Source organism: Cygnus olor, chromosome 2 (genome assembly GCF_009769625.2).
Source record: "Cygnus olor isolate bCygOlo1 chromosome 2, bCygOlo1.pri.v2, whole genome shotgun sequence".
NCBI classification, from domain to species: domain Eukaryota; kingdom Metazoa; phylum Chordata; class Aves; order Anseriformes; family Anatidae; genus Cygnus; species Cygnus olor.
The window spans coordinates 52850912-52995090 of NC_049170.1; the positions used below are offsets into that span (position 1 = coordinate 52850912).

At 42.1% G+C, this 144179-nt stretch overlaps 2 protein-coding genes and 1 long non-coding RNA gene across 6 annotated transcripts; 1 reads left to right on the forward strand and 2 right to left on the reverse strand.

Annotated features, from left to right (window-relative positions):
- Window positions 1-2154: 2154 nt before the first annotated feature.
- RNF182 (ring finger protein 182) lies at window positions 2155-80818 on the reverse strand. 4 transcript variants are annotated; one of them, XM_040546389.1, is made up of 3 exons: window positions 80444-80818; window positions 29556-29684; window positions 2155-9060 (listed from the first exon to the last, which is right to left on the reverse strand). In XM_040546389.1, exon 3 carries the CDS (start codon window positions 8822-8824, stop codon window positions 8087-8089), a length of 738 nt encoding a protein of 245 aa, XP_040402323.1. In that variant the 5' UTR covers window positions 8825-9060; window positions 29556-29684; window positions 80444-80818; the 3' UTR covers window positions 2155-8086. The 4 variants fall into 4 exon arrangements, 3 of the variants coding, with proteins under 3 accessions (XP_040402323.1, XP_040402322.1, XP_040402324.1); XM_040546388.1 differs by lacking the exon at window positions 80444-80818 and adding an exon at window positions 36461-36658; XM_040546390.1 differs by lacking the exons at window positions 29556-29684; window positions 80444-80818 and adding exons at window positions 20466-20650; window positions 21254-21680.
- On the forward strand, window positions 59833-74395 carry CD83 (CD83 molecule). Its single transcript, XM_040546391.1, has 5 exons — window positions 59833-60109; window positions 60250-60380; window positions 68577-68790; window positions 68904-69007; window positions 71049-74395. Exons 1-5 carry the CDS (start codon window positions 60067-60069, stop codon window positions 71202-71204), a joined length of 648 nt encoding a protein of 215 aa, XP_040402325.1. The 5' UTR covers window positions 59833-60066; the 3' UTR covers window positions 71205-74395.
- Window positions 80819-81963: 1145 nt separating the features above from the next.
- LOC121064619 lies at window positions 81964-82509 on the reverse strand. Its single transcript, XR_005816583.1, has 2 exons — window positions 82322-82509; window positions 81964-82173 (listed from the first exon to the last, which is right to left on the reverse strand). It is a non-coding gene; the product is annotated as an uncharacterized LOC121064619 (long non-coding RNA).
- Between the last annotated feature and the right edge of the window lie 61670 nt (window positions 82510-144179).

The following is a 144179-nucleotide window of genomic DNA, read 5'->3' on the forward strand; positions in this document are numbered from 1 at the left end:
GCCTGTCATTGCACTTGATGCTTGCAGTCTCCTGTCAAGGTATATTCAGCTGTTTGCCCTCTCCATCAATTTTCCTCCCTCACTTTCAGGACCTACTTGCAAAGCTTTCTTGACTGCCTGCATGATTTTTACAGCTTCGCTGGCCTGGTTTTATTTAGCTATTGGTGCTTCATTACCAGAAAAAACAAACAAACAAACAAACAAACGAACAGAGATTTGCAGCTGACCCTGGAAGCTCATGAAGTTCCTGAGTTTTCTGCTCAGAATTTTATTCTTTGCTCAGAGAAAATGAGCCCTGTCTAGTTTTCATGGAATATTTATTTATTTATTTATTTTTAAAACTGTCACTCAGTTTTTCTAAGTAAAAGCAGGAATAAGGATGACACATCAATGCAAAGAGCATCACGGTAAGGAAGTTCTCTGGAGGTTGCCAGGATGACTAGACCTTCCCTAGGGCCTGGGACACCAAGATGCTCAGCCCCTAACATCCCTGGGAGCCGAAGGCATGGATCCCAAACTTTTGCCCTAACCGGCAATACGAAGGACCAAATATAATGGGCTTAATTTCTAAACAGTATTTTCTGTTCCTGCCAACATCTCCTTTCAACCAAGGAGAACACGGATTAGGGCTCAAGCCTTGAGGAAATAAAAGATTAAGTAAAAGGTATTTAAAAACAAAACAAAACAACAACAACAACAACAAAAAAAAAACCACAATCTGATCTTGCAATGAAAAGCTCTAGGTGGTGGTTTAGGATGGGCGAAGCAGGTGGGTGAGGTAGGTGTGCCTGTGTAGCAGACATAAGGCATTGCACAGTGCTTGCCCACGAGGAGCTGCTCAGCCCAACAGCATCAGGCTGCGTTTAATACAGCTAAAACCTGTACAACCTGTGCCAAAGGGAAATCAAGCATTCTCCTGGAGTCTGCCGTCTCCTGCACCCTGTTGAGCTGGGCTGTGTAAACAGAGTGAGTAGAATGGAGTACAGACGTCTCAGGTGGTTACCTGACTTATTAACAAATGACACTAATTGCCTTCAGAACCTGTTTCTGAGGGCTTCTCCCCACCTCAAAGCAAGGAAGAAAGCAGCACTAGAAAAGGTTCAGTACAGGTTCAGGCAAGTACAATGACTGGTGTCAAGTATGGAAATACTTCTATATAGTATATGGAGAAGTCAAACTGGCTAGGATCTTCAGTTTGGAAAAGAGGCAGCCAGAGAAGCACTAAGGATAAAATCATGACTTTAATATTTCCAGAGAAATATTTCTAGGATAATTTCTAGAAATGGCACGGAGGAAACGAACAACGTGTAATCACACCTTGGAACTGCATTTTGTAAGAGAAAAAAGTTGAGGACACACAACTAACGTCTTAGGAGGATTAAAGACAAAATAGACCTTTTCCACATAGCATGTAATTAAATTAGGCAACTCACTGCTGCAGGATTTCATGGACACCAAAAATATAAATGGGTTAAAAATGACATTTAAAGGAATTCACAGAAATCCAAAGGCAAGAATCAAACCCACAGGCACTGGTTAAGCTCCATCTCAAGAGGTCTCCAAACTGCACGTTGCCGTAAGTGAGGAGGTATACTGGAATCTCACTGTCCGTGTGGGCTGCTGCTAGTATTTTTTGCGTGTGTCCACCACCAGTCACTGTCAGAGACCTTTCTTGAATCAGCAGATCATTCACCTGGCCTAGGATCAGCGTCTGTTCATGAAGCATAGCGCTTCTTTTTTTTTTTAAGTTAGTGTCTTTTGAATACAAAAACCCCATGAAGTACACCTGTCCACCTAGGGTTTCCTTAGTCACACTGCTCCTTCCGGTTGCTTGAGATAGGCAGAGGATTATCTAGGATGTTGTAATTAAATTGGCAATGTAATGTTTCTGTTGTCAAGATGAGTCACATTTTCATGCACAGATCTGATGCCAGAGACACAGTTGCAAAGGCATCTTTTCAAACTGTTCTCCTTAACACTGAATTCAATTTTTCATCTGAGCTAAGCTGTCAGCAAAAACTGCTCCGCAGTGAGTGGCAATCAATACAGTCTTGTCTCTCAACAAGTTAAGAGTTTTGATATAGTGTGGTTCTCACATAGAGGTTTCCTTGTGAAAAGGACTTTTAAATGCTTTTTAAAAGCATATTTTTTAAAAAATTTAAAATCATCCACTTTTAGAAAGAAAAGCTCTATCTAAAGAAGTAGGCTGCTTGCCTCAGCACCTCTTGAAATGCCAGTAATATTGCCATGGATGCCCTTGGGAAGACGCATTTCTTCATGTTTCACTTGACATTTTTCACTCCCTACTGTAGAAAGAAGTGTCAGCCAGGAGTTGCCAGGAAATGTTTACTGATACATGGCATGCCGTCCCAGGGAAGCATTATTAGCTGTTCAGCAACTGGTTGCTTATCTCTTACATTGCTTGAACAACAATGATTATGAATCATTCAGCTGTGGTATGAAAGAGAAAGATACGATACATTTCACAGATTTCACAGAATTTAAAACAGTGGGCACAGAATAAAGGAATTACATGATGCAAAAGGAAAAAAAAAAAAGAAAAAAAGAACAGGCTCAGTACAAAGAAAACATTTCCTAACAAAGATGCCTATTAAATGGCTGAAAAGTCCCTCAAGGGAAGGGGTGGAGGCCTTATCACTTGAGATATTTAAAACCATACTAGAGAAAGCAGTCATCTCTACGGGGAGAGAGGAAATGGATAAAATGACTTCTTAGGCTTTTTTCCACCCATCTCTGATTTTTATGATTTAATATATTTTTAAATGCAAACCACATTCATATAACACAAGCAAGAGGCAGAAATACAATAAAATGATTTTAGTTGTAGCATTGCCAAGAACAATGAAACTTGATTCAAAATGAAATTTATGCTACCCATTCAAGCTGCAGGATGACTTCCCTTTGTTTAAGGTCTAGCACTGAAAGCTTTGTTACTGCCACACACGTCTCTAGAAAGATGATTTAGCATCCCTGTACTGGGGATTTATCTTCTATGACAGAACTCTTGAAACAGTGAAGCTTCAACTTTTGACAAGGCAGGGTGATGCAAAAGGCAGAGAATGGTGCTGTGCAGAAAGCAGAGTTTGTGCCGAAGGTCTGACAGACTTAAAAACTCCATGAGGACTTTCCAGCACTAAATATTTACTGATGTCACTCAAAAGGATAACATCTAATCTGCTTGCGTGAAAGTAAAAGTTGACTCCCAGAAGTCTCTTTCCATCACTTTGAATGTCCTAAAATGATTTCACAATTCTCAGTTCTTCTTCTTGCCCCATTTTTTTCCTGCTTGAAGGCATTGCTCCATTTAAATAAACTGCACCGTCTTGCTTTTATAAAAACATGAAGAAATCCTGCAACAAAATCTGAGAAAGCTTAGGACGGTTAAAACAAGCCAGTCTGAGAGCAGAAGGCTGTGGACCTTTCACTATACCGGTCATCCACACAGGAAGACGCAATCATGACTTACACCCGCTGTACCAGAAATCAAGATCCACAACCGCAGTGAGCTGCCACAGAGGTAAGGCTGGGGAGGGTGCCAAGTTGTGGTGGTCCTCAGGCGTGGGGCAGCCTTGCAGTCGTTTTGGACCAGCCAGGAGAAGGCAAGATGTAGCCATGGGTTTGGCCTGCTTTGACATCAAAATTGTTTCAACAATCTGCTGCCATTTCCCCTCTGCACCCCATTGACTCTCACATCCTGGCTGCAATTTGCCATCTCTTCACTCCTGATCTTTTTTTGTTGTTGTTGTTGTTGTTTTTTGTTGGACTGAGCTGTAAACTCAGTGCATTAGGAAAGGTTGTTTGATTTTGTTTGATTTCAAAACACTCTTTACCCACACGGTTCCACATCCTAATCACAAGGAGGTCCCTCAAACACATCAACTACTCTCCTGTGAATCTTCTCAGTTCCCCTTCCTCTGGTTAGGGTGATCAATAGCCTTTTAGCTGGAATGCTGTGCTCTCCTCTTCTGTACTTGTCTATCTGGCTACGTGCTGCTGGACCCATTGCTATCTTTAGATGATAAAGCCCATCGGGAAGAGTGTCTATTCTTGGATGCACCGTAAAATGCTGGCAGCCCCATAGTTTGCCAATTGCGTTATTTGGACAAGATTTCACCTATTTTATTGTGTTTTATATTAGCATATACAGCTTTGCAGGCATATAATCAAATGTGGTAGGACAAAGCTCACAATGCAACTAAACCAAAGACATTAGTCCTTATTTCGATCAATCGTGTTCACAAGATCAAAGCTTTAAGTTGTTAACATCATAGAGAGACTGTGTCCAAATCTAAGGATATTTTTAATTACAAAGGCCAATACTTAGGCATTTGGAAAATGAAAATATTCAACTGGAGTAGCAGTACCAAATAGCTTCTGATTACCAAATGAACTTGAAAAATAAAAGGGTCAGTATGAAAAACTTTGAACTGCATTGGCAGCTCTGTCCCTAAATCCTTTAAAGCACATCCTCTGCCCAGGTACAGGCCCCTCTCTGCTTTGCACAGCTCCACAACCTCAGCCCTGGGACTCCATACCCTTGTCCCACAGTCCCTCTTAATCCCCACAGCTGTCCCTAAACTCCCCGGCTGGACCCACAGCCCACTGCCCCGTAAGTCACAGCCCTGATGTTCCTGCACCGTCCCATTTGCTCCCTGCAGCCTGCTCCGCGCGTAACACGCTTTCTGGTCACCGCTCTTCAGGCTCTGGGCTCAGGCCGTGTTTGCAGGAGAGCTTCGTCCCTCACGGGGTCCTGCTCAGAGGAAGGTCCACCTCAACATTCTCATGATACTGTGTCCCGTGACTGCTTCTGCATCGTTCAGCCCCAGCCCTCGGCGGACACTGCTATATCGCACTGTAAACTGGCAGCTGGTGAGGATGCAGTCTGCATTCACAGAGTAAGATAAGTAGGAATTGACAAACAAAACAAAACAAAAAACCACACACCTTTTAGGGTAAAATAATCCTGTGGTAATGAACACCTTATTTGGGGTAATATAGTCCTGTGGTAATGAATTTATAACACTTTGTCCCTTGTTGAGTCACGTCTCTGGGCAAAGCAGGAACAGAATCCTACTCAAAGAAAATTCTCTTGGCATAAATGTAGCAGTATTTTACCATCACAGGAGACATAACTCTCCACGGAGAGCAAAAAAACACAGAAAGGGAGGGAAACACTGGTGGGCAGGATTCGGTTCTAGCCCCATTTATACAGACTTCAGCAGAGCTACTCCACCACAGAGGACACAGGTCACGAGTTTTCAGTTCTGAGTCTTAAGGGTGGTAGAGAATGCAAACAGTTAAATAGTAATAGCTGAAGTTCTTCTAGCCTCAACCTCACAGCAATATCTTCTCATGTCTTTTCTACAAATAATTGAGATTTAGACCTCCTGGCAATTCTCAATGGCCATATTATAAGTCATACAGGAATTTTATGAGACCGAAGATTTAATAACGTGCTCTGGCTGAGCAACGGAATATCTACACAATCAGTATGTTTTCCTGCACTCACATTTTTGAGTGGATTAGTATTGCAGCACAGTCTAAAATAACAGCATAAATTTAACTGTGTGGCAGTCTTAAAAATAGTGAAGTATAATAACAAGTGTATTTATTTGTGCTGTGATATGTAACCAGTGCAATCCTGCCAAGATTAGGCTCTGTTTTAAAACAGAGTACAAAATATCTGATGATGGAGCTAAAATAATCATAATCAAATGGAATAAAAAAAAAAGGGAAAGACAACAGGTAGCACTCCAGACACGTTGTACAGAGGTAAAACAGATACATCACACATTTGCAAAACCTACTTCCTGTATTAGCCAGCCCTTTATTAGAGATATTATATTCAGACAAATTGAACAAACCCTAAAATACATAAAGCCCTAACACTACAAATACATCTTCTCCCAAAGTTATGAAGTACTAGTAAATCACATAGATTTCTATCTTTCTTGCTTTTTTTGTGACATGATTGTTGTTGGATATTTAAAATTTATGAGTTCATAGATGAGTCAAACCTTGCAGTATACCTGGATTGGAGATGACAGCTCTTCTAACCATATGTGCTTTACAACAAACATTAAAAACAATTACTTCGGAATAGTCATTTCTAGGAATTCTGAAAGTATTTTAGTTCTAATTGTTATCAAGTGATTACAGAAAAGTCTGAAACATTTCCTTCCACCATTCAGTACACAGCTCTGTAACTCCACACACTTGAAAACTATTATTTTGCTATATATTTTCTTCTTACATATGTGTCTATATATACATACACACACATATATATGCACTATTATAAACTCGAGCATCAAGAAAAGCAGGACCTTCACATTTTCACATTTTCCCCATGAGTTCAATAGGAATTAAACCGTAGACACCATCTGTACCATCTACAAAAATTGGACCAACTTGACTTCAAATCCCATTGATAGACACAACAACCACTTATAATCTCCTTTTCCTGTTGGCATTTCTCATTCTTACCAAAGTCAGTTTGCTCTAAGAATATATTGTTAGGCCATACATTCAGTCTTCACGCAGCCAACCCATCTCCCTCTTACACTGCCTTGAGATTACTAAATCTTGCACCTGATCCAAAAGCTGTGCTTGCACTGATCAACTGCTTCTTCTCAGTTTTCACCCTGCTGTGCTCAGAAAAATGAGGTTGCAGCTGTGGTGTTGACTAGACCTAGTTATACACACAAGCATTAAACATTTCTTATTTTTACGCTCTTCCAGTAGTTGGAAAAAGTAGCCTAAACCATGCAACATAAAAGCAAACCTTACAGGGCCTGATTGTATTTGTGGAATGGTAAATCATCAGTAGTTCTTCTGAACTCAACTAGTCCAGTCAGGCTAACTGCCATATCTAGGGTGCTGTCAGCTCACAAGGGTGACAGAGGGAGTTCAGGGTATTTAACATTATGGACAACACACTAAACAGAATCCTCCCCAAAGTCACAGTACCTCCTTACAGTGCCTATTCTGTGAGCTCAGAAAGCAAACAAAACAACAAAAACAAATAAAAAAGCCATGTTAACCATTTCAGATTTTTTCTGAAATGTGTATTAGTCATTGTAGGTTCATTTCCTAATGATGAGGAATAAAGATCTATCGTGACAGCTGAAGTCACATAAGGGAAATTTTCCACATTAACTACCCAAAAGTAGTTGCGCATGAAATTGGTCAGACAATCTATCACAAGGACTAAAGGGTTGGAAATGTCATGTGGTGGTGGAAATGCTGGGAGGGAGGGTAATCATTATGGAACGCAGATGGATAAGTCTGCAGATCTCTGAACCCTCAAAGAAAAACTAAGGTGTATGCACACTTAAAAAGCATCCCTAGAAGAGAGCAAATGTGTGGCTGGGTCCCTAAAAGTACTCTTTAACAGGAGTTTCTCAGATGAAGCTGCAACTACAGGACAAGTAAAGCGGGCTTCTGTTTGGGAAAGTGTTTTGGAGACACATTTTTAGCATGGGGGGGGGAAAAAAGGTTCCTCATGTCTCAGAACACAAAAAATCTTTGACCACTGGGCATCCCACAAATATTTTTGCTATAACAAGAACTGGAGAAAGAAATAATAAGTTCTTCTTCTTCTAGTATTAACTAACAAAGTGACTTCGTTTGCTACCAGAAATGACAGATATTCCAGAGCATGAGATGCTTTGCATTAAGAGATGCTGTACTCTGAACTGGAAGGTGCCTGTTGTACTAATTTCTTCTAGGGCAGATCCTACAGCCTTAACTTACATGATCAAGCCAATACAAAGCAAAGAGCTACTCATCCGAATAGTGGCAGCAGCAGCAGGCACCAAATTTCCTTTATGCCTTTCTACAACCCAGCCCATTAAAATCAGCATGTAAATTTTATGCCCAACACTTAGCTAAAACATAAAACAAACAAAAAACAATAAATAATCAAATAAAAAAGGACCGTGTAAAAAGGGTCACTGCTTCCATTTAGTGGGATGGACAACAATAAGAATAAATAAGAATACAGAGACAGGCTAAATCAACTATGCTACACGTGGCAATGCATCTTATTTCACTGTATTTGTTATCAAGAAGACATGCAGTCTAGAAATTCATGGCAAACACACTGGCAAAAGCCATAAACCATGAGAATAACAAGGCTTGAAGGAACAAGGCTTACAAAGACAACCCCAAGGGTGACTTTCTTAGATACCAGTAAGTAAATCCCTAAAGGCAAGGAACTAAAGTACAGCAAACCTAGCAACCAAACTAGCACCCGAATTGAGGTCTGGAAGAGCAAAGATGTGCAGTTCCACACTGTCCAGTTGTGGGACACGGTTGCAACAGAGTCAAAACTTGTAGGCCTGTAAAATTCCACCACAGGTGTTGAGTTCAGAGTCTGGGGACTTTCTCTTTGTACTTCCATGATTGTTATAACCAGGCAATTAGAAGAAGTGTGAGAAGGGCTGACCAGAGATGCCAACCTTTTGGGAGTCAGCAACAGTTCTGTTGGGTTGTCTGGTAGGCACTTCTTTCCCTTTCCCCCGCAAGCTAAATTCAGAAGGATGTTATTGTCATCAGGAAGACTACTAACCTCATCGTCTGGCAGGCACGTTTCAAACCTGCAAAACGGGCACACTATGACTCCTTGAGGAGAATCACCAAAGTCTATGATCTTGCAAAGGCATTTGGCACACACTCTGTGACAACACTCCAGCACTTTTGGTTTTCTCTGCCGCAGGTTGTAGCGGTTGTAGCAGATCTTGCACTCAAGCTCATCTGAGCTCTGGGTTTCCACAGACTCCTCTGGTAGTTGACTGGTCATTTCTTCTGGTGATTTGTAGATTTGTGGAAAGAGGAGTCGAGGGATAAAGATGCCACTCAGGCTTATTTTAGAACTTTTTCCTGATGATCGTATCACCCATCTCAAACAGGAAAAGAGGAGATGAAGCTATCAAAAAGCATCAGTAGAAGTCATCCATTTTCAGCTTCTGCTAGGGATTTTGTATTGTATGTCCTCTCTTAGCCAGTCATCCATCTGAAAAAGACAACATGGAATTTCTGTGGGAATAAAAAAAGGAAAAAGCAGGTGAAACAAGGAAGTTATACTTTTTATAAGCTTAGCTTCCTTTGCTAAATATACCTCCACAGTAATTTTTTTCCGTGGCATATGAGACCTATGTGGCAGTCATGCTGATAAAACTTCTTTGTGAGTAACTTTGATTCCCTCAGCCTACGAAATTCTCAGCAGAAGATGCAATCTAATTACGGACCTGTGACTGCTTGTTTAAACCCTGGTTTCCTAAGGAAATGAGACCTAGCCTCTGGTGCTTTTTGTCTTTCTAGATAACTTTTGAACCTGCTGTCCAATTTCAAACAAATTGGCGGAGGTGCAGCAGTAGTGAAGATAATTAAGTTTCTAAAAAAGTAGTGAACACTAGAAGTTGGGTAGAGGAGGGAGGAGAGGTTTATAACAATCACTATTCCTGGAGGGCAATGGTCAATCAGCCCACAGCCAGCTTCTGCTCTGAACAGGCCACGTGCTGCCTGATGTTCAAGTAGAGAGCACAACACAGGAGGAAACTGGTGATACTCTGGAGCAATGAAGAGTTTTAGGGGGAGAAGGGGGGACAGAAGAAGACTGGAGCTACTGTAAGGAACTATACGGGGAGATATGTCAAATTTGTAAACGATCAGGCTTTATTAATTTTGCTGCTTGAGGAACAACTCCTTTTTCTGTCTGTTCACATAGCTGCTAAACACAGAGCCGATCAGAGATCATGAAAACGCTAGGGTGAAGGCTAACGTGTCTCTCAAGGGCATTTTCCAGATGTACTGGCTTCCAAGAGTTTTATGGCTGTGACAGCTGTTTCACACCTCCGATAAGGAGTGGCCTGTGGCATGCTTGCTCTGCTGCACTCCCATCCTGTGCAGTGTTTTTGCCACCAGACACATCAGCCTCCCGTAACAAATGTTTTGTCATATTATGTAACCACACATTTTCGTGACTTCAGGAAATAATCCTGTCTATTAAAAACAAAACATTAACCAGGGCTACAAGGAGCTATAATTACCAGCATTCACACAATGGCAATGTCTGCCAGAGGATATAAACTTCTCCCAGATTCAAGCAGATGCTTCCTCACAAAGACGGGTGTGGCACTGCAATTTTGCAGGCTTTAAAGCTCTCTCCTTCACTGCCAGGGTACTCTTTGTAGCAAGAAACTTGCCCTGGTAATGGGTCAGCACTTGGGTCCAACTGCCTCTTGTATTACCAGTAAACTGCAGGCACATGCAATATGAAAGAAGTGGCTCTCTTTCAATAAACTTGTTTCTTGACTCTTGGTTTTAGTAAATGTTTGGTTCCTTTCAGTATAAATTTGTCTTCCTTAGTAAATTTTTACTCACTCCTACAAGGCAAAAGGTTCCCTTTTTCATGCCATACACTCCTTTCATCAATACATTTTACCTGCCAACCACAATGTATAGTAAAATTTCTTTCATGGGCTTTTTGTTTTTACTGTGCTTGGAGTATTTGCCATTCTGTCTCTTAATGCTCTGCACAATATTAGGTCTATTAGTGACTGAATTTTTAAAACTCACTTCCTGGATTTTAAAACAAAGATGTTAACACTACAGACAATGCACTGATGAGAAGAAAAAAAAAAAGACAACACAGTGAAGAAAAAACATATTTCTGTAAGAATTTATAACAGACATTGCCCCCATCCCATTCATTAAAAAAAAAAAAAAAATCTGCCTCTTCCACCTTATTTTAGTGTTTTTAGTTTTCATCTCTACCTCACCATTGTTTTTATTATTCATACTGTGATTATATTTGTAGTGTGCTCCACAAATTAGGCAATGCAAACATAAGAAGGTTGATCCCTAACTTTTAGTGTGTAAATATCTTCTACAAGACAAAAAGTACGTCTCCTACTGTTCTTATAACCTATCCTTTATCCTTCATTACACTTCAGGATTCCTCCTTCATTCCACTACCCTTTTTATTTCATTCCAAATATCATCTTTTAGATAACTTTTCGGCATATATAAATGTCATCAGATACTAACATACCAAAGGATGAAAAAAAAAAAACAAAAAAAAAACACAAAACAGACCTAAGAAAATGAAATGCCAACCCACATGAAGGCAAGGTACTGCTGAAAAGTTAAGAAAAAAGCTAACAAACAAAGCTATAGTTTTGAACTTTCACATCACGAGTATCATTAATTTTCTGTGCCTGAGGTGAACTCAGATCAGTAACATAGAATCATTTAGGTTGGACAAGTCCCTTAAGATCAAGTCCAACCATCAACCTGACCCATTTTGTCCCACTAATACACCATATCCCTAAGCGCCATGTTCACACATTTCTTAAATACCTCTAGGGATGACGACTCCACCAGCTCCCTGGGCAGCCTATTCCAGGGCCTAACCACCCTTTCAGTGAAGAAATTCTTCCTCATACCCAAAGCAAGCCTCACCTGACACAACTTGAGGCCCTTGCCTTGCCCCTTATCGCTTGGCATCTGAGGAAAGGGACCAACGCCCTCCTTGCTGCGACCTCCTTTCAGGCAGTTGTAGAGAGCAATAAGGTCTCCCCTCAGCCTCCTCTTCTCCAGAATAAACCGTCCCAGTTCCCTCAGCCACTCCTCCTATATGTTGCTTTCTAGTCCCTTCACCATCTTCTTGCTACTTTCCGAACAAATTCCAGTAACTCAGTATCTTTCTTGCAGTGAGGGGCCCAAAACCAAACACAGCATTTGAGGTGCGGCCTCACCAGAGCCAAGTACAGAGGGACGATCACCTCCCTAGTCCTGATGGCCACACTATCAGCTGGCTGTCGACCAGTAACCCCTGGTCCTTTTCTTCCAGGCAACTTTTTCAGCCACTCTTCCTCATGTCTATATCGCTGTATGGGGTTGTTATGACCGAAGTGCAGCACCTGGCATTTAGCCTTGTTGAATGCCATGCAACTGGATGTGGCCCATTGGTCCAGCCTATCCAGATCCCTCTGCAGGGCCTTCCTACCCAACTTGCTGTCCTCTGCACACTTACTGAGGCTGCCTTGGATCCCTTCACCAAGATCGTTAATAAAAATGTTAAACAAAACTGGCCCCAGTACTGAGCCCTGGGGGACACCACCTGTGACCAGCCTCCAACTGGATTCAACTCCATTCACCATGACCCTTTGGGCCCCATGATCCAGCCTGGTTTTCACCCAACAAACAGCACATCAGTCCAAGCCATGAGCAGCCAGTTTCTCCAGGAGATGGCTGTGGGAAACAGCATCAAATGTTTTGCTCAAGTCCAAGTAAACAACATCCACAGCCTCTCTCTTGTCCAGTAAGCGGATTATTTTATCACGGAAGGAAATCAGGCTAGTCAAGCAGAACCTGCCTTTCATAAACCCATGCTGACTGGGTTATCTGATCACCTGGTTGCCCTGTACGTGCCTTGTAATGGCACTCAGGATTATCTTCCCCATGAGCTTCCCTGGCACTGAGGTCAGACTGACAGGCCTGTAATTCCCTGGATCCTCCTTCCTGCCCTTCCTGTAGACTGGCATCACATTGCCAAATTTAGCATTAATAGAAGGAGTAATGACTCTGTTCCAAGTCCCAAATAGCAAATTGGGATCATTTCCTTCATTTCCAGACAACAATGATCCTCCTATTGTAGTTTCATTCATAAGCTATTCTACAAATTATTTTCAAACTTTTTACCGTATGTACTGTACAATAAAGAGATACTTTCAGCACACTTCTCTCTTCACAGCCTCTTCAAAACGTACTAACACATTAAAACATCATTGATCGTTTGCCTTTTTCTTTGATTTAGATGTTGCATTTTTCCTTATGCGTTCTAGTGTGATTTGCACTGACTACTACTTTGCATTTATACATCCTTTCCTTCGAAAACAAAAATTTGTCCACTAATTCCTATTAATATTCAGACTTCTTTTCTTTTTACCCTCTCAGATCTGTTATGTTTAGATGCTGCTTCCGTCTTATTCTCTTACCTGATTTCTTAAGCAATTTTCTATTTTTTTTCCTCAATACCTACTTTCCCACTCATTTTTTCTATGTTGAAGACTGACACCTTTTTGAGCTTAGTATGCCACATACCCTAAAAAGCTCTCCAACCAAAGACATGGAAAAATATTAGAAAACTGAAAAAATTAAATGAAATTTGACTTCAAATTGACCCAATTTATTGAGAAAATTAGAAATTTCTTGAGAAATATGGCCAACTATTATTCCTTCAAGCAACTTCTATTCTATTGTCTAAGATTTTCTGCCTTGTTTTTTAGATGTATCCCAGGTGGATATTTACTAGAAACTGGCAGAATAAGGAATTAAAATAGGGAACAGATCAAATGGTGCTCCTCTGAATTCCAGTTCCCCACCAAAAAGGTAGCAATTCACATACATCTGCTTGTTGCGTGTATTGAAAGCAAGAGAAGCTGCAGTAGTATGCAGAAAAAGGAAGTGTGTTTGTGTTTTGTCTTCCTCTTCTCTTTTAGACACTTTTTTATTATTATGATTATTCCATGATTCAATGTTCTGGTATCCTTAATTCACTTTATGTGGTCTGTATGAGCAGCTTTGTCCCTTTTTTGACTGCGGTATCAGGCCGACAGTTGCTTGTGTAGCTAAACATGTCTTGTAGATGATCACTCTTTCATTTTACATATGAATTCATTTCTATATGAAAGCCTAGATACCTTTTGCTATTCTGTCTTCCACAGAACATTTCTGATGGGATCAACACAGTCCAATTGCAGAACTTTTCATTTCTGTGGCTATTATGAACAGCAGCTTTCAGAGCAAAATATAAAAAAGCTAGATGTGTTCAATGATAACAGCATCCTTTGCACTTTACCCAAGAACAAGCAGATCTATTATTCTGTGACAAGCACCTGTCTTTTGTAAGAGTTCTGTCTTGGTATGGATTGCAGCAATGAATCCATCATTCCTGTTCACTTTAGTCCTGGTGCTACTCCAACTCCCTCTCTTCCCCATGCCACCTGGCCTGTACCTTGAAGTCTGATCTACTTGACCTTTTTACTAAAAAGGGAGAAAAGCTGAAGACAGAGAGGCAACCCAACCAGATGACAGAAGAATGACAGCAGCCTCTGCAGAGACCCAGCAGCCTGCTGGAGGGCTGTCCCAGAAGCAGGGGGAGTATCACCCCCTGAGAGCAAGAGAAGGCCACCCACAGAACCAGACTGAATAAAAACAGCACGTTTTTGTGTGCCACCCCAGACATGGCCAGACAGAGCGCAATGGACTACACCAGCCTGAACGAGCCGTTGTCCATCCGTCAGTTTGCTACTAGTCATGGCTTGGAAGCAGGCTGCAGGCTTTCATTCCAGGTGTGGAGTGAGGTGAATGGGCTGTGCAGTGTGTTACGGCTGCTCTTTGCACTTGTCTATCAAACATTCTGCAGGCAAAATGTGCTTATGAGGGGCCAGAAACAATTAGTTGTAGATGAAACTCTCAATATCAAAGCTCAGTCATGCTGGCCTGGCAAAGAAAATGGGAAATTCGTGCTTCCCTTCTCTAATGAAAGATCATCCTTGCCCAGTTTATCAAGCCAACCTTTTATCCTTTATCTCTAACACTTCTTTTCTGTTAATGTAATCATAGGTTATATGTGAAATATTGGCAAATTAACACGAGGTCAGTGATTAACTTGCATATGATATCATCATCCATAGAGCTACCCAAAGTGATATTCTGAAAGGTTTTCAAAGTGTTTCTTCTAAATGCAAGCCAAGTGTATTTAGGGAACAGGAGAAGGAAAAAAGTACAGAGAGAGAAATAAATACATAGAGACTTACTTTTCAAGAAAAAGAAGTCCTTGCAGAGGTTCACTTGCAAGGAAATGTCTATTCTCCTCCACACAGGGAAAAACTGGTGGAAGGAAGGGAAACAAAATTAGTAGTAAAGCAGGAATACAGCTCGGAGATCTTTCAGTCTGATTCTGCTAAAAGAGAGGAAGTAGTCCAGCTTCTCTGGTTTGGATGGAAATACCCATATGCTAAGATTTCTGTTTAGAGAAATATATTGGGTAAATCCCATTTACTAAAATTACTTCTGTTAAGTAATCCAGAGTTATCTTTACAGACCTGTTATTTTCTAGCCTCTTTCAATATTATGTGCTAAACACTCTGAAGTGCTATCTCTTCCAGCAACCACATATTCACAAATGTTAGAAATTCACTCGGAAAGAAAATACAGCAAAGCAGCTAAAGAGAGAAACTGTGCTTTGAAAGGAGGGTTTTAGAAACATATCAAAATACTTTCCTTCAGAAAACTCAAAGAAGCTCTTTGATCACTTCTGGCTTCCCCAAACAAACTGCAATCTCTTCTCCAGCATAGACCAGGAAAAAACCATCTCCAGTGGACCACTGCATTCACATTCAAACAGCTTTGCAGCATTCTGACTCAGCAGGAAATGACCATTGCACTAGATTTTTCCAGCGTGTGCTAAGCACAATGCAAAAAAAAATCCCAAACAAACCAAAACAAAAAACCCAAACTGCTTTACTAATCTCACACTTGAATAGAGTACATTCAAATTGCCAGCAGCTATCGCATGTCTAACCTGCTTCACGCCACATTTCTACTAACATTGGATGGGTTTTAACAATGGGCATTTCCCTGTCAGCGCTCATCAATGTGTGACTTTACACAAAAGCTACAGAATGTGGCATAATGAGCCACGTTTAGTTTATGGTCAGCTGTATAAACTGCTATGAAAAATGCCTTTTCATGAAAGCAGTTTTTAATGGGATAGGCAATGAAGTAATTTCTCAGAGAAACCCCCAAAATACACAGAAGAGAGATTCTGCAATACACACAACAAATATTTCTATATTATTGACTGCTTCACAAGTAACTAATATCAAATACAATTATTTTTATAAGAAGTTTTCGTTAAAACATTTAGAGTCTTTGCCTGGTCTCTCTTAATCCTCTACCATACTATAATACGAAAAAAATACCAAATTTGGGAGATCAGAGCTTTTCACGTTCAAAGCAGAGTTAATGGGGCTCTGATCATTTAGCATAAGAAGTCATGGAATATAAATGCATCATCTAAAATAGTAATAATAAAAATAAACAGTTAACGTGTTTGAGTTTTTTCTTCCTGCACCCCCACCAATCTGGAAAGCAGAGATATATTTTCAGCTAACACAGGGTTCACTCTGTTCTATATTGTGGTACTGGCTCTTAGAGTACCTTCTACAGCCTTTGCATGTACACATTCAATATCACCAGACTCCATTTCCTCTTAGCAATATCATTCGCAATACTTTTTTGTTATTCCAATAACTTGCATTATGGGTCAGGTAGTAGTGGAAAATGGTATTAATAAACAGCAAATGCCTTATTGAAACCACACTATTCCTGAATGACTTTCATTCTAGCTGGAGGCTACTACAGTACTGATATGAATCTTAAAACTGACTATGATGTAGAAAAGAAATGCGTTATTAGTTAGGCTTGTAGACACAAGCAAAACCTCTTCCAATAATTCTTGGGATAGCAATATGCTGAATGACTACTTAATGTGACATATGGCTGTGGGTTGCTTTGTGGTCTCCTTAAGAATAAAACCACTAAAGGACAAAGGATCTGCTCTTTTAATAGCTGTCCATTTAAACAGACTTAATTATACTAAATGAATAGGTAGAAAGAAAAGGCTTGAAATTTGTATCTAAAATTGTAACAAGTTTAATTCTAGAAATATGCTTGTTGAACAGAATTACTTTTTTAACATGTCTTAATTGATTCACAACCTGCTTACTTGGGCTGGTCTAGCATTTTCTCTTGTACTGTTTTCTTACTGACAATGGCTTTTCCTTTATGACTCTGAAACCAAGAAGTGATCCATTCCAATAAGAAAATATTTCATGTCACAACTCATTACCTTAAGATCACTAATTTAGAGAAAGTTTAGACATTCTCTTCTTTGGTAGCAGGGGTGTTTTGGGGCAGTTTTCTCAAATAAGATGGAGTTCCATTTTTTTGTTTCAGTTTTTGTGTGTCCTTTAAAAGCTCTTCTGAGAATTGAAGAGACTGTAGGACATTGATTGTAGAATATGACTTGAAAAGATACAAAATGATAAAGAAGTAAAAAGCTTCCCTGTATTTCTTATTATAAGCATATTTAAATATCTGACCTCCACATATGTCTACCATTTATCTTTAAATTAGACATTATTAATAGACATTGCGATTTTATGTTAGATTTCAGAATATCTGGAAGTTTACTTCCTTGTTTTGCTTGCTATTTTATGTTTGAATGTAAGCAATTAAAAGAAGTCCAGAAGTACAAACAAATAACTTTTTAAAAAAATACAGTTGCACTAGAAGATATTGAGTGACATACAAAATCCCCCAAATATGACTGAACTGGTTTTCTTCTCTTAGGGCATATTTTCTATGTTATATACTTTGGTAGCAACCAGGTGGGACAAAATCACAGAAAATTAATCTTGATTACGTCATTCCATGAGAAATTCCTCTTCACACAGGGGAACCAGTTTTAATGCATTATATTAAGTTCCAATTACCCTTCAAAATAAGATTTAAATAGGAAATGTTACATTAGCTTTGACTTAATGGAACTAAAAATAATCCCAGAATAGAACAAATCTGTACTTTTTTCTTCTTCTGTTGCCATTAAGAGCAATCTGCCCAACACTCAAGGATGTTTAAGTTGGTTCATTCTGTTTCAGACGTTTTTGAGGATATGACTATATAAAAAGATTTTATTATTCTATTTTATCTAGATAGGTTATTACAAACAAAATAAAAAGGGTGGGGGATTTTACAGGACAGTACTGACACTGAAGGTTATGTGTCAGTTACATATAATTGGTAACGAAGTTTTCTGCTTCAATTAGTTACTTCAATTAGTTTGAAAAACATAGGTCAAAATAATCCATATTCAACAGAGATTTACACTTATAAACAACTTTTCCAGGCCTAGTTGTCCACCAGCATTATAGATTGTTCCAATAGTTTGAAAAGAAAAGGGATGGGTCTCAGGAAACAATAATTTAACCTGGATATAGTGAATTGTTATTTTAGTATTTAATTTAATTCACTTAAGGCACATATCTAAAAATAGTTATGGCTGGGATGAAAATTATTCTGGCAATATAGCAATAGTTGGCATGTCAAACAATGGCATATATGCTGTTTTCACTCAACGGCATTATGTAAGATTAGAATTGCAATGACATAACTAAGAAAAAATGTTTAAGAATATTACTTATATATTTTTTAAAAGAGTGAACACACAAAAATCCAGACATGAAAAAATACAGTATTAGTAGAGCTTTACCACTTGTCAACAAGATGAATTGTATGTCTTCATCTGCGTTCATGGAAACTGAATGATCCCAACATACAAGTGTCAATTGGGACCGTTAGCTTTGACTATAACATGTGTATCCCTCTTACTGAATGTCTGCAGTAAAAGGGCCATTTGGCCTGATTTACGTACAAGGAACACGATATTACAAACGTACTAAACTCCTTTTAACTGCCTATTTTTTCCAAGCACTTGATATTATTACCCTTTCCCAACCAGCCTTATTTTCAGCTAATTTTAAAAAACATTTTTCTTTGGCAATGAAAGTTCCCTGAAACAATAAAAAAGAAACATTTCTTGTTATATTTTTATACTCACAGTAAGCTAATTACAATCTATGACCTTTATGGTCATAAGAAAATCATCATCTTTTTTTTTTTTTTCTTCTTTTTTTTTTTTTTTTTAAATCTGAGTGCTTCTGCTGAAAATGAAGAAGTATTACAGGAACTCCACTTCTGTCTAGCAGTGATTCACAGTTGCATGGTTACTGCATGTAAAGAAACTAGAAAAATACTCAGAAAAGTTACTGCATGCACGCCTGTAATTTTAGACACTGGTATATGAAAAAATAAAGAACCAACGTGTTTAAAAAACACAGATGAAAGGAGTTGAATTGATTTGTGCCAAATGATAGACACAGCTTTTATTTTATGCCACTGAGGAATATAGGAATCCTCTTAAACAACAACAGCAGCTTAGACCGTGCATCCCTCTCACGTGTTTCTGATCGGAATATACTGCCACAAAGGCAGCTAATCCAATCAAATCTAAATCTGATCAATTTGAATCTGCAAAGCAGTTGGAAAAAGTGTTTCAGCAAGAGTTGCCTAATTCTATTTTAGGACAAGGACAACCTGGGCTTTCCTAATTTTCCATCATCCAAAAGAATTAGACTGGTCAATTTTCACTAAGTCAGTGGAGGGTATGAAATTGTCGTTGCTTTGAGTAGAGCTCTATGGCATTTTGATCTTATTTGTAACTATATAACAGTTGAAATGTTGAACTAAATCAAAATGTTTGAATGGTGCTCACTGAGTACATTTAAAGTATAAAAATACAGAAAAGGAAAACATTGCTTCAGGAATTTTGGATGTAATCAAATCATACTCAGAAACACGGCTTGTCTGTTAAACTAATTAGAAAGGAAATAAATAATAAAAGGGAATTCTAAAGGTTTAAAAAACAAAAATAAAAGTCCATTGAGATTTACTATACTCAGCTATTTACCTGGTTTAGTGTGAATTAATGGCTGAGACCAGATCTTGGTATTTCCTCAACTGGACATGATGAACGGAAATTTTAGTGCAAGTTCAAACTAGAAAATAGACCACAAATTCTGGATTTCCCTTAACATAATAAAAATCCCAGCAACAAAGCAGCTTTTTAGTCAGTATTCCCAAGGTTATCAGTTTTTCTAGTACTGTAGCACAACTGAGCAGTTTGGCTGAGGCTTATGGAATAAAGCAGGAAATTAAAAACATTTCTTGCCTTCTACTAACTAAGAAAAGACATTTTTATAGAACAGAAACATTACCAAGAACATTTTAAAATACTAATTGCTTTAAATGACGACCTTTTGTTAAAATAATTGTATTAACGAAGCTCTTCTGCGCTCCTTTTACATAAGCAACTTGACCATTCAAGAGACTCCTATTTACTACATAGTCTCTTTTCCAAGAAGGGATACTAGAAAGATGAGTTAGTGACCTTATTTACTAGATGTTACAGGATAACACATATTTCAATATGCCTTCATTTCCAGTGTGCTGAATTCATATAATTTGCAAGAAAGCGATGATTTAGAAAAAAAGAATACTGAAGCATAGTATCTATTTAGCAGGTGAGAAGCATTGGTTTTCATTTACGCTATTACTTTTCCACGGAAAGCTCCATATTTGAAGCACCAATATAGCATATCGCTGTTTGATAGCCTACTAGACCATGGCTGATAAGATTACGAGTATTGCACTAATAATCAGTTCAAGAGGCAGCATAGCATCCACTGTGACACTATGACTTTCTCACATCTCTGCAAACATGGACCACAATTTATAGCAAGTTCAAGTACCTTTATCCTTGGGCTTGGCTTCTTGACAGAAGGAGCTCAGTGAAATTGAGTAAGATCCAGTTCTGCTGTCTTCTCCAGAGTCAAATAATTATTACCTGAGGACATCTGAGCTTATATTTGTCCTCTACTTCTGAGCTTGTATCTGTCCTTCTCTGCTTCTGGAGGGCACCCTCAGAAAGCACACCCTAAAGGACATTTCCCATTAATTGTGGTGGGCATATTTTGCAACAGCAGGTACATCTATGCTTCAAACTGCAGCGCGGTGTAGATATAACTGAGCCAGATCTGGTACTGGAAGTAACCTAGCTGTAACAACACACTGTCCTGCATGAGCTAAGTTAACTTGGTCCTTAGGAGATTCAGAATAACTTGGTGTGATGGTGTGCTTCCCACACTCCCCACCCACCTTCGGTCTGGCCACTACCTGGCTCAAACGCTGGCTGTTGTACCCAAGGCCTTGCTGATGCAGAGACTGACCACAACATCAGCTTAAACTGGGTGCTGGCAAAACTGACAGACATCTTGCTTAGTAACTGAGGGTGAAAAGAGCATGCGCCAAAACCCAGTATGACTATTAGTCCATCATAGTACCCCATAAATAGTGAGCACGCCAAGAGCCCTTTGAGCTCTTCTGCATGGCAGCTGGCTGCACAATAGGATCTCCCCTTGAGCAGGGACGCCTCTCAAGGTCACGTCTGCTGCAGAGATCCCTTACTCCTCAAGAGAGATTCCTTGCCACAACAGATCCTTGGTAAGTGATTGATATGGAGACTTTCATCTGCACTTACTCAAAACTTTATAGTGATGTTGCTATTCATATCATGTCTGGTGGTGTTCCTCCATTCAGATGCCAGATTTCTAAGTTTTGTCATGCTAATTAACGTCTCGCGTATTTGAAGAAACAAGGCTTGCAGTAGAAGGTTTGAGAAACTTTAACTGCTGTGATTTTTCCCAGACAAGATGCCGATTTCTGCAGGCCATTACAGAACACTGCTATATGGATGGATCACAAGACAAAGGTGGATTGAGGGAGAAGCAGCTGCTCAGAGAGGGAACGTTAAGTTAAGTGGATTCACCAGACCAAATGATTGCTGCAAAAAGCCAATCATACGTCACACAGCAATGACCACAGCTTTATATGCCGGATCAGGACAAATGATCAAACTGATCTGTTGTAGTTATGGCTTTACAGTAGTAACTTTTCTTTGACAGGGTTATCTCTAAACAAGTTATCCAGTCTCCAGATTAGTTGAAAATGCCAAGTTGTGTGTTTAAACAACAAAAAGTTCTACATACACATCTAAGATTGACTGCTGAGGAGAAAGCTGCTTTCTTGTTCTAAATGCAGTGCATGTATTCTGATATTCAAGTTATCTGCATGCAATTACATTTTTTTATATATGCACATTATGAAGTCTTGCAAACATCTATGCTTTAAAGTATCTAAATCCAGCCAGGAAACATCTTCAGTGAAGAAATGTGATGTCATTTAGCAATTCATAAAAACTGGGGAATGCTGTTCCCTACCCAAAAAGATAAACCTGTTTTAATACACTGGGACGTGCAGAAAGGAACAGACAAGATCTCACTGATGGTGTTTATGAATACACAAATTTTGGCAGCCTCACTGGCAGGATATCGAGTCTGAAGGACTTACTTCATTCACTTAATGTTCGATCAGTATTTGATGCACTCACACAGAACTGGTATCATGTCCAAATGAAACACTGTTCTCATTTGTCTCATATTCTGTGAATATACCAGGTGGAACCACTGTAGCACTACACCATTGGCTTTTGAAAGATCCTACTCACCAGCGGTAGCAATCCATAACCATTTCACCTGGTAAGCTTTTGGCTCATTTAAAAAAAGGAAACTAAGTATTATGCTTTACAACTGTCTTTAAAGATTGGATGACATCTTACAATGACACCTTAATAAGAACATCATTAAACACTGAATTTAAATGGAACAAAAAAGGCCCTTCAAAGTAAATGTCCACTATTTTTTCTAACCACTCTACAGTAATTCTTACCCTTGCTTATACCTGTGCAAAGCCGTGGAACTCATTTCTATTGAGTCACTGATGCTGCATGTGTGCAACACTGAACAAAATACAATTTGCAAGATTGCTATCTCAGATTCTTGGGATCCTTACAGAAGGGAGTCTTGAATCAAGATAAAACAGACAGCAGTGGTATGATAAATCTGAAAGAGTTTTATGTATAGAGTGGACAGAGGGAGGTAAGTGCAAGTAAAGAACATCTACAGAAATAAATTTCTAAATCAGCATGCTAAGGAGCAGAAGCCCATACAGTGAAAGAAGGCTTGAATGTAATAAAAGCAAGTTTGAGCTGATACACAAGATGAATTTATGGGGAGTTTTAAAGATTCAGAATTACATGGTTTAGGAAGATGGCCAGACAAGATAGAAGGATTTTAGGTATGTGGAAGGGGAGCAATAAAAGTGTCAAGCCAGCTGGTAAAGAGTAGGTTACAGGTTCTGTGCTACAAGTTACAGGAGTCAAAGTAAAAAAATATTAAGCCATAGGCAGAGGTGGGAGATGAGGAAAATTTTGTGTGTTATACAAAAATTGGTAACAGGAAAATCTGGTACTGAACAACGTAAAAATAAATAGAGAAATTACATGGCTTCTGTTGCCTACCATGCGGATGAGAATAAACATGATAAATAGCAACATAATGATAAAGCAGGACAGGACATAGGAACAAAACCTAGAATTCATTTTGAAACTGGAAATACCAGTTGAAAAAAAAAAAAAAAAGATACAGTGAAATGTTAGAAAACTAGCCAAAGTAAAATGCAGGATAAAGCTGTTTAGATTTTGTTGTATAACCAAATTCTCTCACTACCAAACCAAGCTCAATGATGCAAAATAGTAGGTATAAAAAACAAAACAAGACAAACAAACAAACAAAAACAGGAAAGACTAGGGGTGTAAGGGGAGTGATGCAGGGAAGCGACACTTTCACAGCACTTACTCCCTGAGTTGTCAGGCCAACATGACAAATGGCTTGGTTCTCTTAACAGGAAATTCTATTAAGGGTGAAGACTGGGCAAGAAGTGGATGATGGGATTCACAGCAAGTCTTTTAGTGCTTGTAAAGAAACAGTATTTACTCAAACATCCAAACTAACAAGCACAACACCTGGGCTGCAATGGAGCTGACAGACGTGCATGATTCCGAATAACATGGGTCTATTACAGCATTACAGCAGAGACCAACAGTAGAGATAATTTGTGGCTCCAGCCTCAGAGTCAGCCCAGTACAATGAACAACAAGATGAGATGAAGCCTGCAAAGTGAGGAGTTCGGTCTGGGCACTATATATATATATATAATATATATATATATATATAACATATATATAACATATATATAATATTATATATATAATATTTTAAAGAGGCTACATAATCCTCATTGTTTATGACTGATCCCATCACAGGCAATGACTGAGATGATGTTTCGGTCCCAACTCCCTGAACTTCAGAGGTTTACAGCTTTCTGATCAAAAAGACCCACTGAATGGAATTTTTTCAAGTCTTGAGATTATTTGACAGATGGTTAACACAACCCCTTTTGGGAAAATGAAACTGTAACTTTCATGCTCTGAAGATGCTTCAGGATTTTTCTTATACCTGCGTGACTCAAAACCATTTTTAAAAAAGAAAACCAAAAACTATAAGTGTTTCCAGTGAGGACATAAGTATTTGGAACAAAAGCAAAATCCCAAATGTGAGATTTAAGAAAGGACCATAAAGCTATACTGATCTTACCTCCTGTGCTGTGGAGTCTGTGGAACATACTCCACTAATTCCTGCAGTTAAATCACAGAATGACAGAACAGTTTATATTGGAAGGAACCTCAGGAGGATATGTTGTCCAAACATAAAAAGTCTAGAAAACAATATTGCAATGTTATGTAACAGTTGCACCAAGATGTATGTAACTAGGTAGTCTGCCCAACATTCAGATGAAGACGCATTCCTTGCAATGACCCGGTGGACGAGGTATGCCAGCTATCCAGTCCTCATCCTATCTCCCAGTTTCTTTTCAATTGGAAACCATATGCTGCTCTGGATGCGCCTTTTGTCCTCTTTAGGCACCAACAGTGAGCAGCCTCTGTGCGGGGTCCCACCTCTGTGAGTCATCAGGATTTACTCACTGACTTTTGTCTCCTGATGTGGGTGTCTGGAAAAGATTGCACCTATGCAGATGTGTGCTGTGATCTTGATGATCTGCTAATCTGGGTGCCATCATCAGCTATTCTTACAACTCCTGCTGTTCCTCCTGGTGATTCCACATCCCATTCATACCAATCAAGGTTCTCATTGCAATTCTCTACGGAAGTAGAGACAGTTCTCAAGGTGTATTTGCTCAGGGCCTTATCCATTTCAGTTTTGAATGTCTCCCGTGATAAGGTCCACAATCTATCCACAACCCCGCTAGGCACACATTCCAAAGCCTGACTCACTGAAAAGAACCTGCTCATAACCCCACTGGCTCTTTCACTGATTCTGGGGGCAGATAAAAGGCAACTCTCATGCCCACACAGCTACCCTTCACACAAAGGAAACAAGATGATGAGGAAGGTCTTAAAAGCCACACAAGGCTGTAAGACAGCAGGAAGTTGAATAGAGTATATGAGAAGTTTGACAGGTATTGACATCTGCCTCCTGTGGCCGGTACAGGTCACTTTGTGCTGTTCCGGAGAAACAAAGCTATCTTAATTCACCCTCATCTTCAATAATCCCTAATTAAGAGCACACCAGCTTGGAAGTGTCTGCTACTGCTCCTAGATTTATTAAATACACCCCAAGTCCATCTGGCAGATGACACTTTACCCCTTAACTATATGGAATTGCCAGCTGGGTCACTGCCACACTCAGGGATGATTAGACTCCAAGTTATCCATCTCCTTTCTACCTCTAAGATGAGGCTGGCCATTAAGGGAGTGCCCTCAGCTTTAGCAAAGATAGAGTTTTTGTAAGCCTGTCTTTATCCATGGGCCTTTATTCATCACACATTCATGGTACTGTGAAAGAACATTACAAGATGCACACAAACAGGACTGACCATTGATTATTTTTATTTGGATCATGCATGAACTGCACTATCAAATAAAGGTGTTTGTGTGTGTGTGCATGCATGTGTTTTACATGAATTCTCATATTTTCAGATATTTTTCTTTGTAATACAGGACTTGTTTAATGATTCTGATTTTCAAAAGCAGGTCTAACATACAATGCATTTATAGGAAGGGTTACAAATGAGGAAACGTTGCCTCACACACTCTACACTTGTTTCTGAATACCTTACTGTATATGGGGGAAAACAGACATACAATACTCCAGGATAAAAACTGAGATTGTTATTTTCTCATTGAAAATGAGCACTACCATCTCCTCATAAAAGAAATCACAGCAGGTAGAATACTGTTGCTAATGCCTGCTGTTCAACTGGCATAAAACACAGCATTTTTGAAAATGCCAAAGTAACTCAATATATTTCTTTAAATGTTACCTTGATAAGCTAATGTTTTCATTTGCAAGTAGCATATAAAATTCTCTAGCTAAATGTTATTGTATCTGACATTTCATGAAAAGCATTTGGTCACAGTTGTGTACTACAATCAGTACTCTGAAGGGATATTGAGGGGGACATGCACACAAATATAGAAACCCATCGCCTACCCAAACCCACTTCAGCCAGAGGACATGAGATGTCTCTATTTAAATGCTGATTCAAGACTGAAGAAAATAAAGATTTAACAGAATTATCAGGGAGTTACTTAAGTAACACGGAAGCTCAGTGTTAACAGTTTAAAGCTGGGATGCAATGCTGTTATCACAGTGCCTTGTGTTAACTATGATGATTGCTCTTTCGGCCGCCAGAGTGATGAACAGTAATGATTGCACAATGCAAGATAATCACCATTTAGCTAATTCACTCAGTCTGGGTGGGGGAGATCAAAGATGCCTCTCTGCTCCTCTCTTCCTTAACAACTGCCCTTATAGGCTCAAAAGGTAACTAAGAGAAACTCTAAAAGTGGTACAACGGGTGCATATATCTGCCTAGCATACCCCAGAGCCTAAAGGCCAGCTGCAGTAGTGCAATGGCCACAGCTTTCATACCCAGTCTTCCCAGGGCATGTGGTGCTGCAGAGCAGTGCTATGCCACTGCAGCTCCCAGCTCCAGACCTCCGGCTCTCCACAGACCATCTCCAGCATGACAGTGGAAGTGCCCTTCTTTGCTACTATGAAAGAAAAACTGGACAAAAACGGACAGCTTTGTGGACATCTGGAGCTGCAGGCAGGAAGGGAGCTCTGTCAGTGTCCTTGCTGGAACCACAGGGTTCAGCCGAACAGGCCTCAGGCCTTTGCCCATTTCCTACCAAGACAATTCCCTGTGGCTCGCCCGTTATAGCTTTGCCCATTGCTGAAGGCATGCTGCTTGCTGTCTGCTGCCTGGCATGCTGAATTTCTTTTGCAGACGGCTGAATACCCATTCACATGTCTGACTGGAGCCTTTCTTTTGCTGGAGATAGGCCGCTGGGTTTGCGTGGGGCAGCTGCTCAGTATTTGCGCGCCAGTCTGAGTGGCCTTGTGCGGACAAATGACGCCATTTCTGGAGCAGGTTTTGCAGGAACTGTGCCACTGCTTAGTGCTATGAATGCTGATGAAATTGCTCTCCTAAGACATGTTTCTCCCCTCAGAACAATATGATCTTGCAGTCTATGGATTCACTTTGAATTTTTCAACAAGTCTTTCAGGCTTTGTCTATTATCTGAGAGCTCCACACTCCTTCAATGTATTCTCTACAAAATTTGTTATAATCATTGCAGTGTGTACTGGTTGTCCAAAGTTAGACATTTTAACAGGCATACTGCCAGAACAGAAATTCATTCTCATCCACACACCAGTCCAGAAATCCCTCTCCCCCCTCCTCATCCATATTTTTCCCCCCCAGACCCATTTCTTCCGTCTTTCCTACAGAGAAAAAAACAAAAACAAGAACAAAATGCACAAAAAAAGAGAATACCGTTCCAATCAATTTCAACTAAAAAGTGATGCCAAATAACATTAATCTTCTTTGCAACTTCTGACATACTCTACCTGCTGTACTTCTGTCTGTTTAGACCCTGAATTCTGCACAGCAAGGGCTATATGCACACACAAATTTTTAATTTTATGCATATACAGACATCAAAGCAAGGGTTCATCGAAGCTCTCTCTCACCCCAATTCTCCAAACTTTCCAATACAAATTTAACTGTTCAAATAGAGCTCTGGGCCAGAAGTAGTGGGGCAATGTTGACCTTACTTCTCAATACAGACAGTCATACACTGACCGTTGTATATTTTCTTTCTGTCTTGGGAGTTACTATTGTCATAGTGTTATATTAGGTTTCTTTTTGCCCTTTATGAGTGTTTTACTCAACTCTGTCAGTATGTGAGCAGCAAAATACAACATTTAAAATAAGTCTTGGAAAATCCTTTCCAAAAAAAATCTGTTTTCTAATGAGTTTGGTTTTCCTGCACTCACACAGACCACAAATGAAAAGAGTTGTGACAAAAGTAAGTTTAAAGACACAAAACTGCCATTGAAATACATGCAGAGCGAAGCAGTAAAGGAGGAGGTAGCAAATATACAGCAGGATTGGATTATTACTTGTTACAAGTTATTACTACTTTAAGGTCAGTGGGTAGACACTGTCTTTTGGACATCTACATAGAATTACGTCCAAAGCCACTCATTACTGGTCATATTGTGTGAAACTGTTTCTCTGCCTTGAGCAACAAGTGTATCTGTGATGTCAATTGATACCCTTAGCCTATCTGGCAAATATAAATGTGTGCGTACACACGCATTAGTATTTTAAATTGTGCAAATACAATAGCTCTCTTGAGAGGGTAGCATATATAAATTTGTATGTGCTTGTGTCTGTGTGGACTATAACTGCAGAAAAGCTACCTTGCCTTCTCAGGAGACCTACAGAACTTCAAATATACACAAACATATATATATACACACTCACAAGACATATAGCAAGTCAAGTATCATGATATTAATGTTATTAAAACTGAAAAATAAATTACAAGACCTGTACTACTGACAAACATGTTTTATGAATAATCTTACTTCACTGACACAGAAAAATAGGCAGAAGACTTAATTTTAACAGAATGAATTCAGAAGGCTGTTTAACTTTTTCATAGCCACATCTGAATAAGAAAACTGCATGAAAAAGAATAACCTCAGGAAGTTTCTTTCTGCTTATTATGATGACATGCTTCCCTCCTCCCTGTCCCCAAATCAATGAGAACTTGTATTTTAATAAGACTATATCAAGATGCATTACTGAAGCATTATATTTATACTGATAGAAACATTGAAAATTATCCCCAGTCCCTAACAAACACACTTCAGCATAATTCAATTGTGTTGGCCACATTACAACAAATTCATAAAAATAATCTTTATAATGCAAATGTTGCTAAGTCCATAAGCACAGCATACCACTGTGGGACAAGTTGTCTTGGGAGTTACACCAAGGGAAGGATAGGGAAATAGCAATACACTCAATTTTTCTCCTTTCCAGGATTATAAAATGCTTTAACTTGCCTGTCAGGTGACATAAGACAGGCAAAGCAGTCACGTAAGACAGATTCATTTATTCTTAACAGACAGATGACATAAGATTTACTGGAAACTTAATTCATCTGAGAATTTTGTGGGATCCATCAACACCCAATATTACTGTTCTGTTTTTACATCACCTGCATGCCATTAATTTTTCAATCAGCTTCACTCTTTTTAAGTCTTGTAAGAGTTGTTTCTCTGTCTCCCCATCCAGGACAGCATCCTTCTTCAGATTCTTGAACACATGTACAAGTATGCACGTGCTTATGTTCCACTAAAATTATGGAATTATGTATGCTTAAGTATGATCTTATTTTCTGAAGAAGATGATTTGTATTCTAGGATACTATTTGGCAAAATATAACATATAAAATAGAGACATGATTCTTGAGAACACATTTTGGTGAGCTTCCAGGGACTTACCTGCCAGATGCCGAGCTGGCTCACAGATCTGGCCTCTATCTACTCATCCATCCATCACCACATTGCCTGAATGACTGATAATAAAAACAGATGATTCATCCTTGGTATGTTCTCTGCTCTCTCTTTGTCCTGTGGAAGACATTAACACCTTAATCATAAACTGCCATATTTCAGGCTAAGGGAAACTTACAGCATAAAGAGGGAAGTTTTTGTCTTAGTAGATAGATGTTTATTCCTAATTTTTAGAAGGCAGAGATGGTTAGAAATGAAGTTTTCATCATTAGCTGATCTTTAAATGAGCAGGCATCCATGCTTATCTTCTCAAGTGTAAAATACCACCTGATGGCCAATGAAGAACATAAGCTATACAGTCAGAAGATGCTCTCCCTTTCTGTCTTTTTAAATAGATCAGACTAGAAAGATCATTTTTCATGTCCATGTACTTAACAACTGCTATTCAAGGTGTCACTGTTAATAGCATAAACATCAAGGACTTAGACACCCACAGGGAGGATGGGACAACTTCAGGTCTACCATGGAGGAAACAGGAAGAAGATTTATTTCAAAATATTGAACAATGCTGAGGGACCTTATATCTAACCTTATGTATTGGATTTACACGACAAGGGGGTTTGGTAGCAAGGGACTGCAGGGGTGGCCTCTGTGAGCAGAGCCCAGCAGCTGCCCCATGGCAGATCGGAGCCAGCTCCAGCCAGCTCCAAAAGGGACCCGCCACTGGCCCAAGCTGGGCCAGGGAGCAACACTGTTTGTACCTCTGTGAGAACAGATTTAAGAAAGGGAAAAAAATGGCTGAGCAACAAGCAACTGGGAGAATGAGGAGTGAGAACCAGCCCTGCAGCCCCCAAGGTCAGTGCAGCAGGAGGGCAGGAGGTGCTCCAGGCACGCAGCAGCAGTTCCCCTGTGGCCTGTGCAGGGAGAGGCCCCTGGTGGAGCAGGCTGTCCCCCTGCAGCCCATGGGTCCCACATGGAGCAGATCTCCACGCTGCAGCCCATGGGTGGAGGAGCCCCCGGTGGAGCAGGTGGATGTGGCCTGGAGGAGGCTGCGGCCCATGCAGAGCCCCCGCAGGAGCAGGCCCCCAGCCGGAGCTGCAGCCCGTGGAGAGGAGCCCACGCAGGAGCAGGGGGTCTGGGGGGAGCTGCCGCCCGTGGGGGACCCGTGCTGGAGCAGTTTGCTCCTGGGGGATGGACCCCGTGGTACGGAGCCGTGTGGGAGCAGTTCTTGAAGAGTTGCTGCCTGTGGGCAGCCCCTGCAGACTCAGTTCGGGAAGGACGGCATCCCGTGGGAGGGACCCCACGTGGAGCAGAGAGTGACCGTGAGGGAGTGGTGGAGGCGAAACTTCAGGGACTGACCGTAACCCCCATTTCCCCGTTCCCTTGTGCTGCTCAGGGGGAGGATGTGGCAGAGGGTAAATGGGGGAAAGGTGTTCTTAGTTTGCTTTTGATTTCTTACTGTTCTAGTCTGCCAGCAATAGGCAATAAATTACATCAATTTCCCCACACTGAGTCTGTTTAGTCCATGATGATAATTGGTGAGTTCCTTTCCATCATATTTTCTCCTTTTTTTTTTTTTTTTTTTAATTTGAGGAGGGGGAGTAAGAGAGCAGTTGTGGTGGAGTTCAGCAGCCCAGCAGAGTAAAACCACCACAATTTATAACAGCTTAGCTCTAGTGATGCTCCTGAGTGCAACCAGATACAAAATCTGGAATTATCAAACCAGTCCTTGAGCATGAGGGACTCTCTACTGGAAAGCAAATAATCCGAAAGTATATAGAAGTCACACAGGACAAATCACCAGATATGAGAGCTTAACAACAAGGATTTAGCAACATTGGATGGGTAAGGGGGGACAAAAAACAGCTGTTTTTCCTTTAGATACAGTACCATTCATGCTTGGGTGAGGGTCAAATTAAGATATTTTGCACAGTTCTGTTGTTCACACACTTAAAAAGGTTACTGAATGATTGGTCAGGAACCGTGAGATCAGTCACTAAAAATTATTCATGAGCTGAAAAAAAACTCTTTTCAGTGAAGGCTTTAAGAGCTCAATCTGCTTAACTTATCAGTGAATGAGAGGCAACTTGATTACAGGAACAAAGCATCAGGTACAAAAGCATTCCTTGATTTAATGGACACAGTAAAATGGCTGTAATATTTAGCTGTGATTTGTAAAGCAGAGCCAAGTACTACTGAGTTACAAAACATCAGCTTTCTATTGAATGTATGCATTACGATAGTTTCAGTCACACAATCACACAACATTTTCTTCTAGAGGAGACTTCGCTGAGCATGCAGGATAACTGGTGGTTGTTTGGTGAATGTTTTATTCTCTTTATTTGTGGCCCCACAACTCACTTGTTATACGCCATTTAAACCTAGCACCAAACATAACTCTGCTTCTTTCTGCATTGACTTTCATTTTGCTGTCACTTTAACAGCCTATGAATGTAATTCAATGAACTGAAAAAGATACAGGAAGATAAAAGCCCTCATAACACGCATGTTATACAACGCTTTGCCTGGACAAAGGGCAATTCAAATCCTACCTAAAATTTCTCCTTCAAGTGTTCATAAACTTCTAATTACCTAAGCTAAGCCTTTTCCACTGTGGTAGAAGCACTGACAAGCCTTTTCAAGCTTTTCTGAGAGTTACTTTAAAGATTATTTTAAGAGTGAAAGGCCAAGATCATCTTTAGGTTTGAGTGGGTTTGTTTCCACCACATAATACTGTTGTGCAGATGATACTGCAGATCCCCCAACACATCAGGAACCAAATGGCTTCGGCAGGTTCCTGGCAACCTCTTCCTCCCAGTACCTGCATTGTAGCTGCTGCAGGGTCTACCCATACTTTTACATGCAACTGTTCTACACAATAGAAGCTCCGAGGTCAGATGCCTTTTCAAGGAGACTCTGATCAGGTCACTGCTTGTGAGTCACTAAGTGTGGAATATTTCCTCTCTGTTCATAGCAGCACATCTGCATGAGGTTTACAGATTGGCTATCCATATATCATCTGAAATGGGATTTTTGTCTCTTTGCTGTGAACTGCCTGCCAAAAATGGTTCCCCTGCCTAGGGCACCACCTGCCCTGAAACTATCATGGAAATATTTGGGTTTTCTGACCAACACCTTTTGCTACAGATGTTATTTGAATGCTTACAATGGGTTCCATAAAGACATCAGAAGCCTTCAGTCCCTAACCAGGCCACACACTGGGAAGAACTGGGGCACACAACCTCACACTCACGTATTTTTCTGGCCAGGCCTCCACCAGCCTGCCCCTGATCCAGTACCACCTCAGCCTGACTCCTCACAGGTAGCTAGCTCTCTCCCACCATGCTCTATGAGTCCAGGGCTATGTCTCCATCACAGGCTGCACATCAAACCCTACCTTGCTCCTCACTGCAGCCCCAAAACACCTTTTGCCTTTTTTCAGGTTTTTCTACAGCTGTTCTCAAACCTACACTGTCACATCCCTTTCTTTCTACCAGGTTGCCATTTCTCCCTGCAACCTAAGTAACTCCCAGCTGAAGCAAGAAAGCTGAGATATCCATATGTGCCCCTTCCAATTTCAATTCCTGAACATGGCAGCACCAGTACTAGTAATCTTTATAGACATTGCTTTCAAAACAATACATGCCTACAAACCACTTGTGGCCCTCTGAAAGTCTTAGGTTCGTAACTTTGCTACACTCCAGCTAAACTTCCCAGAAACTGCAGGAGACATCAGAAAAACCTGTAATGAATTTCAGGTCTCTGCTCAGCGCTTTGCAGATGCTGGAGCATCTCAGGTTTTCATGCTACCTGGATGAAACTTACAGTGCTGCTGTGCAATTTAAACTTTTACTGAATGTTTACATGGATCTTGTCTGGTGAGTTAGTAAAGATTTCTATCCATTTGCCAATTTACTGAAAGTAAACCTTCACATGAACAACTATCCACCACTCACTGCAAAATAATTTAGCTTAAGCCCCACCAGACCTGAAAAAATAGATTAAACTGTGAAAGAGATGTGAAGAGACTGTGAAAGAGAGTGAAAAAGATAAAATGGAAAAAGGAAAGTTATGCTTAATGATGGCGGGTTTTGTGCCTAAAGTGCTGTGCTGCATCTTCTCTGCAGGAAAAGAGTGAAACCACAAAGGATTCGGGTTAAAAAAATGTAGAGCTGCAGTAGGTTAAAAGCTGCACATCTTTGTGAAAAAAGCTTGTACTTTTTTGTGTGCCATTGCAAATGATTTTGAAACCTAAGTTACATTTTCAGGAGGCCTTGGTTCTTTGCAGCTTACAACATCATTCTCACACTTGAAAATGTTTTCTTTATACTGGAAAGTCACAACTATTGTATGGTAATGTATCATGTACCTATGCTAAGGTACACATCTGCCAATATTCCATTACTGTTGGAACAGCAGTTTATATTGGATATAAGTGTTTCAGCACACATTGCATGCAAAGGCCACAGGAGAATTTCCTGAGCTTTGCTCTCAGAGGATGCCTGGTACTCCTTAGCAACCTTGCTGGAAGGACTGAAATCACAACCCCCTAGGCAGCAGGTGATAAGTGTCTCTGTATACCTGAAATAGCTGCTGGCTACAGCAAGCATACATACATCTCCAGCAAATCCACTTAACATAGTCATCAAACCTAAAATATAGATGAACATATATTAAACTGAGACTGATTTAGGTAGGAGAAATAGTGGTGAGTACTGGTTCCTGCAGTGAGTGGCATTATATCACTGCTGGAGTGTAGAGTTTTAGAGGGCATTGTCATGACAATTTGAGAAGAGGATTCCTATAAACCTAGTTTGGATGGAGAGGCATCCGATCAGGAAGATGTGAAATGACACAGTCTGAGACAGGATCTAAGCGCTAGAACTGCTCAGACCACTAGAAGCCCTTATACATGTTAGGCTACACTATGGGACACGTCTACAGCGAGCTGTATTGTTCCTTTCTGGTCCTGCCTATTCCCCCACCCTAAACTTCATCAAGGGGAGTCTGCAGTTGTTCCACATGGAATAATTTCAGGACTGAAATGTCATGTAGCTGTGTAACCATAAACATTTTGCCTGTCGTTCTAGCTTTTAAAGCAGGATTGCATTGAGTTCTGATGTTTCTCTCATTCTCTGCCATGCAGCTAAGGGAATAGAAGTCCCCAGGTCTTTATTATACACAGCTGACCTTTTATTTCCTGCTAGTTGCATTCAATTTCAGATAGCCCAGGGTATGGTCTTGAAATACTATTTTCCATCATGCTAAACTAATCTGAGGTCTACATTTTTACACACTTAATAAACTCGAGTTTGCTTTTCAGTGTTGCATGAAAAACAGAGGTCGTTCAGAAGGTTATAACTTTCCAACAAAACAACTGTTTTGACACTTCTGCAAGAAGCAAAGGACAAACACTGATAAACACTGCGCAAGTCATTGCAATCCAAATAAATAAGAAACTCCAGAATTTTTCTTTTAAGAGATCTGAATTCTCAATATAAAATTTAAATGAGATATCATAGCAAATAGATACGGTAAAAAGACTTAACCTTGATTAACCCTCATTTAAAACTTAATTTCAGTCATACATTTGCAAGAAAAGAAGGCTGAATTTTATATGTTGCTTGTGCTCACCATTGCTGAAGAGAGCTGTATCTTCTCTTTCTACCCAACAATATATTTTCACCTTGTTTACTGAAATGGTATTTGTAGCCCCACCTTTCGTTCAATAGTCACTATTTTTTATGTCTCTCAGAAACTTCCTCCAGTTGATACTTACTTAGCTTTGGGGTTCCAATATCCTGATATTTACTTACATAGACTTCTAAATCTCAAAGAATCTGATATTTAGATCACTTGTTACTTAAAATTTCAGTTCTCGTCTATCCATCAATAACTATGATGGGCACACCCTCCTCAACTCACACACCGGTCCCAGTTTGTTTCTTGTTCACATCGCAGAAGATCCTGTTTAGAGGGTCCTCCTGGCTGCATCCATGTTATGGCAGAACGCTGCCCTGGACCATCCACTGGATTATTTCCTAAATCACTCATCAGTGAACCACCATGGCTGCTCCTTAGGATCTTATCATGCAAGGACAGCCATTCTGTTATCATTGGGAAGTTGCTCTGAATTTCCAACTCCTGCTAAAATGCGTGTGCTACAGATGCATATATGTACAGACACTACAAGCACTGCTCAGGCAACTGTCCTGCTCATGACCTTCCTGTCGTCCCACTGACATTACTACCTCAAGAGCACAGAATGGCTAATTCTTGTCTAACTTTGGCTGTCCAAGAGAAGCAGACGTGATGTTTTGGCATCTCTACCGTCTTACCTCAACTCTGTCTTCTAATGGGGGTTGACTCTGAACGCTACAAACTCATCTGGCATAAAACCTTTTGCTACAGTTACTCCTAAAACCAAGCAGCAATTTCATGATTACTCCTCAGTATCAACGCTTTATCTCTGTAGCAAGTAACACATTGAAAAACTACCATCCTATTCCACGTTACTTTATAAAGCCAAACAAATTAAACTTTGTGACCCCACGATTGCCAGGTGGGGGCAAAGCGTATTTATTTTTACAGGGTGGGTCACAGCAGCAGTAGTAGGAATTCTCTCGTCACCAAGGGTAATCCTGGCTGCCCTCAGGAAGGGGGTACAAAGCCGAGCCCCCCGTTTGCAGAGCAGGGTGCTGAGCCCGGGGCGCTTCCCCGTGCGCCCCCCTCGGAGCCTCGGCCAGGGCATCAGGTCAACCCGCCGCCCGAAGGCACCCAGCGAGCCGCTTCCATGCCCCTCACCGCCGCCCCCTCGGCCGCCGCCGCCCGGTCCCTCAGCCCGGCGACCCCCATGTGCCGGCCGGGGAGCGGGGCGCCCCTCGCTCCGTTACCTGCCTGGGTGCTGCGGCGGGCGGGCGGCCTCGGGAGCCGCTTCCCCTCCGTGTCGGCGCGGCCGCGGGCAGCCGGCTTTGTTACTACTCGGAGGAGCGGCGGCTCGGCGCCGTCGCTATAGAAACTGGCTGCGCCTCGGAGCGGGGCCGGCGAGTGGCGGGCGGGAGGCGGGCAGCGGGCGGAGGTGTGGGGTGAGGAGGGAGGGAGACGTTCATTCAGGAATATCCTGGCCTCTTCCTCCTCCTCCTCCTCCTCCTCCACCTCTTCCACCTCCTCCTCCTCTACCACCACCACCCTGCAGCCAGGCACCGCCCCGGCCCGGCCTTCACCCCCATCTCAACGTGCCTCCCCGAGCCGGGAATAGGCTCTTCAGCTCGTTCCTCAGGGGAACAGTCACCCCAAAGCACGCCCGCACTTCCACCCGCTCGGGGAGCAGCCCCTCAGACACCCCGGGGCGGCGGGGGTGCTGGGCGGTGGGTGCCCGCGCCGTGAAATGTCGGGGGTTGACTTGGACTCCCACCACCCGGCCTTCATGGCCCCTTTGGTCTGAGGCCTCCTGACTTATTTACATTTCATTTTATAAGTGATTTAGCTCCGAATCCTCTGGTGAGAAGCTGCTTTAGGGGTCTGCTGGGATCCCTGAAGATCATCTCTCAGAAGTGAGAACTGAGGATGCAGTTTTTGTTCACTGCTGCTTGTTTCATCTGGTGGCCTAAGGGACGGGGAAGAGCAGGGCTGGCTGTCCTGGGTGCTGTGCAGGCAGGCAGCAGGAAGGGAAATGCGTGTGGTAGAAAGGAAGAGGAGGGAGAGGACAAGCATGAATCAGGATAAAATGGATAGTGTTCATCTGCTTGGCCAGCGCAGCAGTGCCTGGGAGGGACAAGCTTGGAAACTTATGCAGCTGCCCCTTCTGGCAGGGGTCTTAACGTTTCCCTCATGGCCAGATGGATGGGAGGTATTGTCGGGTCCTGACACTTTGAGTTTTCAGGTCTCTTTTGTTTTACTTGGAGGATGGCATGCTTTCCCACAGCCTTCTCCATGTCACAGACACCCATCTTCACGTCCTTTCTTTCTCCTTGCTTTGCACAACAGGCAAAGGCTGAGGCAGTTCTTCTTCCCTCTTTCATTCTTCTTTTCCTCCTCGTCTACCAAAGGCTCAGTGGCATTCGTTTGTTGAATCTATTTTCACACAATTTCTCTCAATAATAGTAAAGTTGATAAAACATCCTCCAAAGTGAAAGATGGATCTCTGGTTTATATAGATTAAATTGGTCTTCCAAGTTTACCAGACAGAAGAAACCCAACACGCGAGATGCAGATCAGAGACTGCATTATCAATCTCAGCTACTGCCACTGCTAAGCTACTGGGGATGACTATTAAGTATCAGCACTGCAAGTCACTGTGAGCTGATGAATCTGTGCCAAAAGCTGCTGGCACACTGCAGAAATACTCTTTAGGAAGAGTTTGCCAAAGACAAGAAAGACTCCCCCCCCAGGAGCTCTTCACAAAACAAGGCGCTTACAGCAGAACTGCTGGCAGATCACAACACAGCCAAATGACAATGACAGCGCAAGTGAGGGAGACGGAAGGTTGGGTATGAAAGACAGCGGGGTCACCACATTATTTATCTGTCTAATTTGCATGCTAAATACTAATTCTAGAGTTAAAAGAGAGAAGTCCAGTCAGAGCCTAGCACAGCTGAATGAAATAATTTACCTTAGCAAATCCACTTTCTCTGAGGTGGAAGAAGCATTAGAGAAATAAAAGATCTGCCACATGCTCGCTCCTGTAGTGTAAGAGACGTTCTGCTCCTCTTTATATAAAATATTTTCATCCTTTTAATCACATGGGAGAGCACTACTGATAATTAATATGTTTCTTTAAAAAGCCTGAATTCTGGAAAGCAATTTATATTCTAAAACCTTTTGGAAAAGTAAGGATGCTATTTAACTTAACATGTATTTTGAAAAGAAAGAGTTTTATCAACACAAATGTCGCTGAAATAAATGGTCATTGTTTTGACAGCAAGAAACAGTGCCATTGATATGATGCCTATTCATTTTTCTTACAAAAGGTTTTCATAGCACTTTCTTCCAGGTGGAAGCCCAGGAGAGGCTAGAAAAATGATAGGACAGACTTTCTCTCTGGTCTTCATTGATACAAAGCGCTTAAATAGTGATACTATTTCACATGTTCTTGAGGCTTTTATTCTTCAATGCAGTTTTACACACATGCTTCTAAACAGGTTTCCCTCTCTAGGCTGAAAGTAATTAAAAAGATTTCCAGAAGGTGCAATTGAGACAATTGGGTGATATTTAAAGGACTTGCAGGCAGGCACAATCAGATGCATCTTATTCTTAGTACTGTGCAGATATCTTTGCCTTCTAGATTTAATTTTCATATCAAGTTTATGATGATATTTTACTGAAAGAGATGAGCTGTTTCTGTAGATGGATGTCACCTGTAGCTTTAGGACAGACCCTTAGTTAGCTCACCATTGTCATTCTTGTAAAGTATTTAACTGTTCTTTAAAACTCTACTTGAAATGTATTTAATTTTAACTAGCTTTATGTTATTCGGAACCTAACTTTTGGAACACATTAACAAGGTAGGGCACTAACTGCAAAGAGGCCGGTTTGATACTCAAACTCTTTGCAGTCATGGTATTTCTATGGTTGGGGGGTTGCAACAGAAAAAAATACTAAATTCTTGCATTTCAGTAACTAATCACTATTAACGAACATCACAATTTTCTAACATTTTAACACTAAGCTATTGTGCATTTGTTCTTTAACATTTTGTTCCCATTTTTCCCAGTTTGTGTTGAGGACAATACTTTTAAGTCAACAACTGGAATGCCTTCTGGCAACATTTTTTAAAGAGTGTATACTTCCATGGGGGAGGGCAACAAAAAAAAAAAAAAAAAGAACATTTGAAAAAAAAAAGTGTGCTGATATGTCCACTGCCAACTTCTGACTCAGTAGTGACATGTGCGTCTTTCTCAGCGTGGAGGATTTTTTCCAGTAACGCAGTGTACTGAAGGAGTTCATCGTGGAACATTGAACGAGTGTTAACATTCACAGAAGAACAGCTTTTGATGGTGTCCCCTCTCTCTTGCCATTTGTCCTCTCTCTAAACACCATTCATCCCACCAAATACTTATTCCATCGGACTATTTGTTCCCTGTAAGCAGAGCAAGGTATTCCTAGCACAGCACTAAAACAAAAAAAGAATTCTTCAACCAAAAGAATTACATATGATCTTAGGACACTATACCAAAAAAAAAAAAAAAAAAAGGTTGGTAAGATGTGGTAGAATTGAAATAACAATATTTAATACTTATATTAATTACCATTACTTATATTTTTATTAGGATTGTGGTGCAGCTGCACTGGTGAAGGACCCCAGTGCCATTGTATTCCCACAGAACAAAAATGTACATATTTTCTGCCCCAAGGAGTTTACATTAGAATTAAGTGTTTTTCCTGAGGGCCTGGAATACCATTTGTTACACATTTGTATAGTGGCTAGCACAATGGGGCCTAATTTAATTGTGGCCTTTTAGACATGTATAACGTAAATTTTAAATAATGTAATAATTGTAATAATAATTCTGTCAGGAGACAATGAAAAGCCATTTTCCTGTGTCTATAGGCTGGCAGTCCTCTTGGAAATTAGAGACTTCGGTCCCTGGAAAATGAGTTGAATTGATAATTGAAGGAAGTAATAAAACATGAATATGCTATGATAGGGGATGAACCCCTAGGCTCCAGCTTTGTAAAAGAAAAATTTCCTTTCTGCATGGCTACGTTACATTTTTTTACTATATTGAGGAAATACTGGCATAAGGAAAATGAAGTATCTGTAAATGCATTCAGACTTTCAGCAGATCCTTTAAAAAATAATTATCAGAGGTTTATAAAGGCGCCTTGTGGTGGGAGAGAAGGTACTGCTGAGCATTCAAAACTGCTGGAAAGCAAATATTAGTACTATTTGGTTGACTTTCAACATGACTAGGCTCATGTCTGCCCTTCACAGTGTAGTGCCATGCTGAGATACCGAAGCGACTCTAAACAAGGCAGCCAGGTCGCCCGCTGAGAAGCAGGCAGGGTATGAGTTGAAGTGCGGTGCTATACCATTACAGGCATGCTTGGCTGCGTTTGCACTCACTGTGGGGGGCAGCATAGATATGTCCCAAGGGTATGCACGTACAGGCTGCCTGTGACAACCTGGCATCTCGAGGAAATGTGTGAGTTAAAAGAATATGTTAAAAATATTATTGATTTGGGAAGGGGTAAAATGATGTACATACAGAACACATGCCGTTGTTTAATTTCACTTGGTGTGAAAGAGGCTCAGAGATAGTGAACAAAGACCTCACCTAAGAAGCTGAACAAACACCACAGCAGCTAAAGGGATTAATGATTGGAAAACTTAAATCAGGCTGGAATATTTTGTGTTATTCACACAGCCTACTGGGATCTTAACTGAGCGCAACTGCTCAGAAAAAGTGATCCTGGCATTACTGTGGAAAGCTCAATGGACAGCAGTGTTTAGAAAGTGAAGAAAATGCTAGTGGGGAAAAAATCAGACTGGAAATATTATAATTCCCACAGATCAGTTATCTGCTACATCTTGAATTCTTTGTTCAATTCTGGGAACTCAACAGCAAAATAGATTTTTGCAGATACTGAAAGTATCTGGAGACAGGATATGAAAATGATTAGAAGCTAACAGAGAAGATTTTGTATTTGGAGAAACTGAAAAGATTAAACCTGTTTAGGGATGGCACGAATAAGAGAGAACATGACAGAACTTTATAAAAAATAATGAATGGCAGGGAGAAGATAAAAGCTGCATTTCTAGTTCCATTTTTTTCATAATTTAAGAACAAGAGTTCATCCGGTGGAATTAAAATGATACAAATTTTAAAGCGATGAAAGAAAATACTAGCTATTAAAGTGAAAGCATTCAGCTACATGAGATAGAATTTAAAGAAAGGATTAGATTATATAAAACATGTATAAAGAAGGGATAGAAACCTTCATGAGGCCTGTGATTAAGCCAGAGGTAGTAGGGACAGGGGAAGGAGCATTAACAGAAACTCCTCTTGGGCAAATTACTGAATTTCTTGAAAATTCTTCTGAATTATCTCCATTAGTGGGAGAAGATACAACAAATTGGCTCTCATCTGATATGCAGATTCACTTTCTCATCCAGGAGGGATTAATATTCCCCCCAACAACAGGCACACATTTGTGCCTATGTGAACATCCTCCCTGGCTGCACAGATCATAGATCATCGGAGGACTGCAATATTGGGAAAAGGCAAAACCTTCAATTTAAACTTAGTTGCAAATCTGGCCTTTAGGGACTCGGGTATCTAAAGGCAAGTGATGGGTGTAGTCCTGTGTTTGGTCCATGCTCTAAGTAGTCTGCCAACCACCAGCTGATTCATATCTGAAAACCATTCAAATACAGTACTGTAACCTGCTATGTGGTTCGTCCTTAACCCACCTCAGAGCTGGGGTGGATTGAATTGTAACAGTTGTGTTTTTTTTTTTCCTCAAATAGATGCAAACTTAATAGTTGAAAACCAACAGAAGCTAGGTACTTTGGAGAAAGAACATTTCTATTATTTTCATATGTTACAATCCCCAGTCAATGAGTCACTTTCAAAAATTTGATCTCAAATCTTGCAGACATTAGTCCTACAGAGTCCCTAAATCTTACTGGTGGCACTGGGAGATTCTTTTTTTTTTTTTTTTTTTTTTTTCTGCCATAATATATTAGACTAACCCACTTTTGATACACATTTTTCATATAATGGTGTTTCAGTGCAGCAACACACTAAGTGTGCCTGGCAAAAAAGCAAGGGCTTAAATACATCTTGGGAAAGATGATAATGTGACAAGACTACACATATCCCAAGATGTTTAGACAGCTGAAAACTACTTATACCTAACACAGACATTACTTATAGATGAACTTGAATAATGCTTAAATTTGATGGTGAATTAATGATGCCAGTGCTGCAGAGCACTACTACACCTATTACCCTCTTATTTATAAACTACATCATTAAAACAAGTCCTCAGACTGAAACTATCTGTTCAGTACTCAGGAATCACTATTTTTCCATGCTATTTGTGTGATAAACCAGACTGAGATTGTTCGAGTAGATTGACCAACCTGTACTACATTTTAACAGATTCGAAATGTGCCCATCTTTTCTTGACTCACACAAAGAACCAATTACTGTCTCACAGCTGGAGTCTGTGCAGTAATTTGGTACCAGCAATAGCTGTTTCCCTTTGCATTTCCCATCCACATCATCAAAGATGATGGCACGCTAAAGCAACTGCAGAAAAGTGTAGCAATTGCATTTCAGTAGTCATTTGCCACCAACACTATCTATGTAATGTTTTGTTCTGATTTTCTAAACTAGGATGAATTTCCATAAAAATGTTCATGAACCATTACTCCCCACCCCTGAACCCGAATAAAAGTAAAGGAAAAATACCAGTCTAATGAAGCTCAACTTTTCCCTGGGATGTGATTCTATAACTGTAAGTGGCATGAAATTTGTAGATTTCACATTATGAGCTACCATCTTAGTTTTCTGTAGGTATACTAGTTAAGAGAGGAAGAACATATTCTGTATTATGCCAAGGAGTTGGTAGGGTAGTGTTAATTACATTGTGAGAGTAACAAGAAGCCCTAACGTTTACAACCTGCGTTAATCACATTTTGCTGCTTCTTAAGGTTAAAAAAAAAAAAAAAGCTGCAGCTTTGGGGTTTAAAATACTAAACCCTGAAAACCAAACAAAGACACTTCAGCTTTTCCTGTCACCTTCCTCTTTACTTTGAATTCATTCTTTTCTTGTTCATTTGTTAACTGCACATCAAGGAGTTAATGATGTATATAGTAAGAAGGCCACTGCAGGCAGAATAATATTGAATAAATGTTCCTGCATCACTGAGATCTGTAAGCCCCCAACAGTAATTTCAAAATTTGAATCAATGATTTGTCATTAATTAATTACTACTCTCCTTAAACTAGTTTTGCAATATACTTAATTTAACTCATGTTAAATGTTGCTTGCCTTGTGGAAAAAAATCCTTACGGTAATAGACTATTGGAGAACCAAAGTGAAAAGCAAAGACAAAATTTTCGAAGAGAGGCCATAATTCTATGATTTGAAGTGAATTTGAGGGTAGGGAAAGAGCTTCAGAAAATTAGACATTGGTTAGGAAAACAAAACACAACTTTGTAGTACTATTTGTCTGTGAAAGAGTCAACTGGTGCACTCTAACTTTAAATGGGAGACATCCTGTACTCCACTTTTTTCATTTAAAGATTTACCTGACAAGTATAAATAAATAAATAGATAAATAAATAAAAATAAATGAATAAAATAAATATTAAAATAAATTTAAAAAATAATATGGGGGGGGGGCATAATCAATAAAATTCTTCTAAGGTTGTTTTCGGTATTTACTGTCCTGTTCCACAGCTTGTGGAAAGAGTACCATATACATCCACTATTAGACTAGGAGAGGCTGTACTTTTCTACTCATCTGAAATAACTAGGGTTGTATTTAGAATTGTAAATCACACTTAATTTGGAGGAAAGTATATAGTACCTATTTGAAAGAGAATTATGTGCATGATGAGCAAACAGACAAATGCCTCCTTCTGGAGCTTGTGCCATTCCCACCAAAGGCTGTTGTATTCCATGATAATGGTGGTCTACCAAATAAAATTTGGGTAACCCAGTAGAAGATCAAGAGCTCCTGAAAATGTGAAAACTGGTTTGCTGAACAAAACTTCTTTTGAAAAGGATACAGCTCTTGAGTGTAAACAAGGAATGAAATGACTTTCCTTATGGGGACACATAGATGTTTGGTTTTATTTTAAACGTTATGTTATTCCACTTGTTGGTTATCTGGGACTGCTGGAACTGTAGAGAATGGCATTTCATATTGCACCTAAACAGTGGCAAACTGTTTCATGGCAAACAGGAGACAGCTCCCTCTATAAAATAAGATACCTTAATCTGTACCGAGCAATGTCTGACCTTATTTGAGTAATAATAATAATAACATACTAAAAACTATTTTTAAAACATGATGCTTCATCTTCAAACATAACTTGGCATCTGACATCATTTATGCTTTTCATGTTTCAATGGTGGGTTAAAAAAACAAAGCTATTTTATACAACTTCATGGCACCTTCAGCTTAGGTGTGATGTGGTAAGTTTTGGTTATGTGACCTATTCACACGTTTCAGGGAAAATTGCAATCATCACTGGGAAAAGCTCATTGACATGGATGAAAGCTAGGGGGGAGGGACCCGGAAAAGGTAAAGGATGGTGGTACAGACCCCATACAGTTTTATACTGAAGAGTTAAAGAACACATGATTTAGCAGTTATCAGTTCCCATAATTTTAATTCTCACTGCCTGTAGTCACGTTGATTTTGCCCATGTCAATACTGGATAAGACTGTGGTGAGCTGCTAGCATATGTCTTAACTATCTCTATCTGGAAACCTGTTGGCTTCCAGCAATCAACACATTTCCCCATATTCGCATCAGAGACAGGTAGCATTTTCATTACACTTTGTTAAAGCTCTGTGGATCAAAGAACAAGCTGATGGCAGAAAAGCACATTACTCTCAATGCATTACTCATTTTAGCTTGGCTGTGTAACCCAGTTGTGTTCGAACTGTTGACACCTTGAAAGAGAAAGAAGAGAAAGGAATAAGAGATAGGAGGAAGGACAAAAATTAGAAGGTGACAGACAAAGCAAAGGGGGAACCACAGCTTAAGTACAGTAGAGAAGGATCAGCAGAGCATTGATATGGAGAGGGGAGGAAGGCTACAGAAACTGGGTAGCAGCTTGATGGGAGAAGCCATCAGGGTGGAAAACCAGTGTAGAGATTATGAGCGCACACTTGGCTTTTTGGGAAAAGATGTGGAATGTGGCATGAAAATACTGCTTCTAAGGACTGTGAGATGAGCCTACTCTGGCAGGAGAGTGGGAGAATGGGGCACCTTGCGTGAAAAAATACGAACATGCACATACATGAGGGAAACGAAGGCTGCAAACATGTGAAAGTAGAGGTGACATATGGGATGCCAATGAATAAAAGAACAGAAGTGAGAAGCCTTGTCTGGCGCAGATGCCTCAAGGTGAAGGACTCCTGGAAATAGCAATAGCGTGTAATGAAAGTGCCACTTGTTGCATTTGAGGGTTACCATGGATTAATGTGAGATAGGTGTTGCGATAGCTATACCCAATGATACGTTATCAAGAGCCTCCTCAAACTGTATGGGAGACAAGTTGAGAAGCATCTCAGGGCCTGTCCAAAATGAGTCTTTAGTGCTGTTGCACTCAATACTTCAGGATGCAACACACCTCAGATCTTGGGGCGGTATCTGTGCCTCTGAGAAACAGTCCTAGGATCTTGATATGAAGTGTGGATTTCTCCAAATAAAATGGAAAACACCCACCATAATTAGCAGGGTTATTTTCACACACACACACAAATGATATATTATGATATGCATTTGGACAGTATGTCACAGATATAACCAGATTTTCCAACTGTGTTTCCCTTGCATTTGCTCTTATATCCCCACTTTTTGAAAAATGTATAGTGAAACTACTGCCTAATTGAAAGGAAGAAAAACTAATAAGAATAAGCATTACAGAAAGTAGCTTGACACTTAAAGGGTTAGTGAATTCTACTTCTCCTTTTCAAAGCACCCTTATCCCAGATAGATTTATGTATTCCTAGCTATTCCTCAAATATTAAGTATCATGTTATTATTAGTGTGATATTTTCTCAAGTGACAGAAATAGAAATAGAAGTTTCTATTACATCTCTATTATCCTCTCTTATAGGAAAAACAGTATTTATCCATTTCTAGTTCAAAAATATTATATCTACTAAGTATTTATGCATAAGAATAATTTTCTGAAAACAATCAAGCCACTGGGTGGATGTAACAAACTGAACTTCCATTAAAGTAAAGAAGATTTTTAAACAAAGTAGGAAGAAATCCCAATTCATTTATACATATTTATTTAAAATATCAATCTACCAGGTTTGTAGAGGGTTATAAGATATTGATTTTAAATACTGTAAATCTGGAAAGCTGACTCAGTCTCATTTAAAGGGAATTTCCACACTTCAGTAAGAAAGGAAGAATTGCCTCCAGATGATGCATTTTTACATTTTGAAGGACAGTTCTTCTCTTTGAAAGCAGATTAGAGGTTTGCAATACTGGAAATAGACCCAGAGGAGATTAATCGAGAACAAGCAATTGAATGGGTCAATTATACAAAGCTCATTTAATCACAGGGTTTCACACTTTACCACTATGACAGAGAAGCTTATCATATCCTGTAGATGCCACCAGACACTTTGGCCTTACTACAAATATGATGTTATCACACTTGAAAGATTTTCTGTGGTCATTATTAGTATACATTATGATTACATTGACAGTTCTTTGCTGCAATGGGTAATCAAAACTATTATTATTTTTTTCTCTGCTTTCTCCCTGTGCCTGTGAACACATTGATAACAGATTTAAATATTTTAGGGGTCAGTGGAGTTAACAGTTAAGCTGACTTTTGAGAAAAATGCCAGAACACTGCAATTCATCATACTTAAAAATTTTTATAGAGTGCAAGTGTTTGCTTATCTACTGCTAAGCCCAGGAAGCTGGATACATAGTGAAGAGGGAATGAAATAGGGCATTACGAATCTCTTGGCAGATAATACCGCTTTACACAGAGGATGTGGCAAGCATTTCTGTAGGTATGTGTGTGGCTCTTTTTTGTCAAGGTGATGAAGTGGCATTTCAAGAGCATCGCTGGTGAATGCTACACAACTGCATTTGTACATACCCATCTGTGCACTTTTACAGGCATCATTAAAAATCCGGATGCGCTTCCTGAGATTGCCCATCCAAGCGGGATAACCAAAAGAAAATAGTTTGCTAATTTTCCTCTGTACACCTGCAGTATTATGTCTACAAAATGAAACATGCAGCATCTTATTCAAAATACATGTTGAAAACCACGTCCTCTGTTACAATGAAAACTCACAGAATCTGGAAATGTTTCTAGCAATTTGCAGCTGGTGCAGTCAGCTGGAAAATTTTCTAGAAGCGTTACTGAAAATGCTATAATTTTTTGCCTCTATGTAAGCAGCATTAATAGTCTTTGACTGACTAGGAAGGCTATGCAGCGTGCTGTTGCCACCTACAGTCGGTTCATCAGAATAGAAATTCTGCATGTTATTCTTTTGCCTCCACATAAAGTAAAAGGAATCCTCCAACATACCCAGACAGCTCCCATCCTGCCACTTAGCGTCAGTTTTTCCACCAGAAAAAAAAAAAAAAAAAGAGAGAGTTGTATTTCCAACGTGTTATGTACCTCAAAGTGAATTTCTGGAGAATGCAAGCAGCCAGCAACCTTGTTTTCATTAGGGTCTGCAGATGGACCACTTGTCCCCATCAGTGATTTTGACCATCTTTTGACGGTGGAAGCACAGCTGTCTTTTCAACAAACCCAACTCACTCAGGAGTAGTAAGTGTGTGCAACACAGTGCCAAGGCTAAGTTCATGGCTGCTGGGGTGTTTTGCTGGTAGGTAAAGCTGAATCTAGGGCCATGAAAAGAGTGAGCAGGTGAAACATGAAAGTCCAGTGTTGCCCTGTTCTGAAATGGACCACTGGGAAGCCTGGAGAAATGTAGCTCTCTCCGTGTCTGCTCCTGCCAGAATTCCCCCACTTCTCTCCTGACCCCATTTCCCTTTTCCTTCTTCAGATTGTTGCTGTTGTCCACACAGAGATTTAGATGCACTGCAGACAGGGCTAGGAAGGCTGGTTGCTGTGTTAATTCACATGAAAAGGAAAACTGGTGGAAGGTAAAATCCCAGTGAGGATTCAACAAGCAGTGCAGATTCACAACCCTTCTTTTCTGTAAATGCGGTATCCACTTCTACACTGGGCAATAAAGCACTGACTTCTGAAACAAAATTAGGTTATCCACTTATATATTTTTTCACATTTTATAACCAGAGTAATTGGAAAACAGTAACTGAAGAGAATTGCGTCTAAGATCCCAACATTGTTCTCACTGCTCTCCTCTCACATCAATTGCTAATAAAATCTGAGAAATGATTCATACTCAAATGTCACCTTGGGGAATTCTAGAGCAACTACAACTGGTGAAATCTTCAGAAAAAAGGCAAAAAAAAGCACAACCCAAACAAAAACAAAACCACTATGATATTCATTCTGAAGTGCAACCATTCCTAAGGCAGAAAATAAGAGAGAAAAAGGAGATTAGAGGTATTTGGGCCCATTTCGCTGACTGTCTGGTCCCTCTCTCTTCTCCTGTCTCTATCAGATAAAGAGCATGAAACATGAGCTTTTGTAACCTATAGCTGCCCAACCATGCAATTCACAAAGATAACTTACTTGATTCAAAACTTTAGAGTGGCAAAATATCTGGACAAATATGTAACAAGGGTGAAGTGGTGGCTGAAAAAGTTAGGAAGTCATCTCAGGAGAAATTCAGATCTTTCAAATGCGTGGGAAAAATATTACAGACCTGTATTTAGAAACTGCAGATGAAAGGAGAAAACCAAGGGCTTCTGAAAAATATCAGTTCCATCAATTTCTTCAGGCTGAGTATGCCTTTCAAAATGGGTTTAGAATTTCTCTAGCATAGATTTCCCTCTAGTATCACTTGTTTTTGACATTCATCATTCAGCGCCATCAAGAATAATATATAATCTAAACATTCTGCTTTGACTGCCAGTAGGAAATGTCTCAGTCTGCATGGCATATGTAGCTAGGTACTGAAATTATTGTGGTATTTTAAAATTCATGTAATTCTGCTTTTTTGCTGAGGGAAGCTGACATTTTGTGTGGCCACTTTAGATAGATGTAAGACAAATGCTGTGCCATTTCCTGGGAACATGGCCAGGCTTCCTGTGATTTGTTATGCCCCACCTTCATTTAAGAAAATCACTCACACTGACCAGCTAACAGTTGCTCTGTCTTTGGATGAATGGCAATAACAAGCTCTTCCTTGTAAAAAAAAAGTACCATCTCCCTTCATTCCTCAGCAAAACTGCTCTGACCATTCCCAAAGATAAATAAACCATATCCTTAGCTTAAGATACAGTTTACAGTTTAGAATAAGCTCTAAATAGAAATTATCATAAACAAATGACATATCCACTGCTTGTTTGGGTCCCTTTGACATTTTAAATGCTCATGCAACATTGATTTCTCTTCTGCTTTTGAAACACACAGCCTAAATTGTAATACCCACGTGGATTCAGAGGGTGAGGAAGGAACACAGTGAGCTTTTCAGTAATTCGTCCCAGCCGTACATGGTGACAGATCACTGTTTTTATTTCACCAACACGTTTTTACTACTCTGCTTAGGGCCAGCATGGAGCATTTTGAAGAGATGATTTTCCCTGACGTAATTAGCACAACTCTCTCTGGAGTAACCAAGCCTCCCATGGAAGAAATGGAGTGCTTGTCCTAGGCATGAACACCATCATTTTTAAAGCCAATGGCAATGAGATTAATTAAATGAGGTGTTTTACAATAAGAGCACAGTGGCCCAAAGATATGGCAAAGCCATTTCAGACTTTAATTGGAAAGAAGCTCAAGTCTTTAGAGAAATAGGCTTCTCAGAAAGGCAGAACTGTAGGCACAACTGGTACTGGAAATGACTCAACTTGTAAATCTGCTGTGAAAGCTGCCAGACCAATTTATTGGAAGACTTGGAATTTTCCAAATTAAATAATACAGTAGGTAGAAAAACAGATGTTATCCTCTTTTGGGCCACCAAAGAAAAAAAATTCCAAACATATATTTCAGTAGTTTGTAAAAGTTTACATAAAAATAAATAAAACATAACTTCTTTACAATCTACTTTATAAGCCTTCATTACCAAATTGAAAAACCACGGAGCAGTTCATAGCTGGCTGGCATGCTGAGAAATCTTGACCTTTGGCTCAGGTGTGCTCTTTAGAGTGTGTTTAATCTGCCTCATAGGAAACACACAAACAGCATCTGTTCTTTTTCAAAAAGAAGTAAACCAAAGTTCAAATCAATATCAAATGTAGTTCTCATTCTATTTTAAGTATTCCTAAGCAGCAATTACTCACAAATTTTATATCTAAAGCTTGAACTTCTCTGAGAAACAAATACCCACAAAAAGCAACACAGCTTTTTAGCTAATGAGAAGCTTAGCATCAGTAAAATAACCTCTGCCCTTCAGGTCTCAAGGTACAAGAAGGGAAAATCTAGCACGGAAAATGGTGAGTTCAATTGGGGGTTTAATTTATAAAAGGGGGATGGGGGGGAAGATGATCACTGCAGATTTGAAGATGATCTCTGCAACTTTGAAATATCCGGAATCAAATGTACATAGCCAAACTTTTAGTGTCTGAAAAATATTTATACAAACTCTCCTGCTGAGTCCTGGCCATGCAATCGCTCCTTCCCAGAGAAGGCCATCAAAGCATAAAGTCAAAGCAAAGAAGAAATGGCCACTTTCTAAGTTTGTTTAGCTCTCAAGCCATTAGGGAGGAAGACTTGTGTAGGAGAGCAACATAATCCTCAAAGCAGTAGCTGTCTGCTGGATGTTAACGTGGTTTAAAAATCTATGTTGCTATAAACTTGAGTGCTTTCCTAATACATTAATGCTTTCTGTCTGTCTCTGTCAACATCTGCACAACCATCTAGCTATTCCTAATAACTTTTGAATCCATTGGGCAATTTCAGGTAGTATTAATAGAGGAAGAGAGGTTTCAAAAATACTAAATTCCTACCAGTTTTGTGGAAATAAATAGTTAAGGAGAGGAAAAATAATGCATTAATGTTCCCCATGGAACTAAAGAGGTGGAAGCTCACTCTTTATTAAATGGTTGATTATCTAACTAAGCAGGAGCCATCAGCCATGACTCTCGTGGGACTACTTGCCATTTAGCAGCAGCTCCTCCTACCACGTGCTGGGATAGCTGCAGTCAAAGCTAAAGCAAATCTCCAGAAGCAGAGCTGCCACCAACTGCAGGGCTGGCATCTTTTTGGCTTCTAAGTGGGAATTTGCGCTGAGCAAGGTTGTTTACAGTGGATTCAGCTTAGTTATGCTACTCACCTGTTTGCTGGAACAGGTTTTTCTCTGTAATTCTCCATACAAGCAGAGATGATCAAAAGTGCCGATCTTGGTCAACGCTATTGCCATTGCCTTGAGGACACCACCAGATCCAATACCCCTGATCACTCCAAGGAGCTCCACACACCCTGCCCATGGCCCTGGACCACATTTCAACCCCTGGGGCCATCAGCCCCTGCCCCAGTGACGTTGCAGCGGGGCTGGCCTCCAGATCTTCATGGCCTTGTCCCACTCATGGACAAGGTGGTGGGATGGGCCCTGCTCCTGGGCCAGGCCCTGCTGGCCTGGGATTGCTGCCCAGCTCTGAAGGAGCTGCTGGCCTTCACTGCACTAGTACTCTTCTCCAAATCATATCAAGGCGTTACATCCTGCCTGCACTACTCAGCATGAAAACAAAAGACAACAGAATCAAAACCAAACTTACAGGGCTTTTGTGAACCTTCCACAATGCCTTCTGCAAGCAAGAGTGACAGATGAGTTTGTGAAAAGTACAGGAAAGGAGACCTAAAACCAAGCAAATTGGCTAAAAAGGTGTCCAGGCTCTTCTAGTTCTCTCTTGGCAAATCTTGGCACTTGTCTGGTTAGGCTGTGGTGGCTCAGGAGGTTCCTGACCTCAGCTGGTAACCTGTTGCACTAAGTCTGATAGGGATCAGCAAGAGCCCTTGGCCACCACAGTCCTCATCTTAGTGAACTGAATTAGCTACAGCCACCTCGGCTTGTGTCAATATATCACTCTGGTGCCTACAGCGTGGGCACACTGCCATTTCTGATGAGACAGTGACACGGCAATAATCTGTGGCAACGAATGAGCAACTTGGACAAGAAGCATCTTAAAATCACCTCAGCATGAACCCCCAGAGCTTAAGAGTCTCAGGACATAGGTCAGTTTAGTATCTTCAAATGTATGTATGTCACTCCTTCCTCTTTCAAAAGGCCACGAAATTGTCTGCCCACTTTGCCGTCTTGTTCCATTACACTTAGATGAGCCTATATTTGTCACAGCTCTAGTGAAAACTTTCTATTTTTCATTTCTCCATTTCTCACTGCTCATCCTCCCACCATGCGTCACCTGCTTCCTTAACCTCCCACTCAAGAAACAGTGCTTCCCCTTTCCATCTTACATGCATCATCATTGTTATTAACAGTTTTGCTGATGACAGCTCATATGCAGAGCCTTGGGCTGAAGGAAAGGGGGAGGCTGTCTGAGCTGAGGTGTTGGAGAGCCTGATATCCTACTAGGGCAAAGGGGTTCTCAGGGATTTCATAGTAATGCAGATGAGCAGGCTCCCTTATCTAGTTTTCCTCGTCCTTCATCTCCAGACAAGCTGGGCTCCATCCTAGGACACCCCAATGAAGTTGCTGTTCCACTGACAACAACTACACATCTGGCAGTTCACAGTCCTTGTGGCATGATGACGTTTTGCTGTTGCTGTCTCAATCTTGTTGTCTGCCACAGATGTGGAGCTCTCAGGCCTCAGGGAGCAGGTCTTTGCTTTAAAAGCTAAAGCAGAATGAAGGACCAAGTGTCACCATACAGAAGAAGTGTAAGCAAAGAGAATGAATATATTTAAACCCCTAAAATGCTGTTAGCATAAGGTCTCATGTTTTCAGGTCCTAATTTCTGACTCCTATGGAATGTCTCTGTTCAAAGCAGTTGAACCAGAACATCAGTAAAATGTCTTTCCAATCTAAAAAATGGAAGATCTGAAGCATACCTGAGGGCAAAGCAATGTAACAGTATGCATTTACAAATAGCCATTTCCATCAGCATTCCTGAGAGGGCTTCTGGAGTCAAAATACATACAGTCAGATAGTTAGCTGGATGCCAGGAGCTCCATAGCAGATTCAGCTGGGATGCCTCCTGTATGATGAGCAGGGCTGAAGTGGAGGAAACAGATTCTCAATGAGTGGTTGAAGACAAAGGATCTGAACTCGTTAGAAAATGGGAAAACTTTCAGAACACATGTAGTTGGATTCAAGTAAACTAAAGTGAAACCAGTGATGGCAGTTAAAAAGGTGCTAGGATTTTTTTTTTAATTGAAGAAAGGGAGAATCTGACAATCACTAAAACATGATTCAGAATGGCAGATACTGAGTGAAGGAAGTCAAGAAAGCTTTAGCCTCCAGTGAATAACAACAGTTTTGTGAAACAGGAGACAACAGCAGAAGAGAAATAGTAATGTATATTAGAGAAAACTTTATGCCAAATGAAAGTAATAAACTAATTGTGTTTACAAGCAGCAGAGAATCTATATAGTCTGACAACCCAGGCCTAAGAAACACACTATTCCAAGGTTAGATCAAATGTCTGTATCTATTACATACTGATGGAGATCAGAATTGCTGAAAGGGCTAGAAACGTAACAGTAGCAGGAGATACTAATTTTCCAAGTGCTTATTAGGCAAGTGTCACATCAGGGATTGATGCTGCTGAAGAAAAAAAAAAAGTGTTGCTACATGAAGGAGCCTACAAAAGACAAAACTTTTATACCAGCAGTGAACAACATGCAGAACCTGTTTCAAAATGGTTCTGCTCAAGAGACTCTTTGTAACAGTGACAATGCTTAGATTCAATAGTCCTGCCTATGGAACAAAAGCCACAAAAACAACTACAATGGAATTACATAGGAACAGGAAGACTTGTTAAAAAGAAACTAAAATGGATGCCTGAAGACTACAATGTTTGCATGGTGATTATTTCAACATGACATGTAGGCGTACATTTGCTCTGAGGCTTTGTGTATGGACAAAACCATTGGAAAGACCAAAAGGGAAAGCTGACATGTCTAACAGCAGAATAAAGGAATTTATTAGAAGCGGAAGACTTTCTTCAGAAAATACAAACCATGTCCAAGAACGGATAATAGAGAGGATCATAAACTCTGGCAAGCTAAATGAAAACCACAACAAGGTCAGCCATTTAGAATCGCAGCAAAAATTTCCAAAGACATAAAGGTCCATCACCGATGGCTCTGAAAGAAATTAAGGTACCATGGGACACAAAGAAAAGTCTTCATGTGAATAACCTATTAAAAGAGGAGGATAAATGGTCATTTTTTGCATCTGAGGGAGGTCTCCAGTGATGTTCCATAGGGTTTTGTTCCTGGTCTCCTACTGTTGAACCTGTTTATAAATGAGCCAGAAAAGTGGGCATATGGTGAGAAGACAACTGGGTGAAGTCAAAAAGTTGTTATGCACAGTAGGGGTGAGATGCCTTAAATCTGTTCATGCTAGGCCAGTGTTCTGTTAAAGTGTCAGTATATGCTTGCACTGATCTTATGTTCTTTGAAAGACCCTGAGAAAGCCAAATGGGGACAACAATGAGGAGAAGAGAGGAAGATCAAGGTCAAAGGGTCAGAAATGTACAGATGGGAAGCCAGAGGAGGATGCAAGGCACACCACCCTGAAGACGTCTGAGGAGCCAGTGCTCAGTGGTGATGTGCTGGGAGACCTGAGAGTAAAAGGGAATGGATACAGGCCTGCAGTCACCAGGATCCCCGCCACCAGGCTTCCTCTTTCTGCTGCTGGGGATGGTGGGGGAAGTTATCAGGAAGTCCCATGACTCAGTGGGACCTCAGAGGGGGAAGATATAAAGAAAAAAAAAGAAAAACACACACACAAAAAAAAAAAAAAAAAAAAAAACCAAGAGGTTCTGGAGGCAGCAGGAGAGGGCCTGCACAAGTGGTCTATGTGCATGGTCAGGTCCCTGTTTGCCACCCAGTGATCAGGGCCCCCTGTGAAACACCTGTGCCCCTGCTCCCAGGAGGATTTCCTGATCTATGCACCTGGGGGGCCATGGGATCAGCTAGGAGTGACCCACTAGTATCCTTCATTTTCTTCTGATGTAAGAAGTCCCATAGCATGTATGTCCAGGCAGGACATACAGGGAAAGGAAAAGAGAGAGGAGTACCAGCAGGAGTAGGTATTTCGACAGCATGATTTGGGGACAAATCAGTTGAATGTTAGATCTCTGCTAAAACAGTGCATGGCCAGGAGTGGTAAGGAGATGCAAAGTCCAAGAAGGAGCTCTGCAAGGCCAGGATTGTGTGGGGAAAACTCTTGCAAGATTCACTAGAGACAGCAGGTGGAAATCTGGTCCTTACCTCCTGGGGCAGGCGGCCAGAATGACCCCATCTGGAAGTTAAGCAATGGAGGGTCCACCCAGATCTGCAAACCGTGGTCCAAGACGTCCCTAGTCCCAGCGACACAGGCACCATCTGGCACACTGATGATAAAAGAGAAACCAGGGTTGTGTCAGAAATGAAATTTCAGTGCACACTGCCAGTGGACACTGCAGTTTGAATGCAGCAGCTTGGCCTGCTCGGCCACCCAGTAGCTCTCTGCCTATGCTGGACACAAGATGCCAGATGAGGTGGGACTTCAGTACAGCCTTACTCCAACTCTTACTCTCTTCTGTCTCAGAAGAGTGGCTGTTTGTGTATAATTAATTAGGTGTTATTTATTCAAGTGGCATCAGAAGATAGTCTGTAGTACAAAGCCTGAGCTGCACAGCAGATCACAGGGCCAGTTTTTTAGGTTTTAGTATTGCTGGATTGCCACTGTTTAAACAGCAACGACAGAGCCTGAATCACCATCTGCCATGAAGGGGCAGAGAAGGGAACTTTGTCCTTAAACTTTTCTGACTCCAGTTTATGAATAATCTGCCTACCACTCATTAGCTGCAACCTGGAAACCCTCGGTTGCTTTTAATTGTTGGCATGGTCAGTGTCAAGTTCCCAGTAAGACAGAAAAGTGTCTGCATCTCTGCTGGGCCCCTCAAAGCTCATGACTGCTCTTCATTTGTTGCTCTGCATTCTTTTGTCACCTTTCTTTTGACTGACAGCACCTAGGATCTGACCTTACACACAGTATATTATTTAAAAAAACAGTTGTCTGCTGAAACATAAAACCAAAGCCTTCCTGTTTTTTGTCGGTTGAACTGATGCAGTTTTTATTGCTGCACAGGAGATCGATAATAATAAAAATAAACAACCCCCTCCTCCTCAGTAGCTACATAACAAAGGTGAGGCACATGGACGAATCACGTTCAAAACAGGAACCTAACTGCAGTGGAACAGCAGACCTTTGATTATCATATCTAATGCAGAAAAATCTGTGCCTTGCCAGAAATGCTAAATGCTGTTTTGACATCTCTGCCTTAACCTTTGGTGTTTCTCTGTGGAGAGCTCTGGGCACCTTGTGGAGACATAAGGTTTTTGTTTATTTGTTTGAGAGATAAGGGAATATCCAGCATATTTAACTCTCCAAGAGAACACTCTTTTCCTCCTGATCGACACTGGCAATCAGGGGCAAATATATGGAATAAGAAAGACCTTTTGCAGCCAGGCACTGGAATAAAAAATATGACTGACTCACTATCTAAGTATCTGAGGGAGCCAGAACCTATCTGGTTCACAGAAAAAGGATATGATCCCACAAACAGCATTCTCAGGACTCCAGCAACACTGGGAAAAATATTGAGTCTTGACTTTTTAACTTTGTCCCATGAATCCATCCTACATCCTTGTGCTTCTAGCCTCATTTCCCACAGAGAATGAAATTTCTGTGATCATGCCATCTGGCTGTCTATCAGCCAGTATGTTCCGAACCTGCTTTCTATCAAGCTGACAGAGGGATAGGGGCTCAAAGAGAATTAAGTGCCTATGAAATTCATGAAAATCAGCAGCTGGGTCAAAGACAGAGACCCAAAGGAGCGCCCTTGCTAAAGGAAAGGTAGGCAGAACACAGCCGCTTCACACGCTGCTTGCTAATGTCAGTCATCACGTGCAGGGCTCTGGACTCACCAGAGCAGATGGTGCTCCTTGCTCAGTGAGATCCAGGGCTTCCCGTTGGTGTAGGGAGCGATACGGAGAGGAAAGGGGAGGAAGATGCAATAGGGCACATCTGTGGGAAAGCAGATCTCATTAGGCCCACAGAACGACATGCTTAACGATAAACTTCCACTTACACAGCCATGCAGCCCCTGCAGTTTCTGGGGGCCCTGCAAAGATCATAGATGTGGATCTATTTCTCACAGAGAAGCCTGACAGGCAGTCATTGCCTCCTCCCTTCCACACCCATACCAGTCCCATGGTTTCCACCGAACTCCAGTGGAGAGAAGCTCAGGGTAGCTTCCAGGGCTCTGGAAATCACAGGCATGCTCTTTGAAACCACATGAGTTATTTGAAGTTAGAACGGAAAGTACAGCCCAGTTCAAAGTTTCCCTAAAGAAAAATCCCAGCCAGGGAAAGTTTAGAAGTGAAATGGCTTCTCCTCCCCCAGCAAAGGGAGTTTCAGTTTTTGTTTTTCGTGTGTTGCTCTCTAGCTTCACATGTTTTTCTTTGGAACAGCAGCTGAGCTCAGAAACACTTTTGGAGGAAAAGGGCTGTTTTGCTTGAAGCTGTGCCTGTCCTAGAGGGAAAAACCATGTGTTTTAAAAGTCCTAACTCCTGTATTTTAGCAGAGAAATAATGTAGTTTAACATCACCTTGGCAAGTGCATGTGGCATGTACATTTCCCAGATCAAACCGAACCTTGCCCCTTTATGCTTCCCTGTTATTGTAATTCTGTGTGGGCACATTTGTGACCTCAGATTTAAGCATGCCACAGACCCTCTAGACTACATCTGGTCAGGTCATTTTCAGAAAGATTACCCTGGGCTGACCCACAGCAGGGGCGGTAGCTCGCTGTGGTTTGCTCAGCATGGGTTTCCCCACAGTGGAAGGGGAGGTAGAGGAGGTTTTTGCCTCTAGCTTGGTTTGTGAAGGGTAAACATGCAGCTCTGCAGGACTGACAGAACGAGGCACTTGGGTGAATGCTGAGTGCCCTTCTCAGAGGTAGGCTTGAGGTGACTAACTCATGGGGGCAGAAGAGCCATTATTTTAGTGAAGGACAGATGTGAAATATGGAGCCCTCTTCTCTCCAAGATTTTCTTTAGCAAAAAAATCCCACCCCTCACTTCTGTCTTCTCCTCAAGGGCTCTAGTGTTTCACACAGGAGAAAGCAGCAAGGGCTCAGGATTTTCTCTCCCTCTAGAGAGATACACCGGGATTTACATTTCATTTGTACCTATCTTGTGGACTGAGGTCCTTGAAACTGGGAAACACTAACAGAAGAATAAAGCTCAGAGCCTGTTATATTTACCACGTTGCCCTGTGAAGACAGAAGCCTTAAAAATAAGTAGGCTGCTTCAGCAGTGAGGCCCCCAGTGAGATTGCTGCCTGACTTCACTCACAGAGCAGACTGGAGTTTCCCAAAGCATTACCCACCCACGGAACTCACCAGTCTGAGATGGACTTCTGCAAGCTGAGGACATCTCAAACACACATTTCCTCACAAAGCTTTCTGGAGGTGATTTTGCTTTAGGATGCCCAGCCTGATGTGTCTTCCAGGAACCTGGTTTTCAAAGGGGGCTGACCGTACATTGTCCACCCATCAAATCTAATCAAAAAGCTTGTAAATGACTACTCGCCACCTTGGTGTCAGTAGCCTAAAGATAGCAGCCAGAACTATTTTCCAAAAATAACACGTCAGCAGCTTTCAGAGTTTCACGATTTGTAAATTCTTCTGCGATCAACCTCAGACTTCCTCAAAAATTCTCCAGGGGGAAACAGCTCTTACAGATCACAAGTAAAGGACTTTTTTTTTTTTTCTTTCTTTCTTTCAGATATCAAGAGGGGATATCCAAACAGTTCCTCTGCTGGAAGCTGCCTGTTTTTCTTTTCATAAGGAAATTTTTCAGTATATAAGTTGGAATTATGTCACTCTAGCTGCCCCTGTTTGTTTTTACAGTGACAGAATACACTGGAAGAGATGCTTCTGCTAAATCATGAGTACCTACGTGAATGCTGTAAGCTCCCGATTAGCCCTAAGAGTCGAGTCACAGTGCCCTCCTGGTGTTATGAGCTGAGGGTTTACATGTGGTTTCAGAAATGCCACCGCATATGGCCAACCTTTGCACAAACACTCTCCTGTTAGACACACATAAAAAAGACTGAGAGGGGATTTCAGGAGGCTGGCATTTCACCAGTCAAGAGGGAGGTTCTTCCAGTGCCAATTTTTGGTGCCCTTCACGCCGACACACAGCACCCCATGATCAACAATATCTCTGTTGAGATCAACGCAGGAGGGGGGGTGCTACCAGTGCAGGCGGTTAGAGAAATGGGAGGGACCCGACTGATGTGATGGGAGGAGCACTGGCTCCTACACGTAGGGATTTTCCCTGTGACATGGGGCACCTCGAGATAAGTTCTGTGGGGGATTCCCCAGCCCGTCTCCAGAAATATCACTCTCGAAGCAGTAGCAGTTTCACTCTGCTCTCACAGTCCATCCTGTGAAGAGGCACAGTGCTGCTGCTCTCTAATTTGAAGCAACAAAAGCCATGCCTACAGCAGCCTACGCTCTGCTCATCACCCTGTGCAATGGTAAGTGGGGAGCATCACACTTTTCATCATGTTTTTTCTTCTTTTTTTCCACACTTATTCTGTGGGGTTATGTTTTGGGACGACGGGAAGCATTACATAGGCAATCACTTTTAAATGCAATGTGTACCTGTGCTTTGCAGTGTGGTGCTTGGTCCATGGGGCTGCTGTAGCTGGCCCAGATGTTGCTGTGAGATGTGCTGAAGAAGCGCTGCTGCCCTGTAAAGTTCTTCAGGACTCCTTGATCACCTACCAGACAGTGTCTTGGTACAAAGTAAGAAAAATCCTAAGTTACTTGAGCGGTCTGCTTCGCTTTCCTACCTGATACTGGCTTCTCTTGTACAAAATGGGTTATTTTATGAAGTGGCATCCTCCTGTCAGTGCAGCAGAGATAAGGCAGCAATGAGAGCATTTGAGCTGATCACGGGGAACAGGAGTTTTCCATGTCATTGTAGACAGACTGAGCGTGATCCTTGAACTGCTCCTGGCCTGCTTTTCTGTCTAACTATTGCTAGCCTGCAGGGATCAGAATTCAGGGGATGTCCCATGTACAGCCTGCCAAATACGACTCCAAAGAGGAGTCTTTCCAGGATTTTTCTTGAAACCTTACAACATTATTGATATTGTCGCTTGGTTAATCTTCCCCCAAACAGGAGATTATTTTTTTCTTTGCAATGGAAGAACTAAACAAATAACTGCATTTCTTTAGAAAGATTTAGCTAGTTGGTATGGACATAATGGAAGAAAATGCAGAACGTAGACAGACAGCAAGAAATTCTCAGTTATCCGCTTGTAGTCACAAAGTAAAAGTCACATCTCAGCTGCCCTGGCTCAGAATCTCCATCTCCAATGCACGAGTACCCTGCTTGCCATTTATTTGTGGGAGAGCTACAAGGATCCATCGGCTAATGAGCAGAAAGCACTGTTTACCAATTTCAAGATGAAATTTCAAACTAATTTGTCCACTGGTTGAACAAGCCGTAGCTGACTTGCTGCACAGCACTGTGTGCTTGCATCTCAGTGCATAGTTTCAGTTTACAGTGTGCCAAATTAGCACGCAAAAAGGATAGCTTTGCTGTGTCCCATTCCTCACTCCCAGCCATGCATTCCTGCTGCTTACTGTGGGCTAGCCCTGGTGGTCCTCTGGTTGCCCGCTAATCCAGCTCGTTGTTGATTGTTGTAATAGTGGAAGATCTATTTGGGAATTTAAAATGTTGTAGTTACAGAGTTAAGTTATTTTCCCATCTGATGGGAGAGCAGTGGAAGGGAGGAAGGGGGAAATTATCCCCTCCCCCCCCCCAGTAAATAAATAAGCTCTGTCATTAGGTGGGGATTCTGTGGCTGCAACTTGCAATGCATCTGAATTTCAGTGTTGTTACAACAATAAGCAGCAGCCTAACAACTAGATGATACCTGCAACCCAAAGGTGCCTACCTCTGTCAGATCTGTTACAAACAAGTGTTGATGAGCCCCTCAGCAACTGCAGCATCTACCGTCTCCTTTTTCCAAGATGCTGGGTTCAAAGCAGGTGAGAGACATAGAGGAGGGGATCTTTGGTTGAAAATCACTGTGGAAGCTGGGGCAGACGTCAATTTATTCTTGCTTGCCTTCTGCTTCAAAGTCTGGGTAAGGATGTGTATTTTCCATACCTCTCTGCTTGCCCCAGTTTGGCTGTGTGCTGTTGTCCCCATCCCAGACTTCACAAGGAGGTTAGAGGAAAGACAGGGTTTGACTATGCTACCCAACACAGAATTAATCTTTTATTTAAAAAACAACAACTGAAGGAATAATCAATAAACACCACATTTACCCCCAAAGGGCTAATTAAAAGGTAATTCTGACAAATAGTACGAAATTTCAGACTGTAAAGTTCAAACAGCTGTTAGGGTAAATCTTTTGTATGAGGTCACTTTGAACTGTGCAGTAAATGCAAGCAATTAACCTTTGCTCCTGCTGCTTTAAAAAAATTATGGTGACAGCATTACGGTGCTGCACATGCAGCTGTTTGCACAGGGTGAATACGTGGTGAAAAAAAAACACTTTTTCCCCACTGGCACCTATGCATGCTCCAATCAATTCAGAGATACTTTTAAATAGCTTTATATGGTATGCTTAAAAAAAAAAAGAACAACAGACTGCCATTTTAAAGTACCTGCTTTTTCAGTTCTGTGTGAAGGAGTTAATACTCTGGTGTCAAAATCTGGCTGAAAGTAAAAAGGAAGCTTTACATTTAACAGTTCCTTTGCTGTTGCTAACACCACGTACTGCAAATAGGCATGTATGTGTTTAACCTGTCAAACGCCCAGTATTCTTGGAGCCAGCAGGATTATTTGTAGGCACAAAATCAAGCGTGTGAGTAATCCTGTGCAGAATTAGGATCAAAGTCAGTCAAGCTCAGACAAAATGATTGTTACTTCGAAATATTTAAAGTAAGCATGCCTAGCGCACCGAGAAGGTAGAGAACCCAGTCCTCCTCCTCCTTCTCCTCCAGCCTGCTGCAGGTCTCACCCCATTCACTAAGTGGCCTTGAGAAAATTAGTGAGAAACTTCTCATAACAATGGTGCCCACCAAGGGTGGCCCATTCTTAGGGGCATGGAGCAACCTGTGTGCCATAAAACTATCAGCATTGCAGACATTTGCCAACTGAGAAATGAAAACTAGGGCATTTTTGCATAAGCACACAGGCATTGGCAATTGCATGTGGAAATACTGGTTTGAATGTCTATGGCCCATCTATGAAACAAGAATCTGGGCAATGAAACTTTAGCTAGCTTTCTGCCTCACAGGGCTATTGGAAACTGAACAGTTTCTCTTTGTATAGTACATTGAAAATGAGAACCACTTCATAAAAATATGTAATTATCACTTTATATCCAGTTCGAAAACCAAGTTGAAACACACAAATGAAGTCCCAGTGGATATTTAGCTATGTTGCTCATGTAATACTCAGAACAGTCTTAATTTAAAACATTTTGAGGAAGAGGATAGAAGGCTGTACTACAGTGGAGAGAAGTCTGTTAACTTCATAACACTTCCCCGAAAAATATAAAATTGTGGCAGAGTTAGAGGGGGAAGTCATATTACAAAATGAAAAGAAACTTTATAGATGCTTAACGTTAATCTCACCTTCCTTCAAAGGAAATTACTTTTGCAAAAATGTGCATAGTTATTATCTATTAGCATAGGTAAATAGTTGCTAAATTACTTCAATCTATTTTGTAACATACCCAAAGAAACACAGTCAAACTCAGACATCCATCCAGCTTCAAGTGGCTCCTACATGTTCATGATTTAGGCAGGAAGAGAGCAGTGGAAGTGATTTCATGACCAAAACATTTCTGTTGCCTGACTTGAGCTACGGCATCCTACACAATAGAAAGGCTGTTTGCATGAGTCAGAGGGCTTTTCCAGAAGGGCTGGCTAATGCGGCACATGCAGTTCCTTCACTGCTGCTTTGGGTTTGGGTTTGTTTTGTTGTTGTTGTTTTCCTCTAAAGCACAGGCAGAATTCACTCACATGCACCCAAAACTTATATCAATTTTAGAGAAAAAAACTTTTTTTCCTTCAAATTTGACGCTCATATCTCTACATGACACCATATAGGAACCATATGGATGCACCTTCAGCGCTAATCAAATGTGAAAGTGCTTTTGTGCTGCAAAATGTACCTATTAAGTGGTTTCAGCTCAGTTGCAATTCATTATATGTTGGCTATCAGGCATTGCCAGAATTCTAGATATTTTACTTTCAGAAAATAAATTCCTTCTGGCTGCATATAGAGTTTTTAGATCTCTTTAGCAGTCAGAAATTTCAACTTGGCCTTTATTCATGGTAAATTTTAAACAAAACCATTTTTACAATCATCCCACCCTCAGAAAAAAAAAAAAAAAAAGATTTCTGTTAATACATTCCACCTTTAAACTTGCATCAGTTTTGGGCCTGGACCATTTTGCTTCAAATAAAAATTTGCTTTTATGGGAAAAGTGGATTGTATTGGCAGTTTGATTTACCTGGGAGCCAAATAGCCACCTTAATCTGGGAAAAGTGTGATGAGAAAAGGTGTTTAATGAGAGCAGAGACATGAATTGACTTAAAAACAGCTTGCTTTCACACATACGTGTTAAAATTAAGTTTTAATTGATTAGTTGGGTGCAAGTGCTACAGCATGGGTGAACTGCCTTTGTTTAGTGGCAAATCTTGGATGCATTATTCTACTTATTTCTCAGAATTCATCCAGTCAGAAAACAGAAATATATCAGCTCAGCAGTATTTTCAGTCATACCTATCCCATTTTAATATCCACAGTATCACCACTCTTAACCAATACTTTCCAGGCCAGGAGAAACTTACAGGAATCAGTCAACTGGCTAGAGAACACGTATAAGAAAATCATAACCTCTTTAGACCAAATGTTTCCAAGCTTTTGGGAAGTGGAAAATCTTTCCGTTAAACTCACAAAAATAAGCCAACTAGAGAAGGCTTCTCAGTTCCGTGTCCAGTTGTGTTTTGAATAAGTCCAAGGATGGAGACTCCAAAACCTGTGCCAGTTCCACCACCCTTACAGTAAAAAATGGCTTTCTTATGTTGAAGTTGAATGTCCTGAGATTCAATTTATGCCCATTGCCTCTTGTCCTGTCATTGAAGGCCACTGAGAAGATTCTGGCTCTGGTTTCTTATCCTCCCCTCTCCCCCTCAAGGGGTATTGATACATAGCAGGATGCCTCAAACCTTGTCTCCTCCGGGTTGAACAGTCCCCACTCTCTTAGCTTCAGTTTGTACATCAGATACTCCAAGTCCTTAATTAACTTTGAGGCCCTTTGCTGAACCTGCTCCAGCATGTCCTAGGGTGGCCCAGGAGGCTGTTCGCCTTCTTTGCCACAAGGGCTCATCACTGGCTCCTGGTCACCTTGGTGGCCACCAGGACTCTCAGGTCTTAATTCTGGTCCCTGCTTGCTTCCGGCCCCTGTATATGTGACAAAAACAAAACAACAGAAAAACCCCACATAAACTTGCATTTCTTTTTCTCTGTTTAATGTTCTCAATGCAAATAAACAGAGTGATAGTGCCTGCCTACAGGTCCTCGCTTCCCAGAGAAACTTGTGCTTCAGTCGTCCCCAGCAGCCAACGTGATTTTGAGACTCTTTCAATGCAAATAGGTTCAGTAGTGTTCCTGTGGGCCCCCACGTCTCATGATTTGCCTTTTGGATTTTGGTAAAGCCACTAACAACGAAGGTGGCAGCAGGAAAAGACTAACTCCCCTTCCTCCTGCTGGAGGTGGTGAGCAGGGGGAGGCAGCGTGCTGCGGCTTGCTCGCCAGCACAGCAGAAGGAAAATAAAACACAGACGTAGGCAGAAAGCATTTTGTCACTGATTAAAGGAGGGGATGGTCCCTACACAAATGGATTGCTGTCACCAACAGCATTCGCTTCGATCCCTCTGAGCCTGTGGGGAACGAATCGGGTGAAACCCCTAGAAATTACCTCCGGCTGTTCCTTCACCTGGAGGAGACTTGGCATGAATTGGTGCTGGGTGTTCATAGGGACCTGAGCTGGGAAATGATCTGTCTGTAATTTACAAGTAATTTACAGGGGGTGGCAAACACAGTGGCATTTTTGTAATTTTAATTTGGTTTGGGGAAAAAGTAAGCTTGAATAGAGCAAGACGCAGGCTGCTGAATGCTTCTAGAACTTCCTTTTAAATGACTGAGCCATCCTGTGCAAACTTGCTCAGATGTTTCCTTTCTACTTGTGGAATTTAAAAGGGGAGGGCTTGATGCTTTTTGATGAGATAGCAGGAGATGAGACTGAAATGGAGAAAAGCTTGGTTCAAGTGTCAGAGCAAGGATTGCTGTGACCTTTGAGTAGGGACGGATGCGCTGCATGTAGAGGCTGGGAAGATGCCACCAGATGTCTCTGTAGCCTCAGAAATGTAAGGGAGGCTGCAGGGCACATGGTCAACACCAGGCCTGCTTGCCTTTGCTCCCCACTAAAGGGGAGATCTAATGGAGAACAAGCAGCACACAAACCCAGAATTAAACCTGCACTCATGAACCCCTCCTCCTCCATCCCGACGGCAAAGGTTTGTGAACATCCCCATCCAGGTCACTCCTGATTTCTCCCCAAGTGAGGGAGCCAGATTAGGCCACACAGTAACTCTGTCTTCTATTTTGGGGAAAGGCATGTAGTTCACGCAGCCCTGAGAACGGTGCTTTGCCTTACACAGAGGGAATCCTTCTGGCTTGCCTGTCCCCATGGTGCTGTCACAGTACTTGTGACTGTAATTATGCTTAAACTGAGCTCCTCAAAAAGCTTTGGAGGTAATAATCAAATCTCAGTGCCCCCATAAAAATAAGGAAGATAAATAATATACCAAAATCTCACTGGGAGTAAGTGCACGGTCAGGCGTAGGATATGTGGACTTTGTTTACCTGTCCCTTATACCAGCAGTGGTGATTACAATTGCATACAGAAAGATCAAAGTGTTTTCTGATTCCCAAGTCTCAGCCACAAGAAATCACTGTGTCATTTACCACCCAGGACAGCAATTATTCAAGCTATCAGTGATTTTTTTTTTAATAAAACAAAAAAAGAAAACAAACCAACAAACAAAAACCCAGGGCAGCCAGGCTGGTTCTCCTTATTGCCCTATGGGCAGTTTTATATTTCAGTGAGGAAGGGGATGGTAAAGGAAGTGAGAGTGGTGAAAATTAGATCTGAGGGAGGTCAACTCTATCCACTTAACTGCTATTGACCCACTTGTAACCAGAGCTGAACCCAGCCCATGCACTAGGATTGCTCTGGCTGCGGCTCTGACAATGTGCAGGGCCTGAAGATATTTCAGTCCCTGTAACAAAATGAAGTCCTGACAGCCTGAAAACCACCATAGGTACTGCTTGTCTCTTAGCTGCTTGGGGTTGAGCATAATAAGAAATAGAAGCTGGCGTAAATTTACGGGGGGATTAAGAGGAAGAAGGTACTTTCTTCCCTCTTGCTGTATATAGTGTGGAAAGTCCCAGGGAATTACTGCTCCTTGTTTCAGTTGATGTGCTTAAAAAAAAAAAAAAAAAAAAAAAGAAAAAAACACAAAACTTTCTGAGAAAGAACCTTAACAATCAGGAAAATCTTGTGCTTTTGTCCAATTCCCCAGTTCCTGAAAAGTTCCCCGACTTGTAGCTTATATTACACCACTTTTGGTTTTCAAAGAACAAAAAAATATGACAGAGCATCAGGCCCATATTTCTCTCCAGATTCCCAAGTATGCTTTCCTCGTGCAAACACAAGAAAGAGAAACCAGATACTCCTAGCCCTGTGTTAATTTTAATAACTTGCAGTGTAACAGTTATACCCTGATGCAGTAGCTATACCGGCAGTAAGTAAGCACTGACATGCAACCCAAAAATATGTCTATTAAAATAAAATAATAAATAATAATAAAAAATCTTTGGCTTATGTTAGTTATAGGTTTGGCTGAAAAGCTGAGCCTTGGACTGTATGAGCTAGCTCTGGCTCTGCTGGTCCACAGAAAGCCTGAATTCATTACCAGGAAACCTTCACAGAGGGCAGGCTGCCTCAAATCCCAGGGAGCAGCATCAATGAATAAGAATGGACATGGGCTAATTCAAACCCTTCTCCCATCTTTCAAATCAAGTTAGGGATTCCTCTCTACTTTGTGGTTCCCAGCCAATTGTCATTTTCAGTGCATCCTATTGCCCTGCAGTACAAGCTGTTCTGGGAATACGCTTCATTCCTCCAGCAGCCTCTCAGCAACGCCAAGGAATGTAGCTCTTCTGGTTACAATTAAGAAATTCAACATACAAATGCTCCCAAAGCACACCAAAAACCTGCTTGTGACCTTCACGCAACTGCATCCAAAGGAGTCAAAGCAATTTGTGCTCTGTGGTTCCAACAAAGAGCTGAGGGGAGAGGAGCACTCCCACCCCTCTGGAGAGGCGCCGTGGTTTCAGGGGCCAGGGTCACAAAAGCCAGTGTAAAGCAACGCAAACCCCAGGCCTGCACTCCCTGCCACGCTCTCCTGGAGAAGCCTGGTCCCTAAAGCCACCGCTCACAGCTGGGTAGGCGGCCTCCTGCTGCTGCAGCTCCCTCCCTGTGGGCTGTCTTTCCCTCCTGGAACCATTCTGGGGCCTCTGCTCAGAGTCTTTGAGAGCAAGTTTCTACCACTGCCTTTCACCACGTTGCTTCTCGGCCAGCATTTTGTCCAAGTGAGGCAGATTAAGAATAGTTCTGCAAGTGTTCTTAAGCACTCACTTTCTTAAATGCAGTGTTTATTTAAGCAAAAAAAAAATCAAATACTTTTTGGTTGGAATGTGAATGTATTGAATGCTTTTGAGCTTCTTTCCCCACCTCGCTTCAGCCTCTGCATTTTCAGTCATAAGCCAGCTTTAAAACCCTTTCTCCTAAAGCTCAGGATGACGTGGTTGCCCAAGACAAGAAACATATTTGTGTTTTCCAGATGGCTGGAGATGGTGACGGAGTAGCATGGAAAATCCTTGATGTGGAATCTCATTATCCGAAAGGACTTGGAGGGTCCCTGGAGCTCACCAATGACACCTTTTCGCTGAGGATCAGAAACGCTACCAGCCAAAACAGTGGCACATACAAATGCACTTGGGGGGAACAGGGAGGAGAACACAATCTAAGTGGCACCGTCACACTAAAAGTAACAGGTATAGTTACGGTTCTTGACTGATTCATAGTCTGCGTGGTGTTTCACAAAGACAACGGTTCAAAAATATTTTACAGACACCAGAACAGTGTAACACCTTATTTTACATTTTAGGTTGCCCTGGAATAGAAGACGAAAAACTGAAAAAATATAAAGCTGAGCTTTTCATGCTGACTTGCCTCGGGATTTTTTACTTGCTGCTCATCTTTTTTACCTGTGTAAGTAATTCTCTTTGTCACAAATGTACCAACCAACCCAAACCACCAGAAATGCCCCGCTTGTTTTCTCTGCTCGCACCACCTTAACAAAGCCAGACAGAAGTTGGCCATCATACTTAATTTATGACCATATCCTTTAAATACTCACACAGTATTTTCGAGGCTAGACAGAAACTCAGGTGCACAAGTAACACAGGATGGAGTCCCAAAGAGATAAAACATTTCACTCCACCCTAAGCTAACTTAAAACAGACAGTTATTTTCCTGTACCCTGCTGCTCATTTCTGCTTCCAGTTACTCCAAGCGCAAGTTGTTCTCTAGTTTAAGAGCTAAGAGTTCAACAGCCTTTCTGGTTTGGTACTTGGGAGCAGAATTTGCACAGACAGAGGCACAGATGTCTGGGATCCTCTCCCCACCTATGACACTGCTTTGTGTGACAACCTAGTGAACAAATTCAAGTCCACCTATTTTTTGCTTCAGCTCCTACACCTAAAATAGTGACAATCCCATGTCAGATGGGCATTTTTTAATCAAGTTCTTTGTTCTTAAACTTTTATTTAAGATCTTTCAGGGAGAATTAATCTGGAATTTAAATTAACATTACAAGCAAAGGCAACCATTAATAGTTCAGCAAAGCATGCCATCCATTTCCTTAGATTCACTTGGCAAAAAGCTGATAAGTGTACTGAACAGAAAAGCACCAGTGTAGAATCATCAGAGGAATACATTGCAACATAAATACCCATTCCTTCTCTGAGGAAGTTTTATCTCTACCCTTAGGTCTTACTGGTAGTTCTGGAGAAGGTTAGGAGAAGATGGATTATGGAATGCTAGCTCACAGAAGCAAACCCATGCCCTGTCTGTGATAACAGGGAAGTCCCCCCATTGTGCACAAAGCCCGACAGGCCTGTGGTTTCTGACTTAGGGGCATCATGTGCCTCGGGTTTCAGTGCAGTGCAAAGACTAGCTACATCTCTAAACAATGGGCTTGTTCTGCCTTCCCCTTCTTCTGGAATTGCTATGAGATGGAGTTACAGGTAGGCGTTATTAAAAGCAAAACAACACCAACATTTTGGGAGGCCAAATTTAACTTTTGTTGCCTATTTCATATTTGTCTTATTGTTTTGTTCATCAGCAGATGAATCATAACTGTTGATTGGAGAATATCTAATTAGCTGCAGCTAAATGTAGCTTTTCATGTACCTTCAGGGAGCAATTAAATTTATGCCTGTCTCCTTTTTAGATTGACAATCCTGCCAGTAATTTGTGCCATTCAGACTAAAGTTTGACAAGATAAATCTTGTAGGAATTTGTTAGGATGAAAGTATGAAAGCAAGGATATCACTCAGAAAAAGACAGATGCCTCAGTTCTGCTCAGTGTCCTGAAAGAATTTCAGATCTCTAAAGAAATCTCCCATTCCCATAGATAAAAAAAAGTCCAGTTTTAGTGGTGCCATTAAAAAAAAAAAGCAGAGCCATATCAGAAGATAAGCATTCTGATGGGATTACCTGTAACTTACTCTTGGGTGAGAGTCCATTCTCAGGTATCAACATAGCTTTCATCAATGTTTAATATTGCTCTGTTCTCACAAAGGAGCTTCATTATTTAAAACATTTGTTAAGTTCTTACAGGTTACCTTGTCCTCCCTGTGCCTGATCTCCACTAAATTCAAAAGTGGCATTAAGTTTAAGATTGGTAGCAGGACTCGGGCTTCACCTTGACAACTTGATGAAAACACTTTGGAGACAGGCCTGTATTGAGGACAGGTGCAAACACACTTAATGCAAAACCTATTCGTTTAAAAATATGAATTAAATAGAAATTGCCCTCTGTGACTAAGGGTTTTGCCCTATAAAGCTCACTCACTGCACAAGAAACAACAGCTTTTCTTTATAGCGGGTGCTTCTGTTGACAAATAAATTTAAAAGGTGTAATGAGCTATGGTTAGCAAGGAGAAAAAGCAAATTTTTTGAACTTTGAAAATTTTGTGTTTCACAGGAACTCTAAATTTTAAGCTTTCTTTTCTGATTTTTGTTCTAGACATGCCTAAGAAAAGAGAGTATGTCTCCCAGTTATAAGATCAGCAAAGATGAGAAACACATGCTCACCCTCATCAACGTACAAGAAATGAAAACTTTCCAGGTTTTAAACGGTGACAGCATACGCAAAAACGGGGTTACTTCAAGCTCTGTCTAAGTTGATGTTGTTGACGGCACCGTGGACTCATCGGTAAAATATGACGTGAGATGGGTAGCTGGGTGGTACGGAGAGGAGAGAAACAATGACGTACGGCCTCTTCAGGACTGCCTGATGGTACGGGTAACCCATCAGTTATGTGCTTGTGCTGGACAAGCCTTCAAAAAGCACTGGTATGCACTACAGTAACTTTTGGTGCTAGGTGGCTAACAAATGCCATTACAGCTACTCAATGGTATCATGATGCTGTTAAAGAAGCTGGTATCAACCTTTCTCACTCTGCCATGCAGCCCTCTTGTTCTGAGCAAGATGGACTACTCCTGTGATATGAGGACCAGGTTGTAGGGACACCATGGCAGTGCAAAGCCTGGGTATTAGGCCTGCCAGTGAACTAATAGTCCTGCAAAGGCAAACACCACAGCTGCTGCAGTATTTTCAGAAAAGCTAAGTGTGCAGGGCTTTCTCTGTTCCGCACTACGAGACTGATCCTGGGAGGAGTTCCTTTACTGCAAATGAGATGCGACTTGTACGACATTCAACTGTGGTGAAGAGGTAGCTTCGTGCTGTTGTCCTGAATGATTCAAATCAACATGCATTTTTAAATCTTGGAGTGACAGACAGGCTGAAGCATAGGAAGGGAGAAAATATTCTAGGAATCTTTTTGGACTGAGAGGAACTTTTTATCTCTGCAAGAGCAGGGATGCACTTGCATAATGGGTCCATCAGTCGTTTCCTAGAGACATCTCTAGATAGGTTAATCCATAGGGAGCTTCAAGAAGACTGTTAACCTTAAGGAAACAAAAATAAGAGGGACGCAGCATGTGATGTTCAGGATACACAAAGACAACTTTGTGGTTTATAAAATAAGAAGCCAAATACATGAAATGAAGCCTATGTCAGTCAAATTACACCAGTGGTGACCAAATTCACGGCTTGGAGGAAATCAACCATGAGTATCTTTGGGATGATTTGGGTCAGCCACGAGACGCAGGAAGAGAAGATGGGGCAAATGAACTCCAGATTTTGGTACTGACAGTGTGTAGTTTATGTGAAACAAGGCTATGAGAGAAGCTGAACTCAGACACGCAATATAAGGGAGAGGAGACTTAATCTTTTGGGCTGAGGAAGACGAGACATTTTGGAGACTGAAATCAAGTAACCCTACTTCCTGTGCTGCCAGTGCAGAAGGCCAAGCAAGAAGGATTGAGAGTGACAGTGGGTGTTTATGCCACCACATGAGAATTTGTGCCAAAACATCAGAATTTGCAGACACACGAGAACACAATACCTTCTACAAAACAAACCAACCAAGAAAACAAAAACCCTTTGAAAGCTAAACTGCAGCTCTGGGATTTTTTTTTTTATTGCAGTTTGGAATTCCTGGCTGTGACAAAGAGGCTCTTTCTATAATATTTCAACTAATTTTGAAGTGTTGATAGGAGGAAAGCACTGTGCATCACTAAGTAGCTTCTCTGTGGGAGGGGTAGATGTGTCTACGTTGATGGAGTCCAAGGAGCTCCTGACCAGAAGAATGGTTACAAGGGATATGCAATTTACTTAGGGCATGGTGAATTAATGTCACATTTGCTTTTTTATAATCAATTTTTACATATAAATGTGTGTAACGTACTTGAAATAAAAATTCAGAGGTAACCTACCATTTGTTTTTTCTGTGCGCCACATATGGCAAATAATCCCAGCAATACTCCGTATCAATTGCATTTTATTTTACAACCAACTTAATTACATCAAATAATGTAGACGCCTGATCCAGCCTCTTCTGTGGGAGATGGCATGCATGTGTGAATAATTGATTAAGCAATGGATAATTTTATGCATTTCTAAGGAATTAAGATCATTTGAATTTTCCTCAAAATTTCACTTTCTTTCAAAAGTACATTCAAAAACACCTGTCCCCTTCTGACAGGCAAGACATTAGGACTGTGTTCACTTTTTGACATGGGTCACCATCATGGATGACCTGCACGTTTAGATGGCAATAATACGAGCTGAATTGTGGATGTGTAATAATCCCCTAACTAATGTAGGTAATTCATGATTCTCCATGTGGCCAGAAATGTATAATGCCTGACAACCAGCTTTTTTACTCTTTTTTTTTTTTTTCTTTTTATTTATTTATTTATTTTTAGGACAGTGGACAAGGGGAAAGAAGAGGTAATTCACTTGAAAGAGGCTGATAATAGTTGTTTCAGCAACAAAGGCTGAAACACTTTTAAAATTATTTCTACAGATGTATAAATAGCATCAGATCAGATAGGACTGAATGAAAAATGAGACTTTGTGTAAACAACTATGCCCCCCCTCTTTTTATTTTTTTTTTTCCTGAGCCAAACTGTCTGCAATACAGAAGATTGGGCCTGAGGCTAAACACTGGGAGTCAAATTTCAGACTCAGAAGTTTCAGGCTGGTTGATTCTGAAGATTTGCTGTAGGCCCAGCTGTGCTGAAGAAGTGATTATGTTCAAGGCCACTTAAATGTGTTAAAAGAGTTTAGAAAGAATAAGCAGTGATAAAGCCTTATGCTTGACTGAATCACAGAGCTGGAAAGAAACAGGCAGCTTCCTAAAGTGGTGAAGGTGCCTGGACATCTGGGATGTAGAGAAACTGTTAATGAATGTAAATGAAACAATGAATGTAAAGAAACTAATAAAACTATTAATAATGAGAACCAGACACCTGAAAGATAAAAGCTAGTATATTAGAGGGGCTTCAGCACTAACACACACACACACACAAGAACCCAAATGCCATGCCTTGGCTGACAGTCTTACAGAGTCAGCTACACATTTCTCAGCATTCTGTCTCAGAAGAGATGTTCTTTTCCTTGTAATGTGGACCTGTGAAGCTAAATAGCCTATTTCAAACTTACTGCCCCAGCTAGCCCAGCACACACGGGCATGAGCACATGCACATATTTTTCAGACTTTTAACACCCCAGTATGGCACATCTGTCTGTTGCACAATCTAGAGGCTGTTTTGATTATACAAAATAATTGCTTTCTTGGACAGAAACATTTGTTTTCTTCACCACCACTCTTCTTATTGATGCCTTTAGTTTTGTAGATACTATATTAACATACGTGCATGCTAGAACCATTCTTTGTACTACTTTCTTACAATACTCTTTAGATCAGGAAAAGATCTTCAGTTGATCTCAATAAGCCCATGAGGTGGGAAATGCCATGATCTTTGTTTTTATAAATAAAAGCTAAAGACACCTGGAAATCAGAATGCTTACGAAGCTCTGAAGCACCAAGGGTCAGAATCCAGAAGCGATCTGAGATTGCTTGACTCTCCTGTGAGTGCCTTAGCCACAGAAGCTTTCTTGTTAATATTTCTGCCTGGTTTTATACCTTTTTCATTGATTTTATTATTCCCCACCCCCACCCCATAACCTGTATTTTTGTATTGTTTTGTCCAAAGGTGAACCATCTGCATTCAAAGATAACAATAAGCATTATGCGTAAAATTACACATACCAAGCTAGTTTGTATGCCTGTGATTAAGGAATATGTAGAGAAACAGTGCACCACATGGGGAAATTTGCCCAAAGAGAAATTGCATCAGCCGCACACTGAACCTAAATGAATATACAAAATGCCAATGAGGGAAAGCTAAAGGACGTAATCCACAAAACGCTGGGTATAAGAATTATAGCCCTTAGCTAAGCCTGATTTGTGTGGCTGGCACTTACACAGCAGATAACCTAGGCTGACAGTGACCTTGAGCACTGCCACATTATTATTTGTGGTGAAGGCTGCACAGTTTTCCACCTATTTCTCCTGAGCAGGAGCTACAAGCGGGCTTGTGCTCAACCACGTGTGCCAAAGCAGTCCTTGGTACATGCCTGTGAACAGTACAGAGAGCATGGCGCTTTCTACATCTGAATGTCTCTGTCCCTCCTTTTTTTTCCTGAGACAGCTTTGGAGAGCATAAAGATCATCTCCCTGGTGCCCATGGTCCCTCTGCTTCCCCATCCCAGCGCGGAGCTGAGCAGCAGAGCTGCACAGGCAGGGTCTTGCTCCAAGTCTATTGAGCAGCCGAGGGTGTTCAGCAACCTTCCCAACCAACATGGCTGCACTTCGGGACCTGTGATTGATTTTTGTCATCCCTATACATGAAGACAACAACTCTACATCGTGCTACAGCTACGTAGTTAAAGGTAAAGTGAGGGTGCTTTCCCCCACATCTCCTTTTCAAGTGAGCATCAGCAAAACCCGAACTCTTAGTTATTTGTAGAACAGTCTACTGGGGAGGTTAAAGAGTTACAAACAAATGCAATATCAAGGTTTTTTGGTTAACAGTCTGTTCCCTCTCATTTCCCTGCCAAGACCTGTGTTTGCAGTTCTCAGCTTTTCGCTGACTACAGCTGATATTATTTCTGTGTAAGGCTGTGGGAAGAGTGCTGCTGGACCTCCAGAGCAATCACGTAAATCCTGAAAAATCCACCAAGGGAATGGGTGGTGGCGAGCCTGACACGGGTTGCTGCAAGGAGTGGTGGGTCTTCTGAAGACTACATCTTACATCCAAGCCCTGCAAGTCTTCCCACCCTTTGATGGAGAAAGCCAAGATAGATGTGCATCTTTCATGCCATAAGTGGACGTCCTCTGCTGATTTTAAGCCTTCACTCTGTTACAATGCTTCCAGACAGATGTTACAGACAGTGCAAAATAAAACAAGTAGCCCACGGACAAGATTGAAGGCGAGGGGCAACGACTAAGAGGAGAGACAGGTCCTGAGGGAAGCACAGATTGCAAAAACCCGGCACAAACTTGGGATTTACTCTCTGCAGGTTTTCAGCTGCCTCTGTGAAGGGAGTATAAATACACTATAACATTTTTGTTTGTTTTTTAAACTTTTGGATGGCGTGCCTCAGTTTACCTACCTACAAGTGTGAGAGAATGAGTTGAAGTGTTGTCTCGTGCAAGGGGCAGGGAAACTGGCAATACTTACACCTTGTTGTCTACCTGGAGATGAAGGGAAGTTTATTCCCACGTTGTCTTTCAGGTGAGAAGACAGGAGGTCTGAAAAGCTGCATGTCACATGAAGGAAAAAAGGTCCTGCTGATCAGAGAAACCGGAATAATGGAAACTCATAAGAATAAAAGGCAGGAGTGTCTGCAAATGCTGGGGTCTAGAACAAGCACCTGCAAAATAAATGTGTGACAGTTTCCACCCACTCCCTTTTGCTATTTTCATCCCATATGAATTCCAGCTCTGCCAATTCACTCTCACATCTGTTCTCAGACTTGGTATCAACACCAATTTAATCACATTCTTTCCATCTACTGAGCTGTTAGTGCAGGTTTACGTGCAAGCCAGGAGAAATTAACCCTCTGCCTTTGTTAGCCCCAGATAGCTCTCCTCCCTTGCAATGTGGCTGCTGGTGGGGTTGAGGAGGGCAACTGAGCTGGTGGGGAAGCTCCAGCTCCCCTGATCGGTCAGTGTGCTGAGCACAGCACTGCTCAGATGTGTCTCATACAGGCTGTGCAGTCTCCATCCCTGAAGGTTTTAAAAGCCTAAGTGGATGAAGCCCTGAGCTACCTGGGCAGCACCACAGCTAACCCTGCTTTGAGCAGGAGGTTGGACTAGAGACTCCTGACATCTCCTCCCACCTCAGTTATTCCATAGGTCTATACTATTCATGGTCAGAGGACCATTATTCATCACTACTTTGGGAGATTTCCATCATGTATAGACCACTCCAAGACATCTGCTCGCTGCCACTAATGACTAAAGGTATCTCAAAGTTGTGTAGACTACAGTACAAAGAATAGCTGCAAGATAGGAAAATGAACAATGGACAATTTTGTGCCTCAAAAAAGGACAATGAACCCTTGTCCATCAGTTAAAAACAAGTGAATAAAAATGTAGGTTAAAAATGCAGTATTGGTTGCAATAAACTTGATTTTTAAACTCCACCTCTTTGCTCAAGGACAAACATACAAGAAGAAAAGGGACACTAGCAGAGGCACCTCTCTGTATTCTGTCTTTTTTCAATATGAAATACTCTTTTTGGTAGCCCTTGCAGAAATTCAGTCTCCAACATCTCTGCAATTCAATTTTGCAGGAGTTCATAACATGTAACACTTAATAAAGACATTTTTTCCTGCATCCCATCCCTAGATTTCAGAGCTGTACAATAGCAATGGGCAAGAGGCTACAAACATATGCACTGGTTTATGCAACCAGGCGATTGCTGAGCCACACCAGTTTTTACATGTGGATAAGAAAGCCCACAACCTGTGGCTCAACTGTGGTGAGTGAGCCTTCTGCTCACAAGCCAAGGACACTTTCCCTACGCTTGTGGTGCTCTACATGGCCTTTGTCCTCATAGACATTTGTGCTCAGAGACTGCAGCCTAGTGGAGCAGCGCAGCAGGAGGTCACTGATGGAGCGGGACACAAACTGCTCTCATCTTTCTCCGTACTGCCTCACACAGCTCCCATCCTATATGAACACCTGCTAAGTGTGCAGAGCAGTATCTACAAGCAAATCAGGTTGATGGACCCTTTGTCCTACTTACTATAGAAATACAGTGGAGGGAATCCAGGCAGTTGTGACCATCTCACTACCTTCTGCTTAAAAGGAGGCTAAGACACTGGTTGAAGTACTCCTTCCCTTGGAAAACAAAAAAAAAACCACAACTCTCCCTCTCCACACAAGAAAAGCATCAGCAAAGAAGACATGAAGCACTCCTACAACATTTACCACCTTTCCTAAAAAACAGAGTATGGCAAAGTTTGCAGTGACCCTTGAAGAAGAGTGTCTCTTAATTCATGCTTCCTGTCACCTAAACAGGTGTCAAATCTCCTGGGTTTGTCTTCTCACAGCTTCTTTCCATTTCACTTCATCTTAACAGCTGTAAACGTCTCTGGCAAATTATGCTAGTACATTTCCATTAACATTAGTAAAAGAAAAAAAAGTCAACTCTGCTGACAACAATTGTCAGTGTATGAAGATTAATCTTTATACAGCACGCAGAGCGAGAGTCTGTTCTACATCTTCCAGCACAGCCCATACCTTGATTCTTTTCAACAATCACCTTCATGTGAGAGTTGCCGTATTTTAGCACCGATATGTTCACACCACTATTCTCTCAGGCTTCACAATTCATGTTGTGGTTGGCAAATTATTTCTCTTCCAACTCGCAGCACAGAAGACAAATGAAGTTACCCAAATTCCTAGGAAGCGAAATACGGCTTTGTTCCATTTTTGCAGCAATACTCACTGGCTCAGCTTATTTATGGCTAGTAGCACGGAAAGAGTTAAAGCTTTTGCTGTATTAGATAGCAACACACGACCAAACATGCAGGAGGCCTACCCTGACATAGGCGCGATGGCATGGCAAGCATTAAAGCTCTGTGTATGGTAAATTAGGGCTTTGAAAACCACCTCAGTTGGGAGCAATTTTGGTAAATTTTTAAACATGTATTACCAACTCTCCTTCTCCTCCCCCTTCAAAACAGTCTTTTAGGATTGGTCACTTTGGAAAAAAAAAAATAAAGTGTTGACACTTGACATACTCGATCCATCCATAAACGTAAACATGCCTGAACTGCAGTGGGATTTTTCTTTTACTAAAGAGCATGTGGAAGCAATTACCTGAATGTAAATGTGATAAAGAATGGATGAAATGCAAACCAAATGATGCCTTATTACTTAATATAAAGAGACTGTTCTGCGAGATCAAAGTTGTGCAGCACAAAATGTAATGGGCTTCACTAGAGAGAAAGGCTTCAGAGATTTGTTTAAAACATGGCTGCATTTTAATGAAATGCTAAGTAGACAAAATTGGGATAGGTTTAAGGAGTTTACCAGAACCTGACCTATGGTCTTCAATAACATCTTTTCTCTCCTCCTGCCTTCTCCCACTCCATGCAGTTCCCAGATGCTGCAAGCACAGCAACAAGAAACTTTCCTGGCTTCATCATAGTAGGGGATGCGAACCCCCCTGTGGAGGGGGGCATCCCCCGGTGACCGCTCTGTGTCCAGGCACTGCCTCAGCACATATTTGTCCTTTGAATCACTAGAAATGAGGAAAAGCAGTGAGATAACTTCTCCCAGAAATAAAAGAACTGAAGCAGAGAAGAAACCTAGAGGGTCATTTCCAAAGGTTTTCCTACATTATACCATTTAATAAAATAAATTCCCATCAAGAGCCTTTTAGAGAATAATCTCTACCACCTTCTCCAGCATTACTTTTACTCCCAGTCACTTTGTAGTTATTTATCTTTTTCAAAAGCTGTATGAAACAGGCAAGGAGAAGGGATACTGGGAAAATGGTGTGGTGGTTTCTGCAAAACTCCACCACAACAGCGGAACTTGTCCTCTTGGCCTTCCCTCCCATGCCCCTCCCTGCCAGGGAGCTGCTGTTTATTGCTTTAGCCCAGCTGTTGTTTCCGATCATGTAGATTGGGCCATCATCTTTGTCAGAAGTCCACAGAGTACATAGCACAATGATTGATAATGCTTGGTCCTAGCAGAATATAAATCAATAAGCAATAAAGTTATGCATCCAAGTCACGCTTTGGGAAAGTGACCTGACATTGGACTGTAAGCATTAATTAAAAAAAAAAAAAAAAAAGTATTAAGCTAGGAACATTGGGTCTAGATTTACTGAAAGGATTAAAAAATAATGCAAGTTAAAAAGAGCATGCACAGAATTAATGCTTCCTATCTCCCAAAGCATTAGCTCTTTCAAAGAAATTCTAAATGTTAAACTCCTGAAGGGACTACTTTCTTCTGTTTTTCAGTTACACACAATAGTAAGGACCATTTTGTGAATGAGTCTCATGCTTACACCTCCAATAAAACCACAGTACTGCTAATTTAACAAGCTTGTAAAGAAAACACTGATCATAACAAAATCATGATTGAATCAGACATTTTCCTTTCTCGTCAGTTACAAACTGTTAAGCATTGTTATTAAAAACTCATTGTCATGCATTATTTTTGCAGCAGTCACAGAGTTCAAAGAAGCTTAGGGAGCAAACATGGAACATACACTCCGTGTCAAAGGACACAGAGTTTAAGGTGGTTTTGATCCTGTGAACACTAATTCTTTCATTTTAGATTGGTTGTTCATGGGAATAAATATCAAAATGATACCAAGCACGTGCACGGTCAGAACATAATTAGATGTGAGCATGACAGGTTGCAAGACAAAAGAAAAGGGAGAAAAGAAAATGGAAAAATACAGCAATAGAGTACAGCTCACCTGGGTGAGTTACGTGCTCATCCTGATGCTCCGGCAGATTTTCTGGTTTCCCTTCTTCCCGGTTTGCCTGGGGCTAGAAGCAGCAGAGGGCTGGGAAAAATGGAATGGGGTAACTGGGCCAGGGCTGAACCAGCAGAGCAGTTCAGGGTAACAGTGGCATGGCAGACTATCAGCTGAGAGACTTCCCCTCTTACAGCAGCAATCCAGCTTTCAAACACAGCCTTACATTTTTTAAGTGCTTATTCGCCCCATCCCACCATTGTTCACACCCCACAGGAAAGTTAACTTAGAACCAGACAAATGCAGGGCTTGGGGCTGCTCTCCCTCCAGCAGCTGAGCACCTCATCATCCTCCGCAACGCGAAGAGGGTTGGGCCGTCTCCCACAGGAGACTGAAAGTTGGTCAGCAGCTCCTCATTACCTTATTATCTTCATTATGTGGGGGGAATGGTCAAGGCAGAATAATTTGATAGTATGTGGGTCATACGCTTGGAAGCTCATTTTGTACATTCAGAGCATCAGCAGTCCATTATTTCACGGACTACTCATTTTTAAAAATAAAACCTGTTACCACTGCCACACAAGCTAACTCTGAGAGACACAGCTGGTCCAAAGCACCCCACATGAACACCCTTGTAACAGCACAGTCCAGTCTCTCCCTCACTATGGTGCTGTATAAAAGTGGATTTTTTTTTTTTAATTTTGGCATTTTTGTTATTTTCTCTAAGCTTTATTTATTTATTTATTTCTGAGATAATGATTGGGCTGTGAGGTTTTTTTTGCTCTTCTAAAACTTTTCTAGGAATCTCACACACATGGCAGTGCTCTCAGTGAAAGGGTAAGATGCTAGCTGTGGGGATGGACTTCAATTTAGGATGCTTGCTACATGCTTGGTGGATTTGTACTATTTTAGGTATATTCTAATTATTTTCTAGGGCAGGACAGATCCCTTGCTAAACAAGCCCATACAAACAGAGCCGCTTTTGTTGTGCAATCCCCCTTCCACTTGCAATGATACAAACGTGTCTTCCTGTGGGATTAATTCACGCCTTCAAATTCATAATGCCAGAGCCTACTCTGTGCCTGCAACACCCAGTAGCGGCGTTGATTTCACACAGCTGTAACTGTGAGCAGAAACCGGCCTTTGAATTTCTGATGTGTGCAGATGGGCAAGGGGACCAGGGCTGGACAGCGCTCTGGAGACAGGGTTTGACAGTTCTGCTCCCAGTTAAATAAGCAGCAGCAGGTTGCTAAGGCAGCTGGAGAAGGTTCTCTGTCCTCATCTGACACACACCGCTTGTTTCTGTTCTCAAGAAGGCCCCAGTGCCTGGCACAGCGTTTGAGTCAACTACTAGATCCACTTCTGCCACCAGCCACTCGTCAATCCCTAGTGTACAAAGGGAAGCTGTACTATCTGTCCTCCTCGGCCATGGACACACACTTGGATTGTGGAGAGGTGATCTTTAGATACTTGAAACCCATGGTTTCATTTCCTTTTAAAAACATGTTCAGGATTTCTTCCTTTCCTTTTTTTTTTTTTTCTTTTTCTTTTGGGTGATGAGCACTTTCTTTAAACTGAAGTAAAATAGGTTCATCTCCAAGGAGACGTGGGAAGCTGTTTTTGGAAAAACTAATTTTGAGAAGAAGGTAAAGCTAACAACAGGAATGCATGAAAAAAGGCTGTGGTAGCACATGTGTCATTTCTGGCTCTGACACCAACTCCCCCGAGACCTAAACAAAGAGAAAAAGCAGAAAAGTGGCCATCCACCCCTGTCATACAGCCTCAATTCCTTAGCAAGGACAACTTGCTTGGAAGTGCTCTTTGTCCTGCCCACACGCATCACGGATGGTCTACTTCTGCAGAGCAGAAGACACACACCTGCTAGAGCACACTCAGGGCAAGGGTGTGTGGGAAGCCAAGGGCATGCACCCAGCTCCAGGGTTGCTCCAGGTGTCCTTTCAGGCCATCCGCTTCTCCCACCTGCTTTTATTTGTTTCAGAGAGTTGACTTTGCCCTTTTAAACAAAACCTGTGCTGCCTAATCACATGAGGACGTAACCTGGTGTCTGCAATATCGCAGCCACTTCCGTGATGAATTGGATTTGTCAGCCTCTGGGCTGTGGTCTTATAATGTGCTATATTATTAAGTTTCTGTGCCTTAAGATGCCGGTTAATGGAATAACCTCTTTGTCTTTATTAGAAAGAGCCCACAGCTTTATTAAGTTACATAATTTACAACCAATAATGTAATCAATAAAACATTAACAAACATGTAACCTTAGACAAACCTCCCATATTGATTTATTTAAACATTCTCACAAAGCCTGCCTTTGGATGAAAAATAAACCATACAGACAGGTGGCAACCCCAAAAAACACTTGACGATTTAAGGTGCGGGCAGTGCAGGACAAAACGAATGGAATTGGAAATACACCTCGTTCTCCTCTGCTCTCCATGAACCCCTGTTAGAAGGGTCACTGTTTGCCACTTGTACACAGCGACAAAGCTGCAGGCTTTCCTGAAACCAGCCTGCAAACGTAACCCATCATACCATTTAGCCCAGGGGGGTGGAGGAGGTATGAGAGCCCCGTGAGGCAGTGCCCTGGTGCTGTCCCTCACACAGGCTGGATGCAGCATCTCCTTCGTCTCCTGTTCCTGCCCATGAGGTTAGAGAGAGACTTCCAAACTGAAATGCCCAGGACAGGCACAGAGAATTTTCTTTGCATCTTTCAGTTTGGAAGGAAGCTCCACTTTGCTCTTTAGTGCCCCCGCTTTACGGGGAAAATAGTGCATGTTGCAAAACACAGTAGTCACTGCAAAGTTAAAAATGAATGAAAATATTCTCTCAACACAGACAAAAATGGATGCCTGAAAAGCTGTATTATTTGGCTGGGTTTGACCCTGGGGTTTCTCAGGCAATCTTTAACCAGCTGTGGTGTTATTAAACTTGACCTAGACCTGTGTCTGCATGAGGTAGTAAGTTGTATTTAACAGCAGGTAAGCAACTCATCTCTCTGCTGAAATACCTTATGTACATATATTTTCCAACCATGCAGAAAGCTTCTGATGTTTGATGAGCATAGTTTAGTGGATGATACCGATATACCTGAAGTTATGGTTTTGATGCAATCAGGAGAGCTAGTATTTTATTATCCCTACCTCTCTATTTTCAAGACTGTGGAAAAAAAAAAATCAGACACTGTCTGCTAGCGAATCTATGTGCGTTATAGCACGACAGAATTGCATCAATGATAATTTCACAGGTAATTTAGAACTAGGCTGGAGAAAGCAGCAGAAAAAGCATCATAGGGAACATTCCTGCACAGGAAAGGACAGAGAGCAGACATTTATCTTCTCTATCTTCAGTTTCAGTGATTTTCTGAATGCATACACTTAATTTCTGGAACACCTAAATGCTTAATCTTTTTGTAACCTATATCCTTGAGTGTTACATTTATGTAAGAAAACTTTTAAGGACGTTGCTTTAAACAACAGCAACAAAAACAACAGAAAAATCTATTCATTTTGAAAGACTTTGAAAGGTTTCATTTTCAAAACGGATGCAGTTGAGATGGAGCAATAAAGCTTCCCAGCAAATATTGGGGACTGGTGTGCAGAGTTCCCACATCCCCTTTGGAGACTTTATCATTTAACAGCCACAACTCCCCTTTATTAGATCACTATAAAACAAGTGCCTGGAGGGAGTCAGAAATGAATTGAATTTTGTAGATTTAAATGATTGTGTGGGACCTTTTTGGTTTAATATATACCCTGGAGAGGTTTGCTGCTAGAACTTGGGAACTTTATAATAAGAATAATTCCTTAGCTAGAGATCTTTATCTTGTTACATTAATGATTCACTGGGGGGTTCTACTGCAAAATGAAGGGAAAATTTTAAAAAGGCTATTAGATCAAATGTTCTTATGGAGACGTGTGCAGGGATGGTCAACAAAGATTTATAGGCTGGTGAGATAAGGAGTTTACTGTCCTTGTGCTGTATGTACAGGACAGCTGGCGGCTTCAGCATTTGGTCCTCTCTGTACTGTTACTGTCAGTGCTGTTTCCAGCTCACAACCAGCACGTAGCAAAGTAGAGCTTTGCAGATTGCCTCCCACTTGTGCACTGCAAAGTTTGCATGTAACAAGGAATTCACATAACAGTAGTTGTAACTACCTTAGCTTCAACAATATAGACCAAATTCTGCATCCGGACCCATTTTTTTTTTACATCTTTCCCTTTATCCCAGAGGTTTTGAGGTACTAGCACTCAGCCCTGCTACATCAGTTCCACCATGTACTATTTATAGTGCCTGCAGTTCCTGCTGGGTTTGGTGACTGTTCAAGGTCTCTAAATAGCAACTGTGAGGTCTCCCAGGAGGTGCCATTTGGAGAATGCAGATTCTGATCGTACTTTGTCTATCCAAAACATTTGCCACGTTTCAACCATTTATAGTTGCGACTGTAAAGGGCTTTGAAAGCCAGTTTCCTCTATCACACCTGTGATCACGGCCCACCAGTTTTAATAATAATATCAGAGAACTGCAGGATCAACTGCAATTCCCATGACTGAAGCTAAGCACCCAAAAATAACAAGATGATTAGGAACACATGGAGTGAGACTTTAGGCCTGAGGAGGGTGATTTTTTCATCCAGAATGAATTCCCATTGACACTCAATGGAATTGAAAAACTGAACACCCCTGTAGCCTTTGCAAGTACAAGCTCTTGAAACAAAAATGGAAAGAAATAGGGAACACAGGGACATACATTTGCACTTTGCTATCAAGTCTCTATCAGAATCTGAGAAGAAATTGCCCATAATGGATATATTTATGGTCACAGCCAGCACCTGGAGTTTAAACGTGACAGTGGAGAAGGAGAAAGCAGGCTGGCTTTTAACTGATAGCGGCTGCAGAGACAGCTGCAACCATCAGAGATGTCCAAGGAGCCCAGCTTAGCCCATTCACTAACAGCATCTGCTCCTGCTTCTGGAAAAGTGTGGGTATCATCCCAGGTGCCATATACCAAGCTCTCCTTCTCCCCTTCTTTGTTGTTAACACCTTGTCCTATTGTCCATGATGGCTGAAGGTTATTTCCTGTGGCTACTTCCTCCCTCCTTTGCCCAAATGTCCCAAGGTAGCTGTAAAGCTGCATGTAAGAACCTCAGGAGGGTGGAGGAGAAGGGACCAAGGCTAAACTCCACTGCAATAGATATGAAGACAAAAAAAATCTGTAATGCTCATTTGAAGCTCAATGGGAGCTGCGGAAATCCTATACCTCTTGGGATCAAGTCTCCTGAGAATGATTTTGAGTTAATCCTGGACAAAGAGCCCTCTACACTCAACGTTTTTATGAAGGCAGAATGAGACAGCATTGTGAAGAGTGTAATGTGCACTTTACTCAGTATAGATTTGGAAAAAAATGTCAAAAGAAGTGAATTTAAATTCCTCTAAATGCAATTAGAGTTGACAAGATTTCTCATGGTGAGAGACTGCGTTAAAGCAGGAGCTGAAAGTTCCCATCCAGTTCATAAAGCCTTAGGTAGCTATTGGTAATAAGAATTAAATTAATCAAAATGGGTAAAAGCTAATGATCCTCTTGGGAACAAAATTAGCTCCTTAATGAAAGAAATGGAGTTCAGAAATTATAATAGAATATTAGCAGATGTGCCCTTTGGAAATTATAAATTTGCAAAATCCCCTTATGTAGATATTAGTTTGAGTCAAATTATCACTAAATCTGACCCTAGAGATGTGATGTGAATATGCACACTACGGTCTGTCTGTTCAGGAGGGCTCAAAACCCTCTGTCAGCAGTTCTGCTGAGGTAGGTTGGGTGCCACAGGGCACTTTCCCAACTTAGTAACAGGGCACAGTCAAAACCCAAACTTCTACGTGTAATCTGCTAAGCTCTTTCTATGGAGCCCTACTGCCTCTTGTGGACTTGGGGTTACTGAGAATAATTATCCCACAGGGGAGATTTTAAGGAAGAGTCACATCTCAGTATGACGCAGGTGGTCCCTGTCCTTGGGGCCATCCCAGACAATGGAAGTTCTGCCCTTGATGTCTGTCCCTACCTTGACATTACAGCATGAAGGAGAGTTTATCTGCATGGGCTGGTGTAGTGAGGAACAAGAGGCTCATCAGGGATCCGAGACACAGCAAATCATAGCAAACAAACAAAATCCCAGAAAATAAACAAACAGAAATATGATGAATTACTAATGTTGAGACTACAAAGAATTTATTACATGTTTTTATGGCTCTTTCCAGTCAAGAACTTTTCTCAGCCATTTATGGAAAACATAAAAGCCACTGGGAGTTAAATAGGATAAAAACTAGATTTAAATCATCCTTACACATGCTGCTCACATCAGCATACAGCTGTTTTTCAGCATTTGGAGTCCTTGAAACTTTTAAGCCATTTAGAACAGCATGTGATTGGTATGAAAAATAGCACAGGCTTTCTTTTTATAAAAAGAAATCACGCTCCAGGGTGCTGGATACAGGGACTCCAGAAGCCAAGAAAGATGTTTGAAGTGCTTATTGGCATTCCAGGACCCCAAAAACTCTTCCTGCCTCACGCTATCTCATAGCAATCCTGATGCTTCCATCCTGGGAACAGAAGGAGGAAGAAATTCCCTCTGGTGCAGATGGCTAATGTACAGCACAAAGCATTCTTGAGTCTCTCTTTTGAGGATGTAATGTGCATAGTTTAGGGAATGAGGTCTTCCTTTTATTTTTGTACCGATGGCACAAGTGGCGGCACTGTCAGCTTCCTCATGCTGTCCTGCCAAAGTTGATTCAGCTCTGCTCAGGCTGCCAGGGGTTTGCATGCTCCCTTCAGTAAAGCACCGACCACAAAAGCATCTTGGACGAGGGAAAATCCAATGGCCCTCGGGAAAGTAACTCCCACCAAAAAAGGGAACAATTCCCAGCTTGCACAAATAAAAAGTCAAAACAAAAACAAGTACATTAGACAAATACAAAAAGAAAGGGAGAGGGCCCAAAATGTGCCAAAGGCAGTTCTCATAGAAGAAATATGCCCTATCTCATTCTTTTGAAGTCTGTGAACAAATGACTAAGGGAAAGAGAGGCACAGCTGAAAGCAGTGGGATTGGGATGGTGCCTGAGATCATGTAATGTTAACCCAAAACACAGAAATGTGTGATTTTTTGGTGCTCGAATAGAAAATGCTTTGCAAAGATGCATCCATGACATTATTCCCCCTTTCCAGAGAGGCAAATTGAAATATAAATAAAATAGACAGACTTTGCCCAAGTTTTAAAGAGTAGGAGTCCTGTTTTATAAAGGTTTTTCAGGTTTCAAAAGTTGACTTCATTCTGAATTGCAATCAGACCCCCAAAGTTTGCAATTCTCAGCAAAAGTGAATAAAAAAATTCAACATACTTCAGGTTGATTGACAGATTTTGTTGTAATTGAAACTGAAACATTCAGTTTTGACTTCAACTTTTTAAAGTTAATATTGTTATAGCAAAAAAAGCTAATACAAAGTAAAAAAAAAAAAAAAAAAAAACAAAGACAAAAACAAGGCAGAATGTTTCAGTTCCTAATTATCAGTACTTTTTCTACTGATTTTCTTCCAGAAGTCTGCTGAAAGCAATTTTCTTTTGCGAAGTCTTTTGATTTCTGATGGCATATAGTTCTTTTGCAATTTTTCTGACCAACTGTGCCAAGAACAAAACTCTGACAGCTCTCTTTGCCATCTAAGGCCACATTTTAAGAATACTTTAAGACAAGAAATAATGTTTCATACCATTAGTAAAAGGATATTAACAGCGTGTTGAAACTACCATACTGAGTCTGTCCTGAAATATGTTCAGGCCCATGTGTCTCAGTCATTCATAGCCCTAAGTTGCCTGATCTGTTTTTGAACCTGTTTTTAGTTGGCATCTGCAATTTTTCTGTAGCAATGAGTCCCACAGTTTAAGAGTTTATATCAATATATGAAAAAAAACCACCTTTTGTTTGTTTCAGTCCTGCTGCTTCGTTGTTCCATTGGGTTCTTGTACTGACAGAAATAACGAATCATCATTCATCATTCATCTGTTCCACATCACTGTTCTGATATTCTCCCTCAAATGTTGTCTCATATTTTGTTATTCCAAGTAATTTTGTCTTATTATTCTGAGCAATTTTATCTTGTTTGCAAAATTGGCCACTTTGTGATTCGCCACTTTTGCTGGATAACACACAGATATGCAGAGCAAGAGATTTGCTGCCCAGCAACTCCCCCTCCTCACGTCCCTTGCCTTGTAGACTCCACAACAGCCTTCCTTCCATAAAAAACGATGGTGAGAGATCTTGCCAAAATCATTGTAAAATATAAGTTCTCTATATGAATCAAATAAAATTTGTTAATGTGGCTACTAGCTCCACCAAGGCTCTCTGATATGTTCTAAAGGTAAAACTTCCCTTTACAATATCTGCGCAGTCCCGTGTATTTATTTTTGTGTCTGAGAATTCTGATAATGACTGTTTCTACAAATTTGACTAGTCTTTAATGGAGATTTACTGATCTGTAGTTCCCAGAGATGCTCACAGTCGTTTCTAAAGACTGGTGATACATTTGCCACCATACTTCTGTTATTCTGGGGAAAAAAAAAAAAAAAAAAAAAGGTTACATACCACAGTTAGTTGTTGAATAATTTTATATCTGAATTCCCTTATAACTCTTGGATGATCTCTGTCTTGTTCTTGTGATGTGTCCAGGAATCTCTTCTCTTGACAATTCTGTTCTAGGTAACTTCTTAGGCTCCTCAGCATTGAATACAGTTCTGGTGTGAGACTGTGTCTCACAGGTAGTGAATAGTGAGACCAATAATTCATCTCCTCTTTCCTTGATACTTTTTTTGCCTCTTTATCATCTACTAGTTTCGTTAGCCCTTTGCTGTTTCAAAGGGGGCTAAAATTGTTATTGCTGATTATGCTACTTTTATTATCACTACTACCTTTTATGTTCTTAGCAAAGCTCCCCTGGACATCTCCTTGTCCTACAAAATTTAGCTTTACATTTAGCATTTAACATGCAATAATTTATCTTTTCTAGCTCTGTTATTTTAACATATTTTAGTGGGGACAATATATATATATATATTGTTTCTAATAGTTTTCTTTTGCTACAAACCAGGGTGGTTTTCTGAACGGTTGTGTTTGTATTTAGCATGGTATCTAGATCCATCTTGCTGTCTACAGATATTATACCCTTTCACTTGCTCCTTCTACTTTTCTGTGCATGGGTGGCTTCAGTATTAAACAATATTTGGTGACAAATACTGAAACTTACTGTTGATACTCAGCACATGTATTAGTCAAGTGTTATTTTGTGACTAGTACCACCTGAGGAGAATAAAACAGTAACAGCTACCGGGTCGGTTTAATTTCTTTGTCAATTGTTGACGTTTTTATTTCAGCACTGTAAGCTGTGAATGGGTAAATGCAATAAATCCCTGATAGAACACTATTTATAGTCTCCTAGTCTAGTGACTTATCCTCTAAACCATAACATTTTTAACACCCTAGCTTGCTTTTCCTAGGCAAGTGCTCATGAGATCTAGATTATTTTCTAGTATTCTTATACATTTCCCATCTGCAAATCATCAGATGACCCATGGATAAAGTGAGAATGACAGAACTCCTACACTTTAGAAACATGTGAGATGACTCTAAACATGAACCATGAAGCTACCAACTCAGTGCATGTTACGTGCGAGAAAGCTTTTCTGCTCCCTCTTATGTGATACTTATTTTCTCTGGAACTTTCCAAACCTCAACCCTTTTATTTACTTATTTTGTGAAAATGGAGTCTCCTTGCTGAGGTGTAAGCCCTGATATTTTTGAAATAGATTCACATCTACTGTTAAGGATTACCTATGATTCCATTTATTTGGGAAGATAAATCAGCTTTGTTGAAATAAACAAACTTGCTCTGAAGCCCAGTGAAACACAAGAGAAAATTTTGTGCATAGTGGGAAGAGTTAAGCCTCCTGGAGTCTGAGGTGTTATGATTCCTATGAACAGCCTTAGGGGAAAATTTGAGCATTTGTGAGCCTGGAGTGAACCCATAAGCAACATCTTATCATCATTTAAACACGAGGACCATAGATGAAGTGCATGCAACCTATTCCAGAAGAGTGAGTGATGGACCTATTCCACAAACAGGTGAGGAGATGCCACCCCTGTGCCCTGCTGCTGCCCCACTGCTGGGATTCAGATGCTTTGGAGAGCCTAGCCAGAAATACTCATTATGAAGCACTTGCCTTCACAAGCCTGAGACATGAAAGAAGTTTGATGCACTGCTTACCATAGCAGGCATGGTCAAAGTGTTGTCTCTAAGGAGCTCTGGGCTCCTGTCGCAGGGCTGGAGCCCCCCTAGTGGTTGTCTAGGTCTGATACAGGGCTGACAGAGTGCTAATGACTGTTTCTAGCTGTGTAAAACCATCCAGGAAGAGTCATTGTCATTTGCACTAGGAAAATCTCCTTGTCTATTCCCATTAGAAACAACACTGTATTTACACATATATATCTTTTTTATTTTTTATTTTTAACACAAAAATTGTTTTTAAAAGGGTCAATAACTCACAGACACAGAGAGAATAATTTATTATAGTATATGCTGCTTTGTTCATCTGGAGACCCTCTGGGCAAAAAACATCAAGGATAACAAGCACGCTAAATACTAATAGTCACAATCATAAAAATTACATACATGAGTAAAATGTCTGTTTCAAGGCACTCTTACATTTGCTAATAAAAGTCTCCTTATGAATATCAAAATACAATTTCCCATATGAAAAAGACAAGCAAAAACCAAATGGCATCTTAGCCTTATTTGCAGTGACCTTGTGAGATTTCTAAAACCTGACCTCCCCGTCTCTTAAATGCATTGAGTAGTGGGGAATGTATGTCAATGATTCAGATAAGAATGTCAGATGTGAGATATATCAGCATTGCTCGATTGTACCAACACTGGAGAGAGAAAAAGCAAGTAATGAAGACCAGCACAACTGGATTCAGGGGGGAGCAGATCTTTTGGGCAACTGGGCCAGTGAGCAGAAAATGCAATCTGAATTAGACAAATGTTACATCATAAATCCAGAAGCAGTGAACAGAGACAACGAGAAAACATCTGAAGCAGGAGAGTAGTGCAGAGTGACCTGACCAGGAGAGGACTCTTCTCCAGGGGCTGTTCCAGTGATGCCAGCCAGTCTGAGGGCAGATTTTTGGAAGATGACTTATGAAGGGTGCCTAGAGCAGGGGATCTGCTCAGGGGAGAAGCAAGCCCTTTTCAGTGGCAACATGAGATCCCTGGGATGATGAAAGAGCAGGGCCGTCCCAGGCGCCCTGTGGTGAGGGACCTGTAACCAGACCTGATGACTGTCTGCTCCAGGCACGGTGCTGCTGGCTGCCAAGCAGTGCGACACCAGGACATGGAAATCATAGGCTGCAAATCCCTCAACAATTTTGCTCTGAAATCCATGACAAAATATGCCTTTGCATCCATTAGCTCAGGGTTTCACCATATGATCTCAGAAGCAGATGTTTCAGGAGAAGGGGAGAAGACCAGACACACAGACTACTGTCAGTCTTTGCTTTCCTCCCAAGCCCAAGGCTAGAGCTTGAGCAAAAGCCTTGGTTTGACACTCAGACCACAAATGCAAGCACCACCATCCTCCTTCGGATTCGCTATCAGACATTTTAGTGTGTGTGACTGCAGTGCAGTCTCACATTGGGACATAATGGGGCATATAAGCTACTAGCTGCTACTTGCTAATTGCACTTCCCTGTTAGCCCAAACAGTGGAGACCTCTGCCAGGCAGCCAGGGTGCATCCGAGCATTATACTTTTAGCATATGGACCATTTAAATTCCTAGCAAAAAGAACAGTTTAAACTGCTTGGTGCTCTAGTAAGATTTCTGCCATCTGGTACCCTGTCTCTTCTGCTGGCAGAAGCCAAGGTTGGATGCAGCTCTAGGATAGTAATTGCAGTGTCATTTCCATACAAATGGTGAGTTTGGGGCAGGCCTGTCAGAAAGCATTTGCCTTGTAAACAGTTTGTCCTGCCTCTTGCAAGATGTGTATCAGGAGGCCAAAGGAAATAATTGAGAGGATCCTTCTCAAGGATATTACTGGCATATCCACAAAGTGGACCTGGAAGGGGTGAGCCAGAGATGTCGATGTTTAGTTTGTTCATTCTTGCTGAAGATGGAGCCAGGAGTGCTGCAAATATCCCTCTTTTCTGGAGGAAGGATCAGCCAGCGAGAGCTGTGTTACTGACTGGTCAGTGGTGAGGTTTAGAGCCCCTGTCAGAAGCAGTCAGATCACTTTATGACAATGACCAAGAAACAAGTCTATAAGAAGATGACAAAATTACGAAAGGAGTGTAGCTGATACTTATTTAACAAGCGGAACAGACACACAGTTCATAATAATAGGTCCTACCTTCCCTTGAGTAAAGCCTCTACCTACAGTCCTAAGCCACTCTCTGTCACAGATCACCACTGGACACGAACCTGAGCCCCAGCACATGTTCAGCAGATGCATGTGCATGCTCTGGGGTCTCTCTTGAACAAGGCTGTTTTACTTCTTTAGGGGCTACAGCAAAAAGACGGTCTTGCTCTCCTGAGGTTAGTGAGGCCATCTGTGTAACCCGGTCCTCAAATAATTTACACAGGTAAAATTGAGTTCATAATTCTTCCTCTTTTTAGGCTGAAAGGTACAAATATCCCTCCTCCCCACTCCAGAAAGGATCTTTGTACAAAACTGATGTCACTGTCTATGTAACAGCACTATTTTCCAGGAGTTATGCTGAGGATGCCGGGTGAGCACTAGAGGTGTCCTCGCAGAATGGGGGCAGCCGTGCTCCACACTGCTTCTCAAGGACCTGCATCCTCCTTCAGACACATCTGATGCCCCAGGGAGACACGTCCTCAGGTGATGCCTATCTAAAAGCTGCTCTGTCTGCAGGTGGCTACAAGCACGTTCAAGGGCAGTTCTAATATTTTATCCCTCACCAGCTGTAGGAGTAACACCACCATATGGGATGCTCACACGTACGCCGCACCTAAAGGCATCCTGTTCAAAATGCAGATCTTTCCAATACCTAAGTTTAACTGAATAAATAACTTAAGAGCCCCCTTTTGCCTTTGGTTACAGAGGTGGGCTCTAGGGGGCTGCTGGCTGAGCACATCTCTGCACTGCAGCCCCAGCCTGCTCCGTTGCCAAAGGCTTTTTTGGTGTAGGCAGACAGAGAGGCCTGCTGGGTGAGCTGTCTACACCACGCTCACAGCAAAAAAGATGCTTCACGAAGCAGCCTCCACTTCTGTTAAAATCTTCCACCTATTCTAATATCTATACAGTTGTTAAAAGCTCCAGGGTTTTATCAAGTATATTTATTAACAGATATGAGAGAATGGAGCCTTTGCTCAAGTGCTAAAACATCCAGGCAAAATCTGAAGGACCTTTGCTGCTGGTGCCTGTAAGAAGTTTTCCACCAGAGACAGCTGAACAACAAAATTGACACAAATAATATTGCTAAAGGTAGAGAGGTGGGAAGGAAACAGAGCCCTGAAAATAGTCATTCTCAAGTCTTTAGACCCCAACCCCAATCAAGTGGCAAAAGCATGGAAACCACTTTTTCCCACTTTTCCTTTGTGTCCCATATAATACTAGGTGTAAAACTGGCGCCTGAGCAACAGCAGATACATCTGCATGCCAATTGATTATCACATGTGTTTTGCCTTCAGTGTGGTATCATTGGACCTGCAGTAAGAAAGCAGGAATGACTTAAGCTTTCATAAATCCACCCTCCAGGCTTTTCTGTTTACTTTTTCAACTTCTACTGCCTTTTCACTGAGGTGCAGCAGTGCCACTTATAATTCCCCCAGGGTATGCTAGATAAATACATGGCTTATTTAAGCAGCCTTACAATCCATTTGGAGGAGATGAAAGCTTAACCTCCCAGATGGAAGGTGTTTGTGGCAGTCCTGTGCCCAGCCTCCCTCCCTGCCCTTCAGAGGTCGGCATGGACGGGGAGACCAATACCTGCTGGCTCTGGTAGGGTTTTCACAAGGCATCTGCTGAGGTCCTTGCATGACAGGTTGGCTGGAGGGAAGACCTGCACCTTGAGTGCTTGGAAGAGCAGCTGTGGCTCTGTGATTCCCCAGTGGGTATTTTAAAACAACCTTTTATCTGTTTGTTTCCAAAGAATTCTTGCTTTTTTTTTTTAAATGTGATTTAAAATCACACTATCAGTCCCTGAGTGGTTTTCTTTTTCTGTGATAAGTCTAAACAAAGCAAATGCAATGATCCTCAGACCTTCTCACCTCAAATCCTTTCACTCAAAAGACCTTAGGTGGCTTCCCTCATCCTCAAATACCTTGAAATAACGTGTTATTGTGACCTGAGTCTCATTATATTTGTTGTTTTTCCTTACAGCCCAAGTTACTGGAGAATCTCAGGTTCCATTTAAAATATTTTTGAAGTAGGTAAGTGCTTTCAGAGAACAGTCTGAAAGCACAATTTGAGCACAAGCTAGGAGATCAGCAGCCAGGACTTGGAGTGCAGTCACACACAGCTTTTGGCTATTAAGACACACTTTGCAGCTGTCTCTTTGCTTTCAAATGTTCTCTGTCAGATCAGCCATCCCCTCCCTGCCCCGTGCTTTGAGAAGCTGTCCCATTCCCCTCTGCTCACAACCCAGTGTTCATGGGACGGGGCAGTCCCTCCCCAGGGCTTCCCTCAGCCACCTCTGCCAGGGGAGCCACCAGCTCCACCATGACACATGGAGGCCAAGAAGACATTGCCTCTTCTTCACCTGCTGCTGCGCCGACTGAAGAACGACATTTTTGCTCCATGCTGAAGGTGCCCAGCTAACTCCCTGGTGCTGGGGAAGTCGGTGAAGGTCGTGTGGCATAACCTGGGTACAGCAGTTGTGCTGCCAGTCATAAGAATTTTTTGTGGACTGGGTAATGACATGGGTCTGTCAACTCCCACACACAAAGTGCATAGCGGGAGAGAGCACCCACTTGATTTGCCAGAACAGTTTGGAGAAGGAGTTTCCTATTTGTGGGAGCTAATAGCCTTCTCCAGAAGATGAAGTTTGCAAGGGAGGAGGCAGCAAAAGTCCTGACGTAAGGAGGCCAGGGTATTTGACTCAGAACCAGGGGAAGATTTGGTAAACTGGCTGTAAAAATATCCCTTGCGTAAGCAAGTCTCTGTGTAGAAATGAAAGTGCTATCAAAGCGTTTCTGGCTACATTATTTTTTTTCCCTATAAATTAATACATTTCTTACACCTGGATTTAACAGGGAAAAAACTTCCAGCTCCAGTCTTGCCAGTCTTGACTCACTTGTGGCTAGGTGGTGATTGCAGGTTCCCTATTAAATGCCACACACTCAGAGACATTTCTGTGGAGCTCTGCTGACTTCACACTCCCAGCCCTTTGGCACAGCCTTGATTTATTCTGCAGAAGCACGCAGCTGGCTCGCTACCTTTGCACCAAAGCTCATTCCCCAGAAATACTGCTGCTCAACCTGGGCTTGACATCAAGCTTATTACTGGCTTGTGGTGTGTTGGTTTTTTTAAACCCCCTTCCCCCCATCTTCTCTCTCCCTGTCAGTGACAGTCACCATCTTGGGGACCTGGCACAAAAGCTGGAGCAGCATGACGTGCCTGATGCAGGCAGGAAGCCAGCACATTTTGTGTAGGTTAACTGTCCTAGGCAGAGCGTGTCCCTCAGCTCAGACATATGCCAGCAGCCAGCCATTCCTCCACTCCTCCTCCACTCCCCAGTTATTCCTCCCACTTAGACTTTCATGCTCAGCCCAAGTTGATTAAAACATTGCTGTCATTAAAAAAAAAAAAAAAAAAAAGTAGGGGGGTGGGTTGAAATTTCCTTGCAGCTGCTGCTTCTGTCAGCCAGCAAGTTGCTTTTAAACTCTCCCTGATAGAAAGCAGCAGCACGCTCTGGTTTTCCTTTCCTCACTGCTGAAGGGCTCCTGCATGCAGACATCTCTGTGCCAGAGCTGCCTGCAGGAGCCTGCCCTCTGTGTGTGATGGAGAGTGGGATGCCTGCCAGCATCCTTCCCTGCTGGCTCCTGCTGGATGCCCATGGCTGGGTGGAGCCCAGAGCAATGACATCAGGGTGCACCATGGTGGGACAGGTGGAGATAGGTGGTGTGGCCCCATGAAAGCTGACTGGTGGGGAAAGCCAAGGTGGTGGTGTTGTCGCAGGGGCAGAACCATGTGTGGAAGCCTGTAACCCCTCTGCCATGCCGTGTTTCATGCACCTAGGCACAGGTGCAAGTGAAGCCTGTGGCTGGGAACATATCTGAGCTCTGAGAGTGGTTTTTTTTTTTTTTTTTTTTTTTTTTTTTTTTTTTTTTTTTTTTTTGTGGAACACAGACTTGAATCTATGTGTTGTCCTTGGAGCAGGCCAAACTCCACCACAGACATGTATTGTACCTGGCCATTGCTGGGGCTTTCAGCATTCAATCCAAACCTTACAGCCTGGGACATCTGCTCATAAGTTTTTATAATGAACACAAGAATGTGATTTTGTTTATTGTTTTGGCTTGGGAGCAAATGCCAGTCCTCCACTCAATCCGAAGGAACAGCTAGTGACCTCCGAAAGCATGCAAACACAGGAAGCAGGTTGCTAGAAGTGTACCATTGCTTTGACAGTCAACTATTACACTTCACAGAGTCGTAGAATCACAGAAACATTAAGGTTGGAAAAGGCCTTCAAGATCATCTGGTCATCACCCTAGGGTCATCACCCTACTACCAATGTCACCCAGTAAAACATGTCCCTACACACCAGGTCTGATGTTTCCTTGAACACCCCCAGGGACGGTGACTCCACCACTTCCCTGGGCAACTCATCCCAATGCCTGACCACTCTTTCTGAGATGAAATGTCTCCTTATTGTTTTAGTTGTTGCAGAGCAGTGCTTACACTGAGTCAAGGACTTTTCAGCTTCTTGCTCTGTCCTGCCAGCGGGCAGGCTGGGTTTGCAGCAGGAGCTGGGAGGGGACAGACCCAGGACAGCTGACCCAAACTGGCCAAAGGGGTATTCCATACCACATGGCGTCATGCTGAGCAATTAACATGGGGAGGCTGGCCGGGGTGGAGGGACCAGCTGCTCGGGGATAGTCTGAGCGTCGGTCAGTGGGTGGTGAGCAATTGCATTGTGCATCACTTGTTTTGTACACATTATTAGTAGTAGTGCTATTGTCATTATCATTATTATTTTCTTTTCTGTCCTAATAAACTGTCTCCATCTCAGCCCACAGGCTTTCTTTTTTTTCCTGATTCTCTCCCCCATCCCAGAGAGGGAGGGGGGAGTGTGAATGAACAGCTGTGTGGTGCTTTGCTGCCGGCCGGGTTAAACCACAACAGTCCTTTTGGTGTCCAACATAGGGCTTGGAGTGGCCACTGGGGTTGGAGTAGCCGCAGGACCCGTCATAGGGGTTGGAGTGGCTACAGGGGTTGGAGTGGTGACTGGGCCTGTCACAGGACTTGGAGTGGCCGCAGAGCCTCTCACAGGACTCAGAGTAGCCACAGGGCCTGTCTTAGGGGTTGGAGTGGCTGCAGGGCTTGGAGTAGCTGCTGGGCCTGTCACAGGACTTGGAGTGGCCTCAGGGCCTGTCACTGGGGTTATAGTGGTGTTGATTGCAGCTTGGTAAGCATAGGCCAAGCCTCAGCACATTGCAGTGATTTGTGTATCTCTGGTATTGCCAGAGTGATGACACAACTTTTTCAAGCATTCTGACAGTTTTTTAGGATTTTGCACCTGTTCAGGGGTGAATTTCCAAAGCACTGGAGGTGCCCACTGCTCTAGATGCCTGCCCGTATCCTCCCACACTCCCTGCCTCTCATAACTATCCTGAGGCAGGGCAGATCTCTGGATGGCATTCCTAAGTAGTTGTTTAACCTTGAACAAAACCTGAAGCTCACTCTGGAGACATAACAATAACAACATGCTGGTCTGAGCATCCCAAGGATATTCAAAGACCTGAAGAGCTATCGTAACTAGCCTGGTGGAGAAGAGGAGGATGAAGGAGAAAGGGAGAGTGACCAAGTGAGAAAAAAACTCTCCTCCCGTGTCTCCATAGATGCACGGAGCATCCAGGCCAGTCACAATAGGGTGCTTTTGCCACTCATTCCCCATTAGGCTCATGCTGGTATAGGCCTCGGGGAGTTATTGATGCTCTTATGATATCTTCCTCTTTGTCTTCCTGTTCCTCTGATGGCCCAGCCACTTCGGAGTAGCCTATCTTGTCGTCTTCTTCCTTCCCAGTCTGAGTAGGAGTTCTGCTTTCTAAATGACCTGACTTTCTCATCCCTTTTTAAAAAGGGGCGTGATATTTCCCTTTTTCCACTCACCAGAGACTTCGCCCGACTGCCAGGACTTTTCAGCTATGATGGAGAGGCTTGGCAACTACATCAGCCTGTTCCCTCAGGATCCTGGGATGCATGTCGTCAGGTCCCATAGACTTGTACCTGTTTAGATTCATCAGGTGGTGTCAAACCTGCTCTTCACTTAGAGTAGGTGGGACTTTGCTCGCCCAGCCTCCATCTATGGGTTCAGGGAAACAAAAGACTTGGGAAGCCCGTCTATCAGCCCATCTTCTTTGCCTCTAACAGAGGCAAAGAAGCTGTTGAGTACCTCGGCCTTCTCTATGTCTGTCATTACCAATTGCTCAGATATAGAAATTACTCAGATATAGAAACTCACTCCTAATATAAGAAATTAGCCAGCTATAATTACACATAAACACATTACTCTTTTCACCCCTCAGTCTATTTTCACAAATGGTAAAGGTGCATGGTGGCCCTCGGGGACTCTTCCTGTCACCCCAGCACAGCAGACCGAAGGGAGCTGGGTCCTCTCTTGTGCTCCTCCTCAAGCCTCTGTGCAGAAGGGATGCCACCTCTCGCACAAGGGCTAGGGGATGGGAAAGAAGCACTCAAGCAACCCCTGAGAATTGGCAACCGAGTTCTTTATTGCCGGGACATCTTGCAGGTGACCCTGCGGGATGTCCGTGGTGTTTGTTGGCTCCAAGTTAATGCTTGGGATGGAGCCTGCACAACGAGTATGGAGCTCGTCGGCCACTCCTGCGACGCTGTTGGTGCACTCTGATGGCAGGGAGCAAAGCTATGTCAGGGTAGCCCCAGGTCTGCTCTGGCCGAGGTGTATCCAGTTCCACTGGTTCCTCCACATCTTCTGGTGGATCCACCTCCATGGGCTCCACGGTGTTTGGCAGAAGGACAAACCAGTCCTTGCCCGGACTGCCCAAACGGGATGCCTTTGAGAGTTTTCAGGCCAGGGTGCCGAAACACAGGGTCATCCACTTCCATGCCTAGGTCCCATGCCACTGTCCAGTTCATTTCTATGCGTGGGTCTGATGCTGCCATCTGGTTTATGGCCAGGTCTGGGTCCCACACTTCATTCCGGATGATAGGCTGACCTCTGCTCCACATGGCTGTCTGGCTGGCGCTCCTGCCTTTGCTTCATGCCGCCATTGCACCAGTGGGAAGGTCCAGGCCCCCTGTGGCTGTGTGTGTTAGCATAAGGCCTGTGCCCCTCACTGTTGCGGTGCCAATGGTAACGTCTGGGCCCCGTGTCATTGCCACGCTGATACATGTCTGTGGGCTGCATGCCAGAGGTCCCTTGAGCACTGGTGTCTGTTCTTATGCTGCAGGTGCAATCCCTCTGCCCATGCCACTTCCCCTTCCCGTCAGGTGCCTTCCCTCTTGCTGTTTCCTTGGACTGTATCACTGTCCTCTCACACCGAGGAGGAGGCCTGCTGCTTGCCTTTCTGCTCCTGGTATTCTTCCTGCCACATAAGTTAGCTGTCAGAGTGCCTAGAAGCTCAGCGAGTGGTGGGCCAGCTGCAGGGGTCCTGTTTTATAGGGCCTGGAGAAAAGGTGGGGCAGTGGTGGCCACTCAACTTCAGCAAGCCTCTGTGATGTCCAACTTGAGTGGCCCATGCATGGCCAAAGGTGGCCGTGTTGGGAGCAGCCTGGAAGATGCCCTCATGTGGAAGAAGGAGGAGGGTCGGTGGGGCTGAGGGCCCCTTTTCTGGGGCTGCCTCCCCTGGGCCATTTGGCCTGCCAGACAGAAAGGCTGCCCCTCGGCCACAGGGACTGCCCTCCACCTCACATCCTGTGCTCTGGGTTTATTTTTAACACTGGTTTTTAGGTAATTTCATTCTATTTTTTATGGAAAAGAACAGAAGCAAGGTGCATCTTCATCCCTAATTCCCATGTGCACTTTGCATACGTGCTTTGTGGTGTAAGCGGGTAGGTGCACACGGATGTTGTCATGTTCCAAAATGGCTATTTTGCAATATAAATAATAATAATAATAAAGAATAGGATGGTACCTACCACACATTGCTACTTGTAATAACAGAAAAATACTCAGATTCAGAAACTCAGTCCTAATATAAGAAATTAGCCATCTGTAATTGCTTACACACTACTATTTTGAATCATCATAAAATCATAGAATCATTAAGGTTGGAAAAGACCTTCAAGGTCATCTGGTCCAACCATCACCCTACTACCAATGTCACCCACTAAACCATGTCCCTAAGCACCACGTCCAACCTTTCCTTGAACACTCCCAAAGATGGTGACACCACTACCTCCCTGGGCAACCTGTTCGAATGCCTGAGTACTCTTTCTGAGAAGAAATGTCTCCTCATTTCTAACCTGAACCTCCCCTGGTGCAACTTGAGGCCATTCCCTCTAGTCCTATCATTAGTTACCTGTGAGAAAAGGCTGACCCCCAGCTCCCCACCACTTCCTTTCAGGTAGTTGGAGAGAGCAATAAGGTCTCCCCTGAGCCTCCTCTTCTCCAGACTAAACAACTCCAGTTCCCTCAGCCGCTCCTCATAGGACTTGTGTTCCAGGCCCTTCACCAGCTTTGTAGTCCTTCTCTGGACACATTCCAGGGCCTCAATGTCCTTCTTGTAGTGAGGGGCCCAAAGCTGAACACAGTAGTCAAGGTGCGGACTCACCAGAGCATAGTACAGGGGGACGATCACCTCCCTGGTCCTGCTGGTTACACTATTCCTGATCCAAGCCAGGATGCTGTTGGCCTTCTTGGCCACCTGGGCACACTGCCGGCTCATGTTCAGGCAAGCATCTATTAACAGCCCCAGATCATTTTCCTCTGCACAGCTTTCCAGCCACTCTCCCCCAAGCCTGTAGTGCTGCATGGAGTTGTTGTGGGCAAAGTGCAGGACCCAGCACTTAGCCATGTTGAACCTCATCCCATTGGCTTCTGCCCATTGATCCATCCTGTCCAGGTCCCTCTGCAGGACCTTCCTACCGTCTGGCAGATTCATAAATAATAACAAAATATGCCCAACAAAAAAGAAAGAAAAATACAATCAGGTTCGGCCACCATCCCAATCCTGTGCATGCCTTCACCCTCCCTGTTCCTTTACTGTTTCTCAGAAAGCCCTTCTTCCTTTTGGCCTGTCCCCATGGACCTGGTTCCCATCACAGTGAAGTGGACAGAGCTACATAAGATTTGTTTTCATAACTCAGAAAGCCCTGATGTACCACAAAATGCATTTATTAAATAGTCTTTCAGCCCTCCACAACTTAAAAGTCTGGAAAAAAAAAAGCAAACACCCTTTTTTCTTTTTACTTTTACAATTCAAGGCGCAGAAAAAGCACATTTAGGACATTAGGAGATTTAAGCTTGGTACTTTATGTATAGAGATCTACTTTTTCAAAAAGCAATAGAAGAACATGGGCTCTTCAAAACAGGCATCTTGAGAGAAACTTGAGACTGGGCAGACAACTGTCCTAAAAAGAGATTTAATTTATTAAGAGAGAACTGTCCATTAAAAAAAAAAAGTAGATTAGTTTTTCCATGATTAGCATGATTAGCCACTGCAGACTTTAGGTCCAGCTATTTTATAGCATACCACATATAAAAAAGAATGAGCCATTTAGTTGGTAGAACAGGACTACCAAAACCTTTTCTATTTCTTTGTTACTCTGCTAATGGCACTTGGGTTTCAATGTGTCTGTTACATGACTTTCTAACTTACAGCTGAACTTCAGAACTTTTCTAATCAGAAATTAATAATGAAATAATAGGAATTTTCCATGTACTCCATCAATATGACAATGGATTCAAAATTTCTCCTGAGAAGATTTTCCAGGGAAAAAACTCAAATCAAATGACAATATATATTTTTTTTTTGGTATGAAAGTATGTTTCATTTTCTTTTCAACTTTGAAAACAAAATAAAAAATATCTTCTAGAGGACAAGCAAATGAAAACTAGGAATACCTAGTTCTAAAATACTTTGAAATAAAGTGTTCTCACATCCAAGATTGTTCTTCTTTAATTATTTTTCAAAACAAAGTATTGTCAAACTGTGCTGAAAAAGTCTCACAGAAGATTTTGTGTGTTTTTTTTGTTTTTGTTTTTTTTTTTTTTTCCCCTTACCTCCTCCGCCCCCTGATACAGTAGTTTTTTCAGGTAAGAAATGGTACTTTGGGTGACACTAGGTGTGCTGAAACTGCACATGTACTGGCAAGGATGGGCATGCATGTCTTATTAAGAGGTCACAGGCCAACATATGCCCTTGTGGGATCCAAACAGTTATGTATATATATATATACTGGAAAAATGGTTAATGTAATTACTAGCTGGCCCATTCCAGCAGCAAGCATGTTGATGTTAGAATTATACAAATGACTGCCTGATGAAAGGATGCATTTGTTCAAAGCATATTTGCCTAGCTCACTAATCTCTGTAGATATCCTGTTGGGAAATCCTTTGAATCCAATACCTGATAAATGCATTTGGCAAGTGAATAAACATTTCACAAACCTATTACAGAAATATTATGCACCTGTTACAAGAATGCTGCCATGCATTTATTTTTGCACAGTACCATTGCCTTTTAAAAATGGTTTTTCATGATGGAAGTAAGAAGAGCTGATGTTGAAACTAAGCTACCATCTCTACATCGTCTTGCGTGCAGAGTAAGAACCCACGTGCTTGGATGCGTCTCAAGAAAAGCTTGCCTTCAGTGGGTCCACCTCACAGCAGGTCCCTCTGCTCAGGGCATAAGTCCACTGGAGTCAATGCCCCTGCCCTACACCTGGACAGACACGTCCAGGAGTCCATCCAGCTGCCCATACCCAAGGCCTGTGTGAATTTTGTTACCCTAGTTGCGGGAAGTCAGACACAAAGGGAAATACTCTGAAGAGAGTGTGGCCATTTAGAGGTGGAGGAGCAGGTAAAGGTATGCCTTAGGTTTGTGCTGATTGTAAAATAACCTTAATCTTTACAATGAAAAATGGTAGGCATCATGAATGCTTCTTGGTGAATAAATATCCACCTTGCCAACAAGGACTTCAGCCAGTAGGAATCAGCTTATTGGCAATGAATTTTATGACTTTGACTTTAACAACTGTGCTTCACGGCTGCTTTGATCAGGCAATTGATATTCTGGAGAGGTTGCCTCAACGTGGAATAAGCTTTAGCGGAGGACTCTGCACAGGTCTGGTGAAGGAGAAAGAGTGGAAATTCCCTGAGCACACCAAAGGGGAAGGCTAACAAAGGCACAGCATGTCAGGCACAGGAGGGGAAGCGCTGGGCAGACTTTCCAGACTGTTGTTCTAGCAAAAGAGTTGCCAGGCAGAGTTATTTCTACATCATGGTTAATAACGTTCATGGAAGGTGACCTCTACACTTGCAAAAATGAACATCATTTTTTTAGAGGCACATATTAAGAGCCAGTTGTTTAATCAATGAAGAACATCAACTTAGTTCACTGAAAAACTAGAAACCAGAGCTTACATTTCAAACTGTGTGGGGGTCAGCTACATGCAGAGAAATCATTCACTGTCTAGCAGCTGAATGCAATAAAACTGTAAACATTTCATAGATAATTTGCAAAAGAAAAGAGGCTAAATTAATTGAATAATTATTTCCTGTGAATCATTCACTCTGCCCTAATTAACAGGTGCTTGTATACTCAGCTCTTTCTGCAGTATCTCCATGGCTGCCCCTACGGGTCAGAGTCCTGGAGAAATTCATCATCTTACTTTCAAATGTATTTTCATTAAGTTATAGTTGGAAATAACAACAGAAGAGATAGCCTGAAGAAGAAAGGAGAAGAAATTATCACAAAGACTTAGTAGCAGTCAAACTTCAATTAGGGTCGGCATTCCAGTTCTTCACAGAAATATTTGGGTGCTTATCTGAACTCCTGCCCACACCACTGGATGAAGGACTTCCCAATAGCTCACCCATTCCCAGATGCCACATTTCCCCTAATTAATCCTCCCCTGGACCCTATAACCTCAAAGCTAGCCTGCGCACTGATGTCTCTCAGAATTGCTGCAGACATGATTAGCCTGTACATTAGAACAGTTGCCAGGAAATTAGAGGGCAGGCATAGATTAGCTTGCAGTGGAGGGCACTGGGGAATAAGGGAACATCAGTTCCATCATGGGCACCAGCAGATGAGTGCGTGCTTAGGCTGCATGTAACACAGTCATTGCAATGCAGCACCTTCCCTGGCCGCACTTCAGGTTAGGTTAGAGAAGCATCTGCCTCGATACTGTCATTGTAGAGAGGTTAGCTGCAGGGTTTTTTGTTCGTTTTCTTGAATAGTAACATCCAATATGGGAGTCACTGACAGCCAGCAGAGCACAATGGTGAGCCGTCCAGAGGACTACAATGGAGAAGCAGGCAGCCCAGCTTAATGCTGGAGATGAGAAAACTGCTACTGCAAACCAAAACCACATTCCTTGTACAGGACTCAGTGGTGGATACGGAGAGAGGGAAGAGAGGAGAGCAAGAGGAGGGGCTGGATGAACTACTGCTCTTCAGTCAGGAAAAGGAAGTAACATCAAGAGTTCAGCTAAGGTCTTAGATTTCAAAGAACACTTTGCTCCAACTTCAAGCCAGTAAACATTGGAGAATTTGGGGGGGTTTGTTCCATCCTTTCTGCATGCCTTTTTTTTTTTTTTTTTTTTTTTTTTTCCTGGACATATTAATGACTTCCAGCACATTCGTTTTAGTGCCTGAGGGCCCTAACCCACATCAGAGCCCAGAGTGCCAGGCACACAGCAGCAGAATGACTTTACCTGTGAGGAATTCACACAATAATTAGGCAAGGCAGAATGAAGGCAGAAAGGAGACATGGTGACACAGAGGCAGGCCTGGGGTCTCAGCAAAGTTGCTCAACTTGTCAGCGGAGTGACCAGAAGCAGGGAGCCATCTCCTGTCACTGTGCAAGGTAGCCTCCTCCGCCAGCACCAGCACCTGCTGGTCACTACAAACCCTCTGCAGAAAGTGGCACCAGGAGGATCCTACCTGCTCCCTGCCCCAGGGAAGAGCCAGGAGGTTGTGTGTCGACAGCTGACTGCAGCTCGACAGCCAGCCAGCTATCGGGAGTCTTGGTTTTGCATAGTTTGCCAGCACACCAGAATTTTTTTTCTGTCCATCTGATGGAGAGGAAGTCTGAGGGGAGACTTAAAAGGAAAAAAGTTCACGCAGAGAAGATCATTTCCTCTTGTAAAAGGACCCTTGGTACAAGCCAAATATTACACTGAGTGGAGAGAAGCAAAATTAAGACAAAAGTCATTCCTCTGGAAAAATGAACTGGGATTGTGTTCCTGGAAAAAGCTACCTTGTCCCTGTGTAGTGACAGTCAAAGAGAGGTCAAATAATTAATATTAAAGTAATCCATGTAATAGGATGTGTAGAATCCAGTTATAAACATAGATTGCATTATAAAAACATCTTCTGACAAGAGACAAATTATAGTTACAGGATTCAGAGTTGCTCTTCCAGAGGGTATGCACAATTACCTCTGGTCTGGGCAAGCTATTGGAAGAGCACATTAGTTGCAGAGCAATTATAGATAGGCCCACTTGTTTCCTGGCTTCCTCTGGTATTATTTTGTTTACTATGACAGAGACATCTCGTACTTATAGAGGCATGAGAGAAGAGTAGGGCCATATGTTTTGGGATAAATATGCAAGCATACAAGCAAAATAGAAACAAGTTTGCTCATTAGATCTCTGGCTGTAGTTTATATTGCTCTGAGCTCATTCTGAATTGTGATGCCACCATGTCAGGGCCTCACAAACACACAGGATGACCTGCCTCTAGTTTAAATGTGTGGGATTTTATTTTTTATTTTTTTAGAAACCAAGAGGCCACAGAGTGGCACCAAGGTACACCCCAAATTTCTCCATTTCAAAGAGACTTCAAAAAGCTGAGGTGGGTGGGTGTACGTGCTTCCAACATTGAAAATATAATTTTGGGGGAAAATCAAACAAACAAAATAAAACTTTAGTCAGCTCCCCAGATTGAAGGTTTTATAGCAGGTCTAAGCTTAATAGAGGTCTGAGGCCTCTGCTTTGTAAATAAGAACAAATCCATGCATTTTCTTTTGCTTAGACAGCTCCCTGTAGTCTCAGGTCTCTACTTCCCTTCAGGCTGGTTGGTGCTGATGTTGAAGCTTGTATTCTGTAGGTTAACACCATGGCAAGTATCATTTTGCCTAACTCAAGGGATTGCAGGAGAATTGTGCGTTGCACCTGTCAAAGGGCAGTGCTTTACATGAATGTTTTTCCTTGAAAGCTGAAGTGGAAACTGCAGGGATCAAATCAAGGAGTATGTAGAAATGCCTCGACTCACATTACGAATAACACTCTATAGGTTGTACTTAAAATGAAGTGTTCAAGAGGGAGGGGATCTGAGTTTCTGAAGAGCCAGGCTTAGTGGTCCTTGATTATTGTAAATCATATTGCTACAAACCAAGTATGTACAAGCTATATACAAGTATATCAAGCTGTAGAAAGGTGCATCAAAGATTGGATGGAAGCCTGATTTAAGACATTTTTCAAACGGCTAACTGGATAGGCAACTAAAACTCCCCAGTACAAAGGTTTAAATAAAACACATTTTCTTTCATACTGGTTTTGCGTTTCTTGGTGCAAAAAGTATATCAGACTGTCCTGTTCTATTTATTGCCCATGATCTCCTTCTCTGGGCTGAAAAGATAATAAGGGGACTGATTTTACTTCTACAGGGTTTATCAAAAGATAAACAGGGGACTGATTTTACTTCTTTCCAACCATTTTCGTTCTTTCTTTCTTTCTTTTCTTTCTTTTCTTTCTTTTCTTTTTTTTCTCTTTTCTTTCTTTTTTCTTTCTTTCTTTTGTCTTTCTTTTCTTTCTTTCTTTTCTTTCTTTTATACAATTAAAAAGAGTCTTGGAAATATTTCTAGTTCACATTTGGTTTTAGAGAATTCAAGCTGTGTGTACAGGAAAGTGGTTTTCCATACAATTTACTAATAAATACTGAGTTAGATCCAGTTGCTCTAGAGACCTAAGATGTTTTTAATACCTGCCTAATGTTATAGAATGTGCATAAGTTTTTTTCTCATTGGGAACAACCTAGAGCTATTTAAGTACTTTCTTCAACACCAACCTAAGTGCATAATATAAAAATAACAATATCCATTATGCTAATGCTCTTCCTAACTTAACAAAAAAGTTTTTGTGCCTGCATCTTCTCAGCTATGGAACAACTACTTTCATCTAGACTGCTGCTTATTATCTTCTTTTCAGAGCCAAGAAATCTTTCTGGGCTTGGTAGTTAAACCCATGTTAAAAGGCTTTTGTGGTTGTCCACAACATTTGTTGTTTACTCTTAACACCCAGAGAGATGAAACTTGACTCACTTGATGCAGATGATTTAAGGGACATTCGAGTCAAAACTCCTGTGACTGTATTAATATGCTTCTCCTTACTTTTTATCTCATCAGCTTGGTGAAAGTGTGGCTTTCATTATCCTGCCTTTGACTTGTGTGATTTTGCACTCAGGCATATAACATTTCCAATGCTGGCCACATTTTAAAAAACAAAAACTACCACATTAGTAAGAAAGTCTGGAAGAGATTTTTCAGATTCATATCATAGAATTTTTCATCTCAACTTCATAGACTGAGGCCAGGGGCAAATCTGCCCCTCCCACTTGGAAATGATGCAGAAAGTCGCCAGGCTCCAGGACTGCTCAATGTTTCCTTCCCTTCTTCACTATCCTGATCCTTGCTACATCTAAAGGTGTATTTGACCTGTGGTATCTTTGGCACCAGGAGCCACGACATAACTTAACACACAAAATAATTGTTTAATAAGGGAAAACACATTTTGAGACAGAGCAGCCTATCTGCATGAAAAAAGCTATGCTAACTGTATATTTGGGTTCTGGCAGCTGTGGCCCACTTTCCTCTGCTTGCAGTTACCAGCTCCAGGCTGCACGGGATGGGGATCATTGCACTTCTGGGCCAAGGTCCTTGCTGACCTTGCAGCACCAGCAACCATGCAACTTGCATGGCAGCCCCTTGGCAGGCTCCCAACTGCAGTCCTTCCTCCCTTCTGTTCAGTCCCACTTTCCTTTAGGATTTTATATTTTTCTTCTTTTCAGGTGTTTGTCTGCCCTCTCATTTCTGGTGCCCCAGGGCACAACATGCTGACCCTACCAGTCCTTTGCTAACACCAGCCTCCCGCATCTTAGTTACCCAAATAATCCCACCAAAACCTTGGCTTAGTTGGAGCCCCTCTTGAACCAGATCACTGGAAATAAGGAAATGTGATAACAACAGAGTTGCCTTAAGGTGGCTGTGGCTCCACTTACTACAGCCTGCAAGTGGCAGGATGCTAGACACTACTACACACTGCAGCAAACCCAGGGTATCTCCAGTAGCAGGACAGCTGGCATTCAGAGCCACCCTGGGATGGCATTAGGCCATAAGATATGGCTCTTTGCAGTGCCAGGTGTCCTGAGTCAACAGAGTACAAAAACTGTCTTATTTTTCCACATCAGTGAAGACACGGATAAAATACATTAAAATTAAATTCCCCAGTTTGACTTTAAGACACAGTTTGTTGGAACAAAAAAAATTGCCCACAAGACTTCAGACAATAATCAGGATTACGTGAAGCATTACACAGAAATTACAAACACCCCCATGTTAGTTTTTAATCATGTATTCAACAGTTTTTGTACTGCACCGTCAGCCATTTTCAGCAACAGCAGTTACACAGCATAAGCAACAAATCAAATTAAATCTTCTACTCATTTCTCAGGTTGTCTTCTTTTTCCTCCCCTCAACTGAGCAACTAGAACAGCAGTAATATGGTATCTGTTGGCTTATGCCTTGACAAAATATTGGAACGAGATGCCAAAATACAAAGCCGCCTTTTAAAGCTCAAGACGCAATGGCAAGATCCTGAAAAGTTAATTCCTAGCATTAGGAATAAAGTCAGTAGCTGGAGAACAGTGGTCCCAGCTGTGAGTCTTACTGCTTGGGAAGAAAACATCTGGAGCCATACCAAAGACAGGAGGCATTATAAGAAAACCACGTCTGTCCTTGATGTGTCATGCATTCCAGTTAAGAAAAAAAAGATATAGATATATACATATATTCAGATACATTACTTGATATGAAATAGGGATGTACTACTGTTTATTTATAACCCAAAGCTTACATATAAACTAAATGAGATGTGGATAGATTGATAAAAAGAAACCATATTTGACATCCCTCATCTTGAACAAAGCTAAACCAAAGGACCTTTCTGTCAAACCTACGGGGCTGCAGAACGGTCTCACCCTGCTGCACACAGACCTTGAGGGTGACAGCCCCAGGAGCGCCTTGCTTTCTGCAGGACCACTCTGTGCAGAGCCAGTCACAGCAATAGGCATCACCAAGGGAACACTGGCAGCCCAGAAACCCCTAACATGAACCTTTCCTACAAACAAAGCTCATTCTTTCCTACTGAGTAAGGCATTTTATGCTGACAACGTTTATTCATCCCAGCTGCTCTGCATTCTTGCAACAGAGTCCTGATTTTTTCCCCCCATTTACCTGCAAAGTACAATTTCTGGTGCATTTCTGAAGAATACTTGCACCCAGACTTTAGCAGAGCTAAAGCCACTCATCAGTAGGGTGGATTATTTTATTTATTATTTATATTATGGAAATAAATCCAGTGATCACCATCTTCCTCTTGTCAGCCCTTTGCTTGCAAAAAAGTGTGAGCCATTTCCTCTCTTCCCCCATCCCCTCTCAGAACCCATTCTCCACTTTTATTTCATGTCTGCCCTGTTAATATAGATGACACTTTGAAAGATAAGCTTTACTGAAAGAGACGTTTGCCAAACACCCCCAAAACACCCCGATACCCAAATGTAGAGAACAATGTACTTGCTAGACTGCATAGAAAACATCTCTGTGATGTCCACACATAACATGTTAAGAAGATTAAAATAATAGGTAAAAATAAATGAAAGGGAGTGCAGAAAACAAAGTGAAGGGGCCTGGATGTCTCAGGGTGTCTGATGGGATGGAGAGACCGTCACCTTGAGATCAGCCGCCTGCATCCTGCATGAGCTCGTGGCAATGGAGCTTGGATGCTGCACGTGATTGACACTGACCAGGATGGAATAAGTTGTTATCCCAGGTTTATCCCCAAAGGAATAATGGTCAGAATTCCTTAACCAGAAACTCAGCCTCTTGCACTTCCTGCCTTCTCTTGCAGGGGCAAAGCAAGCCCTCGTGTACCGGCTGCCCAAAGCAGTCTGACCCAAGTTCCTGCCACACTGGCTCATGTGTCATTTACAAACTGATTTCCAGCCAGGCAATAAGAAGGAGGCACAGCAGAGGTTAGTCCAGAGCCCTCCAGTAGCTGGCTAGGGCTGAAAGGGCATCTTTTATAGGGAGACAAGTAGAGGGAGATGACTTGCAGATACTGGACAGGGATGCATTGCTGGTCTCTTCCAACTCAAGATATTGAATGACCTGGCTGGAAAGCCAGAAATTCTTCATTTTGGGGGAAAACATGAGAAAAGTATGATTGGGACTTTTTTTTTCCTCCAAAGTGGCAACACACAAATGCTGATTTTTTTTTCTTTTTCTTAAGTGCAGAAAGTCTGAATGATTTCATTATGGATGTAGTGAAGTTAAGTTCTGCATGTTGAAAAAGCTGAGGTGATATTTTTTGTTCTCACCTTTTCAACTCAATTTTCATTACACCCACTCAGGAAAGCAACAGGAAGTTCAGGTGTTTCTGACAATAGCAATGTGGCACAGATTTCAGAAAAAGATTCAAACAAAAAAATAGCAATCTCACAACAAAATGTAACAAAAAACCCCACTCTTATTATGAGTTGTTCTTGAAGAAATACATTGACAGATTAACATGGGACCAAAAAGATTTTTATTTCTGCAAAGAGTGTGTTTCTTCAAAAAGGACAGATGTTTCAAATGGGCTCTTTTCCCCAATGTTTAATCCCATAATACACCCCAGACTTGCTGTGTGATACATCACATGAGTGATTTCAGTTGACACCCCGTTCCTGCTATGTCAGGCAATCCACGGGCTTCAGTGCTGCCCGGATTCCTCTCTAAATCCTGTGCTGCAAATCCTTGAATGTGAAGAAAGGGTAATAGCCCAAGGCTGCAATTAAAAAAAAAAAAAAGAAAGAAAAAAAAGAAAGAAAAAAAAGGAAAAAGCAAACAAACAAACTAGGAAAGACATTTTTACCTTGCATTGCTTGTATGGTCTGGTATTGCCCATAATGTTAAAGGAAAAAAAAAAGTCACATCCTTTCCAGCATAGCCCTTTCCATTTGAGGCTGGATTTTTGTGGCTTAATACCTGCATATCCATGCTGCTGGAGTGCCCCTAATCAGCTCTGAGAGGGATGGAGGGTACTTTTTTCACTGCAAATTTAGGGCACAAATTTAGTGGCAACCGGGTGTCAGCACCCTGCCTGGCTGACTGGTTGGTGGCAACAAGGTGAACCCTGCAAGATCTATGTATAGGTGACATGTATAAGTGATCTAAATCAGACAAAAAATTATATTGATGTTAAGAAACTAGGGCTCAGTGTGCCCACATGTCTATATGCATGCATATGTACAACTTTATGTGTATACATGTGCATATGAGACTGAGCTGTGCTATTGCCTCTCTTCATTCTTTTTTTTTTTTTCTTCTCATGTGCTGAGGCACTGTGATCAATTCAACAAAATGAAATTTTTGTGTTGAAATTTTCCAAGATATCCACTAATGCTGAGTGTGACCCTGAGTGATCAAGAGCTGGGCATGAGATTCAGATCCCCTGTTGTCATTCAGAGGAAACTGCCACTTTCTGGAAAGACAGCAGGACCCCTGCAACAGAACAGCCTGAATTAAACACTACCTCTGTAATTTGGGCAAATCTGACCAAACCCAAGTGATCTTGCAGATGTCATCATCTCTCACTATTGTTATAACACTGGTGCTGCCTATGACAGAAAACCAGGCAAAGCAGAACTCACTGAGACTTTTAACATGAAAACTTACAGTGTGTTTTGAAAAAACCTTCCCATATATTGCAGCCAGAGTCCTTGAAAATGATATGGTGTTTTTTTGGAAAATTTCATAGCTTTTTTCCAGTTTTTTATTCAAAGTGGCATGGAAAAGAACTCAAGTCACTGACATATAACAAATCAAGTTTTCAGCAGGTAACATGGTTTGATGATAGAGTTGAGAAATGGGGTTGAAAACAGGCCCAATTTTTATCATTTGAGACAAGCCCTTTAGTATATAACTAGTTCAGCATTTATCTGATGGTAAATCTCTGCCATATTAGCATCCACAAGCCTTCCTGTGTCATGCACAATTTTAGCAAAATGACAAAAGGAACTGCTTGTTTCATTTATTTTTCAGGAGCTGGATATAAGTGATTTTAATCAAGATCCTGTGTTCCCAAGTCAAGCATAGCTCTGTATAAGGAAGGACAAGGATGGCATTGGTGCTGATGTGCTCTCTGCTGAGTTCACAGATCATAATCTAAAGCTGTCTGCACATTGACAGCCCCATTTCCCGGTAGCTTTCAGGGCCTTGAAACTGGTTTTCATCCTTCTTGGGAACAAAAATATAAAAGGCTTCAACTTCTTTTTTTTTTTGGAGAAGTAATAGCATCAGAACAGCCATTTGGGGGTCAAAATTTTCATCTTCTCTTTCAGAAAAGGAGGAGGTCAACACAAGGAGAAAGGTCATGAGAATCTGGGTTCTTGCCCTTGCTCTCCTATATTCGGAGTGGCACTAATGCGGTGAAGAACCTGGTTTCCTAGATCCAGAGCTATTACTTAAAGCTCCAATTTAGCAAGAAAGTTCCTGTCTTTGGTCTGTTTCTTTTCCTCTATCCACTAAATGAGAAAATTAATCAAATCCAATTAATTGCAGGAAAAATTCACTTGGCTGTGTGCATTCTGAACTGCTTTGCCATCAGCCCAGCCCCGGATGATAGGATTATCCGTGCTTATTAATGTGAGTCCATTTAACTCTGCTGCTGTGTGATACTCTGGGGTGCAAAACTTTGTGCAGCGAAGCCTGTATCTGGGTGAAAAAATGCCTCTGCTTTATAGAGTCTTTTGCATGCTCTGAGATTTACAATCTTTTCTTTCCCTATGCATCTCAAAAGCAGGCCTAAGCCTTTGCAGGACTGGAGCCAACAATGCACCAGATTCCTGTGCAGTGCATTGACATTGCTGACACACAACATGCTCCAGACTCGTGCCAGCCCATGGATTCTCAGCTGCTGCCCTTCGTGTCCCCATGTACCCTGCTGCTGAGGCCCCATGGACTAAGAAGCTCATTCTCCCAAGGCTCTTTCCAGCCGGGAATCGTATCTCCAGATCGTCACCAGATGGGCCATTTTTTACTTACTTGTGTGATAACATTAATCTGGTTGATTTCTTACCATTCACTACCCAAAGATAAAGAAAAAATGTCATAAATTACAGCTGGCCTAGGCAAATGAAATACTCTTGAAAAGATAATCCAGGATTGGAAAGCAAAGATAAGCTCCAGAAACCATAAATCTACAGATTCTCGCATATGTCTATGCCAGCCTGTGAAGTCACTGTCACACATGTCATTTAAGCCTCTGTGCCTGGAGAGTGAGTGTGATGGGTGCCTCTGGAGGCACCCATCCCGCCGCTCCATCCATCACAGATCTTCATTATGTGGAAGGAAAAGACGGCAGCTGGCACAGGATTACTTTATGCTATTTACAGGGCGATAAAGAAAGCTCAAGCTGTTTCCTTAGGAGGACCAGAGACCAGCTGATGGGTCCGTGTAGCCCCATGTCATCTCCTAATTAGCAGGGGAAGAACTGCAGGAGTACTTTTTCTCTCCCTTTTCTGTTGTATGCTGTTCTTCAGTGAGCTGGATGTGACTTATGGTTTGGATACCTCTAGCCCCAAGAATAAATGTACATGAATGTCAGTAAGTTCATTCCTACAAACTGTTTCATATTTAAATATCTGTTTCAGATGCAGCAAAATCTGTTTAGCCCAGGCATTTTTGGGAAGGTACTGGATGGAAGGATGCTTATAAGAACTGAGGAAGAGACCTTGTGGGATCAGTACTGGTAGATCTTCCAGATTTAGTGAAGGATCACCCTGGGCACATCTAGGCCGTAGCTAAATAAGGAGTTATGGAGACATGTCAATGCAACAGAGAGGAGAAGGGGTCAAAAAGATGGAGATCTGAAACATTCCCATGCCCTCTGCACTCTGACCAGGAGAAAGTTGCATTTAAAGTCTTGGTCTTCCTATTTATAATTGGGATAGTACTACAGGCTCATATTTGCTAAACCCTGGGGTTAGAAAGAAAGGGTAGCAAATAAGAGTAATCTACTTTGACTTAAACGGGGCTTTTCAAAAACATTTTCAATAACATTCTAGTGCACATTACATGTCTCTATATATTCTTCACAACAGCGTTTAGAAATACATGTCATAGTCTTTATTTGATTTAATTGTGCCGGTGTCACTGTGACGTGATTTTATTTGAATTATAACTCCAGTGGAAATCAGCATGTCACCTCAAAGACAAAGGAAGTCTTTGGGGGACAGTATAAGAGAGGGAGTAATCTGGGAGGGAGATTTCAGAGCTGTGGTAAAAGTATTATGATTTGAGATACTGTCTGGAGCCAAATGACACATTTGACTTCCTGCACTGGTCAATAATGATCTATAATAGCCCAGTTTTAAAACCTTCTTGCATTTTTTTTCTTGTCTTACCAGATTATGTGGCTCTACCTCCAGCTGCCTCATCCTTTTCCCATGGGAATCTCCCATCTCATTTTCAACACCACTATTTTTATTGTGTAGTTTGCTCACCACTTAGCTGAAAAACTTAATTGTATTTGACTTCTTATTTAGCTCACCCAAAGTTAAACCAGTATTTTTGTGTGTCTCCAACAGAGAGTAAAAGGAGGCAGAAAGAGGCAGGGTCAGTCTACTACTAGTCAGTCATATCAGGAGTAGATGATGGAAATAAAAATCTCACATACTACAGTGAGACTCTCAATAAATACAGATTTTTGTCCTTTTTGCCATGCATTGATAGACACCCAAGAAAGACTTCAGGAAAAAAAAGTAGAATGAGCTCAAAGAAATTAAATAGGTAAAAACTTTGGTAGCATTTCACTATCAGATATAGCTACTGTATTATTCTGCTTCTTACTGTTATTTCTTTGTCTATAAATTCTGTAAGAAATCAAACTTTCAGAAAGAGTTTTGGCTTAAATAGTTAAAATGACAAGTAACTGGAAGTGATCCCAGGCAAAGGAGTCTTTATTTCATTTCTCCTTGAATGGGTCACTCAAGACACAGGTTGGCAATGCAACAGCTGTGACATGAAATGCTTTTTTGTTTGCAATTCTATTATTTTTCTATAATATATTCTATATATCAAATGTATTCTTTACAGCATATCTGGGGACATATAAAATGTAAATCTATGAGCATTATAGACCTGTTTAGGCTACTTCCTTGGAAGAAAACTCTTTACATTTCTCACAATAGCTGTTCCGTAAGTCAGAAACAGAGGAAGCAGACAGGCTTCGTATCATGTGCGTACTTGTTTCAGACAATAGGAAAAGGAAATTCCAATATTGGGGCCATCCCACCCCAGAAATGCCTCTTTTAATGCCCTGAATTGTAAGTCTAAGCTGTAATGCTCATGGTTATAATGATTGTTTTTATGATTGGTCATCATGTACCGGCCAATGCAACTCAGAGCGTTGCAATCCCCAGCTTGGACTGCTTCTATAAAGATCAGGAGCCCAGTGCAGTCACTGGAATACTGATTTAGCAGTCTTTTTTAATTAACAGTGCTAAATAATTGGGATAATGGACTTCGAGGCTTGTGCTACCCCAAACTGAACTGTAGTTGTCACAGGTAGTAAGTTGCAAAGGAAAGACAAAGCAGGAGGAGACTACACTCAGACTGGACATCAGTTCTACCTTGGGCACAAGGAGCAGACACAAAATCAGAGAATCAGAGAATCAGCGAAGATGCTAGCTAACTCCTTTGGTTTAACAGCACTCTCAAGAAAAAATGGCCAGAGATGAGCAAGCAAAGTTGTTGCAATCATCTTTCTTGGCATACATACATCTGTTAGCAGAGAAAACTGTTACAATTATCGTCAGTTCTAACAATCTGATGAATCTTTGTAAATGTAGGTCATGTTTAATATTAGTTTTGTACTTGTAAGTATCTGAGGAAGATGCCGATAAAAAAATCAATTGTTACTAAATGGTACAATATCTTAAAAATGGACAGGGGACTATGTTGACATCTTTGAATGACATTGGTTTTTAACAACCTGTAACATGTTACTTATTCCTGTAATATCATGACATCTATCAGGATAAAACATCACCCCGATTTAAATCCTAACTAAATAAGTCCATGGGAATTATATGGAGTAGAGAGACAGAAAGTGAAAAAGCAGCTCACTGATTTAAGGAAGAGGTCATCATAATGTCTCTTGCAATTACACACTGTGGTAAATGTCTTAAAAAAGAGGGCCCAACTGGCAAATTCGCTGACTGACTGAGGCAGTGCCACACTATAACAGAAAATCTGGGGGAAAAAAGGTTTTTGATTTTTAACGTGTAACATGATAACACAGGAAGAGACTGAGGTGCTGCTCAGCACTGGAAAGTTTGAAGATACATGTGTTTTCTGAAAAGCACAAGGTTTTTGACAGATATTTATCACCTGGAAATGCCACTACTTAATCAGCCGACAAGGTGCTAGTGGATGAAGCACAATCTGCTGTTCCTGCAGAAACAGGAGACTGGTTACCACATCAAACTCAGATCTCTCACACTGTAGCACAAGAACATGACTATAGGTGGGGTCAAATATTTACATTTAAAAATATTAATTTGCTTCTCCCAAGAGGTTCTCTAAGCCCTAATGCATTGCTATTTTATTTCTTTGATTCATATCCTGGTAACTCTAAACAAACATGTGCTTGCACATTTACAGCCAATCTAACATCCATAAAACTGCATATCATGTAACCCCCTGCTTCCTTTTCTATCTACATTATCAGTTGGATGTGTGGGCTGGGAACACATCTGTCCCTACTCGATGGTGAAGCACCTAATTCAAGTTTTGGAGCATTCAAAACTGAGGGAATAACCCAGTACTTCTGTTCCACAGTAATCCGGCAAACAAATTCTTCCTGAGAAGTATGGCGCATGGTTAAACTTGGAGGCAGATAGTTGCTGATTCAAGTAGCTAATGGGAAAAAGGTAATGCAGGAAAAGGAGGAAACATAGCTCCCCTGTAGGGTTACCCTTGGTCTCTGCTGGCTTTCTAATGACCCAGGAATAAGACAGCTGGAGGTTGTTTCCCATGGAGAGACTGCTGAGTTTACAGGCTTTTTGGTGTGTTGTCTGGAGACAGCTGCAAGCAAAATCCCGAGGCTGGCAGCTTCAGAGAGAGATGCCAACTGAAGATTGAATTGGGATTATATCAGTGTGTTCATTCATTCTCCATCACTCTGCCTGTCTCCTTCTGGTCAGCTAAAGCTTGCGTCTCTGCATGCCCACGCAGCGCCGTCCAATAGACAAGAGCTGTCCTGCCAGTGACCTTTTTAGTCTTTTGATAACCACTCTGACCAGTATCCTTGGAAAGGGACCAAGCCCAGAGGACAATGGTGCAAAATGTACTTAAGATTTTTCAATCCTCTCATCTAAATTAAAAGTGGATTAAGTGTTGTCCGGGCTATCTGATGGATATTAATTCTACCGTTATTCATAGAATTATGGCAAAATAAAATGATTTGATTATATAAAAGTTTCCAATTCCAAAATCAGTACATGTTAAAATCAAATCCCATCAAAACCTAGCTCTAGACATTTCTACAGCAGGGGATCCTCTTAGGGGAAGCCACCAGCCCACCTTTATGTCAGTTTATGAGCTCTTTTGTAGATGACTCTTACAGAAAATTGTCATCGAGAGGCCCCAGTAAAAAAGCTCTGGAAGTTTAGAAAAGGTTCTGATTCCATGTGTGCAGGGGTCAATCTATCCCACCCAGTGCCAAAGTGATGGAGATGCTCAACTGGCCCAAGAACACAAACAAAATGATTTACATACCAGACCTGAGAGCTGGTTTGTATCCACTGCACACTTAAACCTTGCATGTGTTGATTCATTCTTTACACAAATTGTAATCTGTCTGCTACTAAGGCAAAAAATATTTTCATGCATTTAGTCAACCCTTTAGCTGCATCCCCAAATAGTCAACTGAGATTACATGAATCTTGTCACATTCTATTTTATCTTCCATTTATGGTAACTGCTACTAATAGGATTACTTGGGAAAGCAGCATCCTCTTTCCATGGGCTCTGCTTTCCAGGGCAATGAGAACAAACAGTCTCTCTGCACTTTCCAAGTTTTCCACCCAAATCAGTGCGGGTCAGGCCTCCCAGCAGGGTTTTGGAGCAGCGGTGTGCCCTGTGGCTTGACGAACATGCACAGGCAGTTCTGCTGTAACCATGCCTCCTGGCTGAAGGGTTGCAAGGGTCTGTATTTATCTTTTCTTCCTGCAGCTGCCTCCATCCCTTCAATTGCTTCTCCTCCCTGTTGGTGAGGCTGCTCCAGGTCACCCCAAGTGTTCACACTGCCCAATGCCTGACAGCCCTGTGCCAGCCCAGGCCAACCTGGCTCTGAGAGGTGACCTAGAAAGGAATAATGAATTGCATGCATGTGAGCCTTATGTGTCTTTATAAGATATTTGTTTTGTCTGATCTGCTAGGTTTTAAGGATTTAATAAATACATTTAGAAACTCTGCCTTTTGCTCTCTGTGATGCTGGTTTTGTTGTGTTTTTTTTTTTTTTTTGTCTTGTTTTGTTTTGTTTTGTTAGAGTATGAGTGGGATAAATGCTTCTTGAGAAAGCATTGAAAAGTATCAGAAAGGCAACAAAACTTCCAACTGTTAATGAATTTCTTTAAGGCCAGGGCTAGGACTTCTCTGTCCTTTCTACCTGCTTTTCCCACTTCTCCTGATCCCATCAAAACTCACGGACCTCGCTGGCTGCCTGCAGAAAACGGGTGCTCTGAGGCAGAAGCTAGGCTGGAACACATCAGAGGGGCAATGGACATGGAGGGCTTGTGAGTTAGGAGGGAAATCAAGAGGAAGCAGGTCTGTGAGAAAGGATCCGAACACAGAGCTGTCATGAATTCAGAAAAAGCTTTAAAACTTGACTACCAAATGAGCTTAGGCAGCTTTGTGTCCCCTTCCACATAAATCTTACTAATCTGACTGAGACACAAATAGAGGATATTAAACTGTAGGCACTGAAAAGCAGCTTTTGTGGCCTGATTTTCCATAGGACAATCAGACAAGAAGGACTGAGTGGAGGAAGGAAGAGGCATAAATAGTATTTACAGTATCAAATGCTTGCTTTTTATAGACATGACCAGTGATGGCCAAAAGTTGAAGCCACGGTGACTAAATAGCCCTCTCCAGAAGACAGACACTTTATAAAACAGAAAGTATGTGATGTTGCCTGGGTCATGGTGCTGGCTTTGTCAAGGACACATGAGGGGTGTGGTGGAGTGCTGGAGCCATCCTGCAGACAAAGCCCAGGCTTCAGATCTGAGAGGTCTCAGTTTACTCCAAGCTTTGCTGCTTGCTCTCTGCCTAGGAATAGGATAAAAAAGATATAGCATCGCTACTTGATGTTGATCTCATGGACATGGGATGGGGCATAAATGTCAAGGTCTTCAAGTGGAAAAGACTCTGGAAATGTAGGGTGTTAATTATCTACTTATAATGAACAGTAGAGATTTGGTTGAGTATAAAAATACTTAAAGCTGTCTCCACCTTGCAAAAATTTAGTCCTCATTTTTATGACAAAAGACCATCCTCAGCTCTAAGTGTCAGCAATGCATTTCTCACTCCAGGTATTTATCTAGTACAATTAAGTGTGGAGTAGTGTATAACACTGCTGAAATGCAATATAAATTAGTTCTACATTCAATAACATATAGTCACAAGAGTGTATAGGTCATTACTCCTCAATTTTAAAACATATTTGGCACTTACTTTTCTGTGACAATCTCCTGTTTCACTGGTTCTTTGCCTAAAAACTAACATCCAACCAGCCATTTATAAATGTTTTCTATCTATAGCATCTTTATACCTCTATATATCTTTTCTATTTCCATGATGCATACAGTATATATTTTCCACTTGGTGGGAAAACAGATGAACAATGCTTTGCTTCTGCAGCTGTTGATTATGCGGAAGGGAGGCTGCTTCAATTTCCCCAAAGGGAGCTTAGAAAGGTTTCTTTTCATTTCTTTTTGTGGTCTGCCTCTTCAGCCAGCAATTCACTCAGCACCTTGACCATGAATCCCTTGTAAATTGGCATTTGCTCAGCCTGTTTTTAGGCACAGTACTTAACACTGGTCTTAGGACGTTTCTAATTACTGGATAAGGGGCAACATGTGACAGGTTTATAGTTTATTATACTGGGGTGGGCCAAGTTGTAACAACATTTTGGGTCAGGCCAGGGTCTCAAGAGATCATTAAAAGCTGAAGTAGGCCACTTGACAGTAAATACCAGTGCAGAACTGAATCTGATTCCCATAGTTCTGAAGGAAAATAAAGCCAATTCATTAACTAGCTGCCCTGGCTGATTTCATACTGTACTATTACTTTGTTCTTTTATCTGGCACAACGATGTGTTCTGATATTTTACTGGTTGTTAGAAAAGACCACAGCAAAGAAGCCTTCACGTGTTGGTGGAAAGCATGCTCTGGCCAGCAATGAAACATTTATTTTGTATTTCACATTTTTAACAAGAACGACACAAGCACAAAAAAAAGAAAGATAAGGATTGATCAGCTGGTTTCCATAAAAACAGAATCTTTGATCCTTTGCCCACATTTGTACCAAAATTTGCCAAGATCAGCATTTTTGCTTCCCCTTTCCACACAGCTTCTCTGAATTGCAAGAGGAGACACAAGTAGGTATGATTTTACAGCATCTCCAAGGACATTATGTATACACACCTTGGGGCTCATCATCTTGCTTCTCTGATTCTCCAATGTCACTGTGTTTAAAACCAAGGCAGTTAAAAACTATACCTCTTCTGGGTACAAAGAGACTGGCTTAGAGGTATCTGGAGAAATATTGCTTATTTTCACTAATGTATCCACATTTGCTAACTTATTTCTCTAATTTTCTAAAGCAAACCAAGGGAACAAATATGTATTTGAAGACTATTCTATTAGAAGACACCTAAAAGGGGCCTAAGTTAATGAAATGACGTTGTCTTATCCATGGCCCACATCTGAAAGCTATAAATTGGAAACTAAATAAATGGATAGACACAAAAAGGACTAGACCAAGCCATGAGGTTTGCATCTAGATATGAACTCTCTCCAAGTTGCTGAAAGCAAACCAAGAATGTATATTTGAATTTAATTTAGAGAAATAAGGCTGGGATGTCTTGCCAGGGTCATGTACTGGAAAACTACTCTCTCAAATACAAGTGTCCCTTCTAATACAACTTGGTTGTTTTTATGTTAATTAACTCATCCTTCCCTCCTGACTTTTCCCTTTTCTCATAAGGCATTTCTGCATTTTCTTTTGATCTGTGCCTTTACCTCCCAGCTTGTTACACTGCTTTCCCCTGGCAGCTGCTTCTCACACTGCTGATTTCTACCCATCAGTGAGCCTGTGGCCACCTCCCACCTCCTCCTGATGTCAGCTCTCTGGGGCAAGGCCTTGTCCATCACCCTGCCCTATTCATGGCTGGGCTCAGCAAAGGCAAATGGTTATTGAGTGCCAATCATTAACGTTGTAGGGCATAGCTCTGGTGGGATAACCCAACACCAGCACCAAAAGGGTGAGGTGGGAGCCTCACCTCCCACCTCTCCTCTCCAGCCCTGCTCCCACTTTCACATGGGTGCATCCAGCACCCATCAGGCCCTTTTGCAACTCACGGTGTCTTGCAAAACAGCAGGAAAGCAACCAGCAGACAAAGGGGGAGGGGAAGGAGATGTCCCTGTTGTGCCCACATCTTAGCTAAGTGGCACAGGAGAAGGGGAACAGGAGCATGTGGCTGGAGGCAGGCAGGAGGTGGGGGGAGCGTGCCATTAGCTGGCAGCACCGACCCACGAGAGACAGGCAGAACCGTAACATTGCAGAGGAAAATAGACACTGGGAAATCAGAGAGGTTTTTTTCTCAGAGGCCTAAAATTAAGGGACCCGGAAACACACAAAGCAATGTCTAAGTGAGAAACCAAGTCAATGGAACAAAGCCAATTTAAACTGACTAAGTAGGTTTGGTCCCTGAAGCTCACGGGTTATCTTCAAGAAGCCTCGCTCTCCAGCCCTCTGCTTTTCCTGAGGATCACTTCAATGTTTCCTTCTGCACCACTTTTGCACCAGTGCTTTCTAAAGACCCCCTTGTAGAGTAAGGCCCGACACTGAGGCTGAGAAACATGCCCTTTGCTCTCGTGTTTTATCTTCCAAGTGGGGCAGCAGGCTTTCTCAGTGCCGGAAAGGGGAATATCAAATTAATCCAGGCATGCACTGAAGCGTTAGGCACATCTACCGCAAACCTGACTGAGCTCAGCCACCAAGCACAGAACTGCCTTTTTTTTTTTTTTCGTGCCTGCAAGTATGATACGGTGATTTAGATGGATTTGAGGTCCTCCCTGTGTATTTTCCTGTTACAGCTGACAAAGGAGCCAACCTCTCCTAAGCCTGCAAAGAGTTAACCTTGGGTTAACAACAGAAGGAAGGGGAGAAAGCAAAAAAAACAACTCATAGGGTGGAATTAAAGCCTCATGCTATTAAAACTAGCAAGGTCAATAACGCTGCTCGCTGAGCTCATAACAAGCCCTAGCTTTTCCAAGCATTCGTCATGACCTTGTCTAATCCAAGCAAGGTGCTCCTGTAGTTGGTGACACTTGAAGAGAAGGGGAATCTTATTCTTAGAAGGGGAGGGAGGGAGAGAGGGAAGGAGAGAGGGGAGTGAGCAGGAGAAGGAGCCTCATCCTGAAAAGGATTACAGCACGTGCAGATTTATTTCATGGTCTGCCAAATGCCCCTCGCTGTGTCTCTGAATGGAAAATGGGATGGAAGAGTGAGCTGGAATTTACAGAGCCTTTGAAAAGCAACTGGTGTCAGCATGTGCTCCAAATATGCCAAGTACTTCTTTCAATAGAGAAGGCCTCTTTGGGCTTTTATGGGGCATATGACGGTGGGCAGAAGACAACAAACATTATGCTGCTATGACCCCAGCAGAGAGAGAAATCTTCCCACATCTCTCCACCTACGAGTCAAGCAGAAGGAAACACGATCACAGCTATTTTGGCTGTGTGTGCGTCTCACTGCAACTCCGTAGCCAGCGTCTGCTAAATGCAGCTTAAAACCTCTCCCTCTCAGACTAGATGGGGACGTGATGTGCAGCCTATTGGATTCTCACTGGGTACGTGGTTCCTGCAGGGCAGTAGGTCTGCTTTCTGTCTCAGAGTTTTTCCCACGATGGGGAGAGCTAGAATTTGTTTTGCATTTTAAGGTGAGGTGTGATTTTGTCACATAACCAACCACCTCTTGGAGATAGAGTTTCCAGCACTGACACAAGTGAGAGCAGGCAGCAGAAACACATCCATTGTATGGGCATCTTCCACAGCTTGGATGTGGCTGTAGCCAGACCATATGGGCAGAATGTGGCTTGGTGGTTTTAAAAACCTAATACAAAGCCCCACAAAGCATCGCACAAGTTAACATGTAACAGCACGTATAAACACGCAGTCCCTTCTGGAACATGAGGACTAAACCAGAGGAAGTGCCGTGAGCAGCAAGAGGAGGTGAGCTCTGGGGTGGTTGCTAGACAGGAGTGGAATTTGGGTGGAATTATACCCATGTGTTTATAAGGAGGTTGTATGTTATTATTCCTTCTCCTCGCAAGCTCTGTTTATTGTTTTTGGAATGGGATAAAGAGAAGAAAATTTGGATTTAAAAATAACTCGCATGGTCTGATGTAGAAAGATAATATACAGGACAGCCTAAGACACAGATTTTGGGAAAGAATAAATATATATTTAATTATATATTATTTTCAGACATAAAAAGTATGAAGAGTCTGCTCCTCCAGGCAGAGAGGTGACTGTGCTTAGCAAGTGCTTCACCCAACTTCAATAAAAAAAATGTGACTCTCACAAGAACTCCTTGCACAAGCCTTTGAGCAGTGCCTGAGACCCTTATTACCTGAAGGAGAATCAAATGCACTGACAGTACTTGTCTGAGTTGTGTCTGAACTTGTCTTAAGGTCTCGCCCTGAGCAAAGTGTACATTTCTTCATATAGGAATAACAGGCACACACGCTCGGTGCCTCTCCTCCTTGCTGCTGCGCCTTGTTTCTATGGCAGTTGCTGAACTGTTGGAGCCTTTACAGCGTGTCAGTTCAGATGATTCACTTTCAATCACAGCGGGCCTGAACGTAAAGTTAAAAGGGGTGTGTGTGCGCATCTGTGTGTGTGAGATCCATGGCACCCTTGATTACAGCATTGTTTGCAGAACAGAAAGTTTGGATGCTCCTTTCCAAGCAGATATGTTAAATGCAAAAGCACAAGTGCTACTGCTAAAATTAAATATGCTCCAGGAAATGAAAAGGCTGAGATTGTCCTGGTGGTTTCTGCTTCCTAGCACTATTCATAGTGTTGCTGTTAAGGCATGTATATTAGTGCAAGAAAAAGAAGCTCCCAATGGAAAAAAAAATAAATAAAACAGAGGGGAAGGATGAACAGAGGTGAATAAAAATTTCACACAGATTTACAGGCGCTTTCTCACCCTTTTCTACAAAAAAAATTGAACTGCTTTGTCCAACACAGAAAGTTTCAGTCAAATGGAAAATGTTTACAGAAAGCTTTATGACTGAGAGCAATGTCCTGTAATACAAACTGCAAGACTGCTGTCACTCTAGCAGGGGGCAGGTCTGTGTTAGCAACCCACCCTCATGAGAAATCCTGTACTGTAACTACCCCACAGGTGAACCACCATGTGAGAGAACAGGCTAATGTCATGTTGCTGGAAGTTGCAGGGTTTTTCACATTGAAAATTCCCCATAAGTCTGTCATTACTTTCTATTCACATCAAGGACTAAAAATATTAGCTTCACTGAGAAACAATGACAGCATAGTACGTCAGTAGAGTAGCTATGTCATAACTGGAAACAAACACTGGTGAAAATGAACCTAAAGAGGCTTGTGTTTCATTTGGCAAAACTGACTTCAGTGACATGATCTCGCAGGACTTTGCAAGCGGCAGGACTAGAGTTATAATGTGAAAGTGTGGGACAGAGGATGTAAGTGCCTGAAGGTGGTCTTCAGATATTACATGCATTTACCTCATCTGTCCCCTACTGCATTTAAAATATGTTTTCAGTTATGTGTCAAAGCTTGATCTTTACAAAACAGTATTGCTACGCATATGCTGCTTGTTTGAAACACGGTGCACAAAGGGACGAAATTCAAATGGAAATAAATGATGATGATGATAGGCAGACTCAACAACTAAATGTGCAACATCCACAAGGATGTTGTTGTCTAGCCTTCAGGAGACAAACGCTGTCAGCCTACTTTAAATGTTAAGTCTCTCCACACAGTGCATGGTTGCTATGAGCGGGGTATAGGAAACCGCTCACCGTGCCATCTGCATCAGCACACGTGCTGCAGCACATGCATTACACCTAGCTGTGCTCTGTACGGGCACGGATATTATATGGATATTAGATTGTACACATGCCTCTGCCAATGTACATGTGGATTACATTAATTGCATATCTATTTTTCCAATCTGTTATGAGGAACTGGTCACAGCTTCTCTCAGCAGTCCCTGCTTGGAGAGAAAACATGTTTTTCTTATAGATACATCTTTGCTCTTCACCTTAATTCAGCCTTGAAACTCTTTGGTCTGGAGCAGAAAAATGAAATCTGGTGCATTTTAGTATCTGGCTACAAGCAGCCCAAGCGTGCTGGAGTTATGAGCTTCCCAGAGCCTGCCTCACGGCAGCTCGCCGGTTATTTACGGCAGCCTTGGCGGGGGGCTGGAAGCCAGGCGTGCGCTTTAAAAGTGTCTCGAGCTCCCCAGCGGAGGCACCTCCGCCCAGAGCAACCCCACAGGCCTTCCTTTGTGACTTTCTCTCCCGGTCTAGACAGGGCCAGGCTAGAAACCCCCATTCCGCAACTCCAGCCAGACTGCATTTATCATCACCTTGAGCATAATGCTAGCCTGGGACCTCCGAATAATGAATTGGTGCAGCTACAGCTCTGCTGAGAGCTTGCTACGCTCCGATCGGCATCTGTCAGCTTCTGGAAAAAACTCCCTTACCAAAAGAAGCCTGCATTTGCTGACAGAAAATAAAGCCTAAGCCATTCACGGAGCCAGGCAGGGTGTGGGGAGGTGGATGCTCAGTTACATCCCTGCTTGTTAGCATCCCTCCTGTCAGGCTTTTTGGTGATGTTGCTTGATTTTGGGAGGGAGGGAGGAAGGGAGGGAGGAAAGGGGCACATGTTTTTGCCTGAGCGGCAGTCCAGTAGATGCACAGACATTCTGGCTGGGTAAGAAACCACCTCTCAGCAAAACACAAGCGCAGCAAGGCAGCTTCTCCTCGTTTCAGGAGGCCACACTTGTTTTCTAGCAAGAACTAGCTCTTCCAGTGACACCCAGGCAGAGGTGGCTTCTCCCTTGGCTGCGGGATCCAATTCCTCATGTTCACCAGTGCAGTGCTGCTCTGCCACCTCAACCTAGCCTGAGGAGCACAAGCGCAGCACCTAGGCCAGGCCCTTTGTGCCAGCATCCCCAGGGGACATGTCCAGCTGCACAGCCCTGGCCAGAAAATGAAAGCCAGGCCAGTCCGATTTAACAAGCAGGAGTCCAAATCTCCCCTTCCTCCTCCCCTCACTCATTCCCTTCTTTCTGGAGGCTTCCAGTGAGCAGGGATTTAGGGAAGCACCTGACTTACAACAACGTTTATATTGCAGGACTGGAATGAAGAGCAGCACACCCTCACCTCTCAGGCTCTGCAAACACTGATGAATAAAAATGAAACACTCAAGCCAATAAACAGCTCAGTCTTTATGAGTTTTCAGAGCCGGTCCTCGTAAACCCAAGGGCTCACTGGGACCAACTGGAGGCTCATATGTCTGCCAGAGCTGGAGGACACCTGACACATGGCAGGATCAGACCCTTCCTGCCCCAGGCACTGTCCCACCCGTGATGTCCACCCTCACAGTCAGTGGCAGAGGCCCAGCCACCCACAGCAATGCCAGGTTTTATCTGGAAAGAAGCCAGAGCACAGGGCTCATTCTGTTTTGCAAATCAAAGGATGGGGGTGAGGGGCGAAGGGAAAAGGAAAGAACAGGAACCTTGACCACTTCAGCAGCAGCAGGGCGGTATTTAATTTTCAATCAAGTACCTAAAACAGACTTCAAAGTGCATTTAAGCTGACAGTTTTATTTTCTCAGGGAGTAGGAGGAAAGATGAATAAGCAAGAGTCTTTCTCAAAATAATTGCAGCCTTGACATATCTAAATTAGTTTGTAAAAGAAAATTCAAGGGCAGTTGATCTTATTAATTAGAGATGCACCAGGACTGCAGTTATACCCAGTTACTCAAAGGCAGCCCAGAGCTACTAAAATAAAATAAAACAAATCTTCCTTCTTCGCCAGTGAAGTCAGAACAAACTCCCCTCCCTCTTCCCTTTCCCCATTTTAAGTAGAAGTCATAACAAATACCTTCAGTCTGGAGGGGGAAGGGGAGATATGTCTATTAAAAACATGTCATGAGTTCCTCCTCCCACCCTACATGTTTCATTGCATTTATGATAGATTGCACTGTCGTACGTGTAATAGGTTTTGTTACAAATGAGTGAGAAAACAAGTATCTTCGCATTTAAAAAAGCATTACTTAAACACTATTAAAGCCCTTTGATGTGTTTTTTTTTTTTATTTTTCTTTCTTTCTTCTTTCTTTCTTTGTCAAGGAGGAAAATAAGCAGCATTCATTCTGATGAAGCTTACAGATGCTCCTTCTCCACTGCAGTCATTTTATCTGCAGGACTGAGAGGTCTCCACATGGAGCACTGCCCGCTGGGGAGAGGAGCCTCCACCTTGGGGAGCTCTGAGCCCAAATATGTGGAGCAGAAACTGAAGGGGCAGGAGAAGAGAAGTGCAACACCGAGCCTCAAGGAGCCCACATCCCACCAAACATCACCGCCCACAATTTCCAGTGCATCACTCTGTGACAGAGCCATGCATTGATGTGGCAGCAGGCACAAGCATGGCTCTGCCCCAAGAAGATGTGCTGTTTTTGGGCTGAGCTGGGGCTGCAGGGACCCCAGAGTCATGGCACCCACACAGGCTTTAGAAGGATTTGTCATGAATGCATTACATCGCAGACACATGTTGCCAGGGCTTTGAAGGGCACTTCTTTCTGTCTGGATACTCTGGATGTTCAGAGAAAAATGCCCCATTTCCCCCCAGAATGAAGGTTTTCAGGGAAGCCAAAGGGCTAGAATCGATAATAAACTTGTTTGTCCTTTCCTGCCTTGACTAACAATGGATGACTGCAAATGAGTAGACAAATAAAACGGTCTGTAGGCTTGTTTTAGCTTAGTTAACCATGTGGTCCTACATGCTTTTGGAGCTCTAGGAGAAGACATTAGCAACTGAGAAGCCAGGTCTCTTTCTTTTTGTAAAAGCCAGGCAGCTAGTGGTAAAGTTTCCTCTCCGCAGGTTGCCTGTATCAGTGAAATAAAGGCTAAACAAAGAAGGCAAGAACAGCTCCTTCTAAAACAGAGACATTTAGGAGTGGGATTCTTTGCATGGGTATGTAAGCAAAACAAATTGGAATGGGGGACAGTCAGTGAGCTCATATTTAGGATTAGAACCATAGTTAAAATTATCCTCCCTACAAAGGGGGAGAAACATCTTTGCTCTTTTCATCTCTCTTTTCTTTAATTGAGTAACAGCTGTTTTTTTTTTTTTTTTTTTTTTTTTCATTCATTAGCTGAAAGTCTTCCAAGCTACCCTGAAAAGATTTGCAGTGGTTAGGAACTGCAGGCCTGTCTCTGAAGAAAATAAGAAAAGGTAAGGAGTAAAGCACGTTGCAGGTATCCTGGCCCCAAGGTCTCCGGCCTTAAGGCCTCCCTGTCGTTCTGGGAGACCCTCCTTATCCCAAGGGAGGGGCAGAATTTTTGAGATCCCATTAGGAAAATGCTGCACCACATTTCCCAGCTAACATGGGAAAAGCTGTCTTTTCCTGTGAACCTCAGCCAATGCTTTCACTACAATTGAGAAGCTCCTCTGAAAATCAGCACAAGCTTCTCCCATAATGCTGGATTCAGAAGGTTGGCAAGAGCCGGTTGGGCTCCAAGGAACAGAGATAATTTTTCAAGTGCCTACCATAGTCCTCAAATGAAAGCAATAGTTATAGAACCTTGCTGCGTCTGGGGATGGTAAATGTCATGCAAACCAGACTAACAGAACTGCACTGCTACAGGAAACATGAACAAAGCATTGCCCATGTTATTGAGATCCTGAAGGTGTTGTGGTCCTCCGGTTCACCTGGACTCTGGCTCACTGTCACCCACACATTTTATCAGGAGTTGTCCATAAGGAACCACAACAAACAGCTCTTTGTGCTTGTGACAGGAGTCATTCCTTTCCACAAGGATGTCAGTGATCTTTAAATTTCTAATTCTTCTTCTTGCTGAGTTAAACTTGACTCATGCAAACCTGAAAGCCAGGCTCAAAGTCCAGAATATTTAAAACAAAACAAAACAAAACAAATAAACAAAAAAAAACAGAACTCAAACACAAACTTCAAAAACTGCCTGCTATTTATTTTATAAACAAGTATTTGAGAATTTTAAGCAAATGCATGGGTTTGTAGGCGGGTTTTTGACACATTTTCTGAATGCATATGTATAAATAAACATAGACAAAATACATAAATAAATCTAAAGATTAAATAGACAGCAATTGCCAGAGATGGTGGTAGTGATAGAGATACTAAACACATAAAGTTTTTCTGTACTTTGTCTGATGTTGGACACCATCATCATACAAAATGTTTACTCTCTATGGAAAGCCCAGATGAGTTTCACAGAAGCAACAAGACAAAAGGCAAACCTTTCTGCACAGCCACATTGCTTTTCTTGTATTTCATTCAAAAGTAAAATGAAAACAAATTCCCATGCCCAGGAGGCTGTGGCAAACTGCAGATGTCAGCTCTGACTCCATACCCGGGGGGTTTTCAACGGAAGCCTCAGCCCAGGAAACTCAGCAAGTGGTTGAGCCCCTTCGCAAATGTTTTCCTGCAGCAGAGCTGTGGACATTTTGGGGGAAGAAACCCTGAGACACAAAGACAAGAGATTTGTGTGCACATGAGAAAGGACATCCTCACTTGCTCCAGGTGGTTCACATCCATTTGTGGACTGATCCACCTGTGCAGCAGGACCCAGAGCTATGGGCATCCTTCCCAGCTTGGGAACAGGCCGGGGCTCCCTCCCCTCCCCACATATCACCAGGAGGGAGATGGAGCCTGGCAAGGGGCTGCAGGGCACAGGGAGCTGAGAACAAGCACAATATTTTAAGTTTAGGGCCTAGGGACATCCTCCACCAGCTGAAGTGCCTGGTGAGACCGCAGGGCCCTGTGTCTCCCTGGCGATGGGAGCGGTCGCCATGGAAACTTGAAGATTGCACACATCAACAGATTTTAACACGTTGGCAGTTTGGAAAGTGACTGTTCAGGCATGTCAATTAGGCCTGATATTTACACGTTTAAAGGTATCAAATGCTTAAAATAAAAAATAATTAAAAAAAAAAAAAAACAAACAAAAACCAAGGAGGAAAGCCGATCCGAGAAAGCCTAAGTGGTGCCAAATTAGAAAACAAGCCCTAAATATATCTTCAACAGAGACACATTTAAAAAACAGCTTCTAAACACAAAGAGGAAAAGAGGAGCAAAGAAGGAAAATGAAGCTCCTGCTGAAAACAAACAAGCTGCTTTCACTGCCACCTGCAGCGTGGCACCCGGTGACACCGCTCCGCCGGTCCCCAGCCAAGAGGCCACTGGAGGAAGACACGGCCAGGGTCCCACCATGAACCTCCTCCAGATGCCTGGAGGTCTCCTGGGTCCCCGTGCAGCTTCAATGGCACCAGGCCTTTGCGTGCGAAATGCAACCAGCCTGGTGCTCCTTGTGCGGCTCTGCTTGGTATCGATCTCAACTGTTACTCCATTTCCTGTATATTCAGCATGCCAAGAATGTTGTGACCACTTTTATGTACAGGAGTGGCTGGGAAGAAGGTGGAGGCTTTGACAGATGAGCTGAAGCCATTGAATTTGGGACTCTATCTCCTCGGACAGCGGCATGAAACTGTGGGAGACACGCTCTAACCAGAGCCTTCAGCTAAGAAGAGCAGCTTTGGGCTGTTACCAACACTGATTATCAAATTGCCATTTTAAGTTTTAGACTTAACCACTCCTGGGAATATATAAAGCAGTTTGCACTTCTCAGACCTTTTGTTTCATGGAATAATTGTGTTTACACCTAATTCATGTTTGCAAGTTATTTATTTACAACTGGCTAAAGCTAGAGATGTGAAGAAAGACTGCCAAACTCTAAAGGGATACTAATTAAAAAAGGACCATTGAAAGCTTTGATCCTGGAGCACCATCATGTTTTGAAAGGGTGCAAGCTCTGTGTCTGCAGAGTATGACAGCCCTTTCACCGTAATTAAAGGAAGGATTGTGCACTCTGTTACCAAGGAGGAAGGAACTGCCTCCAAGTCAATGAAAACTGAAATAATTTAATTGCAATGGGAGAGCATCACCATGCAGGCAGGGGAAAGGAAAGATTCCACAGATGACATCTTCAAATCCATGAACTGCCTTCCTCGCAGCCCTGTCCTCTTGCTAGTCTTCATTTCTGCAAAGTCCCCTCTCACCCTGACCCACCTTCAGTCCCCATAAACCCACCATGTGTTTCTCCCCAGACCTCCCTCACCCCACCTTCAAAGCCACAATATCGGTTTGCACCTTCCTCACCATTTGTGTTAAATAAAGGCCTACCTCTCACCCCCCCACCTGCCTGCCACCCCTGGCTGCTGCTCCTACCCTTCAAGTAGGGCCCCTCTCTACTCTCCCCTCCCTACATACAGTCATCCATGCATCCAACCACTGTCTGCAAATATTTTCTTCTAATTGCATTTGGCTTGCTGTCCCACCTTGCACTCAGCAGAAACCTTTCTGGCCAGAGTTTCTAATCACCTCATCTTGGCCAATGGTTGGCGCACTGCTCCATCTTGAGCTTCCTTGACCCATAAGGCATCTGTGAACGTGTAACTGAGAACAACTCACAGGTTGTCTCTTGTCCCACACTGCCAGCTTCACAACCTCCAAACACAGCCACCCTGCCTCTTTGGCCCCTCTTAGCTATGTTTCTTGGCGTTTCAGACTCAACTGAGTAAAAGAAGAGTTCCTAAACTCCTTTGATAGCTTCTTTTGGTTGCTGTGTTAGCCTCTGCTCTGACTTGTATGCTGCCGTCTGGGCATTGTGTTCACTGTACATCTCTCTATATTCTTGTTTCCTGCCTGTGGCTGAATCGTGTAGATTGTCTCTGCGTGGTATCTCTGTGTGATGCCACGCTGCTTAAACTCTCATTCTCTTTCATCTGCATCACTGCTACACCCTTTTATCTGGCCTCCTTACAGTTACTCAGACAGGCTGTTCCTAGAAAACCAATGGTCCTTGCCCACTATCTTGATATGCATATATATATATATATTTTTTCCTTCCCTTTTTCCTCCACTGTTTTCCAACTTCCTACTGCACATGTATGCTGGCTGTCTTTAATATTCATGCTGACCACCTCCACGTTAAGTCTCATGCTCAATACCTAAAGACGGTAATTTTTCAAGCAAACACTTCCACAGTTCCTTCTAGGAGCTCCTTCTCCAGTAAGAAATCCACACTGACACCTCATTAACCGCCTTGTAATCTTTAAAACTCTTCCTCATCACAGCATTTATACAAAACATGGTAACTGTTAGACTGCAGTTGAGATCTCTGTCCATCATGCTGAACGACACTGTGCAATGGTTTGTGTGCATTCCCTCTTGCCTCATATGCATACTGTGAGCTTCTCAGGACAGTGACAAGGTTTTGATACACTCAGACCAACCTTTGCTACTTGTACTTGGCACCTCTAGGAATTTACATTGTGATAGCTGTCTCAAATTAGACATCTTGATTTAAAAACACAAGGCCTTCTCTTAATATTTGTATAATGTGTCTAATAAATTGGCATGAAAATAATTTCTTTAGATTTGCAAGAAATAGAGGACTTAAAATAGTCACTATTTTTATCAAATAACTATAAACAGAATAAATTATTTCATGAACTCCTTTTTACTCTAAAACAAGATCTTTCTTTCTGCATACCTTTCCTGCTTAATTAACTACCATATCAATAAGCCAATGAAATTATGGGAAATTGCATTTACATTATCAAATCTATTTAAAATCAATCTAATTAAATTGGTGCATACCTCTAATGTAGACATTTAAACCAGTGTAATCCTTACATGTACTGTTTTCAGCTTGCATTGATAAATCAGTGTAAACTGATTTAAGCAAAGGATTAAATTGGTTTATGTGCATCTAATTAAGATGTTTGTACTGGTTTAACTAGATCCATGTTAAACTGACTTCTGGAAAAGTGGTGCAAGTTTTACATATAAACAAAGCTTCGGTTTCCTTTCCCTCCACTTCCCTTGCAAGTCCTAAGTCATGGTCCACTGGCCATTCAGCGATGAGGTCTGAGGAGCTGACAGACCACATGATGCTAATGAGCCCCAGGGCATTTCCAGGCTTTTAGTTTCTTTATTGCTAGGAGGAACTCCAGGTCAGTAAAAACAGCAGGAAAGAAGGAAGAGCAGTCAACCTAAGCTGACCTGTGTCTCACCAGCTCACGGGTCTGGTGAGACTGTGAGAGTGATGCTGCTGAATGCCTCTCCCAATGTCCTTTAGTGCTCATCCTCCTCCTCCGTGAGAATTCCTCATGAATTGGTAAAGTTGTGGGCCAGCTCATTTAATACCAAAACTATGCTGTGCTCATTCTCCTGAAAGTCGTATGAGAATCTACTCTGTTCCTCCAGATACAGCATGCATGAGGATCTGGCTGGTGAGAAGGGGAAGGCTTTGAAATTTGTAGACTCTACTTTAATATACTCTCTTTACCAATATTAGAAAGACTTTTTCATACTGGGCTGCAGGTCTGCTGGACACTTCCAAATTTATATTTTTAATTCCCAGATCAAATTCAACTGCAGTTCTATTCATTTTTTGTAGCTTATTTAAGCAAACAAAACAAAACCAAAAGAGAGAGAGGGAGGAAGAAAGAGAGAGGAGAAGAAAAGAAGCAGCCAGTTTTTTGGGAGATAGCTTCTTGTCACACATTCTTAGCTATTGTATCTCATCTGTATTATCCTGCATCTAAGGGCTTTGTCTGACTCAGCTGTAACCTTTCAAAGCTTCTGAATGAAGACAAGGAAAGTCAGGAATTAATCTTTATGCTAAAGCTCTTTAAGCCATTTCAATTGCAACATTTCTTAACCTATAATTTGGCATAATATTGTGGGGTGCATCATGCTGTGGAACTAACTGTTCTTAAATTGTTCTATTTTAACGAGTGTATTTCTCCATTTTAAGGTTATGTCATGGTGAAAAACAGTCTTAATTTTAATGAAACAAATATTTTTCTCTCTTTGTGTTTCTATGGTGAATGTATCAGCCTAAAGCCTTGAGGGTGCCGCTCTTTTTTGCAGTAGAATGTCTCACTCATAATTTAATCATTCAGTTGCACAGAGTAAATCTGCAGCCCAAATTACTCTGAAGTGGCTGCCTAGCAGGAGGGACATTTACGTCCATTACACTTTCTTATCCAAGTAATGGCTAAGCACAACTAGGGGATGTGGCACAGTTTTATAGCTTTAGCCTTTAGGAAGGTCATTAGACTGATCAAGGAACACAAAGATGACGAAGAGGGGAGTGTTGGATCTCTTTCAAGCTCATCAAAATATGGCTAATACTGTTATTTCCAGCGGAAACCCCACAAACTGCACAACACCAAGCATTCATAAGCCAGGTGCTAGGAAGGGCTGAGACACTCATGATCGAACTTATAAACAATATTTCCTTCTCAATGCTATTGTCTTGGTCATTGCGTGCATGAGACTTTTAATCTGCTTGCCAGCATATGCTTAATGCAAAACAATCTGAAGGGCTATTTAACCTTGTTGTTTTGCATGCAAATGGAGATTTATGTCTGCAGAACAGGAAATTCGGTATAATGGCAAATGTCTTATGCCATTAAATGTTCTGCTGAACATTACTAAACTTACTTGGAAGGAGGTAAAATCCCTCTGTTGCTCACTATGATTTGTTATAATGATTGCTTCCTTCTTGTTTGAATTATTTATTTATTTGTTTGTTTGTTTGTTTGTTTATTTACCAGAAGAGGGTATTTAGACCTAAAAACCAACAGGTGATGGAAGCTGGAAGTCAGATAATCAAAGCAAAGTTGATCCTGATATGCAGAAAATGATTGTGTTTGTAAGTCTGACTTATCCTCGGCAGTAATCTCTAGCTCTAAACCCAAGTACAAAATGCTAGCTGAATGCAAGTACAATTAAATTGAGAGTGAATCAAGCATTAAAAGCTAGCCACGTGCTTAAGTATTTGAGTACTGAAGCCGGCAAAACTGGAATGAACACTTCTAGTGGAATTCAGCTTGTATTTGCAACACACACGACCATCTGAGAGCAGCGCACACACTTGCAATCTGCACTTTCTGAATTCCCCCAGCTGCAAGTGAACAAATGTCATCAGTTTCAACAGACGGCAAATCAGGTAGGCACAACACAGAAACCTTTTTGAAAATCTGCCAAAACAGAATCATCTCGAGATCTAGCTGCCATTTAGCGCACAGACTATTTTGTGTGACAAGGATGCAGACAAAACCATGAAAAGTGAACAGCTTCATCTGGATACATTTCTAATCAATTCATCTGAATCCCCAATTGTAGGTGAAACAATGGTTAGCACAGTTGTCTACAAAACTAAATGTAGATCAATGAACACCTCATAAACTGGTGAAATAAATCTTGCCAGGCAAGATAGATTTATGCTAGTCTGGGAGGGCTCCTTATCAAGGATGCTTTCATATTCAGCGCTTCTTTTTTAAGAGTACATTTTCATAACATGCCTGAGAGGGAAAACTAAGGTTTGCACAGGAGACCTTGTTGGGGGCAGAGTCCTTCCCCTTTGCTCATCCCGCAGGAAGACCTGAGTTACCTTTGCTCCAGCACTTCAAAGCCAAACAATATTTAGAAATGTCACATGCAGTTTCCAAAACCTGTTGACCTTAAGCCCACTGTCTTATTTGGAGATTTGTCTTTTGAAAAGTGTCTCATATATTGACAGCTATGGGTATGTCTAGACAAGAATTCAGTGTGCCTTCAAAAATATCTTTAGAATACCATTTTAAACCTCTGGTCTAAGCTGAGTAAGTTACCTTTTGATGTGATCATTAGGCATACATATTGCATCCTATAAATGATGCCATATAAACAATAAATACACACAGAAGTAATACATATATTTATAAGTATATACATTTTATAGATATGCAATACAGAGAGAGAGAGAAGATATCAATCATTAAAAACAAACCGAAACTCTATCAGTTTGGTGCAAGACTATACAGACACTTTGTGTTTGAAATGCTGCTCAAAGGTTTGAAACTTTGTCACTGTGATTTATTTGAGAAGTAAAACCACACAAATCCTTAGGGTCAAAACCGTTGTTCATCTCATCCAGTGGGATTTTTCCCTGCTCTACCCCCTCCTCAGTGCTGCCTCTAACGCCAGATAGTCCAGACACAATTTTACAGATCCCTTAACCTTCAAAGCCTAAGTTTATTATGATAATTTCCTTCCTGGCTCACTGCCCTATTCTATGTGCAGCTGAAGAGCCATATTTCATCGATGCTTCTGAGAGTTGTTTTGCAGACAGGGGCACTGGAGAACCCCCATACAGTGTTTTTTTCTTAGTTTTCACCCAGCATCAGAACATCTGAAATTCCAGCACCTAGTCTCAAACCTAGAAATTTCCAGTGCTAAAAGCTGACTGATTTTTTGTTCTCCTTATAGCTGTTGCTAGATGCCTCAATGGGAAGGGAGGAGGAAGTCCTTAATGTTTAACCCAGCCTCTGCGAAGATGTCAGTTCAGCAGTTCAAGCCATGAGACCCTAAAGCTTTATGTTCGTTCCTTCCTGGCAGCATTAACTTTAAGTATAACCTCTCTGGATAGCCTTTTGCATATGAATGTGCAGTCCCTATCTGAAATTTGCTGAATTCTTGACCTTTGTGATCTTCTCTAGTAACCAAGGTTTTACACTCTGTTTAAGGAGAAAAGCACTTTAACCACAATTGCATTAGCACCCCTTGATTTCAATGACTATTTCATAATTTTTATTTTATCAGACAGGGAAGAAATGTTCTTATTCAACTTTATTATTATTATTTATTTTTATGCTATTCATTCTTGCATAGACTGTTATCTTGAGACCTCTTTTTTTTTCTCCTTCCAAGCAAACAACCTCAAGCTTTTCAAATTCAAGCATGTAATGTTACATTATATAGCCTAAGACCAGCATCTATTGTACGAAGTCAATTAAGAAGTTCTTTAGCCAGTATCAGTAATGTGTAATCGGAGCATTCCCTTGATTGCTAATGGCTGGGTTTACATGATGTCTCAAAGCACCAGTTGTAGGAGTTGGCAATAGCACAAAGTTAGGACTGTGATTATCACTATAAATTAAGTTTATGTTGACATAATTATCAGTAGAATGCTAAAGTAATATTCACATTGATCCTAACAAAATCGATGCTGCACCAGTGAAAACATACTTTAAAAGTTAGTACGATGTGTGTCATGGGATTCCAGATGTATGTTTGTTCCAAAAGGTGGAAAAGACCAGATGTTGAGATGGCCCTGGGGCTTCTGTGGGGGCAAAATCTGCTCCTTTGAGTAACTTCTTTGGGTGTGGGAATGGGAAGAGCCCTGGGGAAATCTGACCCTGAAGAGCAGGGTACGATGTTGATGTGTGCTTGCTCTAGTTCTTTGACGTGCTTTTACACAGTCTCAACTACATTGATTTTGGTGTACTAAGGCACAGCCTGTTGTTCACTCTAAGCCTGTTACACAAGGATTGGGAAGATGGGAGCCTGCAGCATTGCCACTGGCTCGGAGCACACAGGAGAAGACAGGATGGCCACGCTCCTGTATCTGGCTCACCTGTGTTTAATTAGCTTGTCTCAGGAGACAGCTACTTCTTGAAACTGGAGAGCTTGCTATCTGGATTTCTTTGCCTCTCCCAGAAAGTCTTCTCTTTGTTCAGCAGACGTCCAAAAATTTGTGCTTTTGGTTCTCTAAAACATCTCGCAAGGCGTCCTTTCACTTTGGTTCATCACCTAATGTTGGCAGCAGTTTACATTTAACCTTAGTTTAATTGCACTGTATAAATAACATTCATACTGCAGGAATACCTGCAAGCCCCGGCTAAGTGGTACAAAGAGCATGTTAATAATAGCCCTCAGAGCAAACAGCTCCGTGTCTCCATGCCAGTTACCTCAGCTACAAAACCTGGCCAGACAAGTCTCGAGGTACATTTCTCCTGCTCTTTGTAGGGCTGAGATGCGCATTATGGGGGAGCTGCAGTGTTGGTAGAAAACCCAGCTGAGCATGCACAGAGCCTCCTGAGCTGCACACTCATCCCTCAGTCCATCAGCTGAAGCACGTGCCAGAGCTGCAGGTTGTCTGAGCCACAGGCTGCCTAGGAGGTGTCTGTCCTTTGGATGAGACACCAAGTTTCCTAACTTGAGTACAAAGGAGAGGCTATGTAGCAACAGCATCATTTAATTTTTATTTATTTATTTTTTTTTGTTTCGGACTGCTATAAACGAGGTGACGTATCAAGAAGAAATTAAAAAAAAAATAAAAAGACCCACAACACGTAATTATTTTAAATTAAAACAGCTAAAAAGCAAAACAACAACAACAACCAGGCTGAGCAAACCCTTCGAATTGGAACAAAAACAGGAAGCTCAGCTCCCTGCTGGCAGGACTCCACTGAAAGCAATGTTTTGCCAGTGAAGATTTTGGCTCTGAGTTTCCCAACAGCAATAATAAAGCAATAGATTTATTGCCTAAGTAAAAGAGCAGATGCTGCTTTATGTATTCCAGTGTCATGCTCCCAAAGCTTTCCTCCAGGTGAACCAGAGCAGTCACAAGAATTTGCTGCTATTTCCTAAGTAATGTGCCGATGGTGGAGTGAACCAAACCAGCAAAGTAAACTTGAGGCAAAGCAGAAAAGAAATCTGCGAATAAAGTTCCAGGTAATTACATGGCTGTGGAAGTGAGAGAGCTTAGTGTTCCCACTTGTTTTTACTGCATGCAGCACAAGGAAGAGCGTGATTTGGGTGAAGGGACGCCATCCACCACTACGTAACCAGGCCAGAAATAACCACCTTTTCCACAATGTGATAGCACAAAGGCAGTTCAGGTCACACTCAGAGAGGACATGCTAAGCAGAGCGCAGCTCCCATGTTGCACGTTGCTCTGCACATCCTACAGAACGCAATTTCTCTGCCTGCATCTGCTCTTCCACTTGGCTAATAAGCCTGCTGCTTCACTGCTATGCCGCTGCTTGGGGAGCTGGAGGTTCAATCTGGTGCCTCAAGGGTCTTGTGTGTGGGGGTGAACTGCCAGCACGTGGGAGAGATCTTTGGAAAAAACACAGCTTATCCACTCTAGTTTTGCACACTGGGATGATAAGAACCGAGAGAGAGCACAGAGCACGGCTGCCTGTGGGTGCAGGAGGCACAACAAATGCTGATCCACGCCATTGCGACGACCCCAGAGAAGCCCCCCAGCTTCTCAGGGACAGTGAAGGTAGGGTGAGCACCCACCCATGGGATGCGTGGTGCTTGCGGGCACTGAGATGAGAGCAGACGAGGCACCAGGGGAGGCTGGCTCGGGGCTGTCCTCCCCCAGCTCGTGGCAGCCGCCAGCTTGTCAGAGCAACGAGGCCGCCGGTAACATTGGGAAATGACGATTTTGGCTGTTTCGAGATCCATAGCGTTTTATTCTCTCTGTTAAAACATAACCAGGGGAGCAATTCTGAGCCTTGTTAATCAGAGAGGGCCTTTTAAAGAGTCACACTGTCAATATAAAACTTTATGAAACTGCATTATAAATGCCAGCTTTAGACAACTAGCACATTTTAATAATGCTTTAAAGCGTAATCTTACTTTTACCATTGCTAATGAGAGGCAGACAACTGAGGACAGGCAAAGCCATAAACAGATGCAAAGAAGTGACCCCTTTATTTACAGGGGGATGGAGATCCTCCTGCACCGGTGCCCTACCTGTAGCAGGAGGGCTGGCTTTTCACTGGCTGCCAGCCTCTGTGGCTCCTTCAAGAGCAAGATGGGGTAAAGGACTACTTAATGAGCATATAATCTTCCTGCAAGCAGAGGGATTTGCCAGCATTTAAGAGTGGCTTTTAGATGGTATGGTCAATGCAACTGTTTTTAGGTGGTTCAGGATCCCACGCTGCAGTAACTAAGGACATTTCGGATCCCCAGCTAGCAGCTATCCTCCAGAGCTGGCCGTCACTGGGGCTTTGCCCACCAATATCTGCAGCATTCCCCCAAATCCTGACCCTTACCCAAACTGCAATTCAGAAGTCACTGCGCTTCACACAGGGAAACACCACTGAGTGGAAGCATAGGTCCCCAATGTTTACCTAATTATTTGTACACAATAAATACATGATAAAAGCATTGTGCTGATATGAAAAAATGAGGCTAATCACAAAACACTTCCTGCTTAAGAAGTTGGAAGGAAGTCTGTAAACAGAGACTAATGTGACCCTGGCATCCTCCGCTCTCTGTGCATATCTCAGAGGTGAGATGTGATATGTTCCAGAGATCGAAAATGAGGAGAAGACACAGACAAGGACACACACGCACACATGCGTTAATCATGAAGAGAACTGCTGGCATATAGTGTTTTCTACCATTAAAGCATGGAGGCTAAAGTAGGTAAATTTAGGGTTTCTAAATAAGATGCAGCTGAGAAAACTCCCAGCCATGTGCTAAGAATGGGTTCCTGCCTAAATAGGGCTGAACAGAAACCACAGACCATGCCAAGAAGCTCATCTATGGGGCCACACTTCACATTTCAGGCTCATCTTTCTTTCCACACATCATCATATGGATGAACAGGGGCCAAAGAAGGAGGAAGGCACCACATGAGATCAGGAGGAGTGAATGGTCACATCAGCTCTGCAGTTTAAGGCTTAAAGGGGCAAACCACTGACTGCTTCATGTGGTGGCCAGTTCCTGCAGCAGGAAGGAGGCTCTCGCTGCAGCACAAGTATTTAAGAAGAGGATGCCCATGAATACCTCTCAGGGTTGGTTTGCATCTGGAAACTGACATTGTTCAACTCTGGATTAATTTGACCTTGCGTGGGGACAAAAAAGCCTTTTCCTTCCAAATTACAAATAGGCTACTTTTTTCTTCCTTTTTTTTTTTTTTTTTTTTAATTTCTCAGATGATCTGGCAGCCTCAGCCTGCTGGAGCTAGCTCTTGGAAACAGAATCATTTCAGCCTAGAACAAGTTCTTCTGCAACAGGCTTAAGACGGACACCACTCCATTTTTTGTGAACAGCTTTGATCCAGGCAGGCATCCTTCCACAACTGCAGGCTGTATGGCCATCCTTCAGCCAATTACCTGATTGTCTCCAAGTTGGGGGACGAGCAGAGGGGCTGCAAGGAGGCTGAAGGGAAGGGCTGGAGGGCTCATATGGGTTTTGCCATCAGTATTTCCACCCCACATCTGCCTTTATACAACCCCCACACACTTCCCAGGAGGGTGAGAGGGCATTTTATAAATACAATTACGAACCTGTTGGGATCAATATCGGGAGGCAGATGGACAGCTCAGCAGAAACAGATAGATTAGATGGTGAGATAAAATAGATTAGTCAAATTGATCAGGGGCCAGTGAGACCAGGCCCTGGCGGAGCGGGCGGCGGTGGCGCATGGGAAGCACACCTGCCCGACCCCACTGCCCGCCACCACCGCTTCACACCATGCTGAGCCACAAGAACAAAACCCAGCAGAAGGAAACACTGCCGGGAGACTCAAAGCTCTCTCCTCTCCACCACTGCCACCAGTAGCAGGAGCTTTTGTTTTTTATTTTTTTCCCCCTAAGTTGCAATCCCAAAGTTTGCTGCCGACAAGAGGAACAAAAGAAGGAGCTGGGAGCTGCAGCTCTGAGCCTGAACAGAACGGTGCTGGATGCCGAGCACTCCGCTTGCCGAGAGGAAGCCTGCTACTAAAATACTGTTTTGAATCATATACTACATCTAGGAGAGTTACACAAATCCCTGTTTTACTCCGAGGCTCGTCGGGGAGGTATGCATTGCGTACACGTATTGCAGGCACACTGATCCTTCATTGTCGTCGCAACATGACTGCCCACACGTTCCTCTGCCGAGGTTGTCAATAATGAGCAGGCTACCCCAAACTGCACCTGTCCATCAAAGCCCAAGGAAATAATAGAAAATACTTCTTGCTTATCACATAGCCAATTTACCATTGCAGAAGGAATCTTACACTTTGGAACACTTTTGAGTGCTGAATTTCACAATCTCTGTAGATTTATTTTTAAATTCCTCCCACTTCTTTCTTTTCCCCCAAGGAAAAAAGAAGAGAAAATGAAAAATCCAGAGACACACTGTTTTTATAAATGCAGTTCCATCAGCAGTGCTTGTAAATTCTTTTACCCTTGGCTATTTGGCTCACATGACCGACGTGCTGCATGTTACAAAAAAAGCCACTCTTGAGAGAAGAACAAACATGCTACTTTTTTCCATCCCATACTGCCTCTGCCCTACAGCTTGCACCGCCATTAAGGAATAAATGGATGGGTATTTAGTGAGGCCAGAGGGGGAACTGAGCCTTGCTTTACGCCCTCAAGGACTCAGACCTTTGTGTGCAGATCTGGCCAAATGGTCAGGGCCCAATTTATCTATCAGAGTTAATGAAGTGCCCTGTGCTACCCAGCAGTGTTGTGCTACAGCAGTCTGGGGAGAGGATGCTGTGGAGAGGGGCAGCTGCATCCCCCTCTCCT

Excerpts from the sequence above, each read along its gene's own strand:
- RNF182 (XM_040546389.1), bottom strand. The coding sequence starts at position 8,824 with ATGACCAGTCAACTACCAGAGGAGTCTGTGGAAACCCAGAGCTCAGAT.
- CD83 (XM_040546391.1), top strand. The coding sequence starts at position 60,067 with ATGCCTACAGCAGCCTACGCTCTGCTCATCACCCTGTGCAATG. Across the intron at positions 60,110-60,249 it reads GCTCATCACCCTGTGCAATG|TGTGGTGCTTGGTCCATGGG; the intron begins GTAAGTGGGGAG and ends TGTGCTTTGCAG. Across the intron at positions 69,008-71,048 it reads TGCTCATCTTTTTTACCTGT|ACATGCCTAAGAAAAGAGAG; the intron begins GTAAGTAATTCT and ends TTTTTGTTCTAG.